The 144,179-nt window shown below is 44.4% G+C and overlaps 1 long non-coding RNA gene across 1 annotated transcript; it reads right to left on the bottom strand.

The window, feature by feature from the left end:
* Window positions 1-55,257: 55,257 nt before the first annotated feature.
* On the bottom strand, window positions 55,258-133,518 carry LOC147726179 (uncharacterized). Its single transcript, XR_015309270.1, has 2 exons — window positions 131,989-133,518; window positions 55,258-60,145 (listed from the first exon to the last, which is right to left on the bottom strand). It is a non-coding gene; the product is annotated as an uncharacterized LOC147726179 (long non-coding RNA).
* Window positions 133,519-144,179: the final 10,661 nt, after the last annotated feature.

Raw genomic sequence — 144,179 nt, 5'->3', positions numbered from 1 at the left:
CGTATCAGCAAGGTTATCACCGTTTACAAGTGAACATCGCAGGTTTTTTCATTGCCAATGCTCTAAGCGTTGTTGATGCAGCGCTAGCTTGGCGATCAATTCCAGCGATAGCTGGCGATGGTGATAGAGCGTGCAGGGACCAACTAGCTCAGTTTTACCATACTCACCTTGGGCCCATATAACATTCACACTTTGAACTAGCAGTCCTGCCTAACCAATTACTATTTTAGTCACCCTATCAGTTTGCTCAGAGGTCCGATTTAGGACTTATACCTGTAAACCATGACTTACCAAACACTGTCACCTTTTTATTAAGTCCTGTGAATCAGAAAGTTAGAATAAACAGGTAGCATGTAAACGCATTTACCTTTCTTATAACAACCACAGACTCGGGGAAAGTTTAAAACCTTTATCTCGGAGAGATTTTCTGAGTCAAAATTGAAAGGCCAAAATCTTGTGACCATAACTTTTACAAGCAAGAATATAACCAATAGGACAGAAAGAAATCACAGGAACACCTATAGACATTGGTACCTGGGAAGGGTGAGAAAGGGAAATAGCACATGGACATACCACATAGATTATATTTACCTAGAATGGTGCAATCCTGGTCATGGACTGGGGCAAAAAAGACCAGGACCAAGCTCCTGACTAATCAGGTGCTCACGGGACAAGACAGGTGCAGATCAGGACAGGTGACCTCAGCTAATTGCAACGCCAGCGTCACACCCCTCTTGAGCAAATTTGGTAACCCGACTGGGTAATCGATTCTTCTGACAGAGTACTCCGCCAGCACCTCTGTTCTCAATCTCCCATTGATTGCTTTGGGTCAGTGACAGGTCAGCTCTTCAGACAAGTCGGACAGTATCTAAACCTACCTTAGTTATACCATTTCAAGGGCAATGTACCACCCCTAAATGTTGCAAATCTTTGTGTTCGCCTTCAGTGATTGGTTGGAAAGACGAGGAGAGGTCATCACATCATACCAAGATGAGATCATCCCAATTGACTTGCATTGATCACGTTCCCACCCACAATTTATTTTCTCATGGTTTTATTCCGCCCACCAATATTATTTCATTTTAGCATACAATGTTGAAACATTTTGTCAGTCTTCTTCATTTTCCCAGATCATGGGGTGAGGTTCTCAGCGCATCGCGGGTAAGACAATCCCTAGCATAGTTTCGATGCCACAGTTCGAGGTCTCTCGTTTCTCCTGGCACATGCGCAGTATGCATTCCAAATGGCGATTCAAGACACCCCTCAGGCCCAAATACGAGCTAGTAACAAAATGAAAGAGAAACATATTACAATACAAAATTAAATGAATGCACTGAATACCACTTACCTCTACTCTAACCCCATTACTTTATTTTAGCGTGTACGTTAATAGTTAAGCAGAACAAACAAGCTTAGTATAAGCTTCAGCATAAGCATTAGCATATGAGATTTAAAGCAGCCATTTCTGGCACTAGTGCGCAGAAGCAAAGATTTCCCACCAAGCAGAAAAGACATCACACCACGTGAGTGTGGCAGACGCATGTGCAGTGAAATTCCTACGTTGCGGTGGCCATTTTAATGCATTTGAGTTACTGTTAGTAAAAGCACAGTGTCAAGCTTCCCCTAGATACTAGAAATGTTGTGAAATGTAAATATTAGTAAACAAAACATGTTTGTTAATATATTACAGGTTATTTAGAGAGGGTTTAGTACAAGCAAGTTTCGGTATATGTGAAACCTTGCTCCATCAATGGGAAAACTTGTGTTAAGCGCGGCCAGCGATAATTATCGCTGCCGCTTGATGATATGCCCCTACATTTGTTTAATAGCGATTTTCAGTGGGTTTTTAAAAATATTTTTGGACATTTTGAAAGCCAGATGTGAGTTTAATATTCGGTCAACGAACTGAGACTTAACTATCGCCGGGTGCTGCATTGCAGGATAAAGTTCAACCTTTGTGTTTTTTTTTAAAAAGGGGGGAAAAACATAGGGGCATATTACCAACAAGTAGCGATATTTATCGCTAAATAGGCTTAGCGACGATTTTTTTATCGCTACCTATCACTGGATATGTTAGCGAAGAAAACATGCTATTAGCAACGTTTTTCTCCATTGTGCTAAAATATCCAGCAATAGCGGCGAAATGCGTGAATATAACTGAGAATACAGCGATATTCACGCATTAGCGGCAAAATGCTCTTAGCCATGTTATCCACCTCCCATTGGATAACATGGCTAAGAACTGGTCTGGGCAGGTGTTAGTATTTGGAGATATTCGCGCTTAGCGCAAATATTTCCAACGCTACGCCTGCCTTGCTAATAGGCGATAGCGACGTTAGTGACTGCTTTCAGTCGCTAACTGGTTGGATACACCCACTCTGCATGTCATTAGCGATAAACATCGCTGACATGCAAAGCGGGCCCCAAACCGCTCGCTATCGCCTAAAAGCTGTCGCTAACATCAGTTAGCGACAGCTTGATAAAAGGGCGATAGAATTATCGCCACTTAGCAGCGACGGCTCGTGGAGGGAGTTACGGTGGGGCAGGAGGGTGGGGAGGGGGAGGGGCAGGGTGGAGGTTGCTAAAAACCGGCATATGGATAATTGCAGGTAAGTAAACAATTTAATTAATAAAACGAATTTCGTAGTGCGCCTTGCATCGCAAAATGCAATGCAGTGCGAGCTACGAAATTCGTTTTATTAATTAAATTGTTTACTTACCTGCAATTATCCATATGCCGGTTTTTAGCAACCTCCGCCCTGCCCCTCCCCCTCCCCGCCCTCCTGCCCCACCGTAACTCCCTCCACGAGCCGTCGCTGCCACTTAGCGGCCGAAAACGGTCGCTAAATCGGCGATAATTGCCTATCGCCCCCCTTGGTAATATGCCCCATAGTTCTTTTCCCCTGAAAGCGCCAAACACTTTTTGTTTCCGGTGTAGCACTTGATGGTGATCCAGTTGGGCGCCTGGGATGGGATTACACCTTCTCTAATTTACAGCGTGAAGAATGTATTCTTCTCACGAACCAGCAATTTTAGCAATAATGGGTTCTTTCTTTTCTCGCTCTGCAAACTCTGTTTTTCGCGGCGACCTTCACAGGTCACATTGTATTTTTCCACAGTTGGCCTCCCAGTGGGGCCGGTGGCAGAGCAAAACAGCCTTTGAATTTCTGACACACACAGGTATAAAGAATTGATTTTTTTTTCTCCCGGCACAGTTTATTCCCGTGAAAGCGCATATCCTTAGAAACCCCGAGCGACGGATTTTACAAAACCCCTGGTCTCAGCAGGCCTGCCTATTAGGACGGTAAACGGTTATTACAGACAATTGCTCGCTATTTTCATGCTGCAACTCGAGGCCACGGAATATCAGATTGTTTCAACCCGTGATGCGGCTCTCCAGACCTCAGAGCTTGCTTTTTCCTCCTTAATATATGTTTAACTCCCAGTCATCAAATGATTTCTTGAAAGAGGTTTATATACATTCACGTGATACAAAATTGCCCAAGTGGAAGACACATGCATGTCAATTCCATTTAAAACAGAATCAACTAGCAGTTTATGAGGTTGTGTGTACACAGATTAGGTGCATAAAAGACTGCACTGATAACTGTCTAGTAGTTGCTTTTTATTTGACATTTTCTTGGGCATTTAATAAATTGATCTAGTTAATAATAGAGTCAGTTATCTATAGCAGCATTTCAGAGTGGGCTCGTGGAGCAGGACAATCAAGTCATGCTTTCAAGATGCAAATCATCTCCATCCAAATGTATTCTATGTAAATTTTACTCATACATATTCATTGCAAATATCCTGGAAACCTCAGCACAGACAGCGGGGAAGCTGCTCTGCGAAATGGATGGTTATCACTAGTGCTTATTTTGTAGTGCAGGGGGGCCCAGAGTTTTTCTTAGCAGACCGCCGCCATCATTACTGCTGAGTGCCCAGAATTATGGCTGCCCAGTCGTGATTCCAGTTCATGCCGCTTTCACGCACAACCATCTGCCCTGTCTCTTTGTCTCATTCATTTTCGCAGGTTCTTTTTCATTTGTTCTTTTTTGCCCTTTTTACAGTTTTCTTATTGGCCTTTTCCTCCTCCTTTCTGTCTTTCTCTCTCTCACGCCAGGTCAAAGCCAGAGAATGAAAAAGCCCTTAAAAATTAAAATTGTGCCCTCCACCTGCGACCACCGGCACAAATCATAGCCATTGGCAGTAATCAGAAGTTTACAAGATCAATCAATGAATCATTCAGTTTACTTGTAAAGAGCGACTACTCACCCGTAAGGGTCTCAAGGCGCTGGGGTGTAGAACAACTGGTCTACCAGAGGTGCTGTGGGTCAGTCGAAGAGCCAGTCTTAAGGTCCTTCCTGAATTGAGGCAGTGACTATGGTTGCCTAAGGTGGAGAGGCAGGGTGTTCCGTGTGTTTGCTGCGAGGTAGGAGAAGGATCTTCCTCCAGCTGTGGTCTTGCAGATACGTGATATGGTAGTCAGGGCCAGTTGGGTGGAGCAGAGGTCTCTGATGAGTGGTTGGAATGCGAGGCGATGGTTAAGGAACGCAGGTGCTGCGTTGTGTAGAGCTTTGTAGGCGTTCATGAGGAGTTTGAAGGTGATTCTTTTTGTTGACTGTGAGCCAGTGCATTGTCTCTCAGGTGGCCAGTGATGTGGTTGTGGCTGGGTATGTTGAGTATGACTCTGGCAGAGGCGTCTCAAATGTTCTACAGTTTCTTGAGGAGTTTCTGGGTAATGCCGGCATAGAATGCATTGCCGTAGCCAATTCTGCTGCTAATGAGTGTGTGGGTGACCATCTTTCTGGACTTGGTGGGGATACATTTGAAGATATTTTGGAGCAGGCGTAGGGTGTGGAAGCAGGATGATGAGACGGCACTGATTTGGTCGTTCATGTTGCACAGGGAGTCCAGGATGATGCTTAGATTTTGTGTGTGGTACTTGGGTGTGTTCCAAGTGGTATGAGCCACCAGGAGTCAGTGCAGGTGGAGAGGGTGGAGCTGTGATGAGGAATTCAGTCTTCTCTGAGTTGAGCTTGAGGCAGCTGTTCTTCATCCAGGTGGCGACAGCCGTCATCCCATCATGGAATTTGGTTTGGCGACAGTGGGTTCATTGGTGAGGGGGAGAATTAGCTGAGTGTCATCGGCTTAGGAGACTATGTTGAGTCCGTGGTTCTTGACGATGGCAGAGGGCGGGCCATGTAGATGTTGAAGAGAGTGGGGATCAGGGAGGAGCCCAGAAGCACAGCACATCTGATCTCTGTGGGTTTGGAAAGCAATGGTGGTAGTCTGACTCTCTGTGTTTGAGGAATGATTGGATCCATTCAAGGGCGTTTTCGCAGATGACAGCAGCATAGAGTCTTGTGCATAGGGTTCGGTGAGATATGTTAGCGAAGGCGGCTGAGAGTTCCAGGAGGACTAGGGCTGCAGTTTTGCCTCAGTCGAAGAGGCTGCGGATGTCATCGGTTGTCGCATGGAGGGCAGTCTAGGTGCACTGGTTGCTTCGGACCCCAGATTGAGCAAGGTCTAGAATGTGATTTTCTTCGACAAACTCAGAGAGTTGGGCATTGATGCCCTTTTCAATGACCTTGGCAGGGAAGGGGAGAAGAGAGATGGCTCTGAGGTTCTAGAGGTCCATCGGAAGAGGGTTCCTTCAGCAAGGGGTTAATCTCTGCGTGTTTACAGTCTTCCGGGAAGTTCCGGGAAGTTGGCGGATGTAATGGAGCAGTTATGGTGCGGCAGAATTCGAGGAAATGGTTGTGCTAGCTCTGTTAAAGATGTGGTGCGGGCCTGTGTCCGAGGTTATTCCAGAATGAATGCTCTTCATAATCTTGACAGTGTCATATGTGCTGAGGGAAGTCCAGCTAAGGAGGGTTTGCTGGGCTCAGTGTTGTTGGGTGCGGAGATTACGGGTGGAGTGGGAGGGCTCTGGGTATCAAGGCTGTCAAAGCTGTTGTATATCTCCTTTATCTTGTGGTGGAAGAAGGTGCCTAGTTTGTTGCATAGATTTTGGGAATGAGGGATGTCTGCTGTCTCTAAGCTGGGTCTTGCGAATTCTTTGTCTGTGGTGAAAAGTTCTTTACTGTTGAGTGCACTGGCACTGATCCTTTCTTGTAGGGACACCTTCTTTAGTGTTCTGATGAGGTGATGGAGTGCGGTGACTGCAGCTTTGACGGCTAAGTGGTCTTCTGGGGTTTTGCTTCTCCTCCATCTCTTCTTGAGCCATCTACAGGTACGTCTGGATTTGTGAAGGGCGGGAGAGACGCAGCTGGCTTTCTTGGGGTGCGTTTCCCTGAGGCTTTCTTCAGGAGAGCCAGGGTGTTGGCGCAGTTGGAGATCCATCATTGGAGGCTGCATGCTGAGGTGTTGTCAGTCCATGGATGTCAATGAGGTGGTTTTGCTGAGGCAGGTTGTTCCACCATCTGCGAGGGTATCGGTAGGCATGGTGGTGTATGGTGGGTTTGATGAAGAAGAAATAGATGTAGCGGTGGTGGGTCCACAGGAGTTCGGTGGTGTGGCTGAAGGTGACATTATCGCTGGTGGAGAAAATGGGGTCGAGCATGTGTCAGGCTGAGTGGGTTGGGGTGATGAGCTGTTGTCTGAGTCCGCTGGTGGTGAGGTTCTCTAGCAGAGGTGTTTTTGTCGTTGGAGTTGTCTAGGTGGAAGATAACATTTTGGTAAACCAGGGAGGTTATTTACGAGCTGGTTTGTGTCGCTCTTGCATCACGTAACATGGCGCAAGAGCGACACAAACCGTAAGGAAGATTTATGAAGCCACACAAGGCCACTTTGCACAGCCCTGAGGGGCTCTATAAATCTGGAGTGAGGCAACACAGCACAAATCGCTGCGTTGTGTTACTGTGCCCTAGGAAGGCGTTCCATGAGCGTTGCTTGGGTGTCCCCATCGCACTCCCATAGTTTTTGACATGTTCCCAGATTTACTAGAACTGGTAAGCCTGGGAAAGCACCAAAAATATCTGTATTTTATCTCCTTGTTCCTTCCTGATTATATGTGTGCTGCATTATGCAGCACACATAGAAAGAGTACAATGCCTCAGAGGATGGATTTTGTGCTGGAAGGTGCCCCTTCCTGTACAAAAACAATCCTGCTTACAAGGCAGGCACCCTTGCTCCAATTTGCTCTTCAGGGTAACTAGATTGCCAGGAAAATTCCTAACTGATCTTTACCATAACAAAGAGGGAAAATGTGCCTCAGTCACTCCTGCTGCCCCAGAGACGTCATCAGACTGCAGAGCAGGTGTTGCTGCAGAGAACAGTGCAGAGGGTGCTGTGGAGAGCGCTGCAGGGGGTGCTGTGGTTTACCAGGAGGCCCGAGATGGCACCAAAGTCCTGTAGTGTAGCGAAGATCGGAGTATGATCTGCTGTGACACCTTGTACATAGATCAGCATGTGATCCGCATATAGGGATACTGCTTGTACTGTTCCAGCCATTGGTATGCCCCGGAGGGGCTACATCAGTCGTAATTTCATGGCTAAAGGTTCACTGGCTAAGGAAAATACACCCCATAGGAAGGCTAGATGTGTCTCTTCATCAATGCCCTAGCCTTTAGGCTCCATATTGGATTTTGATCCAACAAAGTAGGGACGGGTTACACCAAATTTACTTAAGGCGTTAAAAAGATATGGCCACTGGAGAGTATTGAATGCCTGTTCTAGGTCTAAGGAAAAGCATGCTGAGTTGGGCGCCTCTCCGATGGGGCCTTTTCTAGGAGCTGAACAGCTGATAGAGCCTACTGAGGCTCAGGAAAGTGTTCTACCTTGGATTGAAACCATTCTAGTACCCATGAACCAGTGAGGGTATTATCGGAAGGAGTCGATTAGCCATGTTCTTGCTGAGGATCTTCTAATTGGTGTTAAAGAAAGAGATAGGAAAATAGGAAGAAAGCTCTTGGGGGGGGGGGCATCCTGACTTTAAAACTGAGTTGTATTTGTTAGGTTTCCCAGCTTTTTAGCAGCATTGTACATATGCTGCAATTTTGGAATCAACTCTGCTTCAAAGGCCAAGTAAAACTCGACAGACAGCCTATCTGACCCTGGAGTATTGCCCCTTGGGAGGAGATGAATTGCATTTTGGATCTCCTGGACCATAATGGAGGGCCTGTAGATTCTTGGCCAACTCTCTAGGGGAGTGTAGATCTGTCCGATAGACTTCTATTTCTGACTCATCTCCTGGGCTATCATCAGAATGTAACATTTTATAGTGGTGATAGAATGCCATATTAATCTTGACTTGTGTGTGAACTACCCTGGCTGTTGTGTCTCGAACGGTGAGTATGGGAGTGGCCTATATCATGAGTGGGTGTCGAAACCAGTTGGGTTAGTTGAAGGGCCTTTAGATCATCCTACAGCCGTTTGGTGGAGGGGCATCAAAAGCAACAAAATGAACGTTGAAGTCACCCAGTATTGTTATGCGGGGTTTCTACACTAATAGGCTAGCTAATTTACATGAGTATTTTAAAACCACACTGGCTACAATCTCCCTTGGCTACCGTTGAATTATTGGAATTCAACAGTTGACGATGGTTCCAACCACATGGGAGTACATAGAACCGGAGGCAGTCAAAGATCTTCATTATTTTGGTGGCATAGGCCTCCAGTCATCCTTACTACATTCTGTTCATCAGATTTGCGGTGCTCCAATACATATCCCTTCACAATTACAGAGCATGTTAAATATTTCTATTTTACCTTTTGCATTACTATGTATTTTTACTTTAGTATTAATTCGCTAATTTTTTTAATTTTCTGAATAGGTGTCACAAACCCACAGGGGTCGGCGGAGCCCAGGTAAAGAAATGCTGGAGAAGACTGTGGCTCATTCCACATAACGTGGCACACAATGCCAGGCTGCACTCATACATGAAGGATTTGCAGTCGCAGTGGCGGCTCTTCTGTAAAGGCGGAGTAGTGTCGCCCTACTGCTTTTCAGCGGAGTAAAAATGGAAGAATAAAATGATAATAACACAATCTTATTATCAGGGCGGGCTGGGCTGCTCTGCTCACATAGCAGGGAGAGGAGTGGTGGGCATTCTGTAAGTGCACATGATGGTTTAGCCTGCCGTCTTAGTCACCCATACAGTCATGTACACTTAGCATGTTCTCCACAAGGTTGAAATACAGCCTGCGTGGAGAACCTGCACAGGCTCCTGGTCCCCATCTGAGTGCCGAACCACGGCGCTCAGACCAATCACGATGCTGCTGACAGCAGCATTGTGATTGGTACTAAACTTCTGGCCTGACTTAAAGGCTGGGAGTTGGAGGCTTAGGTGAATCAATTGGCTGTGCACTGCCAGCTGCATGGAAACTGCCTGCTGCACAGAACATGGTTTTGGTTGGCAGCCTACTGAGGGGGTCTCCAGTGGCTCTTTAGTGCCCATCCATGGGCTTACCAACCTTCTCCTTCAGGGTGGGGGAAACCTCTGTTTACCCCTGAAAGGGAAATGTGTGTGTCCGCATTTAACTGGGGTACACACCCAAGCAATGGGGACACAGCCTCTTGGAATGTCCGAGTCCCGCACATTTAGTATTTTTATCAGTTAGCTTTGTGACCACTTTTGTAAAAGCAATGCATACCCTGTACTGTGCAAAAGCACCAAATGCTACATACTGCGGTTCTGCACCATATGCCATTATGATACTCTGTTGGCGTTTTGTGATACGAATCCCATGGAAGGTTTTTATATCTTGGAATGGCACTTTTTTAGGACGCCATACAATTGAAGTAAAAAATTGGATTTGTAAGAAGAATTGAATGTTTTTCTGACTCATGTGTGAGGAAATCAACAGTAGTGCACCAAGGCTTCAACTATAGTGATTGGTCATATGGATTTGTTCACAAACATTCAAACCCTGATGAAGTCCTCATGGATGAAACGCATTGGCTGGGCTGACTAATTTATGTCTACAAAGAATACCAATAAAAGAAGACTTTTCAACATGGATTCATAACTCTGTGTGATATAAATGTTATCCAAGAAATTGGGGTTGATGTAATGATAGTGTTTGATATGTGATTCCAGGTATTAATCCAAAAACAAGAGAGGTATGGCGCTAGAACATAATAGTACTGCTGGCTTAGCTTCATAATGATCATATATATATATATATTCACTGAAAAAACCATAGGTTTCACACCAGTTATAGTTAGGAATTAGCATTTAAAAAACCTATTAAATTCACTGAAAAAACCATAGGTTTGACCCCAGTTATAGTTAGCTGGAAATTTTACTGATATAAAACCATTGAAATTCACACGTTATAGTTAGTCGGACTCACTATAACTTGCGCGTGCAATGCACTGCTGATGACATCACATATTACATCACTCATGACATGGTCAGTGACATCACTCATGACACCATCCTTGTGACATAGTGACAGACCTCCTTTCACTATAATGTAACCCTTGAGACACATATTCAAAAATAGAAACTGAAATTTTTAAAAAAATGGAGATACCTATATCAGTTACAACAAGCAATTCAGTAATTCCACTATCTATATACACATCCACTCATTCACCAATAGTTTTATATAGTCACTCATACATATACTCACTCATCATATGAAGTGATACACCTATACATCCTGTTACACACCGACATTCATCCAAAAGTTACTCACACACATATTCACACGTGCAAATAAACTATTGGACATCCATTTATTTGAATATAGAGTTATACACACACTTCCACCTTACTTCTATTTAAAATTACACATATTTATTCTCTTAAACAATCACTTATAGAAACACATACTTATTTAAACAGGAACTCTTACAATCTCTTACTCTCACATATACTCACTTATATACATCAATATTCATATATACTAGATTAAAACATATGTAGTTACTGATAAAGACACTAGTGAGACAGTCATTCACTCACTAACAAACACATATAGACACTCATCCACCCATACAGTCCTGTACATATGCTGTCTTCAAAACACATAGAAACAGAGAGTCAGTCACTCATGCATCTATGTGCTAAGTAATACCCCCACCAAACCATATAGACACTCATACTGATACTAAGAGAAACATCTAATAACCCATATACATACGCATGTAGCTACTTACCAACACATGTAGCCACTTATACACAAAGTAAAACACTAATATATATATTTAAATATTTAAACATTACTCACTAATATTTACTTTTTCAGAAAGGCACATATTCACTGGATGGTGTCATCAGTGATGTCATGAGTGATGTCACTGACCATGTCATGAGTGATGTAATATGTGATGTCATCAGCAGTGCATTGCACGCGCAAGTTATAGTGAGTCCGACTAACTATAACGTGTGAATTTCAATGGTTTTATATCAGTAAAATTTCCAGCTAACTATAACTGGGGTCAAACCTATGGTTTTTTCAGTGAATTTAATAGGTTTTTTAAATGCTAATTCCTAACTATAACTGGTGTGAAACCTATGGTTTTTTCAGTGAATTTCATAGGTTTTTTAAATGCTAATTCCTTTCTATATCGAGTTTGTATCCTTTTTTTTTTTACAATTTGCTGTTTTTTTGTAAGTATTCTTTTTTTTATATATTTTTTTTTTTTGCGCTCTTGGTGCGCGCTCCGAGAAGCTTTCAGCTAAGCGCTCCCGTAAGCTTTCCGGTGAGCTTAGCAGAAAGCGCACCCGGAGCGCTATTGTCGTTCGTGAAAAAAAATATGAATGAAAAGTTAATAATAATGCAAAACTTTTCGTACTATACAAATAAAATCAGTTTTTTTTAATAAGGAAAATGATTATGCATTTCTGTAAAAGTTTGATGACATCACTTCGGCGCGCAACGTAAGTGCCCTCGGAAGCGCCTACGCTCGCGCCTCGTAAACGCACGCAGAAGCGCCTACGGTCGCGTCATATGTGCGCCCCGGAAGCGCCTCAAATCGCGCCGCGTAAACGCACCCGGAAGCGCCTACGATCGCGCCACGTTTGCGCCCCGGAAGCGCCTCCGCTCGCGCCGCGTAAACGCACCGGAAGTGCTCCGAAGCGCGCAGCGTAAGCGCGTCGGGTCATGTGACCCTAAAATAACACTTTTCATTGGTTGCTAACAGTTTTTTTTACAAAGAATGAAATCCCCACCCATTTCCTTCACTATTGCTTTGTACTTGGAGAGAGCAAGAGCTGTTCTGTGTACTATCTTCATCTCCTACTTTCCTGATCTACAGCAATGGCTGCAAGAGAGTCATCCAGCAGTGATTCAGATGCATTTGTAGATGAGGACCCTCCTACGGAGAAGAAAAAAATCCATTTCATCTGGAAATTTTATAACATCCCTGAAGGTGAAAAAAAAGTCAACGCTCCAAAAGTAACCTGCAAAATATGTGGGAGTACTTTATCCAGAGGCAATCCTCTGAAAAAATATAGTTTTGGTAATGCCAATTTAATCAGGCATGTCAAAAGAAGACACCCAAACAACTTTGCGAGGGAGAGTGTCAGAGACCTGGCACGGAAATTACCCACAGATGGCGGCAGCACCTCCACTGGTGGAGCAACACCTTCGGGACCATCCCGTAGAAGAATGGTCCCTAACATACAGCCAGAGTTTGCAGGCATCAAATTTCTGTGCACGGAGTGTAACGAACTGCTCTGCTATGGGGAGCAGAGTGTTGAACTTATTGCCCTAAAGAAACAGCAACACCGCTGCCCTGACAGTCCCTAAATTTTCACATTTTTTTGCTCCTGTTGAGCCGTTTTTGAATTCCTGTTTTTTGTTTTTCCCTTGACAAAAATCCAAAAAAATTATAAAATTGTTTTAAAAAGCCAAAAAAAGTTCAAAAAGTTCAAAAAACACAAAAAAATATAAAACAACAAAAAGAAGAAAAAAAAAAGTTCTTTTCAGAACTACCTCTAATTTATAAAAAAATGCATTTTTTTGTGAAAAAAATCTGTCATTTTTTTTCTCCTTAGTACGCTCCTCAGTAAGCTCCCCGGTACGCGTACCGGGTGCGCCCCCCGCGGAAATCGAAAAAAAAATAATTTTTTTTTGAGGCCCCGCGGGGCCCTTTAATGGCCCCCACATCAAAACTAGGGGGTCAGAGGGGGTGTACTCTTCCCCCTTATTGTCATTTCCCCCTTTCTTTTAGCCACCTCTTGTGTCTCGATTTTACCGAGACACAAGATGGCGGCCGCTCCAGACTGTTTAGAATGTTTACAGACAACTGAGATCCAATCAGCTTCCTGCGCGCAAGTCGCGTGTCGCGCCTCGAGCGCTCTCCGGTGCGCGCACCGGAGCGCGGCTATAGATATATATATTTTTTGGAACCTAAATTACTCAAAATCCACTGGAGCACATATCTTGAGACATAGCAAAGGCACATCGGGCTACCAGTCCCTACAATTTTGCCAAGTTTGGTGGAAATCCATTCAGCCGTTCGAGCTAAAAGTGAAATCGACCGCCCTATGGAAATTAACATGGGGAAAACGCGTTTTGGGACCCCCCTTTTATCTCGGCCCCCGCTTGACGAATCCCCCCCAAACTTTCAGGGAAGGACCGGACCGCCATGAGACCATTTTCCTGAAAATTTCAGGCAGATTCGTCAACCGGCGCCAAAGTTATTCAAAATAGAATGTTGAGATTTAACATTGAAAATTATCCTAACTATAACTACCTACTGGCGACCGCCAGTAGGTAATATATATATATATATATATATATATATATATATATATATATATATATATATATATATATATATATATATACATACAGCGATTCATGGGAATTGGGGCCATGTACAGATTAGCGTTTAGGTCTGTTTTGAATGTGTATATTCATACTAGTGTGACCGTTGAATAGCCCACACTGCTTTTTTCTTTTTTGCTAGTATTATGTCATCAGGCATAAGGTCTCCACTTAAAGATATTAACAACAGGAATGCTTCAACAACTGTAGCGCCTATCTGTGTTCACTAACGGAATGCACACATATACTGTCAATCAATTCTTACACAATACAACATGCTAATGTAAGGAACTTGTTAATCAATGATTGGCCATTATAAATATGACTATTTTTCCTCTCATTTCTGCATGCTGATTAATATTAATGTAAAGTCATTGTGTATATTTATAGTAAATGTTATTTTAAGTTCTTGTCTTGATTATTTTATTTTCTATTGGTGGGTGTTGCAGTAGCACTGATTGGCTATTTGTGATACTGGACATAATCCAGGTCTGACCTGGAGTACATTTATTACTGTTTTGGGTGCTTTTTGACTGTAGTATTTTCAGAAATACAGTTTTTGAATGTGAATGGAATTAATCTTTTGTAGGTGGGTTTGTGTTATTTTCAAAGGAAAGGAGAAGGAAAACGGAACTTACCTGCTAGACGCTGCCACGCCGCCACCGCCAGGAGTCATTACCAAGGCACCCAGGCACCCAGAAGCACGCCGCCACCGCCAAGAGTCATTTACAACCTGACTACATGCGCCGCCGCTCCGGGACTTCAATTCCCGGCAGCCTACGCGGCGGCGCGCTTTGCAATCACGTGAGGGCGCCAGGAGGCGCACAAAAGCGCCGCAGCAACCGGCGGAGCGGGGGAGAAGGAAAACGGAACTTACCTGCTAGACGCTGCCACGCCGCCACCGCCAGGAGTCATTACCAAGGCACCCAGGCACCCAGAAGCACGCCGCCACCGCCAAGAGTCATTTACAACCTGACTACACGCGCCGCCGCTCCGGGACTTCAATTCCCGGCAGCCTACGCGGCGGCGCGCTTTGCAATCACGTGAGGGCGCCAGGAGGCGCACAAAAGCGCCGCAGCAACCGGCGGAGCGGGGGAGAAGGAAAACGGAACTTACCTGCTAGTCTCTGCCACGCCGCCACCGCCAGGAGTCATTACCAAGGAACCCAGGCACCCAGAAGCACGCTGCCACCGTCAAGAGTCATTTACAACCTGACTACACGCGCCGCCGCTCCGGGACTTGAATTCCCGGCAGCCTACGCGGCGGCGCGCTTTGCAATCACGTGAGGGCGCTAGGAGGCGCACAAAAGCGCCGCAGCAACCCGCTTCGCGGGACGCGAGCGGGACGCCCGGAGCGAAGCCCGGGCAAAGGGCGGGCCCTCTACGGCCCTCATCGGCAAGAAGAGGCAGGAGCAGGGCCAAGAACGCTGCCCAAAAACATCTAAGTAAGTGACACTCTCCCTTAATTCCCAAAAGTGTCTGAGATACTATATTGACTTAAAACCCCACGGATCCTGCATTGTTTCTACCTTGTAAAATGTCTAAAGCTAAACCATCTTCAGCTCCACTTAACACAATAGAGAATTATATGGTACAGAAAGTTGCCAAAATTAATCAGGATAGGAGATCATCTTTGGGCCTTAGCTATTCGCCAGATTTGCATATCGACAATACGCCTTTACCTACCCCAGATCTTGACATCAGTAATGAGGTCTTCATGACTCCAGACATTAACCCATTGACCCAACTACTAGTAGCAATCAATGATCCGGCTCCCGAATGTATAACTGATACTGACATTATCACTCTAGAAGAAGAAACCCCCACACCAGTCCCAGCTCCTAGAGTAACAAAGGGAGGGGGAAAGAATATACCAAAAAGGGGTGGTCTCCGATCAGGCAAAAAGCGCCTTGACACTTCCCCCCAGGGGAATACTGGAGATGACACTAGGAGTAATGGGAGTGGAAAGGTCTACCTGGACGAAGACCAATTTAAGAAGCTACTGAATGCCATAGATAACAAAATTAAAACTATTACCAAACCACTCCTAAGCAAAATTGACCAGCTCACAGAAGAGGTTACTAGACTGGGGGCACTTTTGCAAAAAACAACAGATGAAAGACCCAATACTGCTTTATTAAATCCGGTTACAGCCGACCCGAAAAATACTAAAATTGTACCTGGGTCAGTTCCCCTAACGAACACTTCACAGAACACCATGTGGAGGCCTGTCCAAGGGGGGGAGGGGTCGGGAATCCCAAACCCAGTTAGCATTATTGAGGACCCCTCAGGGCCCATCTCTAGAAGTACTAAAGATCCAGAGAATATGGAGAAAGGGCCGGTTGAATTAATAGTGGAAGCTTCACCATTAATATTGGTTCTAGCAAATGTCCCTCAACTAGAATCAGGGCAAGTAGAGAACACTCCTTCTTTGATAAATAAGCCACTCCATTGGCTATCAAAGAATATGGCTTTTAATCCAGGAGGCAGGGACCAGCTGGCACAGGAGGTAGTAAAAGCTAGAAGGGTTGAATGGATCGGGGGTGGCATCAAAAAGTTCAAGGGGGATTGTGTGGTGCTACATTTCTCAGATCCTGAAGTTTTACCAAACATCCTAGCTAATATATATCCCCCTCAGCGTAGATCTACCGAATTTGGGGCCATTAACGTTGGACTTTTTTTATATAAAAAAGGGAAACATTCTAAATCCAACATTGTTAAAAACGAAATGGAACCCTGTAATAAGAAAAGCCAATATCCCTGAAAATAAAAATAATTGGGGTATCTTGGGAGAAAACAGGTTCTCTGCCCTTTCAGGTTTAAGTCAATGTGACTGACTGGAAAAACCAACGAGCTTAGGGAAATCAAAGATCATAAAGGTTAAACATGGAAATACTAGTACTCGCACGACATTAGGAATAAATTGTTGTGAGGGCAAGACTTCTGACCCTAGAGATCATGCCTCTAATGCAGCAGAGAACAATTTACTAGTTGTTCATACTACTACTAACATAGTTGAAGCTAGTTCTCCACCTTGTGTGCTTCCCCCTAACCTGACTATTCCCTTAAATAAGAGGAATATGGAAAGGGAATGTAGCATTAAGTTCATTTCATGGAATATTGCGGGTATCCAACATAAAATTCAGACTCCAGACTGGTGCGAGTTCATTGACCGTTACGATATTGTGTTGTTACAGGAAACATGGTCAGTGTCACCAGTCTTTCGCCAGGGCTTTTTAAATTTTCACGTGCCCGCAAAAAGAATACAAAGGGACGCCCTTCAGGGGGTCTACTTATATGGATACGCCAACCTCTGCAATGCACTATCAAGCAGAGCCATACTATTAACAGCGACCTACTTTCGATTGTGCTCACCTGGGCTGACGGCTATAAGATGGCAATATATAATATCTATGCAAGGGGAACCCAAGGGGGCACATTCTCTGATATAGTAGGTGCTCTAGATAATGACTTAGAGACGCTAGCTACGCAGTATACTATCTTGGTGGGTGGAGATCTAAATACAACATTTGAACCCTTAGGTTGTGAGGATAGTGATCTGACACAAGAGGAAGATACTAAGTGGGGAATTCCCCAGTTAGACCTACCGTTGGTAAAAAAGTGGACAGAAGTAGCAATACAGGTTAAAAGCTTATGCCTATCCAGAGGACTGAGGGCAGCCAATGGCCGCACTCCCTCAGACCTACAGGGCAGGGATACCTTTGATAACGTAAGATCAAGTAGCAGGATAGATTACATTTTGGTAGATGTTAGAGGCTGGAGCAAAGTGGTCGATATGCAGGTCATTCCCAGGTTGGAGAGCGATCATAACCCTCTGTCTTTGCTATTTAATATAGAACAAAAAGCAATTCCAGAAATTTCAGCTAGGAACCTTACGTCCTTAGATGTTGTTCCATCCAATAATCTCCATCATGTTAGATGGATAACTTTAGTAGATAATCCAGAGGATAGGCAGGCCCTTGAGAGGTTAGTCATTGATGAAGTATCCAGACTACAGGTTTTAACGAATTATATAAATTTTAAGTCACGGATTGAAGAGTCACAGCCAAAGTTTTTTGCTAACATACAGAAGCTATTCTTTAAAACAATTAAGAAAAGGAAGGGTACTGGACCACCCTTAAAAAGGGGATGGTATGACCAATCCTGCAGAATAGCGAGGCAAAATCTTAGTATAGCATTAAGATCTAAAATAGGAGTTTTAAATGCTAGGGATGAATATAGAAAAATCCAGATTAAGGCAAAAAAGCAGTGGGATGAGAACCTTTGGCTAGATTTGAAGAAAGCATGTGTTGATAAACACCAGAAAGAGTTCTGGGCCATATTAAAGTGGGGCTCAGGGGGCATAGCTGACTGCCCGAAAAACCATGTAGCAAAGGAGTCCTGGGTGGACTTCTTCAAACCCCAATACGCAGACAATTCAGATCCACAAACTGATTCTCCCCTAGTAAGGGTATTCTTTACCAACAGACTATTTTCTTTGAAAGATGTCCACGAGGCAATGGATGGAGTGACCAGAGGTAGGGCACCAGGAATCGATGGAATACCGGCGGATGTTTTTCTATCTGACAGGGACAGCTGGTGTAAATACTTTGTATGGCTTGGAAATGCCATTGCACAAGGGGCAAAGATACCAGCAACATGGAAAGGAGCGGAAATAATTCCAGTTTATAAAAAAGGGGATAAGGCTTTACCAAGTAATTATAGGCCCATCAGCCTCATTGATTGCGCTCAAAAACTGATGGGCAGGATGGTACAAAACAAAATGCAAGCCTGGATAATTGACAAGGATATCCTTTCCCCATACCAAGCTGGTTTTCGCCCCTTAACAAGCTCTGTCGACCAGGTATTCCACTTTTTAACTATATACTGGAAAAATGTAACCCTGCTAAATGGTCCTCTGTTCGCTGTTTTTGTTGACTTGAAGTCAGCCTTTGATTTAGTTCCCCGGCAAAAACTTTGGGATGTCTTAAGGGAACTAGGAATAAGTCCCGAACTACTAACTTTGCTTGTAAGGTTGCATGAGAACAATTATGCCCCGATTAGGTGGGGAGCCCAGGGAGACGTCACAGAATCCTTCCCTGTTGAGAGAGGCGTGAGACAGGGCTGTGTCCTGGCCCCCACCTTATTCTCTCTCTACATCAATGGCATAGTTGATTTTTTGAAGCAATTTCCGACGAATGCTCCACTACTAGATGGGAAGCGAGTTCCAGTACTAATGTTTGCAGATGACACCTTGCTGGTCTCGCGGACCCCTAGCGGTTTACAAAAGACAATAAACGCTTTTGGTGACTTCTGCCGGATACGGAGCTTGGAAATAAACTCATCAAAGACTAAATTTATGAATTTGAATCCCACTAAGAAATTCAAGGGGAAAATGGTTTACAATGGGGCTTTTTTGGAAGAAGTGGATGCATTCACCTACCTTGGCATCTCTCTAAATGCTAATATGAACTGGAGATCACATATGGACTCAACAGTGCTAAAATTTAACCAGCTGGCAGGGGCAATAGCCCAAAAGCACAAATCTTCATTTACAAAACCAATTCAGCCCATAATGGAGATTTATGGTATGAAAGTGCTGGGTGCATGTCTTTATGGATCAGAATTATGGGGTTTCACCAACTTGAATACTCCAATAGTTGCAGAAAATAAATTCCTGCGGCGCATAATTGGCGTCCCACAGAGTACCCCCACGACCCCTCTCCACTACGATCTTGGGAGGAAAAGGATTGAGGACATGGTCAGACTGCGTCCCCTCCTATATTGGAGGCGCATAAAAACGACTCCTGAGTTGAGTCATTACGCAGCTGCCCTTTTGGATGTTGATAAATCTGACACTTTCCATAAAGTACTTTGGCTTAAAGAAGTGAGGAAATTACTCCAAAAATTGCACCTTGAGCACTTATGGTCTGCAGTAGACCCACATGATTTTCCCTCAAAGATCACATTGAAAAAACTGTACTGGGACATGATAAACAACGCTGCACTGACTTCCAACCAACAATCTGCCTTGACATCCCAGTTTTTGGAAGTCAAAACGATCCCAAAATTTGAACAGTACTGGGACTTGATCTCCAAGCCTCTAGAAAGGAAACTGTATTTTCAGTTTAGAATTGGCTCTTTACCTTTAAATGCTTTCACGGTCAAATGGTCTCCTGATAATGTAAATACTTGTTCTTATTGTAAAACACATGTAGAGGATATCCCACATTTTCTATTTGTGTGCCCCTTATATGCTGCCCCAAGGAATAGATGGTTGAAGCCTGCATGCAGAAATTTGGGCACAAGGAAATATTTAGAGGCCTTAAGGATTCTGAAATCAAATTGTGCCCCTAATCTTGCAATTGCTGTAGCTAAATACATGGGGTGGGCATGGATAATACGCATGCGCACTTTAAAACTCCTATGAACTATTTGATCACTAAATCCTATTTTTTAAACTTTGTGCTGTGTCCCTATTTTAAAAATGATTATTTTTATTGTGTCATTCGCCAACAAAGTACAAATTACTTGGAATTTAATATGTTTTTTATTCTTAGATTAGTATTTATATTTGTATAGCTTAGGGATACATGCTTTTATGACAATGTTGTCGAATAAAGTATTTAAACTTGAAACTTGTTATTTTCAAACCCCCCCATCCTACCCAAAACTCCTCCCATTTAGTAGTAAGTATTCTCCATTTTCCAGACACTCCGGGCAGATTTACAAGCCCCTTGTGCCGTCAGTGCATCACATTGCATAACACACTGGTGGCGCAGCCTACCAAGTGATATTTACAAGAACAGGTTAAATCACCATGTGTGAATTAACCTGTTCTTGTAAATATGGCAACGCCACCCTAGGGGTGGCGTAGCGAGGTGCAACAAGGAGAAATGTTTTCATTACTACTCGTTTTTTTCCTCCTTCAATGTGTGCTGCATTCTACAGCACACATTGGAAGAGGAAATCACCTTGATTTTTTGTTTTGTGCAGGAAGGTGCCCCTTGCTGAACAAAAACAATCTTTCCACGATGCAAGCATCCTTGCATCATGGTGCAAGGATGCCTGCACCGGGGCATGGCAGCAGTTTGTGCGCCAGCGCAGCGGGAAGCACAAAGATGCGACATTTTGTTGTAAATATGTCGCATCCCTGTGCTTCGAAACTAACGCAGCGCGGTGCAGCACAATAACTTGCCGCACTGTGTTATTTTCTTGTAGATCTGCCACTTCCTGTCCCTTCCACATTTGCTACTAAAATGTATGCATATTTCGGCAGAGATCTCCACAGTCAGGACTAATATCTCCACACAGAAAAGATAGAAGAGAATGAAACCACCTCACCTAGTTTGGTGAATAGCAATTTGTAGAACTTGACTAGTACTATTGAAGTACAACTAAATGATCTACATAGACCATAGACTAAATGATCTACAAAGTCCAGTGTGTACAGAAACATGCACCCCTAATGACCCCTAAATGTTGCTTCCTCCCATGGCTGTACACAACGTCATAGCTTCTAGGCACTAGTTACAGCCTTTTTACAGGGAATAGTATTCCTATCAGAGACATTCAGTGCCCTGTTCACAAAGCGCATTTTGTAGTTTGTTTAGTCATACTACTGAAGTACTACAAAATACTCTTCACCAACCTATGAGTGTAAATCACCTCCTGTACCTTTCACATCTTTTCTGCTGGAAGGTCCTCACACATGCAACTTTACGACTTTGGGCTCGTTCCGATATCATTAGGAAGGCCTCCAGACGGGTTCCAGAACATGCAAATCAGATTCGGAGCCCATGTTTCTGAATGAATTGTCCACCATTCCGAACGACCAAGTACAATATGAAGATCCCCTCTGCGCTGACCGAATCGTTTCCAAACCCGATCCTGTCCGTCCGACTCGTTCGGATCTGAATTGTGTAGCGCCATGGAGCCAGATTCCGAATGAGCGAGTACAATGCACGATGCGGACAGCTGTATCGACTCGGTCTCATCAAGACGAAACTGCAGTCGGAATATGACTTTGGGGGGCCGTAGCAGCACCTGGAGCCCTCCTAATTGGTCGCAGGGGTTGGGCATGGGTCTCCCCAATCCAAGCATGCATAGTGTGCCAGGCAACATGGGGTCCCCGCCACAGGGAGTACGCTTTTCCCCACCCACCCCTTTTCTGCTATGGGAACCTGTGTATTTGCCAGTATACAGGCTTCCATAGAGTTCAAAGGTAGTGCGAGCGAACTGAGTCCGTCAGCATACGGCTGCATCGTACTCGTTTGTTCGGACTCGTATAGCGCGATTCCCTAGGAAAGCCTTCTGGATCGGAATCGTACGGAGGGATTTCCTAGCGAGATCGAAATCGAACTCATAGTGGTAAATGTGGGAGGGACAAGGACGGTTGCTGGAAAATGAGGCATACTTACAGCTAAATAGGAGGATATAGGGAGGAGTAAGCAAGGGTTTGGGGAAGGTTAGGGGAGTTTTAGGGGGGTTTTAGGGAAAGACATGCACCCACTCACAAAAGAGTAAGCTCTTTGGTATTCTTAAACTGCACTGCTAAAGTTACAGCAGCCAAAAAGGACCCTCAATAGTAGTACATATACTCCAGCTCAGAGTTGGAGAAAGTCCAGTACAATACATGGGCAACCACTGCTAGTGCAATACTCTTCAAAAGAAGATATTTCAAGTGAGGATATAAAATAAAACCTACTAGGAAATAATGTTAAATTAAATTAAGCTATTTTAAATAGTTAAAAGATATAAATGTATAAATTAATGTAAAATAATAAATTGTATTAAAATATAATTAGATTACTTTTAATTAATTCTATACTGCACGTTTAATATTTATTAATGCACAATAAGAACTTTACATTTTTCTAATTTAAGGTGGGAAATTATTCTTTAATTTAAAATTCGGAATAATATTATTTTAGGTAATGCATCTAAATTAATTATTTATTCAAATCAAAATGTAGTTACTAGTGTAGCATTTAATATATAAAATTACATTACGTTCATATTTAACGTAAAAGTATTTTTACTATTTTTGTTCAACTAAATAAACAGTTTTTTACTTTTCACTATACTTTTCCTTCAGTAGACTCCCCAGTCGGGTTTGAGATCTTCCTATGGTCAAGTATAGAAAAAATTAAAAAGGTTTAATAAACTTTATAATAAACTAGTGAACATATGTTTATGTAAAATTTGTGTATGTCAATAAATGTTATATATTTATTTTTAATGTAGAACAACATTTTAAAATGCCACTATGCCATTAACTTAATTTTGGAATAAATCTTTCATACATTTAAATATATTGAATGAAATAAAAAATTATCCTTACGAAGTTTAAAGTGAAATATATATATCCACCTTAAACTAAAAAAGACTTTTTAGTATGTATGAATAAATATTAAATGATATTTAGAATTATTTAAAAGTAGTTTTAATTATATTTTCATAAACATTAATGTTACAATATTTTATAAATTAAAAAAGGTTTAAAATATTTTACCATTCAAAAATAAAAATGCTTTATGTAATCTATTTGCATTATTCCTATGGTATTTTATTTGAAGTCTCTATCTTCATTTTTTTGTATGTAAGAGAACTTTGCAGTATTTGTGGCTGACCATGTGAGGTACTGGACTTATTAGTTTTCTTTTTTGGCAGTCGTAACTTACAGTTCTAAACTTAGCTCCACCCCTTTTTTCGGGGGGTGGAGTGTGCAAATCTACACTTTTGGGTAGCTTTACAATCAGATGTTGTGAATAGCCCAAATTAGTAAAGATACTGGAAATTGTAACAGTAAATTGCTCACAAATTACTGACAAGTGTAAATTACCTTTGTGAATAGTCTCCTTTGTGTTCATCATGTACAGGTATGGGGGAACTCTAATCTCCCATGTCTTTTGGTTCCTCCCATGGCTGTATGCTACATCATAGCCTCTATTCACTAATTACTGCCTTACTTCAGAGGATAATGTCCATGTCGGAAACATTCACTGACAGTACAGACTTGAGCACCTGGCCTCCCCTGGCTATTGGTTCCTTCCAAGGCTTTACACAACTCTATAGCCTCTAGACCCTAGCTACAACTTTGCATCAGAGGGCAGTTTCCTGACAGATAACTTGAGTGCTCAAACTGTACAGAAGTGGCACCCCTAGTTTGCGCGACTATTGGTTTTTCCCACTGGTGTACAGAAAGTCATAGGGTCTAGGTTGCAGTTACAGCCTTATTTTCTAGGGCATACTTTCTGTCAGACACACACACAGGGATGGGTTCTTCTAATCTCCCCTGGCTGTTGGTTCTTTGCACAGCTGTGTGCAACTCTTTAACCTCTAGGTGCTGGTTAGAGCCTTGCTATAGACAGCAGTGTTCCTGCCAGAAACATGCAGTGCCCAGATTGTACAGGTGGGGTGACCCAAATTTCCCCTGACTTTTGGTTTCTTCAAGGGCTGTACTTAACGTCATTGCCTCTAGGTCGGACATCTTCAAACTGGGGCAGGATCCTCTGGGGATCCTTAAATGATCCCAAGGGGGGTGCCCGGCACCGTCCAGGAGAATCATCATGCTGATAACAGTGTTTTGTTTTTGCTGGAAAAACCAGAACGGAAGAAGTTGCCTGTGTAAAGGGCCATTGCTACCTTCTTGTGTGGTTGATATCCTGGCTGGGAGTAGGTGTCCAGGGAGAAGGGCCTCCAAAAGATTCTTTGACTCTTTAGTAAGATCTGGCTGACCAGAACAGTATGTTCACAAGCATGCATTTTATTGTATTTTTAAAAGGGATGATTGCAATGTTAAATACCTTTATTCTTGTTTATACATATTTAAAAATTCCCAGTTTTATGGAAGAATTGTTGGAAAAATAAGCTTTTTTTTCAGGGGTGCTATGATTTTTATTTTACACAGAAGAGGGAGCAGAATTTAAAGGTTTGAAGACCACTACACTAGGTTGCAAGTTATTGCTTGGCTTCAGAGGGCAGCATTCCTGTTAGGGGCATTAACAAGAGTGGAACCGCTAATGTCCAAGGTTAATGTATCCTGACTAATGATTCTCCCTATGGCTGTAGGCAAATCCATAGCCTCTAGATCATGAGTAATCACAAACAATTCCCAAGACCACCTCTCCTTCAGGAAGAAGCTGAAGACCTGGCTGTTCGAGCAGTAGCGGCACCCCCCCCCCCAGCGCCTTGAGACCCTACGGGTATGTAGCGCGCTCTATAAGTGTCACTGATTGATTGATTGGGGGCCTAAAGTACAGTGTGGTTTGTGGCCGAGGGCCGAACCAATGGGCCAGTGGGTGGGGGCGGGACTACTAGAGTAAAAAAAATAAAATCACCATCTTTTTAAAACATTAACTGGATACAGAGCAGGGAAGCTGATTTCACTCTTTAAAAAGAGACGTGCAGTGACAGGGGCATTAGGTACATGGTCAAAATGGGACACAAAATAGGCCCCAGTACCAAAATAAAAGTGTCCCCAATAGTAAATTAGAAAACTAAAGATGTGGCCCATATCAACAAATTGAGAACGTTTTTATTTTGTAAAGACTAGGGGGGATATTCATAAGGACTTATCTCCAATTTATTCTAACCTTAACGCATCAAAAGTGGAGATAGATTTAACACCCCATTCAAAAGCTGGTGCAAACTGCAGACATCGCCAGTATTCCCGTAATAACTGCCCCTAAATTTATCTCCACGGTGGACACCACAAACTAACCCTAATGAGATGCAGAGTAGGCATTCCCGTGCAAAAACACAAAAAAAAAACCAAAACCACTTTCAGAACGAACAGCCAGATCTGCGATGCGAGTCAAAACCATGCGATAAGTTGCAGTAGCAGAGGGTATTTAACACCTGCCTCCTCGTGGTGTAAAGCCGGGTGACTACTTGAAGTAGGCAACGGAGCCCCGCACACAGCCACACCCGAAGAACAAACAACGCAATGGAGCTACACATCATGCAGCTCTGAGCCCCACAGGGCCACAACACCCACCGCCACCACCCCCAGGACCGCCACCACCCCCAGGACCCGGACTCGCCCCTCCCCCGACCACCACAGAGGCAGCGCAGAGTAAGACAGCGGACCTACTGAAAACCCACCAGTCTCACAGACCTAACGCTCGAGGAAGTCATTGCCCAATACAGGCTCAAAAGGACAACCATCATCCGCATCATGACCCACATCACCCACAGATTGACAGTACCAACACAGCGGAGAACCAACATCCCTCCGCAGACAAAGAGGCTGTCTGTGCTGCACCTGTTGGCCTCTGGTACCTTCCAACCAACAACTGCCAGAGTCGGAGGGGTCTTACAGCCAGCCCTATGAAAGTTCATCACACCTGTCTTTGATGCCATCCTCAGCTTCATGCCCCAGTACCTTCACGTCCCCCACACTGCGCAGGAACAGCAGGAGACCAAGCAAGGCTTCTATTCCATTGCTTGATTCCCGGCTGTGTTGAGGGAAATAGACAGCGCATATGTCCCACTTGTGCCCCCTGCGGATACAGCACACCACTACCGCAACAGAAAGCACATGCATTCCAAAAATGTGCAGGCAATAGTGGACCACTCGGGACTCTTCACCAATGTCACCGCAAACTACCCCGGCAGTGTGCACAACTCCTACATGTTCCGACAGTCCATCATCAACCAGTGCTTCCAAAATGGCACATAGGAACTGGACTGCTCATTGGTAAGTGCCAAATCAACACACCACACACCTCAAAGTAACATCACACAACGCACGACTGTGGTAATGCACACGTAACTAAACCACATATGACATGGCAATCAAAATGCCAACCTACCAGACACCTCATCACCACTCCATGGAGATAATGCGGTACCCCTGCACACAATACAGCCATATCATGGCACCACAGCCACACAACTACTGAACGTGTGAAGATGCCGAATGAAGCCATGTGCGAACAATTTGCAAGTGACCCATGAATGGCAATGTACACAATGACAAGTGAGGCAAGGATGTGTAGGACACACACGGGGAGGCAAACCACAGATATGTCCATGCAGACCACAACTGCTGGTGACTGGAGAGTAGTGAACAGTGGATGCAACCATGTCACACCAGGCCGTGGCTCAGATAGCGGAAATGTTGCTAGCTGCGTTCCCCCTGTAGGAGTGAGCATAGTGGGTGGGCCACAGGGTTTTTGTCCACACCCCTGTGCAGCATTCAACTGACCTGTCATGATAAATGCTGTAATAGTTGTAGTACAATTGTATTCAGACTGTGGATTGTCTCTGGGAGAGAACTCGGTGGTACCATTTTACAATCGTTGCTTTCTTTGTGACTAGGACACTTTGGGTCCTGTACAGACATACCTTGTTATTTGGAAAACTGGGATTACGAATGTGCTGATTATCTTTGGTAAGTGGCACACAGTATAGTGGTTTGTTTGTAATCCAAACTTTTGATGGCCTTGACATAGGCATAGCCAGTCTGTATTTAAACTGATGAATTCGGTGGTACTAACTTGTTGGGTCCCTTCAATTAGAACTGTGCTTTCTTTCCTCAGTTTTTTATCTTGGCGTTTATGGAATACTTTTCAAACGTGGATCTAATTGATTATTGGACTTATTTAAAGACACAATAGGTGAGACTATATGTTGGACTTTGTGGACATTTTACTCTATGGGTAGCTTTACTTTTGGAATTATCACTTTGACTTTATTTATGAGTTGGTTCTTTTTCCCCTTTTTTCCCCTTTTCTTTTTATTTGTTACTTTTTCTCTCTTTTTTTCGCTATCCATCATTTCTTTTCTTGTAATATATTACTATTTTCTGAATATAGTGGTTGTTATAACCATCATTTACTGTAAATAGGGTATAAAGTTACATTCCTATGCAGATGTTTTTGTCTTTACTGCTGACTGGAGCTTATCTCCAGTGGTGTTTATGAATTTTAACGTTCTTTGTATGTTGTATATCCATTTTTCGCTTTGTGTATAAAAGTGTTTGCCGTTTTTTTCAATGTAATGTATATTTGTTTATTGATGTTGTCTATTTTATATACATGTTGTTGAGATCATTTGAATCTTTGTACTATGTGGCAGTTATACTTAGTTTGTCTTTTATCTATGTATTCTTTCAGCCCTGACAATGTTCCGTCTGGGACAAAACTCGTTGGCTGATGTCCATGCTTTTAATTGACACTAAATCACTAAATAAAGAATTTGTATTGGAATATATATGGAATCATTTGACTTCATCCTGGTGCACTGTCCACATTCCTTCAATACATTTAACTGGCTTCCAGTAGTGTAAAAGTGTGGCATACTCCAGATGTGTTTGCACGGACATTATACAAACTGGTTTATTAACCCCTCCCATGCTGGTGACGACCCCCAGCCGTCACGCTCCGCAGTGCTCGTGTGCGGATGACGGCTGGGGTTCGTCACAGCCCCGCCCTGTTCTTTTGTTTACCGCACAGCAGTAAAATTGCGGCCGCAGCGAAGGGGTTAAGGAACTGAGGTGCTGAGCTTCTGATCGGCTGCATTTATTTGCCACTTCTGATGTTGGTGTGATGGTGCTGTGGACAATAGGAGTGTGATGGTTAGTAGTTATGTTTGGACAGTCATTGGCAGCACTGGTGGGGACAATTGTTGGCCTCCTGAGAAGGGCTCTGGCACTTACCCTTGTTACAAATTAAGCACTGTCTACTTACAGCCTTTTGTTGATAGATGTCAGCAAAGAAATGTATGCAAACAGCACTATCTTATTCAGATTTTAGGATCTGGTTAAAAACTCACCAAAATTGTTCACACCTTGCTCTTCCTCATTTTGAAAAAGGTGGTCTAAATCTGGTGCAACTACTCGGCGTAAGCTCCCCCAAATATTACTTGTGCCAAGGAGGTTTTGTGGATGATGTAGCACATTGTTCCCAATGATGTTCAAATTAGGAACAAAAGTAATTTTTTTGCATCATGTCTATGCAATAAGTCCTACTTCAGGAGGCGACATATGGTGTAAAAAACTTGAGAGAATTCACCGCATAAACCAGCGCAGATAAACTAAAATATATTTCGGGAAGTAAACTCTAGGGGGAAGAATTACGAGAAAGTGACTCAGTGCATTCCGCAAGCCATTTGGCTGCGCAGCACTGAGTCACTTTCAGAGCACAGGAATGCGACATATTTACAATATGTCGTATTCCTCTGCTCTCCCCTGCGCTGGCACACAAACAGCTGCAATGCGCCGGTGCTGGCACCCTTGCACCATGGTGCAAGGATGCTTGTGTCATGGGGAGCTTGTTTTCGTGCAAGAAGAGAAACCTTCCCGCATAAAACCAATCACTGCAGGCTGTAAAATGCAGTACGCATTGAAAGAGGAAAAAAACAAGGAGAAATAAAACATTTCGCCTCATTGTGCCTCCCTACGCCTCGCCTGGGAGGCGTAGCAGTCACATGCAGTTCAAATTTACGATTATTCGTATATCTGGAAATGTGTCAGGTTCCATGGATGTGTCTGGGAACACCCACAGCAATACCCATGGAACGCCCCTTTCATGCAAAGTGCTGCGGGTAAAGGGGCCGTATTTACAAGGACAGGAAAAGCCAGGCAAGGTGGCTTTTCCTGTCCTTTTAAATATGGAACAGTGAAATACGCCACCAGTACGTCACAAAAAGTGACGTAGTCGTGGCGCAGGGGGCTTGTAAATCTGCCCCTCGATTTCTCATTTCATGGCGTGACCAGCTTTTTAAGATGGCCATAGTCAAGGTTATATGTGCAAATAGGGTTAACTGCAAGAAGGGCAAACACTTTAAATATGCAATTAAGAGAAGAAAATGCAAATGGGCGCTGATTAGCATGGAGAATGTTCAGAATGTTGCGCTCATTTGTACTCGTTAGGGGCGCGCGCAGGAAATGGGTAAAATTTGCATGTCTCATTTTGGCTGTGGAAGACGAAGCGCGGCAATGAATACGCAAATTCCTTCAATAACATTCGGAGGGAGAGTGGATTTAACAATAACAGGGAGAGGAACAAATGCTTCTCCAAAAAGAAAGTGAGCAGTAAACAAAAAGGCATCATGCGGGTGGAGGGGGGGTGGGGGGCATGTTTTCATTTAATTTCTAATGTTTATGAGTTTAATTTTTCTTGACAATACCAGTAGAAATAATGAAAAAAATCCATACCAAACGTTTGCAGCTTAAAAATGCTTGTATGAAAATCAATCTACAAAGAATTTTACCAAATCTAAAAAAAAGCGTCAACCCCAGCAGGGCGAACTTTCAAAAACGCACTGCAGGTTGACCTCAATAAATATATATGGCACCTGTACAGTTGTGTAGAACCCGAGCTATATATAAAATTAGAGTTGGGTAACACTGAATTACAAGGATATTTTTAACCAAGCGGTTCTGACTGACTTCAAACCGCTTCCTCTACAAATTAAAGCCCTTCCTAACCTCCTGGCTTTAGAAAAGCATTAAAAACTTGGGGGCATATTTATAATAACTGGCGCATCCCTGCAAATCAGCAGGGATGCGCCAGTTATTATGCGCCACATTTACAATGCGGCGCACCATGGTGCAAAAACGGCACAGATGCGTGATGCATCTGTGCAGTAAAAGTGACGTATTGCTGGAGTTGTGTCGCAAGCGCGACGCAGCTCCAGCAATGCTCTGGGGGCCCTATCTAGTTAATGCTGCGTCAATCCTTACGCCTGCTTCAGGCAGGCGCAGGGTTTTGACGCAGGATGGGCCTAAAAGTGACTGAGTGAAATCTTGTAGATTTCACTCAGCCACTTTTAGGAGGCGTTCCTGCGCCGAAACGCCCCTCCCCCTCCTGCACAGGAAAGCCTACATGTGGCACAGGGCATTACAACGTGACGCATCTCCCAGATGCGTCACGTTGTAAGTACCCCCGCACCATGGAACAGGATTTGCGCCGCCGCTGCGTCACAAAAGTGATGCAACAGCGGCGTAAATAAGGCGCAAGGGGCTTGTAAATCTGCCCCTTGGCTTGTTGCCACATGTTAACTATTTCCTGACTTCCTCTGTTTTCTGTCTCTCAGCTAGCGCCATGACGCCCTTTAAGGCAAGCGCGTGCTTTACAAAAATACTTAACAAATAGGCAATGAGGGGAATCTCGAGTAGTCTATGATGTCATCCGGAGGTGAAAAACATCGCCGTAATTCACTTTTTACCCTTCTATAATCTTATGTTATCTATAGCCTCCAAAATCATCTGCCCCGCATTCAACTGTTACACAGCAGTAGAGTAGTGGAGGGCCATACATAACGAGTCATCTAATCCCTGAACCAAATATGAAAAATAAATACTTTACCTGACATTTTTACCCACCCCATTTTTCCTCTGCTGCACTGCGCTTGCAGACAAGCAGCGCTGCGCCGACAGGCTCTCAGGGAACCCTGTCAGCCAGGCCTGGAAGCCTTTGTGATGTAGCAACAGTGGGTAACAAATGTTATTATCAACTGTTCCTACGTCATAGCAGTGAGTTACCAGATTTAGGGCCAGATTCACAGAACTAACTTAAGACAAAATCCTAAACTTACTACTTTTGGTATTCACAGAAGTTAGGATTTTGTCTTAAGTTTCTCTTAACACAGACTTAAGACAGAATGTTGTCTTAAGTCTGTCTTAAGACAAACTTAAGACAAAATCCTAACTTCTGTGAATACCAAAAGTAGTAAGTTTAGGATTTTGTCTTAAGTTAGTTCTGTGAATCGGCCCCTTAGAATGGTGTGTAACGACAGATGCTTCTTACGGAAGCCGTGCATAGCAGATGAATAATCCCTGTACTCTGTCCTATATCTCTGTGTTGTTCATCAAGTACCCTATTTCCGCAACCGCCACCCATACGCTTCAGCTGGACATTTCAATTTCTGCTTCCAGCAGATGACAGCTCTGGGTCAAAGAAAACGGATATGCAGTGTGTCTGTGGATCTCATAATTCTGATAGGGCTGGCAACTCCCAGGCAACTTGTAATAAGAGCCTAGGTGTATAAATGTATAGCAAACATGTAGATATCCACACCACCGAGTCGACACAGTCTAGTGGGGTGCACAAAGGTTGGTAAATGATATAATACAACACATACTATTTGTTCCTCAACAAGGGGCCTGCCAGGGCCTCTTATGAAGCAAGCCAGGCCAGTGTGCCCATGAAAACAAGTAGAATACAATTTACTGTATAGCTGAACACATACAAGCACTGGCTTCATTTGATTTCTGGTAAATAGCAATTGTGCTTGACATGTTAAAGTTAGGAAAGGATCTAAGAGAATCTTTAGCCAACTCGGTCATCCCTGGACTTAGCAGCTACTTGGAATAGGAGAGTGTATCTACCCTACACCCATGTCCTGTATCGCAGTGAGGTGGGGAGGTGTGTCCAGTCGAAAAAGGATAAATCCTATACCAGACTGCCCTTGCCAGCAGTTCCAACCGTGTTAATTCCATAGAGGTCATTTGTCTGACACCTAGTGATTTAGCCAAACATGACGATAAAATTTATCCAGGAATGTGGAACAAATCAGTAGCCAAATAATCACCCCATTTGGAAGAACAGAAGTCACGTTGGAGTGATAGGTTTATGGAAAAAGTCAACAGAATATTAATTAAATTTATTAGGAGCACTACTCAAATTATTCAAAGATAAAGATTTTGCTGCAAACTAAAGGACCAAGTGAAGTTAAAGGGCACACAAAAATATACTGTTAAAATCAATTAACACCAACTTACAAGGAGCTTCTATAGCTAACAATGCAGTAACTCATAGTTTGGCTAATTCGCAGAGCATTGTCATCAGCACATGACCTCAGACTATGCAAAAACCAAGGAAAGACTGACTGACGTATGATCACGGAATAATACAAAGTCGACATAAAAAAGCACATGGATCTTGCTTTTGTACCAGAGTTGGAGGTAACAACTAATTACATTTAAGGCATTGCTCTAAGTCGCTTGGATATAAGTTAAAAAAAAGGATATCATAGCACTAGAACACAATCTAGAGAATCTGCTGCTTTGATGGAAATTAAGATTGAATTATTTGGACCAGACAGTTCGGTACATATATTAAGATGTAAATCATGAAGAAATAATACAAAACGTTTCAGGAAACCAATACAAGTTACTTCGTTCCAAAGTCTAGAACAACTAATTCAATAAAAGGCATTGGATAAATCAACAAACATCCAATGCAACTGAGCAGGACCTTGAATCCATGAAGAATGGACTTATCATTAACTTTATGTATCAACTATCCTGGATATAACGTTTGCTAGAGGACAGAGCATATCCAAATTCCTGTATCGAAAGGAATACAGATGTTCCTAAAAACTGGGACGAAGAGGAGGCAATCCACCATCGAGCAATAAATTAAGAAGTGGAGTAAGCAAATTATGCTACCACAAAGCTACTGTTAAATTGGATATTAGATAAGTCAACAAATCCAAAAGTGGGTGATGGCGTACTGTTGTTATCAGATCTAGCACATCAAGGGGTGGGGACAACAGTAAGACTTCTAGGAAAGGACCAATCTCCCTACGAGATAAAAGTCAGTTTTGTGTGAACTGTACAATTTTTGGCCTGGAAGCCTTTGTGATGTAGCAACAGTGGGTAACAAATGTTATTATCAACTGTTCCTACGTCATAGCAGTGAGTTACCAGATTTAGGGCCCGATTCACAGAACTAACTTAAGACAAAATCCTAAACTTACTACTTTTGGTATTCACAGAAGTTAGGATTTTGTCTTAAGTTTCTCTTAAAACAGACTTAAGACAGGATTTTGTCTTAAGTCTGTCTTAAGTCTGTCTTAAGACAAACTTAAGACAAAATCCTAACTTCTGTGAATACCAAAAGTAGTAAGTTTAGGATTTTGTCTTAAATTAGTTCTGTGAATCGGCCCCTTAGAATGGTGTGTAACGACAGATGCTTCTTACTGAAGCCGTGTATAGCAGATGAATAATCCCTGTACTCTGTCCTATAGCTCTGTGTTGTTCATCAAGTACCCTATTTCCTCAACCGCCACCCAGACGCTTCAGCTGGACATTTCAATTTCTGCGTCCAGCAGATGACACCTCTGGGTCAAAGAAAACGGATATGCAGTGTTTCTGTGGATCTCATAATTCTGATAGGGCTGGCAACTCCCAGGCAACTTGTAATAAGAGCCTAGGTGTATAAATGTATAGCAAACATGTAGATATCCACACCACCGAGTCGACACAGTCTAGTGGGGTGCACAAAGCTCGGTAAATGATATAATACAACACATACTATTTGCTCCTCAACAAGGGGCCTGTCAGGACCTCTTATGAAGCAAGCCAGGCCAGTGTGCCCATGAAAACAAGTAGAAGACATGTTACTGTGTAACTGAACACATACAAGCACTGGCTTCATTTGATTTCTGGTAAATAGCAATTGTGCTTGACATGTTAAAGTTAGGAAGGGATCTAAGAGAATCTTTAGCCAACTGGGTCATCCCTGGACACAGCAGCCACTTTGAATAGGAGAGTGTATCTACCCTACACCCATTGCAGTGAGGTGGGGAGGTGCGTCCAGCCGAAAAAGGATACATACTGTACCAGACTGCCTTTGCCAGCAGTTCCAACCGTGTTAATTCCATAGATGTCATTTTTCTGAAACCTATGCATCATCGGGACATTTTGCGATTCCTTATTTGCGAAAAATAGGGAATCGCAAATAAGGAATCGCAAAATGGGATGCATACATTTATTCACATAATTTTTGCGATTCGGTGAAAACCGCAATTTTTACCGAATTGCAAGGATTATGCGAATTCTAAATTGCGATTTTGCAATTCCCATTGATTCCTATGGGCCAAAAGGCCCATAGGAATCAATGGGAAGACATTGACATTTTGCGAAATTCTATTTGCGATTCGCAAAATGTTAATACATTCCATGGGTGCAGGTGGGGGTCCAAATTATCCCTCCCCCCCTGCACCCCTGAAATGCATTTTTAAATGCATGTTTCACACACACATGTCCAGTGTTTAAAATGCAATTTTGAGCATTTTTAAACTTTTTCGCAAATTACCACGAGGTTCACCCTTGTGGTAATTTGCACCCCCTAATTGCGAATTCGCAATTTAAAATGCAATCATGCATTGCTTTCAAGGAATCGCAAATTTGCGATTCCTTAAAAGCAATCGCATTTTTGGAATTCGCTAAAAATAGCGATTTTCCAAAAAATGTTTGATGCATCCAAAAAAGATATTTAGGAATCGCAAACGGCCGAATTTTTTCCGATTCGCACCGTTTGCGACTCCTAAATACCTTGATGCATGTGGGGGATTGTGATTTACCCAAACATGATGTTCAAATTTATCCAGGAATGTGGAACAATTCAGTAGCCAATTAATCGCCCCATTTGGAAGAACAGAAGTCACGTTGGAGTGATAGGTATGTGGAAAAGTCAACAGAATATTAATTAAATCTATTAGGAGCACTACTCAAATTATTCAAAGATAAAGATTTTGCTGCAAACTAAAGGACCAAGTGAAATTAAAGTGCACACACAAATATACTGTTAAAAGCAATTAACACCAATATACAAGGAGCTTCTATAGCTAACAATGCAGTAACTCATAGTTTGGCTAATACACAGTGCATTGTCATCAGCACATGACCTCAGACTATGCAAAAACCAAGAAAGACTGACTGACGTATGATCACGGAATAATACAAAGTCGACAGAAAGAAGCACATGGATCTTGCTTTTGTACCAGAGTTGGAGGTAACAACTAAGTACATTTAAGGCATTGCTCTAAGTCGCTTGGATATAAATTGAAAAAAGGATAGCACTAGAACACAATCTAGAGAATCTGCTGCTTTGATGGAAATTAAGATTGAATTATTTGGACCAGACAGTTCGGCACATATATTAAGATGTAAATCATGAAGAAATAATACAAAACGTTTCAGGAAACCAATGCAAGTTACTTCGTTCCAAAGTCAAGAACAACTAATTCAATAAAAGGCACTGGATAACTCAACAAACATCCAATGCAACTGAGCAGGACCTTGAATCCATGAAGAATGGACTTATCATTAACTTTATGTATCAACTATGAGGATCCTGGATATAACGTTTGCTAGAGGACAGAGCATATCCAAATTCCTGTATCGAAAGGAATACAGATGTTCCTAAACTGGGACCAAGAGGAAGCAATCCACCATCGAGCAATAAATTAAGAAGTGGAGTAAGCAAATTAGTCTAGCACAAAGTTACTGTTAAGTTGGATATTAGATAAGTCAACAAATCCAAAAGTGGGTGATGGCGTAGTGTTGTTATCAGATCTAGCACATCAAGGGGTGGGGAAAACATTAAGACTTCTAGGAAAGGACCAATCTCCATACGAGATAAAGTCAGTTTTGTGTGAACTATACAGTTTTGTGATTTAACCAACAACATGATATTTCGAGGTGCAGTGAAGGTCCCTTGCTTTAACTTACAAACACAGGACAGAGGAGCACAAACACATAGACTTGTTATTATTATGTACAAAACCTCCCCTCCCACTGTCCCTCTCCCGCCCTACCACCCTTTGTTTGTGGCGGTCGCCACTAAGTACCTAGTACATGGTACTTAATATGTACCCAGGACATGCATCACTTACTGGGCAACCCACTAAAGTAGCCCTAAAAAGCATGTCTCAAAACTACCGCTGCAGCCTGTAGTGCAGTTTTAAACTGTCATTTTGACCTGGCAAAATAAACCTTTTGCCAGCCCTTCCTTTTCAATACATATAAGTCATCCCTCAGTTAGTCTTAAACAGCTCCTAGGGTAGGCTACATGGTATTTAAAAAGTAGAACATGTTTAATTACATTTTATATGTCCTGGCAGTGAGAAACTCATAAAGTAGTTTTTCACTTTTCGCATATCTGTTTCGTTGACTAAAATAAGTGCTAACTTTGGATTGGGGGCAGATAGAAATATGCTACTTACACTAAAATGAATTGCAATTTAAAATCCGTTTTACTGGTAAAGTAGGATTATAGGTCACAGTTCTGCAAATTACACTTTTAAAAAGTTGGCATTTCCTTGTCCCAACCATTTGTGCCTTCTGCCAGTGTCCTGGGTCACATGACTGTGAAAAGCTCTGCTCTTGGGGTTTGTGTATTCCTCCCAGGCACTGACACATAGGGGGCTAAGGTGTGGACAGGAGGAGTCATCCTGCCAGGATGGCTGGGGGCAGAGCTTTTCCCAGCCAGGGGTATTTTAAGGATTTTGGGGGCCCTGGGCCAAATGTATTTTGGGGGCCCCTGTTCGTAACAGCTTTGATTTTATGATCTAATTTCAGTTCTTTCATGCCCTCTTTGGATACACTCTAAATGTGTGTACATCTGTATACAGGGATAGAGATGTGTGTTTTCATTATTGTAACACAGCTACAGCTCACTAATATTACTGCAAATAATCTCTGCCACACCCTCCCATTTCTCATATGTGAGGTCCTGGATTGACCTAAAAGTAACTTTTGTTTATGGATGTTGCATGAAACAACTCTCTGACTATCGCCTTTTTCTGTACACCCACACGTCCTCTACCACAAACATGGATAGAGACAAGATAGCAACGGACCTTTTTGAGAATCTTGCTAAAGGCGTACCTACCCATACAGCCGCGGCCAACTCTGGTCCCCCCAGAACAGAGGGCCTTAAAGACAAATTCAAAAGACTAGAAAAGCTAAAAAAACAAGAAAACTCCCGATGGTGGGATGCTAGAACCTTAAAACAATATATGCGAGTCAAACAGATACCTAGAGGCTTGCGCTCCAACATCTTCCCCACATATGATGATCTTGACATAGACCTTCTAAAAAAATGGGAAGATTCTGTAACCAATAACTCGTTCTGCCTAATGGATATCCTGATAGAAAGCGCAGACCGCAAATCCAACCAACTACTAGGAGAGATTGCTACACTAGAACAAGAGATCAAGGATCTCAACCTACCAGAACCCACATGTAAAAACTATACTATTCTAGATGATGTCCTACTTAAACACCAGGAAGAAATTAAAACTAGAAAAGCGAGGCAAATTAAGAGAGACGACGCAGACTACCGCAACGGTAGAATCTTCACCTATGACCGCAAATATGATGCGATGATCCATCCTGACAACTCCAAGAAATCCGGAGATAATATATCTGCCCCCAGCTCTGTTTCATCTAGTAACACGTCTTTGAACAGTGCAGGCACAAGTGCACCCGACCAAGAACTGGGTAGCCCTCAAGATGCCATTAATCTCCCTTTTTTAGTGGAAGTGAAACGTATCCGCAAAGGGAGCAGGACTCAACCCCAAAGGGTCATACAAAATCAAAAACCCATAGAGGTAGTAGAGGAGGCACACGAAGATTATCGCAGAAAGCTAAGATCAGGGACAATGAGGAAATAGACAGCGTGAACAATGATGTACAAGTAATAAACCTGTCGTCTTTCTCTCTATCCCCTGACATGAACAAACTTCTCTCAAAAGGTCTTAACTTTAATCCTTACTCCACAGGAGACATCTGCCAAACTAAGATTGATCTCTTCAAATTTGTCCGCAATCTTAAAATAAAAAAACATTTTGCCGGTAAAACTTGCACTAACAAAAATGTTTTGAATATTCCTGATTGTGTATTGCATGATGAGCTTACAATAAAGGATGTACAAGCCACTCATCTACTGTTGTCTATCACTGAACGAGAGGATAGCCCCATAGAAATGGAGCAACTTTTGCAGGACCTCAATATAGACACAGAACTCGGGACTGTGAGTGGTCTCAAAAGCAAATCCACCTGGATACCCACCTTACCGGGTGGGAATAACATTGACAACTTTCACAAACGGGTTCTGGAAGATCTTAACAAAATCAACACTAGCAAACTGAACGAGACATTTACATTCAAGGATAATTTAACCAAAGGAGAACGTTATGCACTTAAAACACTCACACAAATTCCCACCATTGTTATTCGTGAGGCAGACAAAGGAGGAAATATCGTGGTTATGAACACTGAAGACTACAATAATGAAATATTAAGCCAATTAGCAGATCCCACTTGCTATGAACCACTTGCATGTAACCCCATGGGTCCATTAACTGTGACCATTAACGACCACTTACGCAAATGGAAAGAAGATGGTCTACTAAATGATGACGAATTTCTCTACCTAAAAGTTAGTAAACCTACGTACCCTTGGCTATATACTCTCCCAAAAATCCACAAGGATCTCCCTTTCCCACCAGGCAGACCTATTGTCTCTGGTATAGGGGGGCCTACTGAAAGACTGGCAGAGTATGTGGACGTGTTTCTAGGGCCACTAGTCAGAAATCTTCCCTCCTATATCCAGGACTCGAAACACATATTGAGCCTGTTGAGTGACCTGGAATGGCAACCCAATACTACCCTAGTGACCATGGATGTTGTAGCACTCTACACCAGTATTAATCTAACTTTAGGCCTAAAAGAAATTACCCGCGTGCTATCGAATAGACCGGCATCCTTATGGGCACATACTCAAATGCTGATTTCCATGATGACATTGATCCTTGAAAACAACTACTTTATTTTCCACAAACAATGGTTCCAACAGAAACGTGGAGTAGCCATGGGTTCTAAATTTTCTCCCTCTTTCGCCAACCTCTTCATGGGTGCATTCGAAGCTGATCACATTTGGGGCACCCATGGAAGTGTATATACAGATTCTATTCTGTTTTGGGGTCGTTATATAGACGACTGCATTTTGTTGTGGACAGGGACAGACGACTTACTACAACAATTTGCCAATCACCTCAATCAAAACAACTGGGAGCTTAGTTTTACCATGAAATCTAGCAAAACCAACATAGAATTCTTAGATCTGGAACTCTATGTTAAGAATAACAAACTAGAAAGCAAACTCTACAGGAAACCAACGTCCTGCAACGCTATACTCCGTGCAGACAGTTTCCATCCTCCTCATCAGATCAAGGCAATACCTTTTGGAGAATTTCTGCGTGCCAGACGCAATTGCAGTGATGACACAGATCTTGAATCAACGGTCAAGGATATGGAGTCTAGATTTGTGAAACGTGGTTACCAAAAGACCACACTATCGTCAGCTAAAAAGAGACTCGGGAAAATAAAGAGACCAGATATTCTCAAAATGACTAACCCCAAACAGACTAAAGACCCTACTATTAGAATGATCACTGAGTACAATGGTCTACACCATTTAGTCAGAAAAAGTATCAGCAAACATTGGGATCTGCTTAAAGAAGACGTGGTACTGAGAGAACTGATCCCAGTCACTCCACAAATTACTTTTCGCAAAGGGAGAACGTTGAGAAACAGACTTAGCCCTACTGTCCCCCAGGCGGACATGGCCCCTAACTGGCTTACCCAACACAGCAATGGATTTTTCAAATGTGGTTTCTGCACAATGTGCAAATGGGCCAAGCACAAAACCAAACACTTCCAAGGACCCAAACTGGAAAACTACGACATCAGAGTCAACATCAATTGTACCACAAAATATGTGATTTACATAATAGAATGTCGATGTGGTAAGAAATATGTAGGAAGCACCATCAGGATGCTAAAAGACAGAATGTCGGAACACATGAGAGCTATTCAGAAACAAGATCCAAGATATCCTGTAGCCCTTCATGTAGCCAAGTGTCAGGCTAACACAGAAGACTTTTGTGTGTCTTTCTACGGAATCGAAACAGTGCCCGCCCATATCAGAGGTGGAAACCGTGAACTAACTCTAAGACGGAAAGAAGCCACCTGGATTATGCGTCTCCGGAGCATTGAATTCGGGCTTAATTATGATCCCGAGCTGCAGTACTTCCTAGGTTAACAGACTTTAATTAATTTCCTTGACCAATGTTTTTCTCCCTATGTAATCTGAATGAGCAGTGAAACCCATCCAACGACACCAATCCATAGATATACTATGTACAGTTCTCTTTGTATCAAATTGTGCAGTAATAGCGGAATCGATTTGGTAACACCGATGCATTTTGTACTACACCAGGCACACTTTGCCCCACCAAAAAGAATCCATTTTCGACACATCAGCCTCACAGAACTGAATTCAACAATAAATATTTTTATAAGGCACTATAGCTCAATCCCTGTTCATAACCCCCTTACTTAGGCGTTTTTGTTCACATATCATGAACTGTTACTCATGGCTCCTTGACATTTTGATAATACGACGATTACACAAACTTGAAACACTGCCACCACTTAGCTCTACTTGCATCTACATGCATCGAGCTTCCCGAGTATTAACGCTGCCTGAAATATTACCCACTTTGCCCCACACTTATCTTAAATAATGGATAGTAACTCTTCTTTTTTGGGACAATAATCGTTCCCCTTCGGAATAGGCACACACGCTCTAGTCTATTTTAGTTAATGGAAGACGGACTTCCGGTATATAACCGGCGAGCACTTCCCGTCTCGTGACCGTCATCGTAAAACGGCACCGGGAACCTCAAGAGGGAGTTTAGCACTGATAAGGTAAGCCTGCTCTCCCCCGACCCGAGGGGATGTCGTATCCTAGCGTCAGAACGAACTGAGCAATGGAGTGTTTCTCTAGTTGCACCCGCCCTCACCCAATCCTTTTGTTTCAGGTGTACCCGCCTGTCAAGGAATTTTGGTCTCAAACCGAGACAGCCCGCATTTGCGCGTCAACTCCTCCCGGGTTTTGATATACACCTAACCCAATAAGGTACGAGTGTGTGTTTACATACTAAGAGTTCTTTTATTTACTTGGCGACTCGCCATGTGGGTGTCTATTAAGAAATAATAATAGCTTGTTCCTACCCAGATCCCTTAATCACGCAGGCAGCGTGCTACAAACCCTGATTTACCAGAATCAACTTACAAGAATTTTGTCCTGACACGGACTTGCCATTTTAATCTGATATTATTGGTCACACTTTCCTCACTAAGGTAAGCGAGACATACTTGTCTAATTGCCTTCTCAAAAGCTGTATTTTGGAGCCTGGTAGAAACAACAATGGTTCTAAAACTAGACCACTACCCAATAAAAACTAGTTCCTCTTGTGTCCTCCTTTGTAACCCTTCAGATATATCCAAATCTCCCCACTAATGTTAGTCATCTTCTGCCCTCGCCACATAACATGTAGGTCTTTTCTCCTTACCTACAAACACATAACGCTTATTCATACAGGCTTTCTTAATATAACTCGCAGCAATATTAACAATAAATCACAATGGCCCCTTAACATGCCAGCCAGACCATTTCCTTATCTAACCTGCAGATTCTACATAGAGAAGCAACTATGAGGCAATGCCCAAGGAGGGCAACATATGATAAATGTCTGACTATAGTTTCATACAGATGAATATGTGTTTTGCATTACTGTAACCTAGATTTTATGCGCATATATACCTATGTCACATGGGAATACCGCCCTTTCAACCACAGCCACAATCTTTTCACGACACCACTACACTCTCTCTACGGCAAATGTTTAGACCTACTATGCTTCACCTACTCAGTGTCTGTAATCCAGTGTTCAGTCAGACAATTGCACCAAAAAGTAATAAAAGATATCAAGACATGTCACTATAGATTCACTTAACCACACGCACACTCTGTAACTCACAAACTCACTCTGATATTGAACATGTCACAATTACACTAAGTCACCATAAGCATGTCCACTTTTACACTTTGGTAAGTCACCAACCTGCGGCATCTACAATAAGAACCTCTTGCAAATGCACCTTTTTATGTTTTTCGTCCAGCCCTGAAGATTCGCAGTAGGTTCCCTGCGATGAAACACGTGTTGGCATTAACAAAGGAACAATAAACCGATTATTTAACACCAAGGACAGAACATTTCTCTTTCTTTTTCGGAACTCTTGTACCTGAACCTGGATTAATTGATTCTCAAAAAGTGACTCCAAAAGTGTGGATGTATACTAACTGATCCTTTTTTGCTATAAATATCATTTCTGTAATGTTTCATATGCTTGTATAGTGCAGGGGCTTTGTTGTATTATTGTTGCATGAAACAATCACATTTTGTCTGCAAAATGTCTGTAATAGACTCTCGCACATTAAAATTAAATGATATAAAACACTATTTACAACAATCTGTTTAAGAATTATTCAAGGTCATCAGGGCAAGACTCTTTTCAGAACAAAGCTGACTCGCTATCAGGGGGGGTTCTGAAAGGCTGGGGCCCTGGGCCAAAGCCCACTTTGTCCATGCCTTAAAACGTCTCTGTTCCCAGTACCACTTACATTTCAAAGGGCTTCACCTCTGATACATACAAAGGAATCTGACACCAAGCCTGCCTTAACTGTTGTCACCCCAGACAGTTTAGAGCCTTGACAGGGAAAGGAAAGAACTTTCCAGAACCAGATGTGGAGGGTAGGTCATAAAGGCCCCTCACACTCAAAGTCTGGCACCAGTTATAAATACTAGACCCCTGGAACCACTCTTCAGATCACTTCTAGACCTGTGGAAGATTCAAAAGAAGGACTGCTCTTCTGCCCTGCTGCAAGGACTGCCCTGCTGATGGAAGCACTTCCCTGCTACCTAAGGAAGGAAACAGGACCTGCTCTTTAAGCCCTGGATGACCAGAATGACTCCAAGGACTAGCTGACTGGCTCTTCTATGACAAGCTCTAGAGACACTGCAATGCATCTGCCAGTTGCTGATCCCTGCTGGGGTCCTATCACTCAAGTGATGCCCTCCCTGGGTTCGGGTCCCTTGGTGTGGTGCTAAAGTGGCCTCCTCCTACCAAAATCCAAACCCTGGGACTTAGTACGTTTTTCGTAATAAACTGCACTGAGAAGCGGAAGGAGACCTAGACCTAACTGCAAGCCAATCCAGCAAAGGTGCTTCGGAGGTGCGATTGACATTGCCACAGCTCCCGCTTCTTTCTTCTCCGCAGCAGCAAATCCCTATCAGCTGGACATCTTGATGATGGTGTCTGGCCTCATGGAGTCCTCTTTGGCAAGAGCCTGCAGCCTCGTCCCGTTGGAGAATTTCGAGTGCCAGAAAAACACCTGAAATCTTTACGGGGCTCAAATAATGACCAGCTCCCTATTGATGACAACGACCTCCTCAGTCTCAAAATTAAGCTTTTCTCACTCTGAGCTACCCCCACTCCCCCATCATTGAGGGCTTCACTGAGGCTTCGTCCAGCTGCTCCCCGTTGTCGGCGACTCCTTAGATACATCCCGGTGCCTTGCCATGTTGTGACTACCTTTCCCAGAACTTCATCTGAAATTTCTTCTAAATCAGAAGGCAAGCCAAGACAGGGCCGAATCTACCTCATGTATCCGACCCCCACTCCATCACAATCTGCCTTACTTGTTGACTGTGACCTGGTCGTGCGTGACCAGAATCCCGTGGCTAGTTATTTAATCTTTTAGGCGCTTATTTTCACTAAGACAATTAAAAAAATCATAACCCTGGTCCTACTGATTTTATTGACATATTATTTGTTAACATTTACTAATTTTTTCTAAATTGGTTAAGTATTCTTCTTGTGTTGTGTTTTCACTTTACTACTGTTTGTGTGCTGCATAAATATCTCACACATTACCTCTGAGTTAAGCCTGACTGTTTTTGTGCTTGGACACCAGACGGCCAAGTACAAGCTAATTCTGTGACTTTTTGTGGTTCACCCTGACAAGGATCGTGGTTGTTGCCTGAGTGGGGTTTCGCTCAACAAATTTCTTACATGGGTTTTCAGTGGTGGGATCCACTACTGTGCAGTGATTTTGTGCAAAACTACAAATCACTATAATAAGCTACCATCAGAAATGACTTTTGTTTATACTCTCTAGGGGCATGAACTGCTGCCTCTTCTGACCAATCTAACTTTAGAAATCGTCATTCAAAAGCTTGGTCTACAGGGACATGTAAATATCAGTGTTCTTTTTTTTTAATTCTGTCTCTTTGTAAGGTAGGCCAGCTTGAAATTACCTACTTACATCTATTTCTGGTGAGGCCAAGTCTAAGAATGATAATCATCTGAATCCTACGTATGTTGACCTGCCTTCTGAATCTTGTACTTATGTTTTCATGAATAAATAGCACATATCTGTGTGGGCAGAAATTGTGCTCCTCGTTGCCTTACATGATGATTGATGCAAAAGTTGTGAGAGCGCCTGGTCTGTGCAACCACTTCACCCAGCCCAAACCTAAACTCTGAAATTAAATTGCCATATATTAGTGGATTCTGAAAGCAACATTGGACTGTAAATGTCTCAGTTTCTCAGCACCTTGCCCAGGCAACATAAATCAAGAGTTAATGAGCCATGACACCCCCTTACATATAGATGACACGCTCAATGGTGAACCTAGTGTTTGAACACACTGTAGCTTTACTTAAAGGTAATGTTCCTGAATAATAAATACTAATGACATAGAATTATTCATAACACCTCTAGTTAAATAGCTGTAGGTAAGAATGAAGAATATCTAGATTTAGTTATGCGAGTAATGCAAACAGTCCCTGAAATACGAACAACACACCTTAAGGAAAATAATGTGATTAAATGTTCACTGAAATCTAAGCTCTCCCAAATTGTAATATAACAAATAGGCAGTTAATTTACTCTGCAGTGAATTAGAATCATTTCAAATAAAATCATGACTTTGGACAGAATGTATATGTAAGAAACTGGGTTACTGGTCGAGAGCTTTGAAAGCCCTGCTCAGGCAGAAACTACAATCCTTGCCTGGGTGAAGTCGCAATCAACCCCCAAACTAACCTGCTCTCAACCATCTGATAGCATGGCACAGATCAGTCAGGCTCAACTTAAAATAAATGTGTAAAGTATTAATTCCAGCAATTGAAACACTAATAAAGTGAAACACAACACAAGATAAATGCCACACCATTTTAGAACAATAGAGCAAACTTCAATTAAAAATTTAAGACCAAAATAACAAAAATTCAGTTAACAGAACGCGAGACGTGCAATTTTAAAGATTTAAGTGAAAATAGCTTCAAAAAGGTCAAAGTGCCAACTGTGGTTATCTGGTCGCGCTAGACCGGGACAAAGTCACAAGTTCAGGTCGACCAATATAAAGGGCAAGCCGGCATCATGGACCCAGTTAGGCCTGCTGAACAAAGTGCCATAAATCCTGGTTGTGGAGCGTTGTGGAGTTCCTCGTCAAGAATGCCTCCCACAGTAGAGGCTACACAAGGTCCGGGTGCGGAGATGCTTCATGCAGTGACTGTCCCGGAAAGCTGTGAGGCCGCGATACTAGGGCCTGCATCATCGTCGAAAATACCATCAAGGGGCTTGCAATGCAAGGTTTTGCATCGAAAATGAGTCGTGCACCTGCTGATTCCAAAGAAATTGATGGGATTGCAATGCAGAGTCTTGCGTTGTCATCGAGGATTCCTTCTAAAAGGGGCTTCCACGCAAAGTCCTATATCGAGAATGCTTTGCGCAGCAGCAGTTCCAATGAGCTGCAGGGCTGCGATGCAAAATCCTGCATTGGGGATGCATAGCGTAGTAGTTAAAAAGTTGAGTTTTGCAAGGCGATGCATTGCACTGCACCGATTCTGCTCGGATCACAGCTGGGCTGGCAGAGGACTTTCAGGACCACTTCCAAGTGTCCAGGTCTGGGGTGGCACCACTTGGGAGGGCATGACTCACAATTGGCGGAGTCTTAGGGTTGGGTTCAAGGTTGTTGGAGCCTGTTCTGTTCCTAAGGTTCTGATCAGAAGGCCAGCCAACTAGCCCTTGGAGTCACTCTGGTGGCCTGGGTTCAAGATGCAGGTCCAGTACTTCTCACTCAGGCAGGAGGGCAGCAGGGCAGCAGGGCAGCAGGGCAGCAGGGCAGCAGAACAGCTGTCCTTGCAGAAAAGCAGGACAGCAGTCCTTCTTCTGAGTCTTTGCTTGAATGGTGTGCGCAGGGAAAGAAAATGTCAAGGAATTTGCTCTGAAGTTATCCAAAAGTGTTCTTTATTGGTCAAATTTCATAAATGATTCCCAGAGAAACGCAATTCAGCCAACGCGTTTCGTTCTCAGAGAGAACTTCATCAGGACTTCTCAGGGAAATACCCGTCTTGAAAGAGAGAACTAGTCGTTTTCTCATGCGCTGTGAGTACAGCTAAATCATGTACACCGAGAAGATCCAAATATACAATGGTAATATCTCAACAAATGAAAATAATTATTCTTTGTAGTGATGTTCCAGGGTTTTCACAAGTGAATCCAGAGAAGTTCCTTCCAACAGCAAGGATGCGTTGTGTATAAATCCAGTGAGTCTGATATGAAGCGGCAAGGTCCACACTTCATAAAATGTAATCCAACTGCGTTCTGTGTCAGGTTAAGATAAACACGCCTTCTCAGTAAGAGGCATCCTAATGGGGGTGCGAAGAGTAGTTCTGCAATACCGACACCATCCTGCAAAATCTCAGGCCGGATCGTGGCCTTGGGTTAATTCCCTTGTTCACTTCAGAATTACCACCTGGAGTTCCTAGAATATTGACTGGTTTCGTGTTTTTTATATCAGAATTGCTGTACACCTGGAAGGACCCTGAGGTTCCAAGTTTAATGCTTAAAAGACATCATTTTTTCAAATTAAATCAGAACAGTGGAGAGAGTGTTGAGGGATGTGTGTAAGTCTTACGGGTCTTTCTTAGCAGTTATGTGAGTTTCAGAGCAATGTTGATTTTGTATACGAGATCAGTTAGTTTTAAATCGTCAAAAACAATACAAGAAAGGTTATTTATTTGCAGGAATCTGGAATTTATTGATGTGATTGACATATCTAAAGGAAATGAAAATTCCATATTATCTTTCAAGGCCTTGAATACAGAGTTACCTGTAAATTCTAGATAAGGATGAACTTGCATGTGTGGAATACACACATGATAAAGACAAAGGTTGCAAAAACTCATCGAAAAGGGTGAGTATGACCTCTTTAGATGTGGATCAAAGAGTCTCATGAGAACCTATTCGAATTTCTATGACATTAGAAAACATTGCAATTTATGTTAATAAAATAGGACATTTTCAGTTGATATGAAGAGGAGTTAGACATCCTGTGTGAATCAGTACTGTTGAGGTTCATGGTGTGAGAGACAATGTATTAACAGTTGAAACTAATATTAATACAGTTAATTCTAGCACAATTAAAGGATCTACATTTGAAGCAAAGATAACTTTACAAATGATGGTGGGTCCAGGGTCAACTCTTACTATTTTAGCTGATACAACCTATGATCTTTATTGGAAGGACACATTTGTTTTGCATGAAACGGATGTTAACCAAATAGCATTTGGGGAAAGGGATATTGACATGCTAGGATACTTCAGTCAGTAGTTTAGAGTGCCTCAATAAATTCACCAGGGCCTATGTACCAATAAGGGGAGGAACATCACTGGGAGGCAGGATTTAGCAAAGATGGATTTGTTTTTGAGACCAGATACAGAAAATCATGTGGAGGTTGGTGGCCTGCCAAAATCATATGTTAGTTATAAATCTCAAAATGTAGAGAAAATGTTAGAGAAATTTCAAAAAGATTTTTTGAGATCAGGTGGGAATTGTGAAGCATTTTGAGAAGCTTATCAGACTCAACCCACAATCTGAGCTGATTGTGCACAAGGTGTGCCCAGCTCTTCTTAGTGTAAGAGTTAGAGACGAAATTTAGAATTTACTTAACAAGTTATGTGCAGAATGTATTATTAAGTCTAGTGATTCATCTCTATGAGTCTCTCCGATTGTTTTATCACAGTAGATTGACATCCACATTCCAGAATTCAGGATGTATTAGCCAATTGGGTGGGGGTCAAAGTTCTTTTCCATCATTGACTTTAGATCTGCATATCATCAGATCTCCCTCACACCTGACACACAAAAGTCGACTACCTTTTTGGGCCTACAAATACAGATATTTACCATTTAGGCTTGCCTCTGCGGCAACCATATTTCAGAATTTAAAGGACAATCTATTTGGGGACCTCAAAGGTGTTTAGATTTATCAGGATGATATCTTGATTTTTGCTGACACTGATGAAAAACAGCAGGTTCTAGAACTTGTATTTTCTGCATTATTGCAAAAAAAGGAAAGAGTGTGCTGTGTGGCAAATATACATTTCTTACAGAAGAAGTAGACTACTTAGGGTACATGTTCTCATCTACAGGGAGAAAACCAAACTTTTGTTTGATGAAAGCCATTAAATAGGCTTCACCTCCTAAGGATAGGGATGCTTTGTGCTCCTTCTTAGGCTTAAGCAAGTACTTAACTCGATTTGTACAAGGCTATACTCACATTGTTCAACCATTAAGGTATTTTTTGAAGAAAGGTGTAAAGTATGTTTGGAAAACAGATATGGAAGAGGCTTTAGTAAAAGTTTCATTGTTAATTGAGGAATATTGTACATGCAAAGCATTTGTTTCTGGTAAAATAAATTATGATTACGGTTGGCGCAATTCTTGTACGTATTGGTGCCATTTTAAGTCAATGGGTTGATTGTAAGGAAAACACTGGTTTTTACCTCTATAGGATTAAAACAATCTGAAAAAACTATAGCACTATTAAGTGTGAAGTTCTAGATTGTACATGCGCTGTAGATAAATGTAAGACTTACATATGGGGAAAAGAATTTGAATTATATATGGATCATAAACCACTGAAGCTTATTATAAATGGTACTGGTGCTAACAAAGCATAAGCTAGGCTAGTAAGATTACTGTTGAAACTAGTTGAGCACAATGTTTTAGTTAAATATCTGCCACGTGAAAAATGTTTTAGGGCTAGTTGCCTGTCTTATTTGCTACTTGAAAATGAGACTTAAGCAGAGTCATTAGAAGAGGCTGAGGGGCATATTACCAACAAGTAGCGATATTTATCGCTAAATAGGGTTGGTGATGATTTTTTTATCGCTGCCTATCGCTGGATATGTTAGCGGAGAAAACATGCTATTAGCAACGTTTTTCTCCATTGTGCTAAAATATCCAGCGATAGTGGCGAAATGCGTGAATATCGGTGAGAATACAGCGATATTCATGCATTAGCAACAAAATGCTCTTAGCCATGTTATCCACCTCCCATTGGATAACATGGCTAAGAACTGGTCTGGGCAGGTGTTAGTATTTGGAGATATTTGCACTTAGCGTGAATATTTCCAACGCTAGGCCTGCCTTGCTAATAGGTGATAGCGACATTAGCGACTGCTTTCAGTCACTAACTGGTTGGGTACGCCCACTTTGCATGTCATTAGCGACATGCAAAGCGGGCCCCAAACCGCTTGCTATCGCCTAAAAGCTGTCGCTACCATCAGTTAGCTACAACTTGCTTTTAGGGCGATAGAATTATCGCCGCTTAGCGGCCGAAAACGGCAGCTAAATCGGCGATAATTGCCTATCGCCCCCCTTGGTAATATGCCCCTGAGTGTTTTGTTGCTATATTGGATGCTGTGAATGAATGTGGGTAAAAGATAATAGAGAGCGAATGGGTAAAAGAACTCTAAAATGGGTAGACTTATAGAAAACATCTAATTGGTGATTTAAAATCATTTTCACAATCTCAGATGAACTGTTAATGGAATGGGTATGAGACACCGTGTTTTCGCGCCTCCAGAAACGTTGAAAATAAAAGTGATTTTGTTAGCTCATGATGGGCATTTATGTATCACAAAAACATGTAAAACTTTGAAACAATTTTATTAGTGTCCATCTTTCGACACAATTTCAAAATATCCCTGACAAATGTCCTGAATGGTTTCCCTCAGACAAACAGTAGAAGACAACTGAAACACAGTTGCATCCTGTTGCATTTCTTGATGGAGCAAGGCAGGTCTTGATTTTTCTGGTACGTTTAACATTTAACCATCTTGATGGAATATTTAATAGGGGTAGATTATCCTTTTAAGTGGATTTCTTTTTCGTTTGTGGACACTCCCTGTACGAATTCAGTCATAACATTTTTGGAAAATGCATTTAGCATTGCAGTATCCCTGAAGGAAATTGGCACTGACAATGGAACACGTTTGAGAAGTTGCTCTCTATTCTCACACCTCAAGGCATCTAGTGGAGAGGGTGAATAGATTTATTAACACCTTAGCTGCTTTGGAACGTCCAGCTCCAGTGCTGAACGTTCCATTGCGCAGGTGCAGCTGGAACGTCCAACGGCCGACGGCAGCACTCCCGAGGTAGTGGTGCCGTCGGCCGTTGGTATAGGCGCAGCACTTAAGAGGTTAAAGAGGGCATTCTCGTCAGGATGTGTGTACATTTTAAAGAAGAAAATATCGAACTATAACATCCCACCTCATAGCACTACATGTATTTTGTGATTTAGATTGATTAGATGAAGGGACCCTCGCACCAGTCTCTTTCCAGATTAGTTGAAGTTCAAAAGTAATTCTTAAAACTCTGTTGTATCTCATGATCGTGAAGAAGTGGAGACAAAGGTAGCAATTAAACAGGCTAAGACCAACGATTATTTTGATAAGAGAAACAGATATAAAAAAATTAGATATTGGTGTGTGGGATAGGGGTTTGATTAATCTAATGTTTAAATAATCACGGGAGAATCAACTTATTCTCTTCAAATCAGTGTTGAAAATGTTGTTAAAGGTGCAGTTTTTCCTAATGGTAAGGAGTGGTGGATGAGCAGAAATCTGGTTATCACAAGAACAAGTTTAAATCATCAAAGCAGCTGAGCAGCTAAGATGAATGGTCGATACGAATTTGATTGGACAAGTTAGATTATTGCATCAAGCAATGGTAATGAAATTGATATGCAAGGTCAGTCACATCCATGTTCTTATTCTCAGGCAGGTAGTTTGGTTTCAAATAACACCAATTTCTCAGTCACAGAGCAAGATGCTCATAGTTGCCCTTCTTTTTCAAGGGTTTCAAATTCAAGTGTCTAAGACAAACATGAAGGTGCTTTAGTCAATGATAACTTGTTTAGGAAGGCCAGTACATGTGTTTCTAAAGCATAAAAATAAATATGTTTTTTTCATGTATTGATAATTACCTTGCTCCAAAATGTTTTTTTTTATTTAAAGAGGGGAGATGATGTAGTATTATATGTATTTTTTTATATGTTCAAAATGATCATGTTTCTATCTTTGTTCTGTGAAACGTACCTTGTGTTGAATGGCTCTTCGCACATTTTGTGTTCTGGATTGTGAGCAGAAGGTCCACGAGCATTCCATCAATAGTCAACTTTGGAGGTAATTCCTGAGCTCCTTGGCTTACTGGTCGCACTTTGGTCATGGATATATCCTTTTAGCATAAATTCCATTTTAGCCACATCTTCTATTTGGAGCTCTCTTCCTAACATTTCTGAACATGCTTGTAGAGGTGTTTGGTTGGAAAGATGGTGTAGTACATTGTATGTGCGAGACCTATGTAGTTTGAGGTTTAACCACGTGCTTTGAAAATGGTGTGTCAAAGCGCATAGGCATGAGGTGCTGCATAGAGTGGAATAGGCAAAGTAGCTCATATTTCCTTATCAATTTGTATAGATAATTGTCTGCCTATTGCATTTGTAGTGATAGGAAGAGCGTTGTACTTAAGGGAGACATTCAGCATTTAGAGGTGATCATTAATGCTTCTTATTCGTTTTGAAAATAAGCATTTTGATAATCCTTTGTCATTGTAATAAATCACTAAATTAGTGATTCACCATTCTGGGGGTCATTAGGGTGGTTTTCTGCAATTGTTATTTTTTTTTAACTAAAACAGGCAGTACACGTTGTGCATCTTCAGATCTTGAATGACTCTATGTTCACTTTTTGTCAAATCAGTTGACCCATTTCAATGCCTAGCACGTGTAATATCCCATATAGCTACCTAGGAAGCTCCAGGTAGTGCAGAACATTGCAGCTTGGATTTTGAGACATGCCTTTCCGTCTGAGATTTTAAACCATACTCAACGCAATCTGCAGTAAGTAAGCAAGCCACCTTTGAGGATTTTCCACCTCCTGCATGGTTTTGTGCCATGCCATTTGCTATCATACCATAGATGGCTGTGAACTTCCATCTGTAGTCCTCACAGGGTGTACGTCTACTCCCATACAGTGTATTGCATGCATGCACATAACACTGGGTACACAAGAATGGCCCTGCACCCTTCAAGTATTTATCACAATATTTAACAATGTTCCTAGAGATATTCGTATCACAGGCAATTCATAGATAATCAGTTGTTTTCCAGAGAGAAGTCAAATGAATGCTCTTCAGTTTAAAATAAGTTCTTTGTTCAGATTTCTTTATAAAATGGATAGACAGCGCGTTTCGTCCGTTACCGGACTTCTTCAGGGCTTTGATTTCCTCATGGTAATCAGAATTCAAATCTTTATATACTGAAAAAAGCCAGTCAATTTCAAAGAAAGTGGTCTATCTACTCCAAAACCAGATGACCACATGTAGGACAGATTGCGTACACTTGCGGATTTATACTTCGCTTGAACTTAGATCGTTATTTTAAACTGAAGAGCCTTCATTTGACTTCTCTTGGGAAAACAACTGATCATCTATGAATTGCCTGTGATGCGAATATCTCTAAGAACATCATTAAATATTGTGATAAATACTTGAAGGGTGCAGGGCCATTCTTGTGTATGTTGTTGTTGAGGAAGTAGGGGGCCTTTTCCTTTTTCTCACTTATAGGACATAGGGGCTTGTGTTCCAGGCCATTTGCACCTTCATTGCACTAGATATTTACTTGTGGGACTTCAGCACCAGTGCAGGCATCTTAGCCTTGATCCCAATTATTTGCTGTTACATAACATTGGGTGAATGGATGTTCTGAAGGTATGGAAGCTACCTACACCTTCTGAAATTCAGCTGCTGTCTGAGTCCTTTATTGACCCAGTTGTGCTGCAAGGTATTTTTCTCCTTTGATTATACTTGCTGAAGAACTGTAGTTATTTGAACACTGCGTTATAATGATACTCTTTCCTGTGGGGAAAGAAACATGAATTTGAAAATGTAAAAGACAAATATGCTGAAAACCTCAATTTTGTATATTTATATAATGATTCATGAAGAGAAAAAGCACATGAAATGGACAAGTGTTAAAAAATATAAACTTTAGTAAATAGTTTTTTATACATGCAAATCCATGTATCATTTTCTACAGGTTAAAAATTATAACACTTTTGGTATTCTGAATTATTTAAACAAATAGTATTTGAACTATTATCACATAATAAAGACTAAATTAAGGTTTTCTGTACAATAAAAATATGAAAAGGTAAACAAATATTTAACATTGCTTTCATTTAAAAGTGTATCAATATTCAATTTGTTTTGGCCCAGGTGCCTCCTGCCAAAAGAAGTTTTTCCTGCGACTTCATCTTCTGTAGGGTGGGGTCAACGCATAGTACAATCCAGGAAGGTATCATTTTGTCAGACAAAAGGACACAGCAAATTGATCAGTACTAAAAAGCCTCAGGCATCAGCAAATGTGACTCAACAGACGCTAAATGGAGATTGTGAAGTCAGCTATTGCCACAATCTGCCATTTTCATCAATACCTGTTTCATTTCTTCTTCGTGACCTATACATGAAATCTTTCAAGCTGATTTGGCACTCTTTCTTGGCCTTGTCAAGGCTGAGTGTTCCACCACTTACTAGGGAAGTAATATAATTACAGATACCTACATGAGAAAATTGGGTGTCTCATTTTCCCTGGAAAACATAAGTAAATGCCCAATTTAGGAATGACTGCTAAACAAATCTCCAATTTGTGGCGGATTTGCTAAAATCTAGATTTACGTTAGCAGACAGATCTCTAATTTGTGGAGGAATTGCTAAATCCAGATATTCACACAAGATCAATAGTGATAGAAATTCTATCAGCAGACTATCTACCTGATTTCACACTTCCTCTACTATGTGGAAGGTTGTCTATTTTCGCCGTAATTTAGCCAAATGTGTATCTATGTAAAAATATCCTAGTTAAAAACCATGTATCTCAAAAATAGTGTAACAAAAAACTGGAGTTATTTGAAAAACATGCTGGAAATATAAACAATACAGAAATTGAATTAACAGGAATGAAAATAATTGTCTTATAACTAAATTAATAGCCTAATTTCAAAGTGCGGGTCGAAAATACCTTCCCTAAATAATTTTTAGTCCTTCCCTGTTTTGAAACTTTTTAATAGCACCCTGCCACAACACATTTTTCTGATCGCCTTTCGGTAATGCTTTATAATAAAACAAAATTATTTTTTTAGAGCACTCCTGTGTCTGCTGGGTTAACGTTTAAAGCATTTTAGGTTAAGGAGAGTGCCTCAAAAATAGTCACAAACTACGTTTATACCACTGAACTTTGCTGGTTTTTGTAAATCCAGGATAGTCTGACTGTAAAATTACAGTTTTAAATTGTTTTCAAGAAAAATAGTCCTTGTTTTTTTTTATCATGAATTAATATAAAGAGCGAAGAGAGGGGTGGGCAGATAACATGTCATGGATGTAGAATGCATAAGATATTGGCCAGGAATGCTTGCATGCTTTCCTGTTTGGGACATAAAATAGATGTTCAGCAAAGGTTGTGTTATCCTCATTATGTCATTTTATTGTCACATTTCTTTTCCCATGCATCAGTTAGGATTGACAATGCAATTAACGCAATTTGTGAAACATTGGTGTGTATATGTGATGGGGTTTATTTCTGGTATGGTCAACTCAAATAATAATTCTTCGGAGGTAGTTAAAATAGGAGCAGCTACAGCAGGGTTATAATAATTCTTCTAATACATTGTATGGTCTTGGCGTTTAAGTGTTTTCTTATGGAACTAAAAAATATATTGTAGTGCTACTACTCATAAATAAAAATGATTTATTGCACATTATGCGCATTAATGTTATCTTGTACATTTCTTATTGCTATTAGTTAGGTGCAGTTTAATTCAACATTGAGTCAGGAAGACTACTGAGAAATACAGACCTTCTTTGGTCAACCTTATTGAAATTATAAAAACATCCTCATAGAGTGTCTATCACTCAGATTTTGACATGGTTAGGACAGTTGATATTTGGAGTGGTATTAGGGTAAACAAGAGTCTGCATTCAAGTGATCTGAAACCACAATACAATTCAGCAATGGTACACAGCGCTCCTACAGCAAAGGACCAGATAAACACACAAGCACCAACAGAGTTAGCCTGAAGACTACGGCTGAGCAACTGAGATAACATAGGGTCATTCTAAGTTTCCATAGTTGAAGACTGTACAAAATGGAACACCAGCTGAGCAAGCTGGAAGGTGTCTGGAATTATCCAAATGCAATATATCTCCACTGGGACCACCATATCCTTGAAGATTCTATAAAACTTTACTAGCTTAGATCTCTCCACTTAGTCATTTCTTTCTTTCGATAAGCTTCAGATTGAATTATTGCAACTCCTTTGATCTCGATCTCACACACACATATACTAAACATGTTATGTTATGTTACCTCTATAATACCTCTGGTGTAGGAGACTCAGCTGTAGGTCATGCAACAGGCATATCTAGCATGGGATGAATTTAAATACATAATTGCTTTATGGTGGCCTGCATTAATCACGGATTAGTCTTAACACAAGTTATTTTAGTTATATTTCATTTAACACGAAGTTAAAACCATTCACTCCGCAATCAATGCATTACAGATTCAGCCAACATCACACCTCTTAATATGTGCGTCCTGTATGGATGTAACAACTTAGAAGGCACTCTTGACATTCTGATTCAGATTTAAATCCAACAAAAAAAGGAAATTAAGTTGCTTGCATCTGACTTCCTTGCAATGCTACCACTGAAAGGCCTACCTCATCTTCACTATTGTTTGCGGGGATGGAAGGAAAGGTAGCTTTCCCTTGTTGCAGACCTGGCCACCAACACTTTTAAAGTTCTTCTCCTCCCTGGCACCACATACATTGCAGCGAAGAGTGTCATGGAGTTTGGGTGACTTTCATGCGCATTCCTTGTGTACTTCACGTATGCACGACTGATCTTCGATCTCCCCTTCTGATTTGGGGTGATGTTCATTTCTTACCCCACTCACTTTAACTCTGTTTTTCTTAATTTTTCCTTTTTATCCATTGTGTTTGAACTCAGCAACATGTTAAATAGAGCATGTTAGTATGTTAACTAGTTATGCTGAGACTTGTTTGAGTGTTTACTAGAAGTAGGTGCTTTGTTCACAAATGAACTTAATCAGCAACCTATAATTTTATTTATCCTTGCTTTTGCCAAGGCTAACTGTTTTAGGACATACTCCTGAAAAAGAGAATGCCGGCTAATCACCAGATGATCGGTTTGGCAGTAAACATGGCATTGCCACTATATTAATGTGTTTTCTGCCTTACCAGCATCGCTTGTCAATGGCATTGTTTTGCCTACCAGCTCATAAGCAAGGTGTATCCTTTAATTTTTGTATTGTACCTAATATTTTCACCATGGTACAGTTTACCATGAATCCACAGAAAAGATATATCATCAAAACAAATGCCTGTGTGTTTGTAATGCCCTAGATTTTAGGCAGTAGTGCCCAGAATTGACCCATGCCAGATTTTGAGTATATCCACGTGTTTTAAATTTACATATAATAGATATAAATGGCGATCATTCCAATAGGGGTAAGCTGAAAGCATGATCTATATCTATTTTTTCTGGATCCACTTGAGACATCCGTGATCCTACAATATTACCATAAAACAAAATCCATAGGCTGGTGACCCAGTTTATCCCAGTGTTATGCACAGCCCCTAACATGCCCTCAGAGATTCTGTTCCGACAAAGATTCATGGATACTTTTTGCCTTTGACATTTTGATTATACCTTGCCAGGTGTGCCTTGGATGGCATAAATTACAGGGTTTTTAAAGTACAGGGAAATAAAAGAATGGGACCAATTATGATGTACCTCTTCCCGCTTCACCGAACCCCTTTACATTATCATTAGCGTTCTATTGTTTTAGACCGCCTATTCTCCTTCTCAGCTTAAATATGAACAGGATGTCAAGAACTAAATTATCCAAGGTTTCTAGATCCTGTTAGTTGGTTTCTTTTGGGATGAAAGTGGTTTTTATTTTCATAATTTGCTATTTCTGTCTTTATAGGTAAAATGCACTTGATGGTTAAGAAATGCATAAAGTGAACTTTTGAACTACACCTCTTTGGTGCACCAAACTCTGCTAAGTTATAGTGGAACGAATGAACGGGTTGTTGCAGGCAGTCAATAGTCACCAGAGACAAGGGAAAGGCTAGCATCTTTCACACAGTAAACCAGCTCCAAGTTCTCCTTACTCGAGAGCTACAGGATTCAGACCATCGGGTTGAAGATCAATCAGAGATCAATCAGCTAACTCATGTCAAGTATACCACTAGCTATGTTGCCCTATTTTCTTGAAAATGGCCCAGGAAAACGGGAAACATAAAGTGTAAAATGGAACTCTTAAAACAACCTTCTGAATTTGAGGCAGGTGGGAAGACCTGAATATGCAAAGAAAACTTGGGCATCACACAACATAACAGCCTGACTTTCCAAAAGGATAGGCCGGTTAGGTGTGTGACTGTCAATTCATTCAGTATTGAGACTTCCATTCAAACTCACAAAGCCTCTTGGAAGACCTAATCGAAGGCTGGGGCTGCTTCATCAAGGCTCCAAGTAGTTCAGGTGCATATTCCCCTGATGGAAATTAAGGATCTACTGGTATGGAATCGAGCGGAAGTGGAAAGATGCAGAAAGAACACATTAACAGCGAGAAGGACAGAGTTCTGGAAGATTGTTGCTTTGCTACATCCAGTCAGATCTAGTGGAATCAATATAAGTGTCCACCATTATTTATTCACTCACTAATCCACTCACTCATTCACACACGACTCTCTCTCAGTCACTCTACACATATACAAATTTCTATTGCGTGGCGTATCCTTTATGAACTGTCTCTGTATCAACAAAAGTTCTACAATGCGAAGTTCTCCAATGTAGTAAAAATAAAAATAAGGCTTAGGTTGGACGACATTTACAAGGAAATATGAACAACATCTTTATATATAATGTCTCTAATTTATCAGACGTTCAGAAAATGTCTAAATCCTTACACTCAATGCGCAATGACAGTCGAAGTACAGCGCTAGTTGAATTCATGGCGGCTCTCTGTGAAGTTGCAGTACTAATGAATCAAAAAAAGATTTTCTATGCTTCAAACTCATTTCTGAATATTTAGAATTTGAGACCACTGAATTTTGGAAGAAGAGTTGGATGAGCTATCTCACATTTGACGACAAAACAACTAACAAAGTCTCTTTTTGCTTTAATTTCTTTACTTCTATAAGTTGAGGAGCAGGAGTCCATGGTTCAAACCTAAACAATATGACATGTGTTGTTGCTTAAAAAATAAAACACTCTGCATTGGGATAGAAGATCAAATGGTGTAAAGTGTGTCACATCCCAGATGCAATTATGTCTTCCAGCTATGGGGCAGTCTTTATATGTCACAGCTAAATTATAACCCCTTTCTGAACTCTTTTCAGTGTCTCCAAATCCCTTCAAAAACATGTAGAACTTAGTCTCTATGTGCCATGGTAAATGCTGAATCCTATCACCACGATGTCCACTCTAACTCATGGCTGAAGGAGGTACTTCCCTTCACATTTCGTCTGCTCGCCATCGGAGGAAGGGCTGGACGGTGGGCAGGAGGGGGTCCTGCAGGCTTTGCAGAGGATGACGACCAAGACGAGGATCAAGACGGCGATCGCACAGTTGAAGACGATGGCCACCAATGCTCCAGTTGACAGACCAGAACCCATCGCACATCACCGGCCCCGTGAGAAAGAGGTGCTTCCTTTCTCCCCCGAGAGGGTGACCTGATCACAAAGAAGTATCTGTAGTTTCTGACTATGCTAAAAGGAAAAGCTTCAGACGCTCCCAGAGACTGTTTGGAACAATGTACGTCTGTGCGGAATGGTCAACAGAGAGGACGCAAGGAAGGGCACGTCACACTTCCATGGGATCAGTGAGAGGAGGAAACAACGTTTATGGGGAGCAATAGTTTGAACGTGAGTCAGCCTCTGCCAAGACCATTCAGAGTTCAGGAAAGTTTCCATTGAAATCCACTCCGCGTGTTAGACAAGTGTCATATTTGTTAAACTCCCATCCCAGTTTCTTGACTTACCAGATAAAGTTTGAAATGACACATTAAATGTATTCTGGGGTTCCCAAATCTTACAGCGGGATCACAAATGGCAAGAAGCAGGCAACCGATGCTGATGCTGCTTCGCTGCTAACAGACTACAATGAGCCGTCTCCAGAAGTCCAAGGTGATGCTGCGCATCTCTGCGGCCCGTTCATGCAAGGCGGCATCTTAGTGACTGAAGGGCAGGAGTGATGATTTCTCAGGGCTTCAGTCGCAATTTCCAGGGAGGCGTTGTCTGGAATCACTTGGATGTATAAACCTATAGAAAGGTGAGAAACAAATATTCCAGGATTAGGGGATGAATCAAACTTCTTATCAGATCCATAGTTGGTATATACGAGTGACAGCCTTTACCATGCAGCGAAAACCACGCCGTGACTTTACAACGCAGCCTCAACAACAATTGTGTCTTTACCACACATTCCTTTACCATGCAAGTCTTGACAACGACTTGTTTTAGGCAACGCGTTGTTAGACTGGTGTTGGATTTTAAGTACAATACTTTCCCTACTGTTGTGCATATTGAAGTTGGAATAGTAAACTATACTACTCCAAAGTCCAGCGCTTCCCTAAGGCAAGTCGTTGTAATGACTTGCGTGGTAAAGAATGGCCTGGTAATGATGCATTCGTTGTTTAGACCGTGTTGTAAAGGCATACGTGGTAAATGCATGAGTGGTTTCGTCATACAACCTTTGTATTGCACTGTTGATAACATGCCCTATCACATTTTCTTTGCACTTTCCATCGATACTATTCAAAAGGGTATAATTGGTACATTTTGTGATGTAGTAATCTTGTCAGAGGCCCCAGTGGAAGCAAGAGCCAGGGACCTGCCCCAGCAGTCAACAATGGGTATTCCCCAGTTACCCACCCTAATTTTAGTAATAATCCCTCCTCCACCCTTCCTTCCCACTGATATCCTCCCTGGCTCCTCCCACCAGACACCGCCCCTGTTCTTGCCCCAGCTGCTAAGAATGGTGCCAGCGCCTCAGTCCAGTTGCACAGAGCTGTTTGCCACAGCAGCAGGATAGCAACATCCGCTGAGCATCCTACCAAATGAACTAAATCACTAGTGAGTGTAACTTCCTGCAGTAGGCGAATTAGTCCCATGGGATTAGAGTCCGCAATTTGCATGATAAACAAAGATCTCTGCAGCAGGTGCATTTACCTACTGAGTTTTCTGGTTCGGATTAGAACATGTGATTTGCAACTAACACTTAGATCTCTGAAGTAAGTACAATCCTCTCATTCATATTTAAATCTCTAACATAAAACTGCTTAACTAATGCATTCTGTCCTCATCCCTTTCCTGTAACTCTACACCCGTTTATTTGAGCTCTAGTTTTACTCTCCTTTTTGCCTGCAGACTCTTCTTTCTTCGACTTTTCTCCTTCATTTGGTCTTTCACTGCGCAGCTGTCACCAGACTATTATGTGAGGAACGCTAGAGAGAGGCTTTGACTCCGCCGACATGGTGGGATCCCAGAGTACATGTTTTGATTGGGCAGAATTTGTGTGCTTCCACACAAAAAAAAGTGCTGTCCTCCACACAGCTGTGGTCATTTTGCTTATTTATCAGCTGCCTGAGCTTGAACGTTTAGGGGTACATACACGACATTGTAGAGCTATTAAAGTGCCTTATATAACTAGAACAATTATGGAGTTTTTCTCTGGCTGCAGCTCAGATCGGAGCTGGGCAGACATTAACCTACATGGATGTTTAGATCTGGCTTGAAAGTACAACTGTCACCTGATATTTTAAAATTAACTAATATTATTCTAGAGTTCTTTGCTTCATATCTATTCCCATGCTATTTACTGGCAATGCTTCTCATTACCATACAACCGTCTTTAAGGCCAGACCAATTGGCATTGCCAATGCTTGTTCTTTTTTTCATTTCCATTTACGCCATAATTTCCTGATCCATTTTCTAGATCTGGCTCCTTTGATCTGCATTTCTTATTTCCTTTCATCTCTCCACCTCCCTGTCTCTTCTGCTCCCTTTTGACGCTCCGCGTGGTCCTGCTGGCCCAGGAAGTGTAGGCAGCATGCAGAACCACTCCATGTCCTAAACCCAGGAAAGTAAGTGCTGAAGGCAGTAACAACTAGGGAGTCTCCAGCTGGAAGGTGGGAATCATGTCCCTATTACTTACCCGGGATCTGAATTACTCAGAGTCGAGGCTTCATTATTCCAGCCTTTAACCTGGAGGTGACTCTACTCAATAACAAAGAAATTCATTTGCCTGCTCCTATCTCACTCCCAGCCCTAGGCTGGAACTTCCTGCCTGTCATGACCACTTCCTGAAACACCAAAATGGCAGGGAGGCAAATCTGAGGGAGGGCAGGAAATGAAGAAGGGGGGATCCTCAAAAGCAAATTTATGATGATTAAAAATGTATCAGGCATGTCCCAGGTGGCAGTGCAGCAAATGCTATGTGAACTTACACTCCTCAGTTTTGCCCATGAGCCTGGCATCCTCCTGGTAGATCTGCCTTCAGGAGGTCCAGGATGAGGCAACCAGTGGATCAACATGGAAACAGAAGGCATTGCCTCCTTTCCCTTGCAGACCAAACTTTACAAAGTTAGCGTCAGTAGAAAGAAAAAAACAGGGGTTCGTTGGAGATACAAAAATATCTCTGAGCATTCAACTAGCGCAATAAGGTGTTGTCAGTAGACACAGGATCTGGACAAACAATATTCACACAATCTTTCTGGGAAATGAGACGTTTTGAATAAAACTCTGGATAATAGGAAGGACCAGGCTATAAACCATTTTCCCCGAAAATACTAAAGGTATGGTTTATATCAGAGATGAGTACTAAACTCTTCCACCCGCTGAGGCGAGGTAATAGCTACAAAAAAGCGTCTTAGCAGATAAGCGAGCTAAAAGGATGAAAACCAAATGGTAAAAAGGAACTTACAGCACAAGGCTAAGGGGAGATCCCAAGATGGAACCTGTGCAGAAGAGAAGACACCAAAGGAGCAAGCTAGGAGAGATCAGGCATAGAAGAATAGAAACCCCAATAGCAGCCCACTGCACTCTGAAAGTGGATGACGCTAAACCCAAGAGGAGTTTGTGCAATAAAAACTCAAGAATTTCCCACTGCTCAAAATCCCCCAGGTGGAGACCTAACCACAATAAACTTAAATAATCCAGTGTTTGACATAACAATGTATGGTGGAAAGACAACAATCCAGGAGACCGCTTAACAGCATACTAACCAGAGGCGGCTCAAAGTCCAGACCAAAGGTGAAGATGATGTAGAGCCTGGATCAGGAGGAGGTAAAGATTAAGATGAGGGGCATACGGGCAATACCCATGGAGTACTAACAACCTGGTCTAAAAGAAATTTACCCCTGGAAGTTCAAAGTCTAACTGGAGCTTCCAAATCACTTTTACCTTTTTTGGACTGAACTTTTTTCACTACTTTAGATAAGACAGAAATGACATTCATAAGCCTCTATGGCCAAGTTAGAGACAGTGGCGGCTCAAAGTCCAGACCATAGATGAAGATGATGTAGAGCCTGGATCAGGAGGAGGGAAAGGCGGAGAGATGAGGGGCATACGGGCAATAGCCATGGAGTGCTAAAAACTTGGCCTAAGAGAAATTTACCCCTGGGATTTCCAAGTCAAACTGGACCTTCCAAAATCACTTTTACCTTTTTTGGACTGAATTCTTTTCACTACTTTAGGTATGATAGGAATGTCATGCATGAGCCTCCATGGCCAAGTTAGAGACAGTGCCTACACTCTCCAGGTCTGGGGACATGACATACCAAGCAAAACATAGGAAGAAGAACATCACCCAGGAGATCAAAGAGATCTGGAAGAGAAGTCCCCCACCTTGCACATATTTTAAGAAATACCTTCTGGTGATGACAGAAATAAACCGAAGAGGATACGGTGTGACTAAGGATCTCAGTACGGCTGTTCTTCGTCACCAAAGGATACGCTGCCCTCCATAATAGCAGATGAGAATCTGCTCGTAGGAGAATTTTCTGAGCCTTTTGAACTCTACTGATGGTTGATGTAGACCCTGGACACCTGATCACCTATCCTCACTATCAGATGAGGACCATCCACCTGGAGAACTAAGATTTGGAACTGGAAATTCCCTCCAGCTGGAACAGCTCATAGGCTCTGAAGGTGACAACTGATTCTGAGTTGCCAGGTCCTGCGAAGTAACTCCCTACCACGTCAAAGTGAGATGTCTTCAGAAAACCATAAGCAACTGGGGACGATGAGCTCCCCTGCAACATATGTTCCTTTGGCCAACCAGTAAGCCTGGGAGGCCCTCAAGGAGCTGTTACAGTCTTGAGAGGCTGAATAGCAATGAGCCAGGAGGTCATTCGCCAGGACCTTCAGATGGAATCGAACCCTTGGAACCAAGAACATTGGGGGTTCCATGAAACCACAAAGAAGTAGCCAGGGCTGTACCAGGGCAAGATCCTCTGCAGCAAGAATGTCAACTGAGCCTGGAGGTCCACCAGCGAATCTTCTGGCAGGAACACCACCACCACGTCAGCAGAAGAAGTGGGGAACATTAAATCTTGTGAAAGCAGCCGGTGTGACTTTAAGTCTTTATCCAGGAATCTGAAATCTGGCAATGGTTGACACCAAACAGGAGGCTTCCTGCACCTTGGACAAAAGAGAATCAGCCGGTCAACTAAGTAGGGGAAATCTCTGATGCAAGTATTATACTGGGGAACCCACAAGCACGACAGAGATGGATTGAACATGTAACATAATAGGACAAATAATCAAGGCTTGTCAGTGTCTTGTCATTTTTTGTACTCCACGACATATCATCGATCCAATTTGCTTTCAAATCTTGGCTACTGTTTTACAACCACGAAGAGGAAGACTGCGGGAGACACCCAGAGAGAAATATGGTGGTAGAACAATTGCCGACATGGCTCTTAAAGAACGAATTAATCTTGCATGCGTTCTATGAAAATATATTACAATATGTACATGGATGAATAGGAAGAGAATATGGCTTCTAGAAAGTGATCTCTAAGAGCTTATATATTGAGTAAAGAAGCAACGGAAATTATAATATTAATCATTTTGGATGATCAGTAGATGTCGGAGAATCAGCAGGGCGGCGCATAAACAATTCCTTTGCTACATTATTATTACATGGCTACCCTAGTTACGGGTTTATACTGGAAATTATATTTTGAAGATCAACATTGGTATGAAAACATCAGGAATGAAAATGGTGTAATAAATTAGAAGGAAGATGGTTTGAGGAGGGCACCTGTGGTTGGATAAGACAAGGGATTAATGTGTACATGGAGTTACCTTACCTGCAAAGGAGTCATTTTAAGACAATTTACTGCTTGAAAATACTTGGGTAGACCTGAATTGGAACCATTAATACTAGATTCTACAATTGGTCAGGTTTACTATATTAATAAACTAGAGAATTTGATAATACTGAGTTTAATCGGACAGGAAGTATCAAAACTAAGATGTTTGATGGTGTGACAATTCTGATGAACATAAGTGGAAGCTGTGAAAACAGTCCTTGAAGAAAGTTCCAGGTTAATATGAATTTAGTAAAGTGGGGTGAGAGGAAAAAGATCCAGTGGGGCAACATAAATGTTGAAAAGGGTTGTGCTCAAAGTGGAGCCCTGTGGGACTCCACATAACAGACGATTGGGTGCCGAGTAAAATGTACCCATTTTCACAGTTTGTGCCCGATCACTAAGGAAGGCAACATTGTGGCCACGTGCATGAAACAGGTGATAAATGGGCCATTGGCTTCTTTTCGCCAGTAGTGAAGGTGACTTAAGGAGAGTGTAGTCACAGTGGTTAATTTGAGAGATTGGTTTCCGGTGCACAGCACCGGCACATAATTGTCAACATCAGCACTTATGACAGCCAGCCACATGGTGGCGATCTTTGTCTAATTTTGTGATGAGGACAACAACAGTTGTTTAATAATTCTATATACATTAAAATTACTAATACCTGCCATCCAAAGCCTAAACAAATAGCTTGGGCGGCAGGTATTAGTCATGTTTAATGTATAAAAAGTCTGAATTGTTATTGGTACACCTTATATTGGCAATGGCTTGTCCAAATTGCATCGGTCTCCTAACAAGGACCCTGGCATTTATTTCATTACAAACTAAGTACTGGAACAAGAAGAAGCAGGTATGATTTCAACTGGCACAACACTTGCCTGCAATCAATGTAGATGAGTTGATGTCTCATGCCCTGAATGATCAGTTCTGGAGTTTGGAGGCCCGAAAAAATTCCAGGCATTGAAGAAATCGGGGTTGCCCAGAGCAGTCCCCCCACTCAGGAACATTGCTGGTGGTGCCTGGTGTGACACTCTGTTTTTGCGCCCTCCCCACTACCGCCTCTTCCAAGGATTCCCTTACTGCCGTCCTCCATCAGCGCCCCTCATCTCTCCAAGACACCTCTCTCCCATGCATTTCCTTTGTTTTATAGCACTACACACACCAGTGTAGGGTGTCAGAGTACTTTACATCACACGCACATTATCTACTGAGGATGAATCATACGGGCGTATATCAATCTATTTGAAATGTTACATAAGACAATGTGGGTTGCAAGGTGTAGGAATCACATATCATCCATACTATTGGCAATATATGTTGAGAGTGTTTGTTCTTGAGAAGCAGAAACTCAGAATTTCTCTCTGCCACAGGAACACTGTCCTAGGATGGCCAAACAATCATGCGCACTTAGACATCCCCAGCTTATTGCAGGGAGAGAAGCTGGCACAGGCTCTCAGTCCTTCTTGAAGCATAAAACCAGCCTGCTCCCTCCAATCCTGATGCTGTTCTCATGCAGGGTGATAGTATCCCCAGCATGAGGGCAGAGTCTGGATTGGCGTTCTTGAAAACATGAGAAGAGCTGTGAGCACTGAGGCGGCAGGCGGTGAGGCGGCAGGCGGCAGGCGGTGAGGCGGCAGGCGGCAGACGGTGAGGCGGCAGGCGACAGGTGGTGAGGCGGCAGGTACGTTTTAATTTAAATGTATTATTGCCCTACCACTTTTCCCTCCTGTTAGCCGCCACTGGAACCAGGAGAGCAGAGAGTGGCGTCAATAGGTCAGAGCAGAGTGTGGAGTCAGGAGAGTGCCAGGAAGGTGGAGCCTGGAACTGGGAGAGTGGAGTCAGGAAACGTTTAGTGTGGAGTAAGGAGCCTTGAATCAAGGAGTCGGGTTGTTCCATATGAGAAAAATGTGTCGCTACCGTCAAAAGACTGAATAATGCCCAATAAGAATAGAAAAGTAAGAAGGGAAAGAAAGAAAAGAGAAAAATAATGACTCCTTGAGATTATACGAAGAAATCCCGGAGCGGCGGCTGCCAGCAGCCTATCTCATTTGGCAAACCCTTCATCTCCTGACTCTCTGCTGTGAAGCATCTAGTTGATGCGGATTTCCTCACAGTCAGAGGTGTCTGAAGTCTTATTAACACATTAATCAGATTGTTTTGTGGGCCTTGGATAAAAAAAGCACAGAAATCTGAGCTGTATGAAAGAAGTGAAAAGCACAGGGTTCTGCCACAAACACCTTCAGCAAATTGCAATTTCCTCCATGGCATTTTGCTTTCAGGTGTTTGCTTTTGTTAACCAGGGATGCCTTTAGAAGTTTGATTTAATATTTCTCTGGCTGAAGCAGATGACTGTTTGCATTTCTTACAAGCACTGATCACTAGCATGCTGCAGCCTGGACTTTATCCTGAAGATAATACAACTCCACGTTAAAATGGGACTTCCGGGACCGCATAGGAAGTCATAGTTGGGTAAAACTTCTGGTGTCCACATCATGCTGCAGAGGTAAGAGCTGATGAATTTGTTCTGTGTAGTTCTCCCTGTCATCAGATAGCATCAAAGGGTCAGCCATCCTCTACCCAACAAATTCCCACCTCTGGGTACACTAAAACACAAGAAACCAAAACCTAATTGGTTAAACTTTGAGCCATGGCGGTAGAGTTCATTGGTCGCCGTCGCCTTCTGAGGCTACAGTAGCCCCACGGAGGTGTCTGTGGCTTCCCAAAGGAAAACTCATGGCTGCTCTCTGACCAGCTGCCCACCCCCGGGAGATGATATATGTCACTTATCATCAATGCTGCTAAGAAGCTTATACTGAAACACGGTGGAGGTGCAGAGCATCCTTGCAGGCTTCTGCGACAGCCGCTCCTCACTGCACCAGCTATTCCATGCCCGGATATTGTCCACGCCGGTACGACGCCAGATCTTTCAGAAGCTGGCAGGATCCACATCTCTGCACAGCTCGGGATGAAATGCCAGCTCTGACCACACTAGTGTCACCGATGTATGTGATCTAACAGCCAACTCCATAACATCGCCCTTCTTATCACAGCCTCTGTAACTATGCTAGTGACCACTGACACTCACATCAAGCGTGGCTCCATGACACAGCCTTCGCCCTCCAACTTCACCCTATCCCTGCCATCCACACCAGTCATAAAGCAGAGGTCCTTCTACTTCCTACCACCTAGCTGAAGCTGACTGGCTAAGGGGTGTGTGCTCCGCGTCTATGAGCAATGCAATGACCACCTTCATTGAGGTCTGATGGCATCAGTGATAACCTCTGCCTCTTGCCTGGACACGGCAGGCCTCACACAGCCTGCACCCACCTCAGATGGAATTTAAGGTACTCTGGACATCAGAAGACTTTACTTTAACTAACACCAACTAATGAGACTACGTTTTGGCTAAACACCAACTAATGAGACTACGTTTTGGCATTATCCCACTGATGGCATATAAGTTTGGTCAAGGATATAAGAAAGTTGCCCCCACACAATGCCGCTTCTGCAAACAAGAGGAGGAAAACCTAATTCATATCTTGTGCATTTGTAGTCGTTTACTAGTCCAACGAACTTTTTGGCTCCGTCCGATTTGGCTTTCTCTTAACATCAGGACATGCCAAGAAGCACTGGAAGTATGCATGAGGGGCGACTCATCCCAGATGGCGACTCGCTTTCTAAAATTTATGTCTGAAATTAACTCTTTGTTACCACTAGATGACCAAGAATGAACTCTAATACCCAAAACCAATTTTCCCTTTCTTATGTGCTTACTGCTTTTATTAGAATTTGATTACTGTTTTTTTCTTAACTTTTAACCAATGTCTGTATAAATTGCAATGATTTGAATTATACAAATAAAACTCTTACTTACTTACTTTAACTAAGCTTCTAATCATTGCCTTAATTGATATGCTGTGACCATCTTTTTTTTTTACAGAGTTTTATATAGCTCGAACATGATCCGCATCGGATTTCAGAGCGCTTAACACAGCACCAGTTGCATTACATCAGAACACATTAATTTTTTTAGGCACAGGGAGATTTAGTGATTTGCCCACAATCACAGGATGTCCAGCATCATTGCCGAGACGCGAACCCAGTTCCCCAAATTTGAGGTTGACTGCCCTAGCCATTAGGTCAAATCCTCTCCCCCATCTTTCCGTCCTCACAGTGTTTCAGATAGAGCTAGAAAAATTGTTTCCACTAGATACTATGGACCTCGTAATAGGGTCAATCCAGTTCATCTAGCTCGACCCTCTCTAAAATAGTGGCATGTTAGAATGGCTTCCAGGTCCTGAACTACAATCACCACAGAGGCAGAGAGGGTTAGGATAACCATCCATTCCATTTCATCCCACGCCAGGGAGTCTCCCCAAACTCTCCCTATATGCCTGCGAGAAACTAGGAACAAGGAATAATTTAAAAATATATTGAAAAAAATATACACAACTAGCGCTAACTAAAAAACTTAAAAAATATATAAAAATGTAATTCTTCACATAACAAGAGCTTAAGACTTATAAGTCCCAGCACATTTATCCAGTCCACACCCAACAGTGAACCACAGCAGCCATCGCGGAGGTGTGTTGGCCGGTTTATGAAGCTTACAACTTGTGGTTACGCAGTCCCTCACTTTAAACCCCCCTTTCCTGTCAGCATCCCTTGCATCTGCCCCTCGTCAATTGCTTCCTTCACTCCGTCCCACCGCCTGATGATGGAATCACAGAACACATCCGCCAAGTGTTACATTAGCACTGGCCTTAAACCACAAATTACCAACCTTGTCTCAAAGAAGTAGAAAAAATATGTTTATAGCAACACACTCATTACTAAGCAAGAGGTTTTCACAGTTGAACATTACAAGTACTCACCAAAAAACGGGAAAAAACGTTTACAACACTGTCATTACATCGCAGTACTATTACAATGCAGTTGTTACAACGACCGCTTTGTAAGTACGCAATGCATTTACATTGCAAGTCATTACAACGACATGCTGTGGGGGGCGCTGAGGTATTGGAAATTAATTTCAACACCTTCCCTACTGTTGCACAAACTGGAGTATGAATAGTAAATAATACTATTGCTAAGTCCAGCGCGCCCCCTAGTGCAAGTAGTTGTAACATCCATGTTTTAAAAGCACGAAATGTAATACATTGCGTTGTTTTATGATATATTCGCTAAAAACTCCACCACCACCAACCATCGGTTCTATGATCGTATATTGCTTTGTGGACCAAGACTTTTATCCTACCCCGATCACCCTCAAAAGAAGCACTGGTGGAACTTGCAAACTGCCAGCGAGTCCTGGTGCGGCCTCACAATCTTCTTAACTATTAACGCTTACAAGAATGAGATAATACAGATACAAGCCAATGGCATCTCACTGGTTGCTTTTAAGGTATGGTATCATAATGTTGTTTTCAGGATATCGTCTGACAACAATATTGTATCCTAAATATCTTTTACTAAAATATTACTCTGTTGGAGTTCATATTAGAAACTCTACACACCTTGGGACACAATATTTGTGTCAGATGATATTTGGAATCATGGCATTTTGTCATACAATCCCATTTGAACAAATATGACACGAACAGACTAAATCGTCTTAACAATAACCTTGCTGTCAGCCACATACTCAGATCTAGCAAGTGCATCTCCATATCCTTTCTGAGATCATTGCATAAAAGAATCCTGATGTACTCTCCGAAACAGCCTTTGACAATGTACCAGAATAGGCAATCACACCAGCACACAGTATGCGCTCCCTCCTAGTATCTGCCATATATGACCAGAAATAGATTTCACTCTCCCACCCCTCGATGACCAGAAAAAAAAACTCCTGGTGTCCATCCTGCTCCCTTGCCCTACACTCCTGACTCATCATAACAACACATGGTCTTGGAATTCTCAAATCCAAGTAACTAACCCACTGAGTAACTCTTATAGATTCCCTCGTGTCTGTACTCATTAGTACACGGACAGCCATAAAAAAACATATAAACATCCACCACTTTAATAGAGTACACCTCTTTGCTTCACCTGACCTTGCATCTCCTGACCGTGTATCGCCTGACCTTGCATCTGCTGACCTTGCATCACCTGACCTTGCATCTCCAGACCTTGCATTGCCTGATCTTGCATCGCCTGACCATGCATCGCCTGACCTTACATCTCTTGACCTTGCGTCTCCTGATCTTGCATCGCCTGACCATGCATCGCCTGACCTTACATCTCTTGACGTTGCGTCTCCTGATCTTGCATCGCCTGACCTTGCATCGCCTAACCTTACTTCTCCTTATATTGCTTTGCTGATCTTGCATCGCATGACCTTGCGTCTCCTGATCTTGCATCACCCGACCTTGCATTTCCAGACCTTGCATCGCCTTATCTGGCATTGCCTGATCTTGCATCGCCTGGTCTTGCATCTCCTGACCTTGCATCGTCTGATCTTGCATCTCCTGGCTTTTCATCTCTTGAACTACACTCATACCTGGTTCACAGAGGCCTTGGATTATCACATGCATGGCAACCCACAGCCTCATCTTCCGTTCCTTTGAATACCTATGCAGATGTTTATCAGGCGCTTAATAACCACCTAGCCATAGAGGATCTGCTGACTTACAGCTGGTTTTCTAGTGACATCCCACCTACTTAAACTAGAAAGCAAAGCTCTCGAAAAGCACTGGACCAAATCCCAAACAATGGCAAACTGCAAAGCCCTCCAGATGCTCTCTTGAGAGTACAAACCTGATACATAATGGTCAAGAACGCATATTTTAGATACACCATAGTGGAAATGTCAATGTATGCATAAGGAAAACATTCCCGCCACCTGCACAGTATGCACTGGCCCTTCCACCAATGCTTAATTTGAGCTGGTGGTTACAGAGGTGTCCTGCCGGCACTAATTTTTGAAAATCAGCACTTATTTTCCCTCATTATTATTTCACTCTGAGCAAGAGAGAGAAAAACACAAAAGGGGGAGAGAAAAAGCAAAAAAGGGATGAAAAATATCCTGAAAAGGTGAAATAAAGAGTCTGGAAGTGTATGCTGGGAGTATTAAAGAGCTATGAGATAGAATCAAGACTACGCAGCCTTAGTATTTGGCACCCTGACATTTAATAGCACCGGACGCAGGCTTCTGAGTAAATGTTTGGGCCCTGGAACTTCTTTTACAAATTAAGCACGGCCCTTCACCACATTCTGGGACTACCTTATGACAGGAATGTGCCTAGAATAGTACTCCTACCCACAAACTCAGAATACCACAAATGTCCTGTCAACATTAAGAGATTCTTGCACTCCCACACACTGTAATCTACTGATATAGAAACATATGTAGACTTTAACACCATGTGCCCTTCGTGTGCCTCTGGGTGCAGTCCATGCATGGCAAAAGCATCAGGAAATGTGCAAGACTTTCAGTCTGAGGGTCAGAAAGGGAAAGTCTGCCCCCGCTCCTTCTGGATCTATCTGCGGCATTCAACACTATGTGCCGTATTGCACTACTTGGACACCTATCCCCTGCATGAAGGGTGCAAGAAACTGCCTAGTCTGGCTCAACCCTCGTCAGCAAGACACAGCAAGTACAACCTGCCACTTTCATGTCTGCAGCCACCATCACTATCATAAATTTGGGCTCTCTTGCTGAGCAGACCATGGTGGGCTTTAGGGCGGTAGGACCGGTTTGGCCGCACTAGGCGCTGACTTGGAGAGAGGGCACTGACCTCGTGGGGGGGGGGTGCTGCATTTAGCAACAACTTACTATTTAACATCGCCTGCTGCAGAGTTCCTTGTGCCTTCAGCGTTCAGGCAGAAAAAAAATGTCAAGATAGCTCTTGTAATAAATGTTCCTGCTAGAGAGAGAGATGGAGTTTTGTCTAATGGTAGTTTTGACTCGCCATAAAGTAGTGCAGGGGGTTAATATTTCTTCTGCACATAATAGAGCTGTATTTTATGTAGATAGCTGAGTAGATTATTGAAACCAGCCTTTACCAGCACTTTAAAATAAATGAAATGTATGTGAGAGAGGGGCTATGGCGAGATGAGGGGTACTTTGGCTTGGTGGTAGTGAGGGAATTAAGGAGGAGGTCATGGGGAGGCGTTGAAAAAGATTGTCGCACCAGTTTGTCGCACCAGTCACTACCAATGATAAAGCCGGCCCTGGAGCCGACATTGAGGACCAGCCCTCCTTGAGGGTCCTCAGGGGAAAAACTTTTTTAAAAGGATACACTGAGCAGGGCCAGACTCTCTCGAAGACTAATGCAGAATGGAGGGTCCTCAGATTAGTGTGTTGGTCCACCTCGACTGCGATTTTGTAGATGCAGAACATGGTACAGTAGGAAGCGTCTGCAGATAGTAGCCGACAAGCCTTATTAGGAAATGCAGATGACAGGCAGTATGGAAATAAAATATATTTTCTTTTGGATGTCTTCCCCTTTTCTATGAGAGCAGGCCTTCTTACAGATTCTATTTGTGGTCAGAGATCTCTCTAGCGGTCCGTACAGCTCTCATTACTTCCTCTTGCTATCCAACAGCCTCCCTAGTCCTCCTATTCTGGCATGATTGTGTGTTCCCTTCTACTCATCAGCATCTTGTAAATTTGTTCTTTGGGTCTCCATTAGGTATCTTCTTTCCTATTCCCCCCTCCATAACCTGTCATGGCGCTTTAGCAGTATCCCAATGCTGCTTTAATCATGTACAAGCATTCTTTTTATCTCTGTTCTTTCATCTTTCTGTATAGTGTTTATAATCCCTCCACCAGTGAGGATAACTTTCCAGTACCCTTTATCTACCTGAAACAGCTAGTTTGCAGAGCAGAAAGTCATTTATTTCCTGCCCTATGACACAATTAAATTGTCTTTGCATTGCTAAGCTGTGGTTATCACTCACCTCTTCCTTAATCCTACCAAGAAGTCAAAGCCTATTGAATTCTTCTTCATGGACCATTGGTGCCTCTATGCGACTTAAACCAGGCGATGCACAAACGCCACAGCTCTCATTGGCTTGACAGGATCTTTTGGTGGGGCAGTGAGGAGACAAAGTTAGAGGAGAAAAGGGGATTTAGCTGGTTGCGAAGGCTGGTCACCCAGTCCTCCTATTAAAGTGCCCGGTTTCTCTCAGCCGGTTCTTGATGCACAAATCTCTGTAGCAAAATGCTGTTATGTATGGGAAGGTAACCAGCTAACATTTGGTACCCAGAGAGATTTTCAGAATCTTAGACCAGCAGCAGGTGATAACGAGACAGGACTAAGCGGATACTGGATGCCTGGTTGTTGTTATCAGTGTGACTTTTAAAAGAGTCTTAGAATTGGACAACGGCAGAGCGTATCTGTCCACGTTGGACTGCGTTCCTCTGAGCTTGACAGACGTTGGTCTTCGGTAGGAATATTCTACTAAATGACAAAAAGGCGTACAATGAGGTATTCTAGAGCAAACACAGCTGGTGCCAAACTCCAGGACATATAACATGTCAGATATACCGCCAAAAGAAAATACCACAAATTATCTAGGATCATACCTACCAACATTTTCTGTTCTCATACCTACAAGAGATAGGGTTTAAACACAAGTAGGCACAATCTTTTAGGGTTTGTAGTGAGCACGACACCCCCACAGTTCCAAACCAGCATTGACAAGGCGAATAGGTCTGCCGTTGACTTATTTGTTTTTTCATGGTTTTTGCAAAGCTTTGTTGATGGGAAGCAGTTGGAACTTCCTCAGTCTAAGAGAAAATCACACTGGCTAAAAGCAAAACATTGTGTTTTGGCCTCAAAAAGCATGCGTTGACCAGGCAATGTGTGGATAGATGTCCTACTTGTGATATGGCAAAATGCTGTCAAAGTAAATTTAAGTGAAACAAAAGGGGATGATGGACGAAGCGTTTGAGCAAATCAAACACTCCCCCCAGTCAACAGATCTGGGTTTAATCCATCACCATTCTTTAGCTCCCTCAGCCACCCCAGTTCAGACATGGCCATATGCAAATCAGTCTGACCCTGTGCCTCATGGGAACAGTCCAGCCCGAACTGCCAAGCCATGTCTTGCCTGGACCGGAAACAAGCATCCTGGGACCGGTTTCAGATTCATAATCCTCATCAGCCAGGCTAGCTTCAATCCAGTGGCCAAGTGAGCAAGGGACTCACGTCTGAGCATACCCTGTCAAAGTCAATTTAGCCAATGGCTGAAGAAGGCCGATCCACTGCATCAGGATGTATGTTGTAGTGGGTTGAAGAAAAGAGTGAATACTGGCAGAATAACAGACCAGTGGACGAAGAGAGCTTGCAGAAAGCCCTCTAAGTATATTATACATATATACTTTTTTTTAAATCAAAAGGCCTTGGCTAACGCCAGCCCTAAAAAGGCAGCAGGGGGTAGGTGAGGGAATATGCTGTCCTTCACTGGCAGCTCTGAGTCCTGCAGGGATTCTGGGCATACAGGAAGGGCCTAAATTGGCAGGACCTCCCACTATGAAAAAACCCCAGTGAAGTGCCCTTGATCTGGCCATGCCAAGCAGAGCTGCTCGACGAGTTGCATTCCTCCAACATAACCAATTTACATTCCCTGAAGCTGGAAACCCCTCCCTTGTCCAACACAGCTAGGAGGAGAAAACCCGCTTATACCGCCCCCCCCCCCCCCCCCTCTCGGCAGGATCGGGTCTCTTTCCTGCTGGGAACACATGAAGAGAGGAACTCTGGGAGCTTCCTGCAGTGCCCGAATACCAATGGGATTTAGTCCAATAGGAGCACAGCTACCACAAGATAGCACCCAATCAGAAGAAACAAAACACAGTTCAAGAATGACTATAATTTACGGAATAATACATTAGGACAACAAGAAGGAAGGAAGGGAGAAAGGAAGAGAGACGGTGAGGAAGGGAGGGAACAAAGAGAGGGAGGGAGGAAACAAAGGAAGGAAAGGAAGGGAGGAAGGGATGGAGAGAAGCAGGAAGGAGGGAGGGAGGGAGGGAGCGAGGGAAGGAAGAAAGGAAGGGAGACAGGGAGGGAGGGTGGGGAACAAAGAGAGAGAGGGAGGAAACGGAGGAAGGAAAGGAAGGGATGGAGGGAAGGAGGGAGGGAGGGCAAAAGGAAGGAAAGGAGGGAAGGAGGAAGGGAGGGAGAGAGGGGGAGGGAGGAGGGAGGAAGGAAAGAAGGAAGGAGTGAGGGAAGAAAGAAGGGGAAAAGGAAGGACGGAAGAGAGGGAAGGAGGGAGGGAGGAAGGAAGGGAGGGGAAAGGAAGGTAGGAACAAAGGAAGAAAGGGAGGAAGAGAGGGAGGGACGGAGAAATTAAGACGTGAAGGAAGAAAGAAAGGGGCCCAGGAAAACAGAGGAGGGGGAGAAAGTCAGGGATAGAGAAATGGGTAGGAATGCAAAAAGGAATGTTGCGTAGAAGTGAGAAAGGGCGAAAGGAACGAGAAAAAGCAGAATAGAAGAAAGAATATGCAGAAAACCAAAAGAAGGAAATTAGAAAAAAGAAAGAACAACATGGAAGGAACAGATGAAAGATAAAAGCTCTAAAGGTTGAATTCAAGGAAGGAACAAATGCGTACAATAGAAATAAGGAAATACTCCATTATTATTAGGAGTAACTTATAAAGGATATAATGAAGAACCAGAAACATACTAAAAACAGAGACACCGAGGAAGACATAAAGGGTGATAAAAACTTGGAGAGGCAGACGCACCTGCTCCTTGCATCTCCGGCTGTTTGCTGGAGCCCAGGGCTGATCGGCTGTGCATGAACAGGAGCCCAGAGCATCACTTCCGACCTCAGGTGCACCATGGAGACTGGAACCCGATGCAGCGGCGGCCGTCACGGGCCCTGACTCAGCTCACACACTGCGTGCGAAGGCATCCTGGCTGCAGCGTCCGCTAAAACGTTAATGAGCCTGGCTGCCTCACCTCCAGCAGGGCCAGCGATTATAGCACTGGGGGGAGGGGTGGGGGGAAGCAAGAGCTCCACCACTGAGGCCAGAAGATGGTGGCAAAGGTAAGAGCAGGGTCCCGAGGACGCCACTTCCTGCTGCACATCACAACATACTGACTAATGTATGTTGTACTCACAGGTAAACGAGAAGGAGGGGAGGGAGGCAGTTTAGGGCTGTGGGGAGGAAGCCTAGACTCGAAGGAATGACAATTACTGGTAAGCAACCGGAGCATTACCTCCTTGTACATCTTACTCGCTGCAGTCCTAACAAAGTGAGCTGTACAAATCTAGGTTGAGCTGTTGGAGAGGAGTTGGCCTAACGGCTAGGGCGGTCAACCTCGAATCTAGGGAACTGGGTTCGAGTCTCGGCAATGACGCTGAACACCCTGTGATTCTGGGCAAACCATTTAATCTCCACTTGCCTAACAAAAATGAATGGGCCTCATTTATAAGGCTGTGCGTCACTTTTACGCCGCCGGTGCGTCACTTTTTGTGATGCACCTGTGGCGTAAAAAATGCGCCTTGTTGCGCCACATTTACAAAGTGACACATCTAGGCAGATTCGTCACTTTGCAAACCCCTGCGCCACATTATACCTGCATCAGGTATAATGTATGCAAGGGGGGCGTATTGACGCAAGGAAGGGTCATAGAAGTGACGCAGTAAAATCTATGAGATTTCACTGCATCACTTTTAGGACGCCGTTGCGTCAAAATCTTGCGCCTGCCTCACAGCAGGCGTAAGACTGAAGCAGGCCCTTTCACATGAGGCTTGCTCCATGTGAAAAGACGAATTGCTGGAGTTGTGTCACTTTTGTGACACACTCCAGCAATGCGTCACTTTTGCGCTTACAGATACGTCAGAAATACTGACGTATCTGTAACTCCTTGCCACATGATGCATCATAAATTAAATATGACGCATCAGGAATGTTGCAAGGAGTGCGCACTGAGATGTGACGCATCGCTGCTTTCACGCAGCGATGCGTCATTTCTCATAAATGAGGCCCAATGTGTCCTCATGTAATGCAACTGGTGCTATGAAAGCGCTCTGATACCCGATTCGGGTCAAGTTTGCGCTATACAGAACTCTGTAAAATTTAAATAATAAAAAAAGCTGTCTCAGGAATAGTCTTGATACCATCATGAATGAATGCTGAATTCAGTAATGAAAAAAGAACAGCAACAGAAATAAGGTATTAGCAGCACTCAAAACATGAGCTGCACAGTCCCTTGAGCCACTCTCCCCACTTGTAAATAACAGCGGCACATAAAGGTGTGAGCGGCGGCCAATGTAGCAGCATTACAAATGTCCTTTAAAGATGGTGATTTAGATGGCATTCAAGTGGGCACCCCTTTGTTAAGCATCCCTGGATTGGCCCTAGCAGTTGGATACCTTTTGACTGATAAACTGAGGTAATCGCCAAACTAGTCCATTTACATAGAGGAGGGTCATTGACTTTGTCCCGAGACACCAAATGTGAGAAACAGGAAATTAGTAATTTTGGGAAAAAATTATTTCTATTTAAAAAGACAAAGCTCTTCCAACGTCTGAACAATGTAAATCTCACTCAACCGTAGATAAAGGTTTAGGATAGAAGAAGGAAACACCTGAGAACAATGAAAAACTGAAGGAATCTTAAGGGCCTTCGCACAATAGATCCCCCATCTCCAATATTCTATTTCTAGAACAGCTCTGCCCCCCTAACTGGATGCCGAAAAGGCATTTGACCGTATTGAATATGACTATATGTTCTGCCCCCTATGACGTTTGGAATAAGTGAGAACTTCATTGAAAAAGTCCAAAGCATAGGTCAACTGTGGGGTTTCATTTTGGACATGTTCCCGGTTCATAGAGGCACTATAAAGGGTCTCCCGCTCCTGCCACTGTTGTTCCTTCTTGTGATGAACCCACTGGCAGCAGCCATCAGCCAGAACCATCCAAACGTTTTATGTGGATGATATCTATCTCACCCTTTCTAGATTGACGACTCCCTTCCAGCCCTACTGTTCCTCATTGCGGACTTCTCTACCTTCTCAAATATAAAATAATTTGGGCCCGGAGCCAGGGCCGTTTCTACCATTAGGCCAGACTAGGCGGCCGCCTAGGGCGGCAAAAGGGGGAGGGCGGCAAAAAACATGCCACTGTATGGGCGATAAAGGTTTGGTTTAACCAGTGACCCAAATTCTTTTACCGAGTGATTTTAATATGAACTTTTGCCAGGGTATGTCTATGGATCATATAATGGACATTATTGATCACATTTGGCTTGTGCTGCCTATCCAAGTATTTAAACAAGCATTTGACAGAACATTTACAGAGGCTGGGAGAAAATGCGCAAATCAACATTTTCTGTATACTCGCAACCATATTGAGGCAGTGTGTTCCTCATCACACATTGCTGCTTTTGTGCGCTTTAGGGAGGAAGGGTATAGAAAGAGTCTGTAAAGATATTGCTTGTAACCTGCCTATTTCATAGTGTTTACGTCTTTGCTGTGACGTGCCATTAGGCTTCTGCAGGTGCAGCGTTCCAGGCATATAAAAGATCAAGTAAAAGCAGGCTTTCTTCCATGGAATATAGCATTATAGCGTGACAGTACAGCCTTTTCTGTATTATTGGAAATGATTTGTTTTTATGTAGAATTTCACAGTGCACTTCTACGTATCTAGGCTCTAGTAAATAGAGGTTTTAACTTTAACTGTATGAATATTCCCATACACCACCAGGGAGATATTATGGATAGTGTGCAATGTTCCACTCTGGACGGTAAAGTGCTCTCAGCTGGGGGAACCAGGCATAGACTGCGATTGGATTCCCTATGTCTTTGAATGCGATGTTCCCAATGCAAGCGCACACTTCCATTTGTCTTTCTCTCTCTGTTCCTGTCTTTCTCTCTCTGTTCCTGTCCTGCTCTCTCTGTTCCTGTCCTGCCTTTCTCTCTCTGTTTCTGCATTTTTCTCTCTCTATTCCTGTATTTCTCTCTCTGCTCCTGACTTTTTCTCTCTCTGTTCCTGTCTTTCTATTCCTGTCTTTCTCTCTGTTCCTCTCTTTTTCTCTCTTCCTGTGTCTTTTCCGCGCTTTCTCTTTTTGCCAGCTGCCATATACCCCGGGAAGCTGTGGACAGATGCACTGGTCGTCTCTGTTTCTGTCCTGCCGTTCTCTCTCTGTTCCTGCCTTTCTCTCTCTGTTCCTGTCTCTCCCTCTGTTCCTGTCTCTCTCTCTGTTCCTGTCTCTCTCTCTCGCTCTCTCTCTGTTGCTGTCCCGCTCTCTCTGTTCCTGTCCTGCATTTCTCTCTCTGTTCCTGTCTTTCTCTCTCTGTTCCTGCCTTTCTCTCTCTGTTCCTGCCTTTCTCTCTCTGTTCCAGTCTTTCTCTCTCTGTTCCAGTCTTTCTCTCTCTATTCCTGTCTTTCTCTCTTCCTCTCTCTCTCTCTCTGTTCCTGCCTTTCTCTCTCTGTTCCTGCCTTTCTCGCCTTTCTCTCTCTGTTCCTGCCTTTCTCTCTCTGGGCCCGATTCACAGAATGAACTTAAGACTCAATCCTAAACTTACTACTATTTTGGTATTCACAGAATGCACTTACTACTTTTGGCATTCACAGAATGAACTTACTACTTTTGGTATTCACAGAAGTTAGGATTTTGTCTTAAGTTTGTCTTAAGACAAACTTAAGACAGACTTAAGACAGACTTAAGACAAAATCCTAACTTCTGTGAATACCAAAAGTAGTAAGTTCATTCTGTGAATGCCAAAAGTAGTAAGTTCATTCTGTGAATACCAAAATAGTAGTAAGTTTAGGATTGAGTCTTAAGTTCATTCTGTGAATCGGGCCCTAGGTTCCAGTCTTTCTCTCTCTGTTCCAGTCTTTCTCTCTCTATTCCTGTCTTTCTCTCTTGCTCTCTCTCTCTCTCTGTTCCTGTCTCTCCCTCTGTTCCTGTCTCTCTCTCTGTTCCTGTCTCTCTCTCTCTCTCTGTTGCTGTCCCGCTCTCTCTGTTCCTGTCTCTCTCTCTCTCTCTGTTCCTGTCTTTCTCTCTCTGTTCCTGCCTTTCTCTCTCTGTTCCTGCCTTTCTCTCTCTGTTCCAGTCTTTCTCTCTCTATTCCTGTCTTTCTCTCTTGCTCTCTCTCTCTCTCTGTTCCTGTCTCTCCCTCTGTTCCTGTCTCTCTCTCTGTTCCTGTCTCTCTCTCTCGCTCTCTCTCTGTTGCTGTCCCGCTCTCTCTGTTCCTGTCTCTCTCTCTCTCTCTGTTCCTGTCTTTCTCTCTCTGTTCCTGCCTTTCTCTCTCTGTTCCTGCCTTTCTCTCTCTGTTCCAGTCTTTCTCTCTCTATTCCTGTCTTTCTCTCTTGCTCTCTCTCTCTCTCTGTTCCTGTCTCTCCCTCTGTTCCTGTCTCTCTCTCTGTTCCTGTCTCTCTCTCTCGCTCTCTCTCTGTTGCTGTCCCGCTCTCTCTGTTCCTGTCTCTCTCTCTCTCTCTGTTCCTGTCTTTCTAACTCTGTTCCTGTCTTTCTCTCTGTTCCTGCCTCTTTTTCTCTCTTCCTGTGTCTTTTCTACGCTTTCTCTTTTTGCCAGCTGCCATATACCCCGGGGAGCTGTGGACACCGGTCATCGACCTTCAAAAACTGGCCTCCAGTGACCCAGACTCCACCCCGCCTGCCGGGAAATGCCTGCTGAAATAAATGGACAATCCGTCCTCGGCGATTATACCTTATAAGTGCACTCAGTTTTTTTGCCAGGAACTGGGTCCGGCCCACAATGCGAAAAGTGTTTTGGCCGCGAAAAATGAAGTTTACTTAGGTTTTTTCAGTAGCAATCGCGAGTGAGGCAGCTGTGGGGAAAGTGGCACATCATGATCTATAAAATAAAAAGCTGAGCTTGCAAAAGAGAAGTTTGCAGTGCAGGCACAGGTGCGCAGGCCATGGTTTAAGGGGAGGGGCATGAGAGGTGGCAGGAAGAAGAAAATAGGATGGAGGTTCAAGCTAATCAGTTATTCCTCATTACTTTTCCTTGAATTTTGCAATTTGATATATTGATCGCCTTTCTATTTTGCACATATTAGCCCCACGCTATTGAATCTTCATTCTACCACTCTTTACTTTTCAATGGTTGGAACATTTCAAGCAGCATCTTTGCTGCATGCGATTAACGCATCAGCAGATGCTCCCCGCTGAGTCCGAGTAACAAAGGGGACCTGACGAGATAGCCAAGGGCCATGAAAGTGAGGCTCATGGAATGGAAGGATAAATTACTTACCTGTAATCCTAGTTCTCTTCCAGGGGTATCCTCATCAAAGTCATAAGCACTGAATATTCCCGCCCATGTGCGGGACCCCGGAAACAATATAAAAATATATATGTAAAAAACACATATATCTCGCTCCACATATATGTATGTACATATATTATTTTTCTCACACCAATGCAGCCCCATAACTGAGGCTAAAACAATGTAAACACATATACATGCACTGCAATTATTTAGGAAACAAAAGGAAAGAGAACATATTAGGTCAAATAACCTTTGAACTTTGTGTTTTAATGAGTAGATCACTCATAAATCCTGAAAATTGCTTGTAAATAGACATTGTTAGCCCTCAGGCTGCATTGTAAAAACAATAGCATAGAAAATGAAACCATTTTCACAATAACTGGCACCGTGCCTTTAAGGCAGCCATGACCCCAGGCTTCCCATCATGCCTCAGGGGTGACAGTTAGGTCAGTTGTTCTTTGCATAACCCTGAAGACAGGGCTCAACCACAAGATTGAAATAGTACCAAATCTCATTTACCTGGGGAGGCGGGTGGGTTGCTTATGACTTTGATGAGGATACCCCTGGAAGAGAACTAGGATTACAGGTAAGTTACTTATCCTTCTCTTCCAGGGGATCCTGATCAATAGTCATAAGCACTGAATAGAATAGCAAGCCCATCAACCACCTGCAGGTAAATGAGAAGTACATGACCCAACCAAATCATAACAGCCAAATACTCAGCTGTTAAACAGATTCCTCAGGGAGGCCTGGCCCACCTGGGTATCTGCTCTCGTGTCAGAATCTAGACAGTAATGTCTGGTAAATGTATGGACAGACCTCCAGGTCGCCGCTTTACAAATCTCAGACATGGGCACATCATGCAGGTAAGCCGCCGTGGCCGCTCTACCTCTAGTGGAAAGCGCTTTAGGAGTACCCCCCAGAGGTTTCTGCGCCAATTGGTAAGCAAGCTTAATACACGAAACGATCCACCTAGAAATGGAACGTTTCGACGCTGCATGACCAGTTCTGATCGATCCGTAGTTAACAAACAATTGATCAGAATGTCGAATAGACTTGGACCTCTCCAGATAAAACTTTAAAACCCTTTTCAGGTCCAAAGAGTGTAACGCCCTCTCAGCTGGAGTAGAGGGATTAGGAAAGAAAGTGGGTAAAGAGATAGACTGATTGACATGAAAATCTGATACCACTTTCGGCAGGAAAGAAGGGTGCGTTCTGAGCACCACTCTGTTTAAATGAAACACTGTATACGGTTCTTTAGTACAGAGGGCCTGAATTTCGCTCACCCTACGGGCTGACGTAATTGCTACCAAAAAAGCCGCTTTCCAGGAAATATGCTGTAAAGTAGCTTTATGAATGGGCTCAAAAGGTGGGCCCATCAATGTTGATAGTACTAGGTTCAGCTCCCAGGGCGGAGAAGGAGGCCGTACAGGAGGGTACACCTTTTTCAGACCTTGCAGGAAATCTTTTACTGCTGGAAGCTGAATAAAAGAAGTCTGTGAAGGTGATCGCCTATAAGCTGTTATAGCGGCTAAATGCATCTTAATGGAGTTAAACTTCAAACCTGCTTTAGTCAGGTACAACAAGTATGGAAGAACTGCTTCTTCCTGACTCCTCACCGGATTGTGACCATTCTGCATGCACCACATATAGAACCTCTTCCACTTGCATGCATAAGAATGTCTTGTGGAAGGACGTTGTGCTTCTCTCAGAATGGACATGCAGTCCTGTGGCAGCCCTAGATGGCCGTACTGAATGACCTCAGGAGCCATGCCGCCAAGTTCAGTGACGGAAGGTTGGGATGGTGAATCCTCCCGTTCATCTTCGATAACAGGTCCGGCCTGCATGGAAGCCTCTTGTGAGGAGACACTGACAGGTGAAGTAGGTCCGTGTACCACCATTGCCTCGGCCAGTCAGAGGCAATCAGGATCATTGTTGTGCACGAGTGGTTCAGCTTGCTCACCACCTTCGGGATCAGCGGAAGGGGTGGAAAGGCATACACAAATTGCCCTGACCAGTCGATTAAAAGAGCATTCCCTCTTGTTCCTGGTCGATAGAACCTGGAGGCGAAGCTTGGGCATTTGCTGTTTACGTCGTCCGCGAAGAGATCTATGGAAGGACGACCCCATGACTGGAAAATTTCTTCTAGCACTTTGTCGTTGAGAACCCAGTCTTCTTTGTCTTCAAAGTGCCGACTTAGTGCATCCGCCCTCACGTTCTGCTCTCCTGGGAGGTGGACTGCTTGAACAGACAACTTGCGAACCAGAAGCCAATGCCAGATGCGCTGAGCTTCCAGAGACAGAGTCCTTGAGCGGGTTCCTCCCTGCTTGTTCAAATAGTACATCGTGGTGGTGTTGTCAGTCTGTACTAGAACCATTTCCTCCTGAAGCGAGGGAAGGAACGCTTTGAGAGCCAGGTGGACCGCTCTCAATTCCAGCAAGTTGATGTGATAAGTGCTTTCTTTGGAAGACCACAGACCCTACACTTGTAGAGGACCCATGTGCGCCCCCCAGCCTTGCAACGATGCGTCTGTGATGATCGTTTGAGTAGGAGGAGGTTGATGGAAGAGAACTCCCACCTGCATGTTCTGTCTCCTCGTCCACCACTGGAGGGAAGATTGAGCTACCTCCGACAAAGTGATCTGATCGTCCCATCGATCTGAGTGCTGGTCCCATTTGTCCTTCAGATCCTGCTGAAGAGGACGCATCCGAAGTCTGGCGTTCGGTACTAGGAAGATGCAGGAAGCCATCGACCCCAAGAGTGAGGCTATCTTCCGCACTTTCTGAGACCTGTGGCGAAGAATTTGCTGGCACTTGAGCGCTATCGAAAACTGTCTCTCCTCCGAAGGAAACACTTTTCCTATTTTGGAGTCTAGCAGAGCTCCTAGGAAGTGGATCTTCTGAGTGGGTTGAGAGACAGACTTGCTGTAGTTGACTGGAGTTGGACCTTTCAACAGCCAATCGTCTAAGTAGGGTATGGGTATACGAAGACTCCCCTGTGGCGTAGAGCTGCCGCCACCACTGCGACACACTTCGTGAACACCCTGGGAGCCGACTTCAACCCAAAAGGAAGGACTTTGAACTGGTAGTGGGAGGTCCCCACCCGGAATCGAAGGAATCTCCTGTGATCTGGCCGTATTGGTATATGAAAATACGCATCTTGAAGGTCCATCGAACACATCCAATCCCCCTTCCTGAGATGTGGATATATTTGGTGAAGCGCCAACATGCGAAACTTTTCTTTTCGTACATGCAGATTGAGTGTTCTCAAGTCCAGAATGGGCCTGTATTCCTCCTTTTGGCCCTTTTTTCTGACCAGAAAATACCTTTGGGCCACCGGAACTCTCTCGATGGCTTCTTTTTCGAGGAGTGTCGCTACTTCTTTCTTTAACCTTTGTAGCTGGTGGCTTGACGTTGACATCGGAGGAACGGGTGGAGGTAGACGATGGAAACGAAGACAGTACCCATTCTGCAGCATAGACAACACCCATTGATCTTTTGTTATGGCCTGCCACTCTGTCCTGTGATGCGCAATGCTTCCCCCACTGGAGTGGGCAACGGCGCTGGGGGAAGTGAAGACTCATTGCTTCTGCTGAGATTTATTGAAGTTGTTGCCTTGGCGCTGATTTCCATATCCTTTGGAATTGCCCTTGCCTTTGTATTGTGACTTTTGTTGGCCTTGCTGGTTCTGGCCTTTCTGCCAGTGAGGGGTTTGAACCCTCTGCTTCGAAGAGCCCTTATTGTTCGAACGGAATTTCTTCCGGAATTCCTTTTTCTTTTCAAGCCCCACGGCTTTGAGGGTGTCTAACTCGGTCTTCATCCGTTGCATCTCCTCATCAGCACTCGCTCCAAAAAGAGACGTGCCCGAAAAAGGAAGGTTTAGGATTCTGGCTTGAGCCTCTGGTTTCAATGCTGTGAGGCGTAACCATGAGGATCTCCTCGCTGTGATTCCATGCACATAGCCATGCGCAGCCAGCGTTGCCCCATCTGCCGCCGCTCCTATAATCTGATTGGAGACTTGACCGCCCTCCATCAGAACCTCCTCAAAGTCCTTTCTATCTTCCTGAGGAAGTTTTGCAGAAAACCTCTGAAGTGAGTCCCACAGTGCTCTATCATACCTGCCGAGCAGCGCTTCCGCATTGGAGACTTTGAGGAAAGAAGCTGAGGTGTTACAAACTCTTCTCCCCCATGAGTCTTGCACCTTGCTGTCCTTATCCGGCGGTACCGTGGATGAGGAAGCTACCGCATTGGATTTTCTAGCCGCCGCAATGATTACTGAATCTGGCGGGGGATCAGATTTGAGGAACAGAGGATCCTCATCCAGAGGACGATATTTCTTGAGAATCCCCGCTGGAACAGACTTCACCGTTGCCGGAGTGAGGAAGACTTCATTCACTGGTTCCATTATACCCGGGACCAACGGCAACAAAGGTTTGGGTGCCGTTCTGTGTTGTAGGGTTTCAAATATGACCGTCGTCTTGATCTGAGGAGCTGTCATAGGAACTCCCAGCTTCAGGGCTCCCCTGCCTAAAATGTCTTGGAATGAGAAAATATCTTCAGTTGGAGATATCCTCGAGCGTGGACTGCTTGTTAGGGTCGGAGAGTACTCCCTGTGAGATCGGGTCCTCGAAGAACTTGAAGAGCTACGGGTCCTCCTGGACCTAGATCTTCTACTTGAGCGTGCTCTAGAACGAGATCGCTCTCTGTGACGAGATTTTCTCTTACTTGAGTGCCTAGAACGAGACCGTTCCTTGCGGAGGGGGAGCCTGGTCTCGATACCTTCTTAGCCGATCTGCCGTCTCCTTGTCCTTGGCCCAGTGGTGAAGAGGTCTATTCCACCTTGGGGAAAGACAAATAGTAGGAGATTTGTGGATGGGATCCTTCACTGGTGAACGTGACCGTGGAGGCTGATCCGTTTGATCCTGTTGCAACCTTGCAGGGGATTTGGACCTCTCCCTATCCGAATCGCTGTTTTGTCCATCCGAGTATCTGTCACTCCGAGATGATGAGGAAGATGAGGACAGACTCACTAGAGATCTAGAGGAAGACCTCGACCAAGATCTCTCTTCTGCAACCCTCCTTCTCTTGGCAGGAGGATCCTGTACTGGAGATTGTTCCACCTCTGTAGCCGATGCTGAACCTGGAGAACCCAGCTGAGGTCCTAGGACGTGAGCTTGGCCCAATGATTCACTCTTTCTCCTGAATCACCTGCTTCAAAGGTGATCTCTCCTGTGACCTTGCAGGAGAAATGTTCTCTGGCTGCGAAACGCTCCGTTCCCTGGATCTTCGCTGATCCATCGACGGTGGCTGTATCGACGCCGAGCGCCAAGCAGGTAGACGCTCTCTCGATGTCGACTGTGATTTCTCCAACGTCGACCTCGGATGGCGATGACTGTCCTTCGGCGTGGAGCATCTCGCCGTTGAAGGTTGTCTGCTCGACGTCGACGGAGGCTGTTTCGACGCCGATCGCCGGTGTTTTGTCGGCGACTGGGCGTGCCTCGAGTCCAAATGCCGCTTCGACGTCGAACGCTCTTGATCGGGCGTCGACGTGGGCTGCTTCGACGTTGACCGATGATGTGTCGACAGAGGCTCCCTCAACGCCGAACGACCATGACTAGTCGTCGACGGAGGATGTCTCGACGTCGAACGCCGATGGCCAGGCGTCGACGGAGAATGCCTCAACGTCACAGAATGACGATGCTGCTTCGACGTCAGGTGGCTCGCCGTCGAGCTCTTCCGCTTCGACGGTGACCTATCCCTCGACGCTGTCTGTAGCGGAGGTACCTTAGATGTAGACGCTGAAGACATCTTCTTCGTCGCCGTCGACTGCTTCTCCAACGCCGATCCCGATGTCGAATGTGAACCAGTCGGGGCTTCTTTCGACGTCGACCGCGCCTTCCGACTTTTCTGCTTCTTGGGAGATCTTCCTCTCTCAGAAAGCCCATAAACTCAAATTCTCTCACGTTCTTTCAGAGTTCTGGATGTTAAAACCTGGCAGTGTTCACAGGTTTTAGAGGAATGAGATTCTGGTAGGCACAGGATACACACTGAATGAGTGTCAGTCTTGGCCATCTTCCTTCCACATGAAGGGCATTTGTCAAAGAGGAAAGGCATCTCTGACAGAAAAATTACCTTTTTTAAGCCTAAAAAAGGTTTCAGTAACACCCTATGTCTAAAAGACGTCGAGTGAAAGCAAAAAATTCTTGGTAACAATAATATTTTTGACAAAAAGCCAAAAACAAAGGGAGCTGTTTCGCCAGGGTCCTGACTGAAGAGCCGGAAAGAACAACTGACCTAACTGTCACCCCTGAGGCATGATGGGAAGCCTGGGGTCATGGCTGCCTTAAAGGCACGGTGCCAGTTTTTGTTGAAAATGGTTTCATTTTCTATGCTATTGTTTTTACAATGCAGCCTGAGGGCTAACAATGTCTATTTACAAGCAATTTTCAGGATTTATGAGTGATCTACTCATTAAAACACAAAGTTCAAAGGTTGTGTTTTCTTTCCTTTTGTTTCCTAAATAATTGCAGTGCATGTATATGTGTTTACATTGTTTTAGCCTCAGTTATGGGGCTGCATTGGTGTGAGAAAAATAATATATGTACATACATATATGTGGAGCAAGATATATGTGTTTTTTACATATATATTTTTATATTGTTTCCGGGGTCCCGCACATGGGCGGGAATATTCAGTGCTTATGACTTTGATGAGGATACCCCTGGAAGAGAATGTGAGTGCTGCACCAACGAGATGAGAGCAGTGTGCGTGCCTGTGAGTGCTGAAGACCACAGAGTAGAGCATGCCGCCGATCTAAACAGTTTTGAGACAGTGACCGTCACGGCACTGAGGCAGGAAAGCAAAGTCAGTATGTATCGGCGCGGGAGACAACGTGAAGTAGCCTCAAGGAAGAGAGAGCGGAGGACCCTTGTAACACTCTAACCTGACAGCAAAGAGAGGAGCCTGCTGTATGTTACTATGAAGAAGGGGGCACCTCCAGAGCAGGCTTAAGCTACGCACACTAGTCACTCCAGTCCCGACCTATATTGCTTGGCACACCGCAGCCCCTTCCGGAACATACCTACCACAGGCCCCCAGAGAACACTCTTCATCGGGGCGGCCTGTCCCACCACGGACTCTCATGGACTTCTTTACTTTTTCTTTTGTCCTGGCCGCCATTTCGTTGCTGTTCTTGGCCGCTTTTCTCTGGACCCTGACCCGCCATCTTGTCATTCCCTCGTCCTTTACCCTTTTCCCTCGTTTACCCTTGACGATCCTCAAATGTTTCTTCCCTTTTCTGTTTTGCTTTTCTCCATACCCTTGTGTCCCTCCCATCCTCCCTTGGTACTGTGACTGCGTGCCCCCCTCCGACCCCATTTAATGGAACTCTGCTCCACTGTTTTTTTTGGGTGGGTCTTGACCTGAGAAAATCTACTATGTGTATATATATGTGTATAGAGATAACTCTAATCACTAGTATATGCAGTAGACCTTTGTACTCTCTACCTTTCCTATGTGACTCTTAGAGTATATCCATTTGTATCTCTTCCTTGAGTGACTTTACTACTTGTACATTTGCAATTTTTCTTTCTGTTTGTATCTCTTCCTTGTGTGACTTTACATCTTGTACATTTGCAATTTTTTCTATTTGTATCTTTTATGTAACACATGTAATCCTAAGTCCTTATGTTTTGCAACTGGTTCTTATGTAAAGCGCTCTGACACCTTTGGGTAAAGTTTGCGCTTTAGAAAATCGCATTAAATAAAATAAAATAAAAAAATAAAATAAAAATACATTAACATTATTTACTGAAAAACTCAGAATCACTAAAAGATTCTTTTGGTTGTTCTGAGTTTTTCAGTAAATAAGAGAGCAGAGAGGGCCACGTCTTTGGGCGCTATGATGTCATGGATATTCGATATCCAATTATTAAATGCCTTTACATTTAGCGATACCATTAACAAATTAAAACAAGATACCTAGGTCCGACGTCCCAGTAAAGCTATCTCTGTTAATTTCAGCCCATGAGCGGGTTAGAGACAGGGGAATAATATTTTTAGATGTATTTTGAGTGATAAGGGTGTTAAAAGACAGGGACAGCTGCGTGATGAGACCATAAAGGAGGAAAAGGCCTTTCGACACTAATCAAATTATGCTTGGTAGCGATGGGTTTGAGAGTGTGTGCAGCCGATCTGTGGCATCTTTAAAAAGTTGTGGAAAGCCTATTGGAGCCTAGAAGGTAAGTAGCTACTGGGTCCTGGGAGTTTTCCAGGTGAGAATTGAAATTGTTATGAATAGTAAAACTGGGACTTTGAATGATAAAAGGTGCCGCAAGGAGCACATGAAGTGAGTAAAACCTGGTCTGAGGCCTGGGGGAGGCAGCTGAGCCTGAAATGGCATTTATTTCACATTTATAGCACAACTCTACCCAGCTAAGGTGTTGGTGCTCTAACACAACAGCAGAATTTGAAATGCCAGGACTTAAGAACTAAATTAAACCAGTTACCTGCGGTAAGAGATGCGTGAAAATATCCAAACTAGCAGAAAGCGGGAGGAAGAAGAGGCGAGAAAGAAGTGAAGTCTAAAAAGGTACATAAACAGGGGGCAGGTTTGGGCAGTGGGGAGAATAAGGTGGAACTAATGAGAGCAAGGGAGGGGCGGCATTTTCCACATCTCGCCTAGGGCAGCGAAACACCTAGAAACGACCCTGCCCGGAGCGAGTCTCTGCCAGTTTCATAGTTCACAACGAGAGTGGCCATAGCTGACTTCCCCTTCCGGTGTGCTCCACAACACCAAAAGTATTTCGGCATCCTTGTATTCAGAGACCTGCAATAGTTTCACTTTATCTTGATCCACTCATAGTGAAGGCCGCCACGGACTAAACAAAATTAAACCATCTCAGTATATTGATGTGAGGCGTTTCCAGGCAGTAAAAATGGTAGTGGCTCCCCATTTCAGCTATGTCCTGCGCATGCTACCATCCGTGCAGCCCGCTGTTCTCCGCTCGATAGGCAGGACCATGCAATCCTTTGTGTGGGGAACTATACGACCCCACCTGAAGGCCTCTACCTTGATCACCCACTGCTGGAGTGAACAGCCGGGTCTACCCTGCTTTGAACACTACTACATGGCCATACACCTTGCCCAGCTGTCCTCCATGTGACCTAGTGCAGCCGAGTCGCCTTTCTGGGTGAAACTGGAATACAACACCGCCCACTGTGGCCCTGGCCTGGATCTCCTCTATTGCTATAATGCACGACATCCACCTCCAACACCAACATTCAGACTGTGGTGAGGATCTTAAATCCCGGATCTGGTAGGAGTGGGTAGGTCATGGCAATATGCAGAATTCGCACAATCTTTAGCATATTAGCAATGCCTTATGCATGACCTGCCGGGCACTGTTGAAGCCTGGTTAGTCTACAGAATTGGGTAGTTCCAGGTCTGACAGGTACACTAATAGGTAGATACTTGGGTGATGTCAGTATGAATCCATGTCACCAATTGTAAAGTGTAGATAGTCTTCACTGTTCTGGTCCTGAAGAATTGCAGGTAGAATATATTTTAAGCGAGAAACATGTTGACCTTCACTCACCAATAGGGACGCTCAAACCCAAGACATAAAGCTTAGCAGAGCACCTCATTGTTTGCTTTTACTTAGGGTAGGAGACCTCAAGATTAAAGTTTGGCTCCACTGGTACTCCCAGCCCTATGTTAGATCACTTTCTCAAACCCATTCATCTACACATCTCTGGCCCCTCACCCCCACTTCTCCATACGGCTATTGGAAAAAGATCTCCAATAAAGCGCCCCTACTATAGGGAGCCCATAGGGTATTGCACCACCGACCCAACGAGGAGCAGCCCAGATGATAAAGCATGACATCTGAAAGGGTGTGTGAGGGCATTACAATCCAATATGTAGAGCCCCAGCTTTGAACCCTCTGGGTCAAGTTGTTCACTGTTTCCCACAATCATTGAGGAACAGCATAACTTTAATTTTCTATACTTACTCTGGGGCACTTATGCTGGCCCTCCCACTCTCTTAAGAGAGAAAAAGCCCCCAGCCCCCCCTTTTGTAGGAAGATCTGAAATCATGCCCACAAACTGCAAGAGTGTCCTGTAGGACTGCGCCTCCATGCCCCCCTCTGGAACAACGCTACTGTACCGAGAAAGGGTGAGCGGGTGCTCTGGGGCATGAGGCAAATCCACAGTGCCACCTCCGTCAACAACCTCAGATCAGCAGGTGAGATGGAAACGGTTGTGGCCCTCCAGGAGGAATGTCACCTTCTCCAGTCTTAGAAACGGAGCTATGTGCAGCTATGGGGCCTGGCATTGGCACCTCCTGGACTCAGCGGCGTCACTAGGGTTGGTGTCACCCAGTGCGTAACTCATGGTGTCACCCCCTCAGAATCACTCTTGATCTGGTGCTTCTTCGGGCGCGTGCCAGCGGTCCAGTAAGGACCGCCTCCTGGGTATGGCCGTAGGATCCAGTTGCAGTGGGCATACCGACCTGTCTGGCAGCAGCGACCTCCAATCCCCGAGGGGCGATCACCTGTTAAATAGTTCAGCCCCCCCCCCACCCCCCCTTTTGGCTTCTATTCAAGACATGAAACCCTCGGCTGTACCGTCTGTGTTCAACAATAAATATTGCAGCCATGAGAAGTTAGATCTTTTCGGAGACCAAACCACTAGGAATCGTAAAACACGCACAAAATCACCCCGATTACACCTTATAAAACTAGCAAAAACATCCATATATTGTATTCAATTAATAAAATGACCTATATCCGTGACAATGCCACTTAACTGTAGTTTTTCACAAAAGTATAGTCCCTTAGCAATAGTTGGGAGGGTGCAGGGCTTTCTCCAGAAGGCACACAGTTACCATTTTATCAACTGTGTGCGTGAACCTTGCACACACGTGTGCTCAAGGAGGCCCGGACAAGAAGGCGCAACGTGACACATGGGGATTGGTGTTTTCTCCTGTTAATACAGCAGCTTCATTTCCCTACCTCATCACACAGCCAGAGTGGTACCCAGTGCTACAAATACTCGCCCTGCTCCCAGAGAGGGGCCATTACATTGATTGGAGGCCCCCACCTTGGCCAACAGGCCTGGTTAGCAAAGTGTTGTCTGAGTAGTGAAATTGGATTACTGCAGTTCCTCGTGGCCCATGCCAACTTGGCCCGCAACACGAAGGAGACACAAGAGCTGACGAGGTGGAAAGGAAGTCTCCTGAAGCCTCACAGCAGGAGGGTGGCAGCTCGTAGCGGGGACAAGGAGGAGTGCGAAAGCAGTGCGCCGTGTTGCCTGGTGTCTGAACAATGCCGGCTCTACCCTACCTGTCCGCCGTCAGCCTGCCTCTTAGCCTCGACACCGCCACTGTGGAGTTGAAAGTACAGGGCTCCACGATACAGAACTTGAAGGATGCAGAGTACCAGACTATGGCGCGTGTTAACTTTATATTTATTAGTAGATGCTTCTGCATAGGGGAGAGTCGGGCAGTACACTCGCAGTCTCTCATACAATCTGCACGACCCCCGCATCACGCCCCCTCGTGATACCTCGCCTGGGTCACGTGATTGCGGGGAGCTAGACCGCCTCACTACAATAGTGAGGGAGTGAAAGACTGCTTTTAAAGTTTGGCCCTTTGGGACAGTTTTTGGTATTGGGAACTTCCCAATACTAAAGAATTCTAATCTGCCGAAGGCCCACATCCTAATTTTTACGGGAACAGTAATATTTAGCATTTTGGTGTCACCCCATTTGAAGGTGTCACCTGGTGCGGTCCGCACCCCCCTAGTGACGCCACTTCCTGGACTCCTGGTACTATATCTGAAGATATGGGGAGCCTTCAAGGGGGTCTTGTCTGGCTTCTATAACTTTCTTGTCCAACATGCATTTGCGGCCGCTCCTGACCCTCCTGCGCACTAAGTGGCAGTGAAGACTTTAAGCAGCGTACAGGGAGCAGGATTGGTCAGAACTGATCGGGGAGCTGGTCAGGGGGAAATATTGAAATTAGGTTGTGCCTCTTTAAAATATTTCAAGTCTGGGACTGGACCACACAGGTTGTTGGTCTCAATCTTCTCCATCACTCCTGATGTAGGCACTGAAGCACCTGACCTCGGCATCACCCACATCCTCTGATTGCCTAGCCGTACTCAAGCTGTGGTCCCAAATCAGCTCTATACTCAGCCACACTATAGACTAGCCCCAAACCCTCTCTCATGCCCATCTCATGCTACATGACTCGGGAGACCACCCTGGAATCACAGGCCACATACCACAGATTACTGACCACTACACTGATTACAGACAAGCTTTGCATCCTATGGCACTGGAGGTCAACACGACTTCCCACTTTTGACGACTGGACGACAGAGATGTGCAAAGCAGCATCGTATGAGTGGATCATACACCGGCTGCAAGACCGCAAGCAACATTACTCCTCTATATGGGCCTCTTGAATGTAAGACGATGAAACCGGTCCCCAGATGCCCCCAATAAACCAAGAGAAAAGTTGTTTTCAACTGTTAGGAGCAAACAAATGAATCCGGTTTCTGCTACTCTGTAAAAGGTGCAAGCTGGGGAGCAGTCAAATTCCAAGGGAGGCCCGCGGTCTCTCGCTGTAGCTCCACTGCCCGAAATTGCTCTGGGTTTCCCGGGGGAGCACTGGGGCACCCACAGCAATAGTTACATGTTGTGTAGTCCGATAGGATGGAGTCTCTGGGACCTCTAACAGTCTTGAGGAGAGGGCCTGTATGCCTCCCTTCCCTAACTAGCATTGGTAAAGCCAATATGTCTCACCTATGAGAGCTATTAGCTTTGACAATGTTTCTAGCCATGCTTTACAACAGCATGCATGCTTTATCTCTTGCAAGAGCGAGCGCATGCGCTGTCATTGGTGAGACCTAAAATGACAATTACTGCATAATCACACATGTGTGTGACCTAAAATATTTGTTACAAATTAGACCAATGATTTATAAATCCATGGGGCTTTTCTCTGGCACGTGAATGAGTCTTCCGAAGATAACAAACCCAAGCAAAATTGACAGCACTACTTACATGGCCAAAATATGCCAGCCTAGCTGCCCAGAAAATACAGACTACAATAGCGTAGTAATGCTGAATGCTGTGAGTGGATTAAATGGGTCTGGTTTCTAAACCAATTAGGTAGGTGTAATATAGTAGCCAATATTTGAAATCAGGAGCCCACGTAAACCCGCTTACGCTTTCTTGTAAGGAGGGTGAGATTCATTATAAGAACACATTTTCGTAAACTTGCGAGCTCTCTTCAGCGCCTCCTCATTATCGATTGAGGCCGTGCAACAATGCAGGTTTGGGAGAGCGCTGGAAGATAAATGGGTCTTGAGAAGTGAGGAGGCGCGCTCTGCTTTGCACCATGAATTCACACGGCTGCGGCTTCACATTTGAAATTGCACTATCATCTGAGTGCGCTCAACGGTTTCCTGCCAGCGATTGGCTGCGTGATGAAAGCAGAAGGCAGTTTCTTTATCGGTTCCTTTACCACGCCCCACGTGCTGATACCACACATGGATTATTAGCAGCTCAAATAAATAGATGAAGTGTCCATGAAAAGCACACAACGAGTCATTAACAAGCCAAAGGTGATCATCATCAATGAGCATCAATAATACGTTAAGATGTTTTTTAAAAAGTACAATTTGGGGGCATATTATCAAGGGCCACTTCGCTGTATTTTTTACTTTAAAAGCCAAAAAAGCGGCGAACATTACATCGCCCTATCTACAAGGGGATGCTAACATGCATTAGCGCATGTTAGCACCCGTTTTCCCGACGCCTCGCTTTGCATCTCTAATGAGATGCAAAGTGTGTGTCACTGGGTAGTACTCCTTGTAAATTATCGCTGATGTGCACATCACAATATTTACAAGGAGGCCCACGCATTTTTGCAGACGCTAGTTTTTGGCGAAAACCGTGTTTCTCGCCAAAAACGAGCGTCTGCAAAAATGCTGACTTAGGTATACTTACCATTGGGGGTGGATTCCTAAAAACAATATGTTTGTGGCGTGGCCCCAACTGGGGGAGGTGTGTCTGTCTGGGATCCCCTTCCCCCCCACCAGGCTATATGTTTTTTTACACTTATTTCCAGGATAAGGGAGTTCTAAAGTGGCTGCCATCGCATCTTTGCTGATGTTTTGGCAGCCAATTAGATCTTTTTTCTAGATCTGTCGCCTAAGGGCTTCTAAGCGCGTCACTAAGGTGTGCAGGCGACCCCTCCCCAGGATAAGATAAAAGCTGGAGGATGTGAGGGGGAAACCGTCTTTGTCCTCTCCATGGGTTGCAAGCGGAGCAGAAGCTGCAATGAATTACCCACCCACCCATCCTTGAGATTAGAGGTTGAGCTGGCGGGGTTACGGGCAAGAGAAAAGGTGAGGACTCCTTTTTGCGGGGACTGTCTGGTCCAGGAACAAGGCGGGCAGTCAATGGGGGCTCCGGGCTGGTGGGAAAGAGGGTTGACCTGCTGGTGGTCCTGGACTCTCCGGCCCTACCGGAGATGCCGGCACGTGTAGTAAGCAATGTCGGAGAGGGTATCTGGTGCGCAGGAAGCCCCATAGGGGGCAAGGTGTTAAGCAGTGCCCTTGGGGCAGCGTCTTTGGGATAGACGACTGGTATTTACCACAGAAGGGAGCAGTACTAAAATGGTTGTGGCCTGCTGGCACAACACACATCGAAGTGTGTCTCTGGAGATCCGGAAATGTAAATACAACTCCAACGGTGCTTCATGCTTTCTCTTATTTCAATACATTAATACACCCAAGCAGCAGTTCTGCGGCCCTGTCCTTGAATGCATTGAACAGTCAGCTCAGGTAAATAAACAATCTGAGATGCCGTTGCGTAAAAGATTACCGGAATGGTACATTTCAAGTTAACATTTCTCCTCCAAATTACGCAAAGTGGTGTAGTGGCATAATCTAATTTTTTTCCCACAACTTTAGTTAATTTAAACATATGAAAATTTCAAGGAAGGAGCGTCGTGAATTTTCATATGTTTGGATCATTTGGGGTTTAAACGGTAGACCCCAGGAAGAGGAGCGTACAAACTTTCTACATTCTTTTGTTATTTATTATATTGATTTTCTCCCTGTGCTTGTCGAGTCACCCTTACCGTTATATACGTAGTTCTTTAGTTCATTTAAAGCCTGCCCAGGCCTACTATGTCCTGCTTGAGACTGAGAGATGTGTGTGTTTCTTTCATTTCTATATTCTGCCTCATTAATAACATATGCCTATGGTTCAAATTGGAAGGTGCAGGATGAAGACTGCAAGGAAGTGCAATGTATGGCTGTGCATATGAGACCTTCGGGTAAAGTGTGCGCTATATAAAACCGCATTAAATAAATAAATAAATATGTGGGAAACAAAATAATATTCCACACGTACAGCATGGTCTGAACTGCTGGTATCACCTGCGGCAATTTAGACGTGTTTTGTTTTTCACAGAAATTGGTCTGAAACATGCATTATTCTCTCAAAATTATCTTAGGGCAGGTGTACCTGAGACACCATGGAAGCCGCGGATGAGGGAGGATGCGAGGACTGCTCTTGAACAATGGAAGTTCCATGTACCCTTCTTCCAGTCCGGCTCATGGGGCACTGACTCCTATTTATTCCAGCCCACGACTCAGAAATACTGACAGGGCTATAACTATTCAATATTAAATGCCATTTTGCAGTTGTATTATAATCTATTTTCCATTCACCTGTATATACACATAGCACACATTGTTGCCAACCTTAGTGAGTGACAGAGGGATCTGACCCCTTCCTGACGAAGAGGCAGTCAGCCTCGAAAAATGTTGACAACACCAGGAGAACTAGCCCATTGTTAAGCTAGATTGTCTACGCCACACTATTTTTAACGGTACCAGCCTATGACTAATAAAGAATTTTTTGCTTTCATAAGGCCAGGTATTCTTTTAAATCTCACTTTTCTATATCACTCCTGACCCTACTCACACTCACTCAATACACTTCACATAGCACTTACAATATCTAAGTGCTCCAGCGTAGTCGCTAGTCGTAGCACGCCCCGTCCCGCATCGGGCGGGAAGACCCTGATGATGAAGCATGACACCAAGGGCCCTTTTGATGTGTGAGGGGTATTTTAACAAATGCTGTGTATGCCTGATATACTCTGGCTCACAGAATACCTTCTAGAGGTGGACCTTGTTGTTTACGTATACCATTAACTGGAGGAGGGTACGCCCACCGAAGTGCTTTTTAGCACTACCTCTTCACTCCCCCTTTTGATTCTTTGTGAACCTGAGACACGCCTGGAGATGGTCAGGCATACATGACAGTACTGGATGCGACATTTCATAAGCTCTCTACGACTGTAAAATGCACAGTCAAATCTAATTTTTTACAAGTTTCTCAAGGTGGAGAACTCGGTGGGACCTGCCACTGAAAATCGAGACAGGCCTCTGACCCCTCCACTTTCAAAGGCCACCAGACATTAATGCACAGAGCAGGCAAGGGTCACTGCCTGAAAGATGCCCTCACAACTGTGGGCACTGAAGAGGACAAAGAAATGCTGCTGGGACCACCAACTGCCCCTTAAGACCCACATATCATCACACAAATGGAGCAGCAGTCCTGGAGAGAAAGACCAGCGCATTTCTAAAAATCAATAACTGACTGAGGATGCCCATTAGTCAGACTGAAATTGGATTTAAAAGTCTCCCTACGCAGCATTCTTCCCAAGCAAGCAAGAGTTTCCACGGATTCTGCTTTACCTCAGTTTAGGGACGGCCCGTTCTTGTGTCTGGGGATGAAACTGGCAGCTTCCCGCGTTTCCCTGGCAGCCTTTGTAGTCCACTTGGCAGAGAGAGGGCCTGAATGTTGAAAGGCAGGACAACAGCTGCAACCCAGCTCCGGCTGCTGATCGCAGCTCACACAACTGGGTCTAAAGAGGTCAGCATTGAACAGTGCCTTTTGTAAGGGGGGGGGCGCGGTGACCAGCTCGAGCCCTTGGTGCCAGCCTCTGACTCTCAGAGACGTCTTCCCGAGGATTCTGGGAGGATCAGTGTGAACAGCAGAGCACTGTCCAGGGGGTCAGACAGAGTAGAGCCCTCTCTGTACCGTGTGCCAGGAGCCCTTGGAAGTACTGGCCCGTGCTGTATCGGCTGAAATCAAAACCAAAGGGGATGATGGGCGGAGCGTTGAACATTGCAAGCACTCACCCCCAGTCAACTGATCTGGGTTTAAACCATCATTCCCTTCCCTGTGTGTTCTTGTGGTTTCAGAGTCTGCCATTTATTGCAGTATTATCCTTCTACCTGTGTTTGATACTCTTTTGTAACATGCACACGTCACTTTTCTCTTGTAACACACTGTTTGCTACCTCTTACATTTTGTTTCCTTTGGATACTTGCACAAGTGCCACCATTGCCTACGTAACGTTTGTTCTTGTGTTTGAGTGTCCTCCATTTATTGCAGTATTATACCTCTACTTGTACTTTGTACGCTTTTGTAACCTGCACACATGTCACTTTTTCCTCCTGTAATGCACCGTTTGCCACCTCTTGTATTTTGTTTCACTTGTAATGTTCTCATGTATCAGTTCTGTTCCTATTGTGAAGCGCTCTGACACCTTCGGGTAAAGTCCGCGTTACATAAAAATGCATAAATGAATAAATAAATACATTTAAAAATTCATCATTCTTTAGCTCACTTCGCCACCTAAGTTCAGACCCAGCTATATGCAAATCAGTCTGACCGTGTGCCTCATGGGAACAGTCCAGCCCGAACTGCCAGGCCATGTCTTCCCTGGACCGGAAACAAGCATCCTGGGACCGGTTTCTGGCTAATCTGCTGAAAGGCACAGCACATGGGCATGCAGTCCAAGCCTACATGCACACAGGTTGTAACTTATGAACTATATATTAACTGTGTGTTAATGCTTAACTGCATATGTGCTCTGATTGCCCAGTGACACGCATGGCACTTGTAGTGTAACTGCACATGTGGGATATTACACAAACATCACCGCAATGCCACACTCAGGCACCTTACATGCACAGAAAGAGCTTGGGGCGAGTGTGTGGGAGGGTCTCCCTGATGGCTGAGGTGCCCCCCGCCCTGCTTTGGAAGCAGGTGAGGCCAGCAGGTGACACAGTCCGGATCTGCTGGGTTTGTGGATTAATGCGTCCACTGTAGGGGCCTATGTTAGACCTCATGATCACAGGTTCAAATCCCAGCAGTGCCACTCAGACTTTCATCCTTCCGAGGTCAATACAATGAGTACCATTGAGTTGCATAACAATATACATCTGTTATTCAGCGCCGAGATATCCTTGGGTGAGCGTGCGCTTTACAAATACACGTCATGTAATTCTCTTAAAGGGGTAACATTTTACAGAGACTTTCTCTAGTACAGCAGTGTTCCCTGACGTGTCTCCCGGTTTGCTGTGTGTCTCCACAATTCTTTTTGTTTCCTTCCAAGCACTGGGGGAGGCAGAAAGCCTAATCCTTATGAAACAAGAAGCAGACACAGATGTAAAAGCAGCCGAGACTGTGCATCAGAGACACAAATAAAGAAAGAAGCAACCGTGGAACGAAGCAAGTGGAATTTCCAAACCGAATTTGCATTCATTTAAATATTCAAGCAGTTGCTGGAAAATGTTTCCTCCGAGGGAAGGTGAGAGGCGCTGCTGTGGAAGGAAGCTTAGCTATGGGTGTTATTAACAGGCTTGTATTTGACTGCCAAAGTTTACTCCTCGGTGGCACAGGCAGGAGCTGCTGGAGGTGTTTAATGAATGCATCTGTGGTGGAGGAGGTCTAGACAGGCAGATTGGAATGGGTCTCTGATACCAGGGCAGGTGCACCCCAAAGACACCCTGAGGTGCCCACATTGTATTCTTGAGGACCCCTCGACCCGCTATACACAGGCGCCAGCAGGGGCAGCCTTCGAGGTCCCAAGGTGCAGAAGCTGCATCCAGAGGTAATGCCAACAGGCCTCACTGTGCAATGGTGCCACATGTGGAATGTTCATATACATTATGCCCAATGGTTTCGCAGTAATAAGCGTGATCATGGCACCACGTGGGCGTGGAAGATAGCTTGTGATCAGCAGCTGTGCACCTTTTGTTAGAGTTAGTCTTACCTGCTCATGAACATCTGTGCGTTGTAAAGATGGCGTTTGCGGGATGGAGTGTGGATGCTGTCCGCTCATCAAGGTTGGTCTCCCAAGAGCCAGGAGCCTCTTACCTGGAGCGTTTTGTCCCTAAGGTCATGGGACATCTTCAACGTAAGGGTCCAGCACCACCTCACCCCGATCAGACGACAGGCGTATTTACAGAGACATGGTAGCTCTTTTTCCAAAGCTTTGAGACAATTCCCTTTTCATTTGTAGGTTACAGTTACATTTCATTTTGATTGCCATTGTGTTTCCTTTAGTTCGCAGCTTGTTTTTGGCGGGAGGATTGTAAGCCTCCATTTTACAGTGTCAGGGAGAGATGCTAAATGGTAAATGTTTGTAAACATTTCTTCAGCCCAGTGCTTAATTTGAGCAGTTGGCTTCTAGTGCTCAGCACCTGCTCTTAACCCGTTCCGTGCTCGCGTCGGCCAACCACCATTGGCCGATGCAGCCCCGCCCAGTGAATAGAGCACCCACACCGTGGCGGTATTTGCGTCGTGGTAAACTGGTTTAAACAAGGTCAAGGTGCACCACTTCAATGTTTGCAGAGACTGTTAACTTTGATAAGGTTAACAGAAATAATCACATCAGCTATTACTTGTGTTCTTTGAGAGTTCTTTTATTCGATTCAGTTGAAAGTGAAAAGTATATACAGGAGCTACAGCCGACGCGTTTCGTCCTCTTGGGACTTCTTCAGGGCAAAATTAATCATAAGGTAATGTTCCTAGATCTTCTCCCGTGGTTATTGGGTACGTGGGTATATCCGTGACGTTCTATTATAGTGAAAGGGGCATCCTGTTTGACAAACAATTCTCAGTGGAGGAGTCTGTTCTGGCAGAGCCGTTCTTGTTAATAGGCGGTGTGTATCTATTTGTAGTCACGTTCAGCCAAAACACTCATGAATTGAGAGGTATTTCAATACTGTGCATACAAGTCTCATCAAAGTATGGATGATAGTCCAAATAGTGCTGGAACCAGGGTAGTAAGCATGGAATGAAGGTTCTGTCTGTCTATTATTATTTGCTTGTTGTAGGGGAAATATATATTGATCCTCCTGCTTGGGCACTCTTAATAAAGTGAGCTAAAGCATCCCCTGGTTCCTAGATCAGCATGCAATACGACGTCCTCCTCCGTCAGGTACCCATGTACTATAGTGTGGGTCTAAAATAATTTTGGGAGAATACTTGACTAGGTGCTGTTCTGTTGGGAATCCTCCACCGTTGCTCTTTTTCTAAACGTCGTGGTAAACTGGTTAAATGTCAATACCGGTGCTTACGACAAGCCTGCCACCTGGTGGTGCTGTTTGTGTAATTTGGAAATGAGAAGAACAACAGCTGTTTATTAGTTCAATATACATTAAAAACAACTAATACATGCCGCCCAACTTATTCTAATAGCTTTGGAGGCCTGGAGCCGTATTGTGAAAGTGCCCCGGGGGCGCAACGGGTGTTTGCACACGTTTTGCGCGCCTCCGAGTCACTGTGGTATCATGGAAGGCACCACAGACGCTTGTGCGGCCCCTGTTGTAATACCGATAGCACTGGCACTCTTAAAGAGCCAGTGTTACCTGTGGCCCCTGCAAATGAGGGAACCCTTTTGCCTCTGCGCCCTCACCATATTACAGACACAGGCACAGAGGCAAAGACACTCTCAGGAGGCGCACTGTCAGTCCTTTAGAGCAGCCCTCTGGAGGGCCAAAAGGGTGTCCCATGGACTCCCCGACATCCCCTTGAAAATGGATGCAGTCACTAACTGCACCCACCTCTCAGGAAACCTCTAATTTCCCTTCAAAGTGCAGACGGGTGGCCACCTGCACTGCGAAATCACGATATATATTGCTTTAAAGCAGCCACTCTGTTTTTCACAACAATGCGCTGCCCCCAGGGCAAAGTGAGTTCGTGGCTGCCCAGGGGGCAGCTCATTTATGGAAATGCAGCGCATTTTCAAGGTTTGAGTAGCTCACTTTTTAAAAGGTGAGCCCAGCGGAAGCAATGAAAATGCACCTTTACTGTAATACAGCCCTTGGAAAACTCTGAATTATCACACCTGTAGGAGGGTGATATTTAATAGACGTGTTGTTACTGGCACTGGCGGGACAAGTGGATGGTGCACGCCGCAGTGGCCTTCTGATGAGGGCCTTGGCACCTAGCTTTTTTAAATTAGGCACAGCTTCAGCCATTTCATCATTCCACTAACTGCACTGGTATTGTGTTGGCTTTCCTCATTTCTAGGAGTGGCCCAGTATTTGCAAACAGTATGTAGTGTTTTTAGAATTACTATTTTATAATTGACCAACATGATCCAAAGGGGAGGATGCTCCCAGCTACAGCTTGACCCAAGTGGACTCTTCATAGCTGGTCCACGCCGGTCAACAAGAACCCAGGAATGCCCTCTCCTTACAAAATGTTGCTATTACAAATCAGAGTCTTAACTTTTTGGGTGAAATTCACACAATTGTTTGCTATAAGGTGTGTTTTTCATCGGACTACTTAGATGGAAGGGTACACGAAGCATACCTTTTGAATGTATTTGGTGATAGGGCTCGTCCATTTTATGCCCATTGAAATGCATTCTAGTGAAAATCAGGATTTACAAAAAGGACTGTACAGAATGAGTGACAGCAGATCTTAGACACAATATAAATCATTAGTGTGTAGCACCATACTAATTTTAGGAATTGTGATCGGTTCTAAAGTAATTTCCGACCTTCTGAAAAATGCTGACCCCTGTTGGGATTGGGTGAACCATGTTTCAGAGAAAACATTTTTCCCTGAAGATTATCTCATAGCAATTATGGCAGGCACTCTAGGAGCTACAATGATGACACTTTTTCTATAAATTATCAAATATCTTCCTTAGCAATATGACAAAAAGGTCTGACATGTTGAGTAAAACATGTACTTCCAAGACCAGCAGCAGCAGTCTGTCTATTGATTCCCCAGTGTTCAACTACAGCTCCTCCACAGACTTCTAGTAAACTAGAACGCTAACAATTCCCCTGACAAATGTGAGCCACTCCTGGACACCATGTTGCTGGAATTTAAAGCTACAGAACTCAAAGCATTTCATATAGAGAATACGGCACTAAATGATATGTCATAGAAATTATAGTTAGTGCTCTTTATAGCTAAAATGAGGACACATAATATACAAATTCTCAAATATCTTCCTCATCCATGTCAGAAAAAAATGTCCACCATGCTGAGTGCCACATGGACTTTGAACACCAACAGCAGCCTGCCAGTTGACTCCCCAGTTTCTTCTGTAGCTTCACAACTGAGTTCTAATGAACAACTAGAGTGCAAACTAGTCTGGATTCAAAATAAAAATGCAGAACTCCTAAACACTATTTTTGGAATAGGAGCTGTTGAATTTAAAGACCTTCCTGTGGAGTAAACTGAAGTCAATGAGAATAGAGCTGTTAATGCAGCTTATAAACCAACAGTTTAAAAGACTTGTAAGGAGAAACTTGGGTTTTAGCCATTTGAGGCATAATATATCTTTAAATGGGCAAATAATAGCTAGAGAGATCCCTACTAAAGTCTAGCATCACCTTTCACATCTCTTTACTCAGAGTACCCATCTTCGTTAGCTTTTATTCCCCATACTTATGCAGTTGTTTTTTGGTAGATATCAACGAGTTTTTTACATTTATAGATGTGTGCTCCAGTATGTAAGGAGATACTCCTTGATTTAGTTTTTTCCACGTCCTCTTATCAGACGTTTCATCTATGTACATGACTATTCACTAGCTTAAAAAATAATATTTATTGCGAGTTAAATATAAGAAAGTGATAAAACACTCTAAAAATAATATATATTGTCTATGAAAAATGATGATCTGTGTAAGTTATGAGTGACTGAATTAAATGTTAATTGATTAAAACATATTTTAAAATATGTAATATTGAAAATCACAGAAAAATATGAGGCTCGCATTTTAACACACATTGAGAACTGTTGTGGACTACACGAATTTCACAGACTCTGACCAATTCAATGGGTAATCTAAACTCAGACAAATTTAAATATGTAATTTAAAGACATGGGAAGGGACATTTTTGGAGACCTGGTTATTCTAGTAACGTGTAGCAACAGAGATAAGAAACAGGTACATGTACATATTCAGCCTTCTGGACAGGAGGTTGAATGAATCTAAAGCAGTCTTCGCCAGCAGCATGTCGCCCAGCACAGGCCCATTCTCTGAGTGAGGTGAACGCTAGGGGCCCTATTTATGAAGGGGGTTGTATCGCTTTTGCACTATGCAGCGTGGTGCATGCCCGATGCAACCCCAAAATGCGACTTGTCAAGCCATGCAAGGCTACTTTGCGTGGCCGAGGGGCTTGATAAATGAGGAGTAACGCAGCTCTAAGTCAATCTGCCCCGGAAAGGCGTTTCGTGGGAGTTGTGTGGATGGTCCCAGGCAACTCTCATGGAATTTGAAGCACTCCTAGATTCACCATCACTGGTAGACCTGAGAATGCGCCAAAAAAGATACGTTCCAAGTGGAGGCGTAACGAGAAGGAATATCTTATTTCTCCTCGTTACTTCCTCTTTCCTTGTGCGCTGCATTCTGCAGCGCACAAAGAAAAAGAAATATGACTCTGAGGGCTGTTTTTGTGCAGGAAGGTATCCTGAATGCAACACAGGCGCCCCTGCAGCATGGCCCAAAGGTACCAGCGTTGGCACACGGCAGCCCATTGTGCGCCAGCGCTAGGAACAAGACAGAAATGTGCTGTGATGTGATAAATACAGCACGAACCTGCACTTGCCTTTAACGCAGCACAGCGCAGTGACTTGCTGCGCTCCCTTACTATTGGGTAAATATGTCCCTCTTTTTTTATTAGACCTCTGTGGTGTTCACAGGCGGCCGTTCTGAGAAGAAGGTGTAGTGATATGTGGATTGGAACTGTAATGAGGTTTGTCTAAGGTAGTAGCTGCGAAATTCCTCGGTCGATATCGACCAGCCAGGAGCCAATTAAAAATATATCATTTTTGGAAGTGTGGAGCTGTCTGGTTTACAGTGCACAGTCTTCTGCGTGCTTTCTACTGCTTGATCACCATTTCTGCTGTAGATATCTTTGTATATATCTTGGGATACTGTTGAAGGTTTGTGCATTTAAAAAGCCAAAGACTCACATCTTTATTTCAGCTCTGATGACGGTGTCGTTTCATACCTCGACTCAGCCTTTGGTGTAGGGCAGGCCATGCCTGCTCCCTCACGTCTACCTGGACAGCCAAGGAGACTTGGGAGGTCAGAGCCCAGCTCCCTGGCGAGTGGGGGCAGAAGCACTCACCCTCGATAGAGCTCGTTGCACCTGCGACTGCGAGGACCAACAAAGACATAGACTCGCTGCATCACTGTGCTTCCAAATAAGTGACAATTTCGACTATCAAATCTGCTTCCGGGTTCGAGACAATATATGAGAAGCAAATGCAAAGTATATTCAAACTCTGTAATTCTCCATTTAGAAAAATGTATCCAGGGGAAGTTCTCATTTCCTCCTTTCTATCCAGGGAGGATAATGAACTTTGATAAGCACCAAATTTAAACTCTGTATGCGCAGTAGAGACATTTTCTGGGCCACACAACTCTGTAATAAAAGTTAGAAAACGACTCCTCGTAGATTTACGCCTATGATTGGGGGACGGGTTCAACCGGATGGAGATTAAGGCACAGACTTCCGTGCAAACTCATCGGCCACTGCATGTATTGTGTGTGGTCACATTATCCACTGTTGCAAGCGTGGCAGGAGTGTGCATTTGAACATCAACCACTGTTTTCGTTTTCCCCACACAACAATAATTTTGTACCATGGCTATAGATCAGAGTCAATATCATAGTGACAATATTCATGTACTTTGATATTTCATGGACATCATTTAGGGGTTGTCAAGGGTAGCATCTTCGACCCCGGCTTGGCCCTTGCGACCCTCGGCACTGCCTCTGCGACCTCTGGATAAGGGATGTCTATATCAGTGCCAGGGCACAGGGGCATCTCGTTCCATGGACATCGGTTGAGAGTTCACTTTCCTTGTTTTTATCCCCCCATTTTTTTTTTTATTTATCTCTGGCCTTTTGGTGAATTGAGCTTAATGAAGAATGTGGTGCAAGGCCGCGTGTACACCTGACTATCAAGACACAAGCATCACACTCAGTCATGGAGCCTGTTTAGTCTCCTTCCAACAAACTTCTCCATTTTCCCCCAACAGACACAATTAACATAATAAATGCCTATTTCTGCTCAGCACTTGTTCCTGGATCTCTGAAACACGCTATCATCACACCATCCTAAAAAAACATAAACTGCTTCTCTTAAGATCCTGTTAAACTACTCCCAAATCTCCGGTTTCCCCTTTTCCGGCAGAATCATGGAGTTATGGGTGACAAGACAACTCTAGGAGCACTTATGCAACCATCAGTCTGCATCTGGACCCCCGGGGGCAATCCATCAGTCCATGTGGAGGAGGAGGTCCACCTATCCATGGAAGAGGACAAGAAAACAGCCTTTTTCATGGTGCATCTGGATCACTGCAAGATGGACACCTCCAGTCTGCAAAGTCAACCAAACCAGGCAGCCAAGCTCTGCCTAAACACTCATAAATGTGACCACATCAGGCCCCCTTGAGAGGCCGCTACTGCCTTCCCATGCAAACCAAAATAAAATGTCCTATGTATGTCCACAGGGCCCAGCATGCCTGCATAAACCACCCCACACTGCAGGCCAGCCTTAAACCTCTGATCCTCGTCTACCCACATGGGCGTCCGCGGGGGGGCAAGGAGGGGCGCTTGACCCCCCCTGGAGCACCCCTCCTTGCCCCTCCTTCGGACGCCCATGAAAACCGTGACTTGAAGACGGGGTTCTCACTCTCTTTCCTCTACTTTCTTTTATTTGCTTCCCCGTGAAATGGATCCAAAAAAGAAAGACGCTTTTGCTGGAAATGCCGAATTTTTCTGACATTTTAATTCGAAAGTGCAGCATTGGGAATAAAAGGCTAAAAATATGAAAAATAGATAAATAACTAAATAAAGTAAGCCAGAGTGGCAGCAAACTGCCCAAACTGATTTTATTCACACCGAAACACATTAGCGCCACTTTTACAGAGGTTGCCAGTGAAGCGCTATTTTTGTTCTCTTTTCTTTGTTTTCCCTGGACTTGGAACTAGTGCACCAATCCTGGAGGTACTACAATGTGTGGATTGGAAAACAAACTGTGTGCTGCGGCTCTGCGTCCAGGGATGTGCTCTTTTTACCATACTGCTTATGTTTTGTAAAGATATAAGCAATTTCCATTGAAATGGGTCCCCTCTGGGTCCTGTAGATCTGTCCTTAACTTTTCAGGCAAAAGCACTCACTGATTTCTGAACAGTGAGTGTAAAAGCATTAAGGTAACCATGTTGTTCCTGCTTACATTTCCCATGGTTTGCTAAATGTTGCATTCCCTATAAGTGTTTGCTTTTTCCAGGATGTTGTTACTTTTTTTTTGTAGGCCGCATATTGCTCTTGTCTAGTGCGTAATTTAAATTTAGCCGCATCCAGGTGTTTATAGCGGGCAACAATTGGGTTGTAGTTGAAGACAGTGGGAGTTTTTCTCAGTGGGGCAGTATGGTGTTCAGTGGGGGAGAGGATGTGGCACTATTGTCAGAGCTGCTGAATTTGAAACTGGGAACCAGGTTCAGCTTTAATAACCAGTCCACCAGACCACTCTCCTGCGAGAGCACAATCACATGCTGGACCTTAGAAGTCTTCGCAACACCTTAGAAGCCCTGGTGTCTTCGCACCAGCAGGTGGACCCTAGCATGACAAGTGTAGGTTAACCTTCAAGGCTTGTCCACCACTATCCATACTGAAGTTTTCCTCCAGTCTTGCGAGCAGAACTTTAAAGCAGCACGCCCTAGAACAATAGTGACTCTGTCACTGTTGTCACAGAACCCTTGAGAAGGGCCAGCTCTAGGGCGGTGCAACCAGTGTGACCGCACCGGGTGCTGACTTTAGGTGGTGGCATGTTGTTTGTAAGTATATTATGGTTTTAAAAAAGCTTGCTGCCTCCTTCCTGGCCTCCAGCAATTTTCGGCAAGAATAAAAATGTCATGATGACTCGGGTGATTAATGTTCTTTCTAGAGAGAGATCAGAATTTTGTCTAGTGGAAGTTTTGACTCATGGGAAGGTAGCTCAGAGGGTGAATGTACCAGCTGCAAAGAACATGTGCCATGCAGATCACAAAGTGCACTTAATGTAAATAGGTCAACGGGTACTGCTTTTGTCAGAGAGATATTTTTGTTACTTGCAGTTTATAAGTTAAAATCCTAACTTAGAACAGTGAGCTATTAACTGTCATCTAAGAGCTGCATACAAACTGCAAGGTATAAATAAGAGTGTTATGTCCCCCCCCCCTTCAGTCTTTGATTATCCTAATGTCCCAAAAAGTGTTCTTTTGGACAGAAATCAATTCTGATTATTAAGGAGAACCCCCAACCATGGTACTATGTTTTAAATTCTGGGTATTGTGTTTCTCCAGACCAAACACTATAAAACTATACGGGCTACTAGTATGGTTGTCATGTGACTCCTACACCTTGTAGTCCTTAGTCTTATGTAACATTTTCTATACAGTGATTTACACACATATTGATTGTCTCTGTGTAATGTGTGTGATGTAAAGTGCTCTGACACCCTACAATGGTATGAGTGGCGCTGTAAATCAAATTAAATGCATCTGAGAGAGAGTGGTTATGGAGACTTCGGGGGGCACAGTTAAAGGGTGGTAGTGAGGGAATCCATGGCAGAGGTGGTCATTGGGAGGGGAGGCACCAAAAAACATTAATGCACTGGACACCATCAGTGCTATGGCTGGCCCTGCCCTTGAGGCCAGTCTGCCTCACCCATAGGTACCTCCATTGGCCTTGTTTCAGCTGTAGTAGCTGCAACTCACCAGGGATTGACAATGCAGGATTTGAACGCACACCAAACTAAGTTCACAAACTTCATAGTCCCTCTGCTTCATTTACAATCACATGTAACATGTGCTGCCTGCTGTGGGGCCACTGGAATTAATTATGCAGCAAAGGATGACAAAATGATGCCGTAGTGTAGACTAAATTATGCATTTAAAATAAGGCTGCAGCGTAATGAAGTATATTTTCAGACATTTTATTATTTTGACGTGTGTACACATGCTAACAGTCTCTGGAAAGATTTTGCCTTATTAGTACCAGTGTAACATACAAACGCAGCAGTGAGAAAGGTGACCAGTCAACCTTTGCAATAGGCCATCCACTCCGCAGCAACACAAGTCACATTTTTTAATTAACTTTTGATATGTTTGAGCTACAAACAATTTATTAGTTTAAATGGTCAGATCATGCAGCAGATCTTGCATTATGAGGCTACTATGACAAAGCCATAATTTTAGAGAAAACATTTGTAAACTAGGATATTTTGCCATTCATGTTTGAACTGCTGTTGTCGGAAAAGGGAGAAGTGCTGATGACAGAAACTCCATGGCTCGGAGACAAATGGCTTGTGTTTCCACATTTTATCGTATTTGGTACATTCTGTGATTAGAAGCATATCCCACTTTGTGAATATATTTTAATGGCAATAACTCATTATAACCTTAAATAATCATGTGTATCCATTGGTTGATTAAACTGGGCAGTGAAATGCCAAACAAATACTAAAAATTGGGATGTCTGCGCATTCTGGCCACACCTTTGGCTCCACCCACAGATCCAATCCTTGGGTTATTCCCACCCTCTGATTCTCCGCCCACTGTTCTCCTACTTTTTCCCCCCCACTTCAACCACTGTGTAAGCCTTAGCATCCCTGGACCTGTGATGTGCCGCCGCTGCTTCCGCATAAGGGAGATGGCCATTATTGTATCCCTAAACATGTGCACTTTGTCAGTTTGACATTGACTACAGGTAGAGGGACTCTAGGTTTCTTTTAAAAAATATAGCTAACATTTGGACCTATACATTTTATTTTGTATAAATTAATTGAATGTGTGTAAAATTTTGCAATGCCCAGGGAATTCTAGTACAGGGAGCACCCGTTGGCGAATCACTAGCGTGTGTGATTGCTGTATTATTTATTACTGACTTTGACGTTGTGCTTTAACTTTGGATAACATTTATCATGAATTCTAGCGCCAAGAAGCCAATATTGGTAAATATGTGCGCTACAAATAATCCCTAACATAACATACAGTATGTTTAATCTGGTGCTTTAATCATAGGCTGTTTTAAAGTATTCGGTGCTGAAGACAGCCTTGATTGGTGTTGGATCGAGGACCCGGAAGTCTGCACACCTAGCAGACAGAGATAAAGCAGCTTGTCAGAAAGTTTAGCATTTTTCCTACAGGCGGTGTTTGTTGGCCTGTGGCAGGGTCAGTCACATGTCCTGAATTCCTGTCATTTAATTGATTCTATCCCAGTTCTGCGCCCCAGTGTTTCTTGTGCCCCACCTGGCACATATCATGTCGGAGGATGGTGATGACGTTAACATTTTGCCCCCCCCCTGGAAAAAAGTCTGCGGACGCCCATGTCTACCCACCTTCTTCAGGGGTGGCCTTAGGCATGTGCAAGCTGTGCAACTGCACAGGGCCACCAAACCCCAGGGGCCACCAAACTCCAGGGGCCTGCCACGCCAATATATATCCTTAATATAATAATCCTCTGAGGATGGATACATAGTTGTGTGGCGGCCCCTGGCAGGGATTTGGCAGCCTCCGGCTCTGTTCCACTTCCAACCACCCTGACCTCCCCCTCTTCACTGGCCTCCGTGCCTGCGTTCCTCAAGGGGGCACCCTACCTACGCTCCCTGCCCAGGGCCGCCATGAGCCTAGAGCCGCCCCTGCCTTCTTCATTAATGATCATTAATACACGGAAAAACAGATCTGTGGGAGCAATGGGCCCCAGCATGTGGAATACAGACACACCTCCTCAAGATTGAAACCCAACCACTTATGATTCAAGACTCTCCTTAAGATGAAACCTTACCAACGTGCTTTCAAAGGAAACGCGTCACAGACCAGGGGCTGCAAACGAAGAACAATGCATATAGATGCCGTCCATCTGATTGGACTCCAGCCTGCTTTGTCGCTTGTCTTGTGATATAACGGTATACACCAGCCCTTCTAGCACTCTAACTGGAAGGCAACAAGGAGTGCAGTGCAAAACTCACAGTAAATAAAATTGACTAGATAAAGGTGGAAGGCGGAAGGCAAGCCATCCCTATCATGAAAGGCCCTGGGGATGCACCTGCCCTCATATTGCTTTAGGAAAAAGCAGGCAAATTTGGTATCTTCAGCCAACTGCACTCCACTCTGCCTCCTTCCACTTCCATAATAGTAATCTGGTCTTGTGCCAGCCTTTTCTAACTTCCACCGGACCCCGGACTAAATATCATCTGTCTTTCTGCTATCATTCCACAACTACCCCCTTGACTTTGGCCTTACTAACATAGAAACACCTCATCTTCTCGGAATCGTCCATATTAATTTATGATTATGTTACTCCTCCTCTTCCTGGACATATGATTTCTTCATCTGTTTCAACCTTTATGTCACCCATACTTCAATCTCATCACCGAAGACCTCTTCTGTTTTTCACCCATAGGCTAGATCATCAATCGATGAACTAACTTGTAAACTATCGCCCACACTGCCCGCGCTGACTGTTGATCCAACTCTGGCCATAGCCTAATCCAGGAACTACTCCCCTCCGCCATTAAACATATCTTTCCAATAAAACTCACCAATCTCAGAAGACTACGGCTATTGGTCACCTGGCGGGCCTCAGAACTTACGCTCATGAAAACTTCACTAAAAAGGAATGAACATGTGGTGATGCTGGTCACAAGAAATCCATCTTCACTGCACACAGTTGTTATTTCCAGTAGCACCTATGTTGTTTGACCAGCACGTTGGGAGTTATCTTTGGCATCACACACGGGTTAAGTGAACCCAATTGTGCTAAACATACCAATCCCTCTTCTTTAACTCTTTCTGATGAACTCCCCTCCTTCTTTCATTCAACAATGTAAGCTATTTATAGTTCCCTGCTTTCTACAGAGTCTACTCCTTCCAGCCCTTCTCAATTATACCCCCTGGGCTCCCACCCATATTCTCCAGTTTTACCCCTTTTCCTCAAGAAGAGTTTACCAAATCACTTGCCTTGATCAAGTCTGGCTCTGATAGATTCTGGCCTACCTTGTCAACTTAATACATTTTCTTCCATTGGGGCAAATATTTATGCCCTCAGGCTCAACACGCCACTTCCCATTGTTTGAGCACCTCGCTGTTTGTAAAAGTGCCCACTATTAAGTAAGATCCTAGCAGATTGTTATATGATGTCACCAGCTTGATCCCCCCATTCAAGCTAAAATTACCAAAACATGTTCAAACATTCAGCTGTTCTGCTTCTTTGATGATGGGGGGTTGTTGAACCATCTCTATGTAGATTTCACCTTTACTGTGGTATTGTCACTGCCCTCATTGCTACTTTGAATGACATCCACAGTACCTTCGATGGCGGCGATGTCACATCCCTGATCCTTTTAGGCTTCTCAGTGGCTTTTGTTGCAAATACACTTCATTAGATTGATGCCAGTATCACAAGGAGATGCACAGTTAAAGTAAGAGGAGGGGCACCTTTGAAAATCAAGGTAGTATCTTCACCTCAATTCTTCCAGAAGTCAATTCTCTTCAACACACCTGTATGACATATAAAAAGAACATAAGCAAAACTGAAAGGTCAACACTGAACACCCCCATCCCCCCAAACTAACCCTCCTCTTCTTCCCTGCTCGCCCACTGCATTGGAATCCCTCCTCACCCACATAATCTGACTTTCCTATTCTAATCCGTGTTCCATTAGTGCATTCTTAACTACTTGTAGACATCCAACATCGACCCATCTCTTTTTGGCTTAATGAAGAGAACTCTCTCACACTTGACCTCAAGACCGTCACCTAGATTGATTCCGCTAGGAAGAGGTTGTCTCTATTTCCCCCTTGTATCTACTGCAAAACATGTAGCCATACTAGCGATGGAGGTGCCTGTTATGTTACATGTTCAGAAAGCCTCTCTACTGCCATCATTTTTGCAAATCCTCCAGCACCAGGCATGTCACTTTGGGTCAGAGAATAGCACCCAGAGACATATTTGCTGCTACCTAAATCTGTCTGCCTCTACAAGCCCAAATGTGTGCCTGCATTTCTCCAAAGATCCTCTAAGGATCTCCAAAGATCTTATTAGTACCTTGAGCATGCATCTTTGGAATGCCGAACACGCATTAGCCAAGTGAAAATCTGAATTGTCATGTAGCGGCATGCATGGGGTGAATGGGGTAATAGTGCCAGAAAACCCCAAGGGAGCAGTATGATTTACAAGCTTAAAATCACTCACTCGATCAATCAATCAATCAAATATACCTATGCATGATCCCTGCAAATTGTGGACAAGTGCCTTTATCAGTGTCTTTCGGAAGAACCCCAAAGAGCACCAATGGCTCCTAAGGTCCAGCTCAGCTTTGCTACCTGCAATAGATCTATCTAGAGCTTCAGTGAACTTTCTGGAGAAGAATTCATAAAGTCCGATGCCTAAAAACCCGGAGTAAATGATCTCCATGAAAAAATACATGTAAGGGAATAATTTGTTTGTGAGGCGAAGTCACTCGATTTACTCTCTTCACCCCTGAGAGCAAAGGTGAAGGCAGTGAATCTGGTGGTATGTGTGTGAACCTAATGTTGGCACGGGGAGTGGTGTGACCTCAAAGGCAACACAAACAGGTTGTCTCCCAGCCCAAGGATGATTCCAGAGCTCTAATTCTGGAAGTCATAAATTCAACACAAATCAATTCATAGGTCTTTCATGTTTTTCATAAAAATTTTAAGAGAAATCTCGACTTTATCTAAATACAAAAATATCACAAAGTGCAAATTATGATGCAGTCGATACTGGCTGCAGTCAGTTTTTTTTCCTTCCACAGCCAGCTTTACAATCAGCGTGAGTGATGTTGAAAATATGTGGAAGTACTGTTAGCACAAGAGAAATGCCAACTTACCACAAGAAGAATGTAAGTGCCAGGGACCTGGAATACTAGGCTATAGAGAGGGAGAACATATGGGGGAGGAGAACATTTTGATGTGAGCTGTGACAGAGATCCCAAAGTCCCAAAGAAGGTAAACCAGAGGCAGGTGACTGCAGCTTGGATTACATTAGCTCACACTTGGTGCTTTGCACAGTGACAAGGCTCCCATTGGAGAAAGTACATGCACAACTGATCAAGCACCACTTAAGATGTAAAGAACCTTAACAGCCCAAACTCGGGCAGGTAAAAGAAAAAGTATGAAAGGAAATGTCAAATGCTATAGAAAAATGAGTACAAAGATAATAGTCATTGTAATAATAATAATGATAAGGTATAAAATAAAAAATCTGAAAACATTAATTAGGGCTAAACATAGTCAAAAGAATTTCAATTGGAACTAAAGTTTAGTTTTAGATCAGTTCGGTGGGGGAGGGGGGTGGGGGAGACAACTCTGCCTCACCCACATCTATTTTAGTTTGCTTTTCCGCCAGCAAGAACGCATGCAGTAGTTGCTGGTGCCTCAGACGGAAGCCATAGATTGGTGGAGTGACTTAGCATTCCGTTTCTTGCAGGCTGTGCTTTGCTGCCCAGCCTGCAGAGGCTTGGGTGGGCGCTGATGGCAATAATGTAGTATTGAGACGAACCATGGGAGGCATTGCATTATTCACAATATTGTGCTTGTTTCAAGACAAAATGTTAGAGACAGAAGATAGTATTATCCCTTCGTATGTCCTCCCACACATCAGTAATATCGACGTACACATATATCATGACAATAACACTGGCTCCAAAATATTGTCAAGGTGGAGTTAATAATAGTAAATCAACACTTTTCTTGCTGATATTTCAGAATTTATAGTCTGGTCATGATGTATCTGGAAGTTGATCTTTCAAGCTCAATATTGTCAACTACAACCCCTTGTAGCTGAGGACTGGGACTGACTCTGTCTCCTGCGGCACAAAACACCTTCCCCCGCTCTGATGTTCCGCTCTTCGTTCCATTGGAGTGCACAGCAAATCAGGAGATGCCAAACACGCTTGCAGAGTTAGCAGATTTACTAGTAAAGGAAAGCAATCATGCACAACTCCCAATGCTCCATCTACCCAGAATTCTGCTGTCCCTATGCAATAGCTTATCCTGAATTGTTTCGTGTACCGTATCATTTAATCAAGGCCTGATGAAGACCAGTAGTCCATATTCTTCTTAATAAAGAGCCACTGCAAAGGATCACATGTATTTTGTTGATGGCTGGTGCAAAACTATGATGTGCTTCCTCCCCTTCCCTCACCAACAAAGGAAGCCGACAACTTCGCTCTACCGCTGTTCAACCCTCTTCGCCCAAACCACTGCTATAGCCACGATGAACAAACTGAATAGTATGAACCAAGCATCAAAGGCGGCTATGTCAATAAGGATTTGCATGGATGTGCATACTGAATCCAACCATGCCTGCGTCAACATTCGACTGGGCTAAAAGGCTGAAAGTGGAGGCAGAGATCCTTTCATGGCGAAACGCGGTGAACTAGTGCACGCCACTCATTTACTTCCTAATGCTGACAGACCTTGAAGTATACAACATATTGAGAACCTGTGTAATAACAATAATTCTCCAATTCTTAAAGGGGACACAATGCCTTAGCTTGGTGTCAACCACAGCAGCCCGACCTTCTGCATTATTCCAAGCGATTACTGTGAGAATCTAACATTTAGTGTATCGTTAAGTTGAGCGAACTGCATACTCCGTAATATATGTGGCGGAAATCTTTATCCCAAGTGCCATAGGACATAATGTACTTGTAATATGGCGGATGGGATATCCATCTCGTTTGTGACGGAGTATTTCAGCCACTGTAAATGTAAATGTAAATGTATTGCGATTTATATAGCGCACGTATCACCCGAAGGCATCAAGGCGCTTGCCTTGGGAACCCGTCCTGGTATTCCCCTGTGAGATAACCCCAGCAGGGTATCCACAAGGTGAAAGCCAGGCATCCCGCCGCGAGGGGCCGTAGTGGAGATTAAGCAAGCTATTGCCCAGAGTCGCAGAGTGTGAACCAGTGATTCGAGCAGGCACCGGAACGAGAATTATCGAGTCCATGGAATTTTTGAGCCCAAGACCCACCGAGGCGGGGAATTGAACCCTGGTCCAGGACCGATCTCAGCTTCCGGGTCTGCCGCCTCTAACCCCTGAGCCACACTCCTTCTGTACATCAGGCCCACAGTATTGCACTACCTACGATTTCTGTGAAGGAATGACAATTACAACTTACGTTGAGCACATGGTCATCATGGACTGGTGGGAGGAACATCATCAAATAAATTGGCCCAATGGCAAAGCTTAAAAACCAAAGTAGCTTGAAGACGAGACTTCTAGATCTCAATTTCAACATCCAATGTTCCCAAATAACTTAGTGCAACCATCAGAACTCCAGGGGAGACACAGTAGATTCATGAATGGAAGAACTGTTTGGAGAAGAGGAGTTGGGTAAACTGGAAAAGTCCAATAAAACTCTCTCGTTAATTGTATCAGGAGAGGAAACCAAGAACATTGAGCTCACAGAGGGCTATACATTCCACTTCACCACATCACTCTTTTATCCGCAATCTGAATCCTGGAATCAATAGAGGAGATCCCCCAGCCTTGGGACTGGGAGAGGGGCCTTCTATTGCAAGCGCTTAGAGATGTACCTACCAGACAAGAAGTGAAGAAAAGCATTCTCCTTTGAAGCAAAAAAGATCAACCCATGGGTCGCCCCATCGTTGGGACGCCTGATGAAGAATACTTGGATGCAGAGGAAAATTGACTCAAGAGCGGAACACCCTTTGTTCTGGGGAGAAATGCTGTGATCAGCATTAAGAGATGGATCTCTTCCCACGGGCAATTGTCAGTGCAAACCAGGGCGGTGCAGCACAGCAGATGAGCAACTTAGGCAGAATGGTAGTGAACTCTCTGCAGTTGAAGGCCTATGTCACAGACCCTTGTTTATAGGATCCCTTAGGTGTGCATCACCTCTTCTCATTCTGTGCTACTGGGGGCGGTGAAGTAAAAACACCTGAGTCTGCTATCACTCTACAGCCTCAAGGATCCTGGAGTGCTGGAATGATAGAGTTATATTCTATAGAATTAGGGAAATGGTGGGCTAGGAGGTGACCCACCAATGGCTTGATATGAAGATGAAAACAAGAAAACTTCACACATCAAAATGGCCTTGTAACCCTACAGTCTCAACCACTCTCTTCTTGATGCAGTGTTCATGGGTCTAACAATGTTCTAAAATGGAGATCTCATAGCATTTAAGTTCTGCAGAGGGGTTAGATGAAACTCCTCCCAGGCCACAATGAACCTATGTGCCATTGTCTTAAAAGAAACCTCCAAACAAATAGACCTTCCTGTAAGTGACACACACGCGCTTGCGCACACACAGACCTCTGGTTGAAGCAAACAACCTTCTCAATCCGGCTGTTGGAGACAGCAAGTCTCAGAGGCTTCATCTGCTTTTGTCACATGTTCTTCCCTCTGATTGCCTGACTATCAAAGGTGATAGCAGAGAGAAAGCACACTATTGCTCTGATGGGTATATGCACGGGGTTTTCTAAATATACATTTTAACTCACTGAAAACGCCTTCATGTAAACCAGTGCGTTGTTACCTTCATCAGCTAGAGGGGCCGGAGATGATGGTAGCATAAGCCCACCCTGGGAGCTTGACGCTTCCCACTCTCTTGTGTCAGCTTTTAGCTCTAGTAATTCAGCCCTGTGGAGATTATAACGCCCCCCGCTGCCTTAACGCGGCCAGCGTCCGCGAGGGGTGTGAGAACCATCAATTCTGGCTGAGCCTCATATCAGTCAACAACTAATATGTTTTTGTCAGACAGAGAGATGTTGCTGGGGTACAGCTCCTATATGTGTTTGCACCAGCCCCAAGCTGCACTCAGGCGGTCCCACAAGCATCCAGGCCTGTGGGGGCAGCTCGATCAACAGAGACTGGTGGCAACTGGGGCAAAGCTTGCGACGGTGGTCACACTGGGCAGTGTGTCTGCCCGACCCTGGCAAACCCGGTGCAGAAGCTGAGCCCCTATACACACTAGGCAGTGTGTCTGCCCGACCCTGGCACGCCCGGTGCAGGAGGCGAGCCCCTACTCACTGAGTAGTGTGTCTGCCCTATCCTAGCAAGACAAGTGCCGAAGGCCAGTCCTACACACACCGAGCAGTGTATCTGCCTTATCCTTGCAAGGCCGGTGAACAACAGAGGGCTGATGCCCTGCACCTCACAGGGCTAATGCAATGCACTGCACAGGGCTAATGCCATGCACCGCAGAGGGCTGATGCCATGAACCACACAGGGCTAATGCCAAGCTACGCACAAGGCTGATGCCAAGCACCAAAGAGAGCTAATGCCATGCGCCGCAGTGAACTAATGCCATGCACCACAGAGGGCTGATGCCAAGCATCGCACAAGGCTGATGCCATGCACCACACAGGGTTGATGACATGCATTGCACAGGTCTAATGCCATGCACCACAGAGGGTTAATGCCATGAACTGCACAGGGCTATGGCCATGCCCCACAGAGGGCTCATGCCATGCACCACATGGCATGAGCCCTCTGTGGTGCACAGCATCAGCCCTCTGTGGTGTATGGCATTAGCCCTCTGTGGTACAAAAGGGGGTGGTGATGGATGGAGCATCTGAATCAATCAAACACTCACACCCAGTCGACAGATCTGGGTTTAATCCATCACCGTTCTTTAGCCCATTCTGCCACCCCAGTTCAGACGTGGCTATATGCAAATCAGTCTGACCCTGTGCCTCATGGGAACAGTCCAGCCCGAACTGCCACGCCATGTCTTCCCTGGACCGGAAACAAGCTTCCGAGGACCGGTTTCTGGCATGATTGATTCAGCTGCTCCGTCCATCACCACCCCCTTTTGTGCCGCTTTTGGCCGCCATAAGTGTGGCAGGGTATGCTCAGACGTGAGTCCCTTGCTCACTTTGCCACTGGATTCAAACAAGTCGGGCTGAAGACGCTGGAATGCCAGAAACCGGTCCTCGGAAGCTTGTTTCCGGTCCAGGGAAGGCATGGCTTGGCAGTTCGGGCTGGACTGTTCCCATGAGGCACAGGGTCAGACTGATTTGCATATAGCCATGTCTGAACTGGGGTGGCAGAGTGGGCTAAAGAACGGTGATGGATTAAACCCAGATCTTTTGACTGGGTGTGAGTGTTTGATTGATTCAGATGCTCAGTCCATCACCACCACCTTTTGTACCACAGAGGGCTAATGTCATGCACCAGAGAGGACTAATGCCATACACCACAGAGGGCTGATGCTGTGCACCACAGAAGGCTAATGCCATGCACCGCATAGAGGTGTAATGCTATGCAATATACCGCTAAAGACATACACCACAGAGGGTTGATGCCAGGCGCCGCAGAGGGCTGATGCCATGCACCAAAGAGGGGATGCCATGCACAGCACAGGGCTGATATCATGCACCACAGAGGGATGATGACATGCACCGCAGAGGGCTAATACCATTCACCACAAAGGGCTAATATCATGCACTGCACACGGCGAATGCCATGCACCACAGAGGGCTGATGCCCTGCACCGCAGAGGACTGATGCCATGGACTACGTAGGGCTAATGCCAGGCACTGCAAAGGGCTAATGCCATGCTATGCAAAAGCTAATGCCATGCACTGTTCAGGGCTAAAGCAATGTACTGCAGAGAGCTGATGCCATGCATCACAGGGGGAGGATGCCTTGCACCGCAGAGAGCTGATGCATTGCACCGCAAAGGACTAATGCCATGAAACACAGAGGGCTAATAACATGCACCACAGAGGACTGATGCCATGCACCACAGAGGGCTGATGCCATGCACCACAGAGGGCTGATGCCATGCACCGCAGAGGGTTGATGCCATGAACCGCACAGGTCTAATGCCATGCACCACAGAGGGCTGATGCCATGCACCACAGACGGCTGATGCCATGCACCACAGAGGGCGGATGCCATGCACCGCAGAGGGCTAATGCCATGCACCACAGAGGGCTGATGCCATGCAACACAGCGGGCTAATAACATGCACCACAGAGGACTGATGCCATGCACCACAGAGGGCTGATGCCATGCACCGCAGAGGGTTGATGCCATGAACCGCACAGCGCTAATGCCATGCACCACAGAGGGCTGATGCCATGCACCACAGACGGCTGATGCCATGCACCACAGAGGGCTAATGCCATGCACCACAGAGGGCTGATGCCATGCACCACAGAGGGCTGATGCCATGCACCACAGAGGGCTGATGCCATGCACCACAGAGGGCTGATGCCATGTACCACAGAGGGCTGATGCCATGCACCACAGAGGGCTGATGCCATGCACCACAGTGGGCTGATGCCACGCACCACAGAGGGCTAATGCCACGCACCACAGAGGGCTGATGCCATGCACCACAGAGGGCTGATGCCATGCACCGCAGAGGGTTGATGCCATGAACAGCACAGGGCTAATGCCATGCAATGCAGAGGCCTTAAGCCATGCACCACACAGGGCTAGTCCCATGTACCAGTGAGGGCTAATGCCATGCACCGCAGGGCTGTCATAGACACCCGCCCCCCACCCCCACCCCACTTTAGCAGCTTGAGTGGTGGTGGATGATATTGGGCAGTCTCTGTGACGTGAAACATTTAAATTGGTGATTATGGCTCCTTCGACTTTGCTCAGAAGCTCATAAATGACAACACCTGCAGTTGGCAGAAGGGAGGCAGGAATGGAGAGAGGGGTGTATGGATGGAGAGAATGAGGGGTGGGCAGATGATGGATGGGTGCAGAGACGAATGTATGGAAACTAGGATGGTCGGAAGGATAGAAGCATTAATCGATGTATTGAGAAAAAGATGGATGCATGAATGGGGTGATAGAAAGAAGGAAGGCAAGAAGGAAAGATTATGGAGGGAAGAACGTATGGATGGAGGGATACATGGATGAATGAGAGAAAGGATGGGTGAAAGAATGAAAGAGTGAAAGGGAGAGTGAAGGGATGGATGAGTGAAAGGATAGATGTAAGAATAGAAGAGTGAAAGGGAGAGAGGGTGTATGAGTGAAAGGGAGGATGGATGGATGGATAGATGGATGGATGGAGGGATGGATGGATGGATGGATGGATGTATGGGTGGATGGATGCATGGATGGATAGATGAATGGATGGATGGATGGATGGATGAATGGATGGATGGATGGATGGATGGATGGATGGATGGATGGATAGATGGATGGATGGATGGGTGGATGGATGGATGGGAGGATGTATGGATGTATGGATGATTAATAGGTGAAAGGATGGATGTAAGAATGGAAGAGTGAAAGGGAGAGTGTGTATGAGTGAAAGGGAGGGGGATGATTAAATGGATGGTTGGATGGTTGGAAGGATGGATGGATGGATGTATAAGTGGATGGATGGCAGAGTGGATGGGTGGTTGGATGGATAGATGGATGGATGAAGGATTGGAATGATGGTTGGTAACGTGAGTGGATTGATGGATGGTAGAGTGGATGGATTGATGGGTGTTAGAGTGTACGGGTAGCAGTATATGGATAGATGGATGGATGGGTGGGTGGATGGATGGATGGATGGATAAAAACATTAATGGAGTGATGCAAAGAAGGAAGGAAAGACGATGGAGGGAAAGACTTGGATGGATAGATGCATGGTTTGGAGAATGAAGGATGCATGAATAGGTCGTCCAAAAAATGGCTGGATGAATAAAGGAGGAAAAATGCATGGGTGGAGAGAAGGAATTTAGACGGCTACAAAAGAAGGAAGAGGAGGGTGTGTCACTGTTAAAAAAAAACAGAACGAACCACAGAAGCAAAAAATACAGAAAGCAGGTAAAGAAAGAAGGAAAATAGGCAGAAAGTATGATTGAGAGAAGGAAGAAGGGAATGTTCAGATTTCAGAATTACCACAGGAGGGAGGAGCCAAGCATGACTGCTGACCTCTCTTGCCGCACATGCTCATCAGTGTCGTTTGGGGTACAGGTCAAAGTGTGTGGGGGAGGGCTCTATATTTCTTGGCTTCTCCCCAGCCCCTGACTCCGTGCCTGTCGCCATCCAGGCTCCCCCATGATGCCCTCTGCGTGCCTCCTCTGGCCACACACCCCTCTGTGTGTATGTGTGTGCTGTTCTGCATCTGCACAGCTGCCCAGTGATTGGTCATTATGCCTGTCTCTCTCCCGCCCTGTGCGCCCCGCCCCTCCACGGTAGCCTTGACCGACCTCTGCTTTACTCCGTTCTTCTCGCCTCTTGTCACACGGGCTGCCACGGTCAGTGCCTGCCCGGCATGCACAAAAGACCAGTCTGTGTTCTTTTGAGAGAGCATGTGTGCGCGCGCGTGTGTGTGTGTGGTTTGTGACAGAGAGACAGAGCGAGAGTGTGTGTAGCGCGTGTAACAGAGAGAGGTGAGAAAGTGTGTGTGCACGCGCGTGTTGCTGTGTGTGTGTGTGTGTGTGAGTGTGTGTAGCATGTGACAGAGAGAGACTTCCACTGTTGCTGCAGTTCATGACGTATTGTTTACAACAAAACACTGCAGTGTTGTCAGTGCTGTGTGTGGAAGGGTTTTTTTTTCCCTGTGCAGTCAGCCTGTGTCCCGTGCTTCAGGATATCAAGCGGACAATAAACAATAATAAAACATCTTCAGGTTGTCTGTTAGTTACCATTTGGATTACAGGTAATAACCGCTTTTTTTAAGTGAGTGCATTTTTACTATAACAGCTATTAAGTCAAAAAACGAACCGCCATGAAGGGAGTTCTAAGCACGCGCAGGGCTAGAGTAACCACTTATCTGTGATTTAACATTAGAGTCACGGGTTAAGATAGTTAACCATTCATTCTCAACAATGTTAGAGTAACAACTTATCTTTGATGTAGATTTATTGCAGCTGAGGAAGTGGTGTATAGACTGTAGTTATTATTAAAACGAAACCAGACTGGATGGAGTGAAGGTGAAACATCCCCATGTAATCCTGCCAGTCTCATTGAATATCATCAGCTTGTTTGATATAGTGCTTGCTGCAACAGTCGTGCAGCTTCACTGCGCTGTAGTTTTTTGAAGGATTTACTCTCACACAACTCCTTCCATTCATCAGTTTCAGGAAGAATAACTTGTGAACCGACGTCAAGGAGATTCGAGTTCGAGCACATATCCACGTCCACGCAGCACGTGCATTATCACGCTAAGATGCCTTTCTTCCAGCACTACTGACCAACTTAGGTGTGTCATACATGTCAATAAACAGCTGCCAGTTTTGGGGGCTCCTATACCCTGAACTACTGCATGTATATTGGGTTCATGTTCGGTGCCACATTGTTTAACATTTACGATCTGCGTAGGTGGCATTGCCTAATAAGATGGAGTGTGAAATTATCGGGGCCCTACTTGACATTGGACCTCAGAAGGGGTGCCAGGGCAGCACTGCTACCCCTGTTTACCCATTGGTTGCTTGGCACTGTTCTTGCTACCCATGGGCTGCAGGGTTATGAAAGCAGAAACAGAAATGGAACCCCCTAAAGCTTTCATCTGCTTTCTGTAGTCTGATGAGGAGTGTAGGGTGGGTCAAGGCACCAGCACCGTGCGAGGTGGTTGTGATGCCCCCTTACAACCCTGGCTATCCTGGCTTCAGCTGCATCTTGAGGGGAGAACCGTGCCCAGCCTTAACTCTCATCCATCTGTCGGTGAGTTTATTTCCTCTCGAGCTTTGACATATGACCAGCATCGCCCAGGTCCAGGAATGTCCGTGTGAAGGGGGCCACCGTCTGCTGCCCCCCCCCTACCCCCCCCCCCCCCACCACTGCTGCGGTCATGGTCGGGTCACTGAAGAGCTCGAATCACCAGCCTGAGGCCAAGGGACCCATGGGGGGATCCATGGGTACCTCACTGAGCCTCTGGTGGACCGGTCAGAGCAGCAGTGTGAGGCCCCCTGCTGGAGAGGTCTGAAGAGCGCTCGCCTATGAGGCCTCCCAGCGCCCCGTCCACTCACCCTGCCCGTACGATGCTTCTTTCTCGAAGATGGAGAGAAAGAAAGAGCTGTCACTGGAAGCCCGAGTGCAGGGATGTCAGTGAGCTGAAGTCTGGAGCTGTGACACACCCGGCACTCCAACAGGGGGGAGTGAGAGTTTCACTCGGCTGAACCCCAGAGGTCTCAGAGACACGCCAGAAGGGCTCCTTAAAGCCCTGATCACTTGCCTCAAGGAGCTGTGTCTGAAATGCAGTTAAAACATCAATCTGCGACCAGCCCTGCTGGTGACAAGATACACACTGGGAGAAGTGGTCAGCCCCTCCTCCGCAGGGCGGTGGGGTGACTGCCCTTTCTAACTTCAGAATGTTTGCACAGATGGAAATCCACATAAAAGGAGGGAGAAAAGTCCCATTTGTGGCAGGGCCCATCACAAGAAGCCCCTCTACCGCCTGCATTAGATGCACTGCAGCCTCATTGGTCACTATGTAACAAACCTGATTTGCCTGAACATAGGAACCAATCAGATTGGTCGTCTGCTTCTTGCAAAACTAAAACTGTCTTCTGCATTCAGGTCAATTTGATTGGTCGCAGAGTGACACATGAGATTATTTGATCCCCCTGCTGCCATTTAAGACTGGATTTGAGATTCAGAAAGATCATGGTTCAAAGCATAAGAGACCAAGTAATTGGTGAGTACACGCGCGGCCAAAAGACAGCACAGCCAAAGGAGTTGAACTCACGTCTGGCATCACTTTATTTCTGCTTCCCCTCTTTAGAATGGTGGAAGAAGCCTTTCTGAACATTTAGCACTGTGTGTTGTATTTTCACCACCATCTGCCAGGCTCAGGACTTTTCAGGAGTTTATTTAGCACTGTAGACTACATCACTTCCCTTTCAACGCCGCCGCCAGCAGAACCTCACTTTCAAATCATTGATTTTCAGCCTCTTCACTGACAGCTCTCATGGGTGATCTTGGCCTCATCTGTGACCCCACAAACCTTCCTGTGAAAAGCCCAACATTACGTTAAGCAGTGAGCCCACAGTGAGTGTGATGGCCTAGTGTCCATCTTGGAGGTCTAGTAACTCCTATGGCCTCCTTCAGATTCCTCAACTAAACTCTTCCTCAAGGACAGCTGACGCTCACCGCGGGGTTACACCGGCTGGGCCTCCTCCCCAAATGGGGCATCATATTAACTTTTCAGAGCCTTGGACTTATCTCTCTCTCTAAATAGCTGGATTTGTTTTACACCTAGCTCAAAAAACCTTACTACGCCTTGTTCAGCCCGTGGCCTCTGCTGGCAGCCCAGGGGGGCTTGTCCACACTGGTTTGGGATTACTCTCTGGCCAAGAGTCCTTGTGCCTGCTCTGTGTAACAATGGGTCCTTTCTGCATAGGGTTTACTGAAGATCCCTGTTGATTCTACTGGACACCCATAGTATGGTGGTAAGGGCACCAATGCTAGCGGGGAGGCCGTTGGCACGTGTCTGCGTCTGGATGAGTGACCCTAGGATAGGACATTGCTACTTATCCCGGTCCACATAGGTGAAAGGGTAGCGTCCATGCTGTTTTGCGTTTGGGAGGCATCCCTTTGCTAGCTGTTTTTGATGTGTTGTACCTAAGACTGCTGGTCTCATTAACGGGTTGTGTTGGCTCTGTGGCGGGCGGGTTTGTGAGGAGTGAGATGTCAACTATATGCTATGGTGCGGCAGTGTGCACAGCAGGGTGCTTGAGGTCCAATGTTAAAAAGGGATATTTGTCAGTGGGAAATGTTATATGTTTTTATAGAGCACATTTCCACAAATGACTGGGCCCCATGGCTCTTTTCTTCACAGATGTGATTTTGGGTGCGTCCGGGGAGGCTGATTTGTACGCCTTTCGGTGAAGAGACCCTACCAGTGTAGTACAGAGTGGTGCTGTCTGGAACACTGGGTTTTATCGGTGGTTGGGCTAGTGAGCGAGTGGGTTATTGATACCTGCTGCCCAGATGTGCATGTGTAAGGCCTTCCAGTGTCGTCTCTGAAGAGTCAATCAGAGGGATGGAGCCAGTCACGTGACCATCATAGTTTGCCTGCTTAGAATCTCGGGAGACCTCGTGCACAGCACAGCATGACATTACTTCCTGGGTCTTCATGAAAGGCTTGTGTGAGTGGGTGTGGGGGATGCAGGCGGCTCACTCTACTGCTGAGGATGCTCATGTCAGGCTGCTGGGCTGGTGATGTGTGTCATCCTAGAGCAAGGGCTCCAATTTGCAGCCTGGGTCAGTCGAATGATGTGCACTGATAATCAATCTTGACCAGCGTCCCTTCCTAAAATGCCCAGAATGTATGTCTAATACAGCGTTTACTAAATAAAGGTGTATGAGTAGAAGGTCTTTGAGGGAGAAACAGGGGAAGGGAATGTTCATTTCAACGTTCCCCTCGCCCGAGCAACTGTGGATGGTGCTGTGGTAAATTAAGGCTTTTCCCTCCAATGGTGTTTACTAAGGCATGGACATATTGTATGACCCAATCTAAACTTAGTGAGCTATCTATGCGGTGGTCTGAGGGGAGGGCTGGGTCTTACAGCCCCCCACATACCCTGTATCAGCAATGCAGCAATGACAGTACTATTATGTAAAGGCTCACCTATGGTATCTATGGGATAAATGGATGGATGCAGACAGGCAGCCGGACAGACAGAACAGCCAGGTAGGTCGATAGATAGCCACACAACCAGATATGCAGCTGTTCAGGGATAGGTTAACGGAGCGAGCCATGGCTCTGCAGTCACCGACAAGTGAAGATAGCGCTGCTGTGTTTATTGAGCATGAGATCTATCAGCTGAGCAAGGGATGGCTCTGCCAAGGGCGAGGGTTACATCTGTGGTCTGTGCCAAGTGATGAGTAGGTTTACTGGCTGCGGCAATTGAAAGTTAGTTCTACTGTCTGCAACAGGTGATAGATAGCTTTGCTGTTCGCACTCAGGAAGAATTGAGTCAACTGAGCAAGGGTTGGCTCTACTCTCAGTGGTACTTAAATATATGATCTCGTGAGCCGGTGTCTGGAAGGGGGTTAGCTCAATCCCTGCCCTGGTGGAGGTGCCTTCTGGGAACTCTGCCTTGGAACCCTTCGGGGACAGGCGGGCCTGCTGCACCCTTTCACTACTCAGTATTTACCTTTAGAGCTCAGAGTGAAGAGGAAGTTGAGAGGAGGGATATTGAGAAAAGTGCCAGTTGCTCGTGTCCCTAATACGTTTGGGCATCTCATAGAACAGAGACACCAGCGTGCAAGGCCAGTGTCGAGCTGGTACTCTCTAGTACCCGGGCGGCAAGGCTGACCATGACAGAAACCCCCTCTCTGCTCCCCGTTAACTTGGGTTGTTATTCCTCCCCATTCCCACCCAAGAAATGTACTCACTCCTGACCATAAAGTGAGTAACTCAGTAAGGGTGGGAACCTGCATTCTTTGTGAATTCTGGCACATGTATGGGTTTGCGGTTGTTGATCCCTGTAGCTAGACTGAGACAGGAACACCCACAAACCCTCTCCTAGTTCTGAATGCATCATTCCAGAGAGCCCTCCACACTGGCAGAAAGTCCACACGTGCACTTTGAGTGTAAGGATGTCCGTCAAGCCTGATGCAGGTCAGGATTGGGATTTTCATGCACAAAGTTCTTATTTAGCTGCACCCACATTGGGCTTCTCTGCAGAATCTGCCCCTGACCCTCTACCTTCTCTTCAGGTCCCATTCTGCTCCTGGCTGCCTCACATCCTCCAACACCCCAGAATACAAGCCACGGACCAGACTCATGTTCTCCAACATGTACCAGCCCTTCCTGCGACCGTACACGTGTAATTCAGACATAGATGTGGTCTTGCAGGGACATGGAGTGGTTGGTTGTGGGACAAAAGACCTGTGAACTAATCTGTGCTTTGATGCTTTGACACTTTGCCATGGGTGTGTTTCCATGCAAACGTGTGTTATCTCTCGTCCACACTTTCTATATTTACCACACTTTGTAGCGCTTAGAACCAAATGAAATGTGGGGTGTAAATGCTATGTGTGCTGTTATGTTATAATCCTTTGTATAGTTCATGGCTGAGATATACATGACCACTGCAGACGTCCGCACGGGTCTGGGATTTCCCTCTGGCTGGACTCGTGGAGGGCAGGTGGCATTGTGTCTGGTCAGTGTAAGGAGGGGCCTGGAGCATGTAGTGCTTAGCGCCAATCCCTGTTCCTTCAATGAGACCACCCTGCTCCCCACTGAGGTAGCTCACACTGTGCTCGCGTGTGCAGGTCTTTGTGTCTGGGTGAGCCAGACGTAAGGCTTAGCAGATGACCGCGTCCGAGAGGGATTGCTTCACTGTGTGCAGCCACTCCTGATACTCTGTTGTTCTTTGTGGCTACTTTTCTGCATCAAAAAAATGTGATGTGTTGTTGATCTTAGGAAATCGTCATCGGTTGGGTGGAGAGCAGAGATCAGTGCAAACATGGTTACTGCACTTTTGAGCTCAGCTGAGGACTGACGTGGGGGTTCAGCTGAGGACTGGTGTAGGGGCTCAGCTGAGGACTGGTGCGGGGGCTCAGCTAAGGACTGATGTGGGGGCTCAGCTGAGGACTGGTGCGGGGGCTCAGCTAAGGACTGATGTGGGGGCTCAGCTGAAGACTGGTGTGGGGGCTCGGCTGTGGACCTGCTTGGGGTTCAGCTGAGGACTGACGTGGGGGTTCAGCTGAGGACTGGTGTAGGGGCTCAGCTGAGGACTGGTGTGGGGGCTCAGCTGAGGACTGGTGTGGGGGCTCGGCTGAGGACTGGTGTGGGGGCTCGGTTATGGACTGGCTTGGGGGCTCAGCCGAGGACTGTTGGGGGGGCCCGGTTTTGGTCTGGCTTGGGGGCTCAGCCGAGGACTGTTGGGGGGGCCCGGTTATGGACTGGCTTGGGGGCTCAGCCGAGGACTGTTGGGGGGGCCCGGTTCTGGTCTGGCTTGGGGGCTCAGCTGAGGACTGATGTGGGGGCTCAGCTGAGGACTGGTGTGGGGGCTCGGCTGTGGACCTGCTTGGGGCTCAGCTGAGGACTGACGTGGGGGCTCAGCTGAGGACTGGTGTGGGGGGTCAGCTAATCACTGATGTGGGGGTGGGCTGGTCCTTACCCTGCAGCGGGGACATCAAACACAGGAGCTGGCTGGTCTTTCGATAACTCCGAGGACCTTTGTGGAGCCGGGTTATAAAGTCAGGAGGAGATGTGAGCCAGTGGCCGAATTCGGGTCCCGGCTTCCGAGCTCGACTAAACACTGTGATCCAGCACAGTTCATTTCGGCTCCTTGTGGCCCGAGTTGCCTCATCCAACACATATTCGAGTGCCAAGAGGTTACGGGGTTCAGAGCATGCGCTATAAGAACAGATGCGTTGAATCAGACGTGTTCTAAAATCTCGGCTATTGCCAAAAGCTCCTGGCAACTCTAGAAAAAGTTGGAGGACTAAAGAACAGTGACTCCAGTATTAACCACTAAACAGAAGAAACTGGAGGTTTGCACAAACTGCATCCACTGGTGCATATGTGCTGGAGGTAGGGGTGCTCAGGTTGCTGCAACACCCCCAAAATAAGCATGCTGAAGTTCAGAATGGGAATGAGCAATGAAGATGCCTTTAGGTGTTGTTTTTATCTCGTCACACTAGCTGTGCCATCAAAGTTAGAGGTCAAATCTCCTGCTATGTGCTGCGTATTCTTATAACAGGGAGTTTGGTGCTTATTTTCCTTTCTCTGACTGCAAAGTTAGATATCTGTGGTGTACAAGGAGCGTGAAAGGAAAGGATATAGGATGTCAGTTGTTCTACACATAATAACATTTAAATACCTGTAGGTGAATGCTTCAAATATTTCAAAATATATCAGCAGTTATGAAAGCAACAATTAGGCACATGTTTGGTATTTCTTCTGTGTAACCGTAACACAGATTTAACCGGAATCAAAACAAATCAAGAAACTTTCCTTTGAGATGTGCAAATGATAAATACATATTGAAACCCAATTAGCGAATCGGAGAGTTTAAAACATGGGTCCACGTTTGCAAAGAGCCCTTCACTGTTGATATTTCGTAAGCATCTAAAGACCTGGCTTTTTGATCAAGCCTAGGTTACCTTTCTCTCAGCACGGATCTCTTCTCAATAGCGCCGAGACACCTTAGGGTAGTTGTGCGCTCAATAAATTGCAAAAATAAATAAATAAATAAATAAAATAAAGCCGGACCCCTTTGAACGTGTAAACCCACACTGTACGGGTGTCTGCAAGGGGCGGTAGACTGTAAATAGTTACCTTTTTAAAGACCCAGGGAAGAGTGAAGAGCGGCGCATGGGGGCGCCTTCCTGGTGGTGTCTGCAGACCACCTCACTCCGGCTATGCGTCTTCTAGGCACTTCCTCCACACCAGGTTGGTTCTTCCTTAAACTAGTATCCGGCCCCTGACACCAGCGCACGTGATCCGCGTGAGGCCGGAGTTGTCCTGTTCGGGCCGCGCCACAATGAGGCTGGAGACGTTCCCAGGCTCCCTGGGCCAGGGGACACACCCCTTGCATGGGGCACTGCGCCCCTCCTACATCACCGCCTCCCCAGATAAGTTGTCAGCTTGGAAGCCTGAAACCAGAGTCCCACTGGTAGCCCACATTCGAGAAGAGCATTGTGTGATCCTGGGCAATTTTTCGCTGCGCCTCCCTGGATCTGCGATCCGGCATCGGTCCCAAACTGGAGTGTTACTGGACGCGCACTTCATGAAAGCCTAGAGGGGGTGGGGTCGGAGGGGTGTCCCTGGGAGAGCTGCGGGGCCGTGGGCACAGAGATGACAGCATCCCCCAGCTGTGCGTGCCCTCCCTGTCCGGGAGCGCCCTGCCCGCCCCGGGCAGCTGTGTGCCCTCACACACGCTCACTGCACCAGCACCATGTGCGCAGGATCACATGAGCGCCTGTTGCTCGTTGCAGACAACCCCAAGGAGCTGCCGTGCCAAAACGACCCTGAGATTATCTTGTGACATATCTTGGCACAGTCGGAAAGCAACACCATGGGCTGCTTGAAACCCAACCACGCAAAGTTGTTTACATGTTTCGGACTGTATCGTATCTTCTGTTTCGTGGGTTCTTTGTTGTTTAAATCCCGGGTACCCAACGCTGTGTTTCTCCCAGTTGCTTCTGTATACCGTGGGATGTCTGTGGGCAGCTACCCTGCGAGGACGGTCCCGCGATGGTGCGCGTTTTTGGCTCCTTACAAGATGCGTGTTGCACAAGATGCGCCTTTGCGCGCAGTCGGGCGATGTCCGGCTCGGCGCCCTCTCGCGCGTGGATGCTCAGAACCCCGGGCTCGGCCGCGGAGCCTGTTCGGCTGGAAGTTTATTGAAGACACCGGTTGCAACCCGCTCCCTCCCCGGCTCCATCTCCTGGGTTTTGGGTAGATGCAACACAAAACAAGGCTGGGCGCAAACTTTGGCCGCCCCTCCTCCCAGAGCAAGCTGCAGCCAGGAAGGACAGAGCCTGGGTGTAAGAGCCCTGCTTCTTCCTCGCCTCCTGGTCCTGTTGGCACCACTGAAGGATGAAAAAGAAGCCCCTAAACAGAACTGCTCCTTCTCTGCCCAGTGCCAAGGCTTTGCTGTTGCAGATGAGCGCGCTGTCCCCACAGCTTGCGCCCTCAGGAAGCTCCAGTTACTCCAGCAGCTGCACATAAAGTTAATGAAAGGCTCGTGTATCACAGCACCTCCATAATTCAGCGCCCGCAGGGAGATCGCTATCCACCTGCTGCCCTGCCGCGGTCATCTGAGCAGCGCCCTCTGCTGCTGTCGAGGCGCTCACACGCACTGCCAGATGCAGAAGCATGCGCTGGTCTTAGAGGGAGGGCGGACTCAGGCCAAGCCCCGCCCCTGCCGCGCCCGGATTGGCTCTCCTTCTGTGGTCATCCCACAGGCACCAGTTTTGTTGTATTTTCAAGCCATGCTGCCAAGGCAGTGACCACAGACCGAGCTGTCCACAGCCGGCTTTTCCCACAGCTTCGCTGCCACCTGCTGTCCAGGAACCAGGCCCAGGAGTATGGCCAAGTTACCAAAAAAAACCCTATAATATTTGTATGAAGTTCCTAGTCATTGGCCGACTGTGCTGTACATTTCTGCTCTTGAGCGATTTCTTTTTTGCAGCGTGCCTAGTCGAAAGTCAAATAGTATGAAATCTCTGCTGTTTAGATGGCTAAATGGAAATAAATATTTTATTACCCAGCAGCTTCCTAAATAGTCACCATATTTTTTATGGAAACCGTCCACTGTTAGCAGCTGTGTAGTGTTGCAACAGGCGTTGTCAATCACATACACTTAGGGAAAGGGACCAGTGGTCGAAGTGGGCGGGATCTGAGGGGCATGACGTGCCCATACTATTTTAATTTAATATAGAGCGTTACCCTACTTTTTTTCTGAAAAGACAACAGTCCTGTGACGGGTAATTCCGCATTAACTGAATTGTGTAAGGTAGGGAGTCTTTTGTGCTGTAAAACAGGGAGAGGGGCACACAGCTAAATAAGCTGTCTTGCCAGGGTGCCACCTTGCCTGAAAGAAATATAAATGTGCGCATCTGGTTAATCTGCAATTGTAAAGGGTGCCATATTGGCTTTATTGATGGAATCATTTGAAGCTTCCAGATAACACAGATTTATGTTTTTTGAGTGGTTTTGCAAGGGAGTTATACAAAATACAGAATACAGAGCTCCTTCTCCTGGATTTAATAAATCATGAGTGATGTACATCCCTAGGGGGACGTTCTCATTGGAAAACAAGGGATTTGCAGTATTGTACGGGTTACCAAATTTACAACTAAAAAAATCTATTGGACCCACAAGTACTATGGAAACCTCATGCACACGGACAAAAGCTGTTTCCTGTTAGAAAGGGTAGCACCCTACTCAGAACTTTCTAGATCTCTAAGCACAGTTTTTTAACTGGGGAGTTTTTGTTCTCTCTTCCTCACGAAAAAGTGAGGTGTGATTCATCGCACGGTGGTCCAAAAAGTAACAAATAGACACCTTCAAAGTGTTTAGCTTTTCAGAAGATCAATTCAACAAATTAGTTAACTGTCCAGATAAAAACGTCAATACAATAACAACAACAAATACTGACGTAGAACAATGGAAAGAACTTTGGAACCATAAGAAAAAGATAATTAGGACCGAACTACACTCAGACTTCCTAATACAATATTGCAAAAAGGGAATGATACCCAAAGGACTACAGGTTAAAAATGAACCAAGCCTTTTTGTAAAAAACGAAAAGTTCCTAGAAACATGGACTTTTATAGCCCATAGATACAGCAGGGATTGGCTTCTATTAATTATTGAGACAGCACAAGCCACCCTAATCATAGAAAGAACAGAACTAGATGAAATGGAGAGGAAACTTAGGGATAACACTACAGTGGAAGATGCCAAACAAAAGTTAGAAGAGATACAAAGGGACTTGGATGGCTACAAAGACTACCTAATAAATAAAAAGAGTAATACATTTAGGAAAGACCTTAACCAGTACAAACAGGAATTAGTCTACCCTTATATACAAAAAGATTATTTCGACAGACCTAGGGAAGACTGGTCTAGTAAAAACAACTGGCAATCTAACAAACGGAGTGGCCCGAGAAAGGCAGTAACATTCTCCGACACATTCTACACCAGTAGTGAGTCAGAAAATGAAACGACTTCAGTAAATCAAACTGAAAAAGAAAGGGATATCCCACAAAAACAAGCCAGAGTCAGTCTCATTTTTTTAGACCGACACAAGGGAAATCAAAACCAGAATCCTACCCCAAGGGGCCGAGGGAGAGGATACCATCAGACGAACCAGGGCCAACAACGTCCAAATATGAGAACAAGGAGTCAGAAAACATGGGACTAACCCATGATACTAAAGCACCCATAATCAATTTATCACACAGAGAAATGACCAATGATGAAATAAGTTTACTAGAGAAAGGTTTAGGCTTCGCAATAGCGGGACCCCCAGATAGATACACACTAGAAAGGGACCTACAACAACTAATACGGAAAATAAGACTCCATAAATATTTCGAAGGCAAAGAAAGAGTGCCCACAGACAATAAATCTGGCTAACGCCCTAAGTCTCTATGGACTCCATTGAGCTTAATGGTAAATAAAAATGTAGAAACATTTGAGAAAGTTATAATAAGAGAATTAGATGACATATTAGAGCAAAAAATGTGGGTCAAAAACAATCTCACAGCAGAGGAGAAAAAAGCCCTTAAAAATCTAGAAAAAGATGACAAAATTACAATTAAGCCTGGAGATAAAGGTGGGAGTATAGTTCTTTTAGATACAACAGACTATGACACAAGAATGAATAACTTATTAGCTAATCCAAGTCACTATGTGAAGTCTGATATGCAAGAATGGCAAGACTTAGGGAACCGCATAAAAAGTCTATTGCTCCTAGCGAAAGAGGATGGTGTAATAAACCAGGAAGAATTTAATTTTCTTAACAACGAAACTCCCACCATCCCAGCAATTTACGGTCTGCCAAAGGTACATAAAGATATGAATGACCCACCCATGAGACCCATAGTATCTAGCCTAAACTCATTGACGGAACCTCTAAGTAAATACATAGATAGATTTATCCAACCTTTGGTCACAATCCAACCTGCTTATATAAAAGACACAACAGATATGATAAGCAAAGTAGAAGGTGTTGAGTTTAACCCTTGCACTCAGTGGATGGTAACGCTTGACATAGAAGCGTTATACACGAACATCCCCCAAAATGACACCATAACAGTAATTAAAAAGATGTTAGCCAATGAGGAAGACCTGTCAGAGCACTCCATCTTTATTATAGAATGTCTAGAGCTTATTCTAAAACATAATATTTTTTAATTCTTTTTTTTATTCAAGGAAAACATGTACAGACAAACAAAAGGGACCAGCATGGGGGCCACCTGTGCTCCCAGTCTGGCGTGTCTGTACGTAGCGGATTTTGAGGAAAAACATATCTTTAACCCAATGGCGCCATTTTATGAAAATATTTCAAAATGGTCAAGATTTATTGATGACATTTTTTTTATACGGCAAGGGAATGAGGAAGGTTTGCTAGAATTTATCTCCTGGCTTAATCTTGGAGATGAGAACCTGAAATTCACGTCCTCATACAGTAATGAAGAGTGCAATTTTTTAGACATTAAAATAAAACATGTGGGTGGCCATCTGAAGGTGGAATTGTTCACGAAACCGTCGGATCGAAACACCATGCTCCATTTTAAAAGTCATCACCCAGCCACACAAAAAAATAACATACCATTCGGACAATTTCTAAGGGTACGGCGAAACTGTACAACTAAAAAAGAATACGATAAGCATGCAAATGTTTTAATTAACAAATTTGTAGAGAGAGGGTACCCGAAAAAAATTGTAAAAAAAGCTTATAAACGGGCTAAGTATTTTAACAGAGAGAGTCTTTTTGTACCAAAAACTAGACAAGAAAAGGAAACTAAACCAATGGTTTTTGTGACAAATTTCTCATGTATATCCAACAAACTGAAAAATTGCATCAACAGAAATTGGAAGCTGATAAATGACCCTGGCGAAGTACCCATTCCGAAACCAATTTTCGCCTTCAGACGCAATCGGACAATTAGGAACTGTCTGGTTCAAACATACCCGGATAGAAACAAAAGAAATCTGATCAGAACCATAGATGGTTCAACACCAACAGGCAAATTTGCCTGTGGAAATTGCAAGAACTGCCCTTTGATAATACCAGGTCCAGCTATAAACTACGGCAAAATAACACATATACATAAGGCCCTGTTTAATTGCCGTACCCAAAATGTCATCTACATGATCAATTGCCCGTGTGGAAAAGCATACATAGGCGAAACCCAAAGGGAAATAAGAGTCAGAATAAACGAGCATAAGTCAGCCATCCGTACTAAAAAGACAACAGCCCCCCTGGTGACACATTGGATTGAGATGAATCACCAAGTGGAGGGTCTGCGATGGTGTATATTAGAAGCTGTAAACCTAAATAAAAGAGGAGGGGACTCAACCAGAAAACGAAAACAAAGGGAACAATACTATATGTCCAAATTCAGTACTTATAAAACAGGATTGAATAACAAAGAAGAATGGGAAAGACTCCTTTAATATGAGCCTGAAGGGAATTAAACTTGATCAAAAAACTTTAAGATGTATAGACTCAGTCTATATCCACATTACTATTGATTTTTGCCAGAACTGAACCGTCCTACTGAACTGGCCAACAAGAAAATCAGTTGAGCTACATCCTTTTTGGAACAACTATTGAGGTATAGAGACTGGAAGCAACAAGAGATGTAATAGAATAACCCCCTTCCAATCTTTAAATAGCCAAACGGATGAGCACTATCCCTTAAGGAGGAGCGCAGACCCCTAGTCAATCGGAACTATAACCGTGACCCTAGCATCCATGACACCAAATAAAATTTCAATACATTTTCTTTAAAAACAAGCACCTATAAACGCCAACCAATTAGCGCAATATGAAGAGTTAATAATGAAACCATCGAATTGACATTTGCAGAAATAACAATCCTATAATTAATAAGAGGTCCCAACAAAGAACGATAATTTAAAATTATTTTGTCATGACACCAGAAACATGGATAAATTAAAACAAATAGAAGAGACAACCATCCCTTCGCCTTTCCCAAACCAAAATGGCGCGCTATATATGTAAGATTGATACAAAACAATACTGATCAACAACGAGATTCATGTATATAACAACTAAAATATTTAGATGTTTCCATAGAGTTAAATAATCGCCGCGATTAAAGAAAGGTCGGTTGCCTGATCCAAAATGGTGGCTACGAGCGAAGTCCGTTTCGGGAAACCGGGCTTACAAAAACGCCTCAGGAACCGGGGGACAGTAACCCTGAAGGTGAAATGCGCCAACTGAGAAGTAAAAACATAATAACAAAGGGAAAATATAATTAGATAATCCCATTCGAAATAATAATGACGTTCACGAGAGGAGTAATGACCAGATATTCAGTCTATACAAATAGGATCGGATGACTAAAAATCATTGAAACAACAAATTTTGGGCAGAAAGTACGCAATATAAACCAAATAGGCTGGCTGCCACCACAAATGTGAACAAATGGACACACTACAAGATGGCGGCTGTAGAATCTAAATTGAACCAACTAATAATAGCTAAATACAAATAGATTCCAGGTGGAAAGAATGAACCAATCAACAAGGATATATAAACTGGAGACAGGATGTGAGTTAGCCAGTTCCAAAAAAAACCCGGAGGAGAGGAAGGCGCCACGCAGTTCAGCTACCACCACTAAGTAAGTAGGATAAAAAGAGGGGGCTCTACTTAGAAAGAGAGTAGGCACAAACAAAATATAATTTTCCCTATTCTTTTATCTATTTGTGTTTCTAGAGTTGTCAGCTAATTTAAAAAAAAGCTCCAACTGAGATACTGCATAATCCAAAGAATTGGACAAATAAGAGAGTGAACTAAACAGAAAGTAACTCCTTATCTAACCAGTGAGGTAAGATTATCACTGTAAATATGAGACATAGTACCAGGTAAATAGGAATGACTTAGATTAAGAACATGCATTGTCTCTTAGATAAAGCAGCTATAAAGACAGAAGGAAAGGTAGCTCCCAGAGGCGTTCTTCCCACCACGCAAAGGGATATGGAAAGAGGACCGGTAAGAACTGAGAATATCAGTAGGTCTGACTGTTGTATGGAAAAGTGTAGAATTACAAAAGTATGCCTCTTCCCAATTAGGATTGAAGTGGGTCCATTCCATAGAAACAGAGTGAAAAACCGAAAATACCAACATATAAGTTAAAAACCAGTACCATAGGTTTTCCTATGAACGACTATATAAGATAGAACCAGTAACTAAACGAAAAAGTTTTTCGTTCTAGCACAAACAAAGATACAGTGAGAAGAGCGGATAGAAACAGGCTCATAGAGACTGACACAACAGATCCAGGATATTAATTCACCTGGGTAAGTCAACATGTGGGTGGGACTGCATAGTTGATAAGGCAAACAGCCCTTGATGTTAATTAAACAAACATCCAACATGTATCTAGAGTATAAGACCATGGTATATGTCCTTGATATAAATCCTGAAGAAAATATGCAGTAAACTAGAGATGCATTAGAACAATATAAATGAACCTTGGATTGTAATGTGTGAGGGTTACCAAATATCAGGGCAAAACAGAATAGATGGAGCAATCTAAGTGCATTTGATGTTAAAATGGAATGGGACCTAATGAAATGTACTGTGATCTTTGTAGATGTGACAATACAGGGAACGAGTCCTGAAGAAGGTGCAAGAACAAAAAAAAGGGCACCGAAACGCCGCGTCAACAGTTTGTTCCTTTATCATTGTTTGACCAATAAATGTGATGTTTTAACATGTTGATGTAGACAATGCTATAATAGCATTTTTTAATCTCATAACTCTTTTTAACATTTGAGTGTATATTTTTGCAAAAATTGGAAGTGTATTTCTTGTTGTTTCATATAACAGCTCTGTGTTATTATGAATTTTTAACTTTTATAAAAACAAATGAATGACATTTTACAAAAGCTTTTGTCCGTGTGCATGAGGTTTCCATAGTACTTGTGGGTCCAATAGATTTTTTAGTTGTAAATTTGGTAACCCGTACAATACTGCAAATCCCTTGTTTTCCAATGAGAACGTCCCCCTAGGGATGTACATCACTCATGATTTATTAAATCCAGGAGAAGGAGCTCTGTATTTTGTATGATTGTTGACCCAATCCTTTTCCTGTTAGAAAGGGTAGCTCCCTACTTAGAACTTTCTAGATCAGTTTGCAAGGGAGTTACCACACAAGGTGTGAATTGTGTGTTTTAAAGAACAGTTATTCAATCTAGGTATTATTAAAATATTTATTTTGGAATCTTAAACTTTTTTGTGCATTTTATAGCTGTCTATCTTCTAGTATGTTTAATGCAAGAATAAAATAATGACTTACATATTCATAGTGCTTTATGTCACAGACTGGGACTTCGAGGCATTGAAAATACACAAATAAATATTGTCCTCTGCACCAAGCAGGGTTCAGTTCTGTGCTTTTCTGGATAGAGACACAGACCTCTGCAGTGAATTAATTAATATCGTTTTCATAATGTACGAAAGTGAATTTCCCACTGATTAAATTAACTTACATTTATTTTTAATTTAAGCTGTGCTTTATTTTATATGTAGTTACCTGAAGGTGACAGACCAATAAAAGTTACAAAATATTTTGTTTTTTAGCCACACCTTTGACACTCACTCACCCGCCCCCATTTGCACACAGCATCACAGTTCCCAATCTTTTATTAATTCACTTCGACCACTGAAAGTGGCATTCTACAAGTAAAACCTACAAGTGAGTTTTGTGCAAGCAAGAAATGGGAGCACAGTATGAGAAATGGACACAAGACGTTGAGAAGACACAGTGGGACAAGCAAGAGTGACATCACTACATTGATGTGATGTAAGCAGCAGATACAATGTAACACATTGTGGAGCGCTGGGTGTGGCAGGCTTTCAGTGGAAGTCCTAGGCTGAGCTGCTCTTGCAGGAGACAGCTTTGGTCTTCGTGATAGGGTGACTGTGAGCGGTGTCCCAGTGTGATGATATCTTCAAGCAGCTTCGTGCCTCTCCATTTCTTTGCCTGGCATCTGATGACCAGTTTCCAAACATGTGGCAAACACAGGGCGAGCAGACACAATGGCTGTAAGATTCACAAGAGGAAATGGAACGTGCACTCATAGTGAAGTCAATACACGTACGTCGAAATCTGTTCCAGAATAACTTCTTTTTATTCATTCACTCTTTTAAAACTGGCACACAGCTAACGCGTTTCGTTCCCGATTTTTGCCAGAGGGAACTTTTTCAGGGCTTCTATATGGTCAGCTGGTCAATAGCAAAATAAGTATATATATGATGGAATTTGGACCCAGTCAGGCAAAGTGTTAGCTTCAATAACGGTAAGGTTGGCGAATTCTCGCGGCTCAAGCTAGTAGACTTAGAAATTTCCTATGTAATAGGGTCGGAGTGTGAATAAGGTCCAAAAATCACTTATCCGTCGAGTGTAGAGCAGCGCTGTACATGCTAATGCAAGAACATCTCATCGTAAAGCGGCATAAAAACTGGCACGCGACGGCTGTGTACCAGTTTTAAAAGATTGATTGAATAAAAAGAAGTTATTCTTGAACATATTTCGACGTTCGTGTATTGACTTCACTACGAATGCACCTTCCATTTCCTCTTGTGAAGCTGGCTACTACTGACACCTCCGGATGGCGGGTGTAGGAAGTGATTGCGCCACCTTCTGAATTTACAGTACATACGGACTGGATGTGCTTGACATTGGTCTGCCATTTGTTCTTTTTCTGATACACTGGCTGCAAGTTTGAAGTCATTGATGCCCAGCTGGTGCACGATACACCACCCTTCAGATAGCACTCATAATGCACAGTGCTGATTGGTGCTTACCTGCACAGAAGCGGTGCACATTCTAGCCTTTAGGATCAGAGCACCTATGTATATATATAGCAGTAGTTATTCCTTTATCTATACTACTATTATAAAGGAAGAACTTTGAACCTTTGAGTCGGGTAAACTCGGGAACCACAGCGCCAATCCACACACCCGATACATTGTTGAAATTGTCAGGGTGTGCAGATGGACATAGGCTATATAAATTAAAAAAATATACGTTATTTAAAAAATTTACGAGAAAAAAAAAGTAGTCCCATGGAAGTAGCGCCGGCTGCGACGTGCGTGCTGATATCAGGAGCGCGGGGAGGAGCGACGTCCAGGAGCGCGAGGAGGAGCGGCGGACATGAGCGTGGGGAGGAGCGGTGGACAGGCGGGGAGGAGCAGTGAGGAGCGGCGTACAGGAGGGAGGAGAGGGGAGGAGCGGCGAGGAGCGGCGAGGAGCGGCAGACCGGTGAACTCAGGAGTGCGGGGAGGTGCGGCGGATGAGGTAAGGCTCCGGGGGACCCACGGACAATGTCGGGGCAAGCGGGGTCCCTGAAGCCAAGGTCGGGACGGGCTGCTACTCCGGGGGACCCACGGACAATGTTGGGGCGGGCGGGGGCTGGGCCGGGTGGGGGCCCTGAAGCCTGATTGCTCCCGGACAAGGTTGGGACGGGCTGCTAGTATTGATTATAAGAAGCAAAAAATTGATAGGTAAAGTGCTTGACTTCATTGCAGTCAGTGTTATTTACTCAGGGTGCATTCCAGTCCATTGTTTGTTTGCTCACCATCCTACCTCAGACAGCAATCAGTCATTTACCAATCAGCCTTGGTCTTGCTACAGTCACACAACCCCAGACCACTTTTGGCTGATTTTGGCCTTGTCAGTGAGGTATAGCTTGAGTTCTGTGGCACAGTGAGCACGGGGCCCACGTGTGGGCATACTCGCTCACTTAGGGCGTTGCACTGAGAAACAAAAACGTGGAGGGAGAATTGCTTGAACTAATCTCAGCCACTGGTAATTACTTGCAGACCATTAAATCTCAAACAGGAACCAGCTGTGTGCAATTCAACCATGGCCTTGTTCCAATAGAGACAGTTAAGCCCAAACTGCCAAGCCTGGTCTCCTTTGAACAGCAATACAGCAGCCCCTTACCGATTACAATCGATTTAAGCCTCATCAACACGGAATAGCTTGAATCCTATGGCTCATAATGATTATGGGCACATCAATGCCTTTATAATGTGTGGTGCATCCCTCTCTAACAAAGTGCGTAAAAACTTTGGAGCCCTGGCCACGCAGCAATGCAGAAGAAGGTCTGTGCCAAAAGCTCCTGGATCTCATGCTGATCTCAGATTTAGGCCCAGATCTTTGTACTGGGGTGAATGTAAGACATTGTTCTGCATTCTGTCCATCAACTGTGTTTTTTGCAATTTTCACTCCGAGTGGGCTGGGTATGCTCAGACGTGAGTCCCAGGCTCTCCATATCACTGGAGTCAAGCTATCCAGGCTGAAGAAGGCTGATAGCCAGAAACCGGTCCTTGGATGCTTGATTCCGGTCTATGAAAGACATGGCTTGGTAGTTTGGGCTGGACTGTTCCCATGAGGCACAGGGTCAAGGCTGATTTGCATATAGCCAGTGTCCGACCTAGGGTGGTGTGGAGTGCAAAAAAACGATGGATTTAGGCCCTGTTAGACGGGACCTGGAGGGTCGGCCGAGGACAAGGGGAGAGGTCTCCGGGGAGAGCCGTCTCCAGCGATCGTACAGACAAGTAACTCCCCCCCCACAGAATAGGCACCACACAAGGATAAGATTTAACGTTCTTTATAAGCAATCTTGAAGTACGGTAGAATGGTACAAGGAGGTCTGGACTCAGGGGTCCCCTCGATTCTAGTCTCTTGGCTGGGAAAGGGGTAGCGGGACAGTCTTATTACCAATCTGGTAGTTACGATGAGATGATGGGT

This window comes from Lissotriton vulgaris, chromosome 3_1, assembly GCF_964263255.1.
Source record: "Lissotriton vulgaris chromosome 3_1, aLisVul1.2, whole genome shotgun sequence".
Lineage (NCBI taxonomy): Eukaryota > Metazoa > Chordata > Amphibia > Caudata > Salamandridae > Lissotriton > Lissotriton vulgaris.
This window is presented reverse-complemented; position numbering and strand designations above follow the sequence as displayed.